The 122,721-nt window shown below is 39.2% G+C and overlaps 1 protein-coding gene, 1 non-coding gene and 2 pseudogenes across 2 annotated transcripts; 2 read left to right on the plus strand and 2 right to left on the minus strand.

Moving 5' to 3' along the window:
- Positions 1 to 20,331: 20,331 nt before the first annotated feature.
- LOC101120448 (placental prolactin-related protein 3-like) lies at positions 20,332 to 40,731 on the minus strand (annotated as a pseudogene).
- Positions 34,322 to 34,417, plus strand: LOC114109755 (U6 spliceosomal RNA; annotated as a pseudogene).
- Positions 40,732 to 79,975: 39,244 nt separating the features above from the next.
- LOC101109921 (placental prolactin-related protein 1-like) lies at positions 79,976 to 121,238 on the minus strand. The gene is made up of 7 exons (XM_027958600.3): positions 120,452 to 121,238; positions 119,769 to 119,997; positions 93,307 to 93,535; positions 85,751 to 85,932; positions 83,457 to 83,564; positions 80,950 to 81,129; positions 79,976 to 80,318 (listed from the first exon to the last, which is right to left on the minus strand). Exons 3-7 carry the CDS (start codon positions 93,359 to 93,361, stop codon positions 80,127 to 80,129), a joined length of 717 nt encoding a protein of 238 aa, XP_027814401.1. The 5' UTR covers positions 93,362 to 93,535; positions 119,769 to 119,997; positions 120,452 to 121,238; the 3' UTR covers positions 79,976 to 80,126.
- LOC114109786 (U6 spliceosomal RNA) lies at positions 89,176 to 89,286 on the plus strand. The gene has a single exon (XR_003586361.1). It is a non-coding gene; the product is annotated as a U6 spliceosomal RNA (small nuclear RNA).
- Positions 121,239 to 122,721: the final 1,483 nt, after the last annotated feature.

A 122,721-nucleotide genomic window follows, 5' to 3' on the forward strand; every position in this document is an offset into this window, starting at 1 on the left:
CTGGTTGCTTTGAGAGTTCAAAGTTTGGACTGACCACACCATTGTTACCACTCCTCCTTGAATAGTTCAGTTTCATTTCCACATTGATACCTAAGAAGCTAGGCTTTTAAACTTATTGGACAACTTGTAAACATCGGTAGGATTTAGAATAATGGACCTGTTACTTTTTAAGGACACTTTTTTACTGTTTAACCCTTTTTGCATTAAGGATTCCAGTTGGTGACCTCTGAGTTTCCACTTAACTTAGCTTCCTTATGGAAGCAATGCATAATTAGGGTTTTGTTCTAGCAGTTGGTGACCTTTGACCCCTCTCAGTAAAGTGTTTAGGCTGAGGAGGGCTTGAAAAGGGTTTTCAGATGGGATATTTCCAACCTCTTCCAAGCTAAAGTATTCTTCCTCTTAGCAGAGCAAAGTCTTATATAGAAATGGTTTCCATTCTTTATAGAGTGTTCTGGTGGAACAACTCAGATCAAAGGCTTGATATTTGCAAAATGTACATTCACATTGCAGAGCAAAAAAAAAAAATGTTATGCAAGTCAATAATATTACTTTAGAGTGACTCAAGTGTGTTCTCAATTTCAAAAGAAAATGGAAAAAATGAGAACAGGGTGTATAATTTTTCTCTGCCTGATTGTATTTTTAACTGAGGTGACATCTCAAATATCCCTTTACTGCTAATGACAGGTCCCCAAGGACTCTGGGTGTAGGGCAATCTGCTTATTAATTGTCATACCTTTGATAATCTTGTACACTTAGATTAAGGGTGACAAACTTTGATCCACCTCACACTTTTGGAACGCAAATTAGTTACATTTTATTAAAGAAATAGCATTTTAGGGAAGAATATAAAATGAGAAACAGAGATAATGTGGATTAGCCCTTTAGGTACCTTTAGCCCCAGAAAATTAGTTGTATTCATAGGATTTTTTGCTCTTGTTGTTATAGTATTTGTTGAGTACCCATTTTATGCATGTCAGTCATTCTCTTAGGTACAGTGTAACTGTATCTTTAGATTACAGAACATTTTGGGATAGGGCTGTTTATTTTTTTCTTTGCATATTCAACATATTTTATGGGGTGATTGCTATTGACTGAAGAATGTACACATTGAATTGTAATTGTCAAACAAGTGAGTGGAGATGAAGAAAGTAATGCCAGAAAGGCACAGGCTTTTGTTGTTCTAAAAGGAAAACCTGCCTGTGCCTCTCACCTACAGTCTAATCTTCAGATTTTTTGAAACTCTTACTTTTATTATGCTCTAATAAATTTTAGGATTATATGTTTTTTCTGCCCTTCAGTTGTATGTCTCATGTAGTTTTGGATATTAAGCCCTTTTCAAATATATGATTTGGAAATATTTTCTGTCAATCTGTAAGCTGCCATTTGATTTTGCTGATGTTCCTATGTTTGGAGTTTGATATGGTTCCACTACTTTGTTTTTGCAGTTATGCCATGCTTTTGGTGTGAAACCAAAAAAAAACAATTGCAAAGACAGATGGCAAGAAGATTATCTCAATGTCTTCTTCTAGTAGTTTAATTGCTTAAAGTCTTATGTTCAATTTTTTAATTCATTTTTAGTTGATTTTAGTGTATAGTAAAAAAACAGGGGCACAGTTTTGGTTTTTTCATAGGACTATCGAGTTTTCCCAGTATCATTTTTGAAAAGCGTGTCGTTTTCCAACTGGATATTCTTGGCTCTTTTTCATAAGCTAACCGACAACATATGGATGTGCATTTCTTTCTGGCTTCGCTGTTCTCCTCTGTTGATCTATGTGTCTGTTTTCGTGCCAGAAGCAAATTATTCTGTTTTGCTTACTATAGCTTTCTAATACAATTTGAAATCAGCAAACCTAGTCTCGAACTTTATTCTTCTTTCCCAAGATCACTTTTATCTTTGGTGTTTTGTGATTTAATACAGCAGAATAGACCAAGAAGAGATGGAAAAAATACACAGAAGAACTATACAAAAAAATATCCTAATGACCCAGATAATCACAATGGTGTAGTTTCTCACTTAGCCAGATATTATGGAATGTGAACTCCAGTGGGTCTTAAAAACACTGCTGCCAACAAAGCTAGTGGAGGTGATAGAATTCCAACAAATCTATTTAAAATCCTAAAAGTTGATGCTATTAAAGTGCTCCACTCAATATGTCAGAAAATTTTGAAAAGCCAGCAGTGACCAGAGGACTGGAAAAGGTCAATCCTCATCCCAATTCCCAAGAAGGACAGTATTAAAGAATGTTCAAGCCACTGAACAGATGCAGTCATCTCCAGTGCTAGTAAGGTTATGATCAAAATCTTCCTGGCTAGTCTTCAGCATTATGTGAACCTAGAACTTCCAGATGTTCATCTTGGCTTTAGAAAAGGCAGAGGAACCAGAGATCAAATTGGCAGCATTTGGTGGAACATAGAGAAATCAAAGGAATTCCAGAAAACCATCTGCTTTATTAACCTTACTGAACTGTGTGGATCACAACAAATTGGAAAATTCTTGAGATGGGAATACCAGACGAATCTTATCTGTCTTCTGAGAAAGCTGTATGCAGATCAAACAGTAACAGTTAGAAGCAGACAAGGAACAATAAACTGGTTCAAAATTGGTGAAGGAGTCTGTCAAGGACTCCTGTCAAGGATGAATATTGTCCATCACGGCACTGATTTAACATATATGCAGAGCATGTCATGTGAAATGTTGGACTGGATGAGTACTAAAGGTTGAAATCAAGATTGCTGGGAGAAATATCAACAACCTGAGATATGTGAATGATACCACTCTAATGGTAGAAAGTGAAGATGAAATAAAGAGCCTCCAATGAGTGTGAAAGAGGAAAGTGAAAAAGCTGGTTAAAACTCAATATCAAAAAAGCTAAGATCATGGCATCTGGTCCCATCACTTACATGCAAATAGAAGGGGAAAAGGTGGAAGCAGTGACAGATTTCCTCTTCTTGGTCTCTAAAATCACTGTGGATGGTGACTGCAGCCATGAAATTAGAAGAAGACTGCTTCTTGGCAGGAAAGCTGTGACAAAACTAGACAGTGTGTTAAAAGCAAAAACATCACTTTGCCGACAGAGCTTTGTATAGTCAAGGCTATGGTCTTTCCTGTAGTCATGTACACAGGTAAGAGCTGTGCAGACAGTAAAGAAGGCAGAGTGCTGAAGAAGTGATGTTTTTGAACTGTGGTGCTGCAGAAGACTCTTGAGAGTCCCTTGGGCACCAAGGAGATCAAAACCAGTCAATCTTAAAGGAAATCAACACCATATACTCTTCAGAAGGATTGATGCTGAAGCTGAATCTCCAATACTTTGGCCACCTAATGTGAACAGCTGACTCACTGGAAAAGACCCTGATGCTGGGAAAGATTGAAGACAGAGGAAAAAAAGGGTGACAGAGGATGAGATGGTTGGATGACATCACCAATTCAATGGGCATGAATTGGGAAAATTTTTGGAGATGGTAAGAAACAGAGAAGTCTGGTGTATTACAGGCTGTGGAGTCACACAGAGTCAGGCAAGTCCTGGCAACTAAACAACAACAACAGTTTTATACAAGGTGTAGAATTTTCTAATTTCAGTTTTGTGAAAAATGCCTTGGAATTTTGAGAGACTGCAGTGAATATGTAGATAGCCGTGGGTAGTATGGATATATTAACAGTATTAATTCTTCCAGTCAATAAATATGAAATATGTTCCTTTTGTGTCTTTTAAATATTTCTTTCATGATTGTCTTGAATGTTTCCATACATAGATCTTTCAATACCTTGCTTAAAATTATTTCTAAGTATTTTATTTTTTTGATGCAATTGTAAATGGGATTATTTGTATTTCTGTAATGTGTTTTGGTGTATGGATAGGTAACTGAGTTTTATATATTCAAATACAGTATACAAAATGCATGCTATTTTTTTACAGAATAGACAATCCCCGCCCCTCCCCCCCCCCCAATAAGATAGTTTTTTATCTGGGCAGTTTTTTATCTGTATATTTCAAAACTCTGCAATCCCCTGAGTATATACCAAGAGAAATCTATAATTCCTTAGTCCTTGGCTTCATATCAGCATCACAGAGCATTCAGTATGGATGAAGCTTTGAGTTACCTTAGACAAGTCAGTCTCCTCGTTGGGTGCCGTGGTCTAATGCCTGTGTTCTCCCAAAATTCATATGTTGAAAACCTAATCCCCAAAGTGACAATTTTAGATGGTGGGACCACTTGAAAATAATTAGGTCATGAGTTCAGAACCCACATGAGGGCAGAGCCCACATGAATGGGATTAGGGCTCTTGTGAAAGAGGCCTGAAATACTTGCTCATCCCTTCCATTTAGGGATATGTCCTGGAAGAGGCCCTCATTCACTCAACCATGCTGTCATCCTGATGTTGGACTTCTAGCCACCAGAACTTAGATACATACTTGGTTTATAAACCACCTAGCCTCTGGTATTTTGTAATAGCAGCCTGAATTCACTAAAACTCTGGACATGATTAAGTGGGGGAAAGAAAAAAAATTGTCAATCTTGTTTTCCCTTCCTAGGTCATGACTGTGGAACAGGTAGCAAAGATATTCAATTCCAGTGGCGCGTGGTAATGTACTTCATAAAACTGTACATTTCTTTCAAATTGTAATTCTTTCACATTCTCACATGGGAACATATTTTCTTAGATGTAATTAACATTTAAACCAATAGATCGTGGATTTTATGGGATCAGTTGAAGGTGTTAAGAGCAAAGATAAAGGTTTCCCAAAGTAAAAACAATTCAACCTGAAGACTGCACCATTACTGGTACCCCAATCTCCAGCCTGTCAGCCCAAAGTTGAAGTAACTGAACTCGAAGGCCTGTCACTGGGCTCTCATCAGAATCCCAACATAACTGCTCTTTGACTTAGTAAACTTATTTCATTTCTCTAGGCCTTGGTTTTTTCAACTAAACAAGGACATTAGAGTAGAAAATCCTTTACATTTCCAAGATTATTCAAATCTCTGTATAAAATATGATCCCAAACTGAGGTTTTATTCTTTTTCCCAAAAAGAAAATTATCGATTGGTTGTGCAGCTTCCATGTTGGATCTCTTCTACTTCTAATTATCTGCTCTATCTCACAGTGTTTTTCTCTAGCTTAGCTTTAAGAAAAATTCCTTGATAGAAAAAATTACTTGATTGTTGTGAAATACTACTTTTACTTTTGGTCTTTCATTGAAAAGCAGGAGTTGTAGTTAAGCAGACTAGTGAGAAAAACTGTTTCTAAATGTCAGTATGTCACTGTGAGGAATTTTGCTATGCTTACTTGCCCAGTTGAGTCCAACGCTTTATGACTCCATGATCTGATGACCCCATGGACTGCAACCCACCAGGCTCTTCTGTTCATGGGGATTTCTAGGCAAGAATACTAGAGTGGTTTGACATGTCCTCTTCCAGGGATCTTCCTGACCAGGGATGGAAACCAGGTCTCCTGTATTTCAGGCAGACTGTTTACTGTCTGAGCCCACAGCTCCCAATAAAATGAGTCTAGATGTATACAGAAGATGCGTGATTGTCTACTTTTGTTTCCTGTGACACTGGTTTTTTTTTTTTTTTCCAGTTAACACATCAGTCCCGTTTCTCTTCACCTGAAAGCTATCTAGAATGCAAGTTCTTTCTAAAAGAAAAAAAAAAAAACCCAAAGTAACTTTTATCTGGAATAGCAGTTAAAATTTTGTCCAGTTGTCAATGTATTTAAAATTCCGGAGGCTGAGTATTTGCTTTTAATTCTAATATTTACCTAAAAGGAACAAATAAGCTGGTCTGTGAAAAATACCAGTTTCTGCCATGGTTAATACTCAGTAAATAGGAAGTTCAGGGTAGTTGGTGCAGCCTTTGTAAACCCAAGGGAACTGAATTAAAGCAGTGGGAATTGGTGTTGTTCAGATAATTAGCTATAAGACAGAATGTGGTCAGTGAGATAAAAATGATGAGAATGAAATTAGGAAGCCATAAAGAGGAAGATGGTGCTTTCATCTGGGAAAAGTAGGTAACAATTCATCAAGGAGGTGAATTTTTTTGTACCTTCAAAGAAAGATTAGGTGTTTGTGTACAATGTAAAAATACTTGAATTGTAGACTCTCCTTAAAGTGTTTTCAACTGTTATGAAAACTTTATGTTATGAAATACATACTTTATGTATTTTCATCTGCCAAGGAAAAGCACAGAATGCCAAATGCCCACATAACAAGGAGACCTGAGCTGTGTCAGAGTCATGAAAGGCTGCTTTGTGGAAATGGTTTTTACTGAGATCTGAAAGATGCTGAGGAAGTAATCAGGTAAGAGAGAGAGGGTCTTCCAGGGAGAAGGAATGGCATTTATAAAGAGTTAGCCATATGTGAGAATATACAGTGAGAAGATCATACATGCCAGGATTGCACCTTCAAAGAATTCAATTTACTTGGTAAAACTTATGCTAACTGGACAAGAATACAAGGTGGAATATGATCAGTTCTCTGAAAGAGATAAGAATCAAGTTTTGCAGAGCATAGGAGATATTTCCATTTGCTTGGTAATTCAGTAAAGATTCACTTAAACCTAGGAAATGTGCTTTCTATTGCTACTTTTGCATCGAGTTTTATAAGTTTAGATAAGTGGCATAATCATTCTTGGATTTACTTATATATCCTTAATATGGGAAGGATATTATGTCTAGATAATTTCCAAGGTTTCTTCCCTTTTTGAATATCCAGTGAATCCCAGTGGTTATTATCTGGAATTAAAACAAACAAACAAACAAAAAAAACCCTTTTACTTACAAAGTGTAATGTTTGATACCTACAAAATTTTATAAAAAGCATTGAAATTCTTGCTGTTTTCTTTTTTCAGTATTTTAAAAATATTTTTCCAGAAAAAATTGCAAGATATATAAAGAATACATGACAATTTAAATAGGTATACATTATTAATGGATCCCCTCAGTGAGTTAATTAACATATCTATTAATATCACCTCACATATTTAACTTTCAAGATATTTTTGGTGAGGACTTTTAAGTTTTCCTCTCTTACATGTGTACTAAATGACTTTACTCATGTCCAACTCTTTGAGACCCCATGGACAATATAGCCTGCCAGGCTCCTCTGTCCATGGGGATTCTCCAGGAAAGAATGTTAAGGTAGGTTGACATGCCCTCTTCCAGGGGATCGTCTGACCCAGGGATTAAACTGCTTTTTTTTATTGTAAAGTCCTTGTATTCCTTTGTCTTTAGAAATGTTCTTTGCTCTAAATTTTACTTTGTCTAGTATTAACATATGCTTTTAAGCCAGGGTCCAGCCCTCGTGGATTTGAGGAATTCGAAGCAGGGACTGCGATGGCGTCTGAGGAATTAATTGCTTAATTAAAGATATGGAGGGAGATTAGAAAGAAATAGTGTAGTAAGAAAATAAGTGGAGAAAAGATGCTGAATAACTTGGTTTACGTGGAAAACCAATAAAACTCCAAGAAAAGGAGTGTGCAACACCTATGTAGGCCACCGGCGCCCACTTAAATAGCGGAGGGTTCCCCGCCTCGGGCTCCCTCTTGCGTGGGTCTTAGAAGCCAGGGCAAGTAAGTAAACATTGTGAGCCTCCACACTCCAGATGGGAATTCAGCCAGAAAAGAAGAGAATGAGAAAAGACCACATGGGAGAAACCAGTCATTCCAGGAACTGGTCCGTTTCTTTATTTTATAGGTTCACTTTTATACTTTTAGTTATCAGTTCAGTTCAGTCGCTCAGTCTGTCCGACTCTTTGCAACGCCATGAATCACAACACGCCAGGCCTCCCTGTCCATCACCATCTCCCGGAGTTCACTCAGACTCACGTCCATCGAGTCCGTGATGCCGTCCAGCCATCTCATCCTCTGTCGTCCCCTTCTACTCCTGCCCTCAATCCTTCCCAGCATCAGAGTCTTTTCCAATGAGTCAACTCTTCACATGAGGTGGCCAAAGTACTGGAGTTTCAGCTTTGGCATCATTCCTTCCAAAGAAATCCCAGGGTTGATCTCCTTCAGAATGGACTGGTTGGATCTCCTTGCAGTCCAAGGCACTCTCAAGAGTCTTCTCCAACACCACAGTTCAAAAGCATCAATTCTTTGGTGCTCAGCCTTCTTCACAGTCCAACTCTCACATCCATACATGACCACAGGAAAAACCATAGCCTTGACTAGATGGACCTTAGTTGGCAAAATAATGTCTCTGCTTTTGAATATACTATCTAGGTTGGTCATAACTTTTCTTCCAAGGAGTAAGCGTCTTTTAATTTCATGGCTGCAATCACAATCTGCCATGATTTTGGAGCCCAAAAATATAAAGTCTGACACTGTTTCCACTGTTTCCCCATGTATTTGCCATGAAGTGATGGGACCGGATGCCATGATCTTCGTTTTCTGAATGTTGAGCTTTAAGCCAACTTTTTCACTCTCCTCTTTCACTTTGATCAAGAGGCTTTTAGTTCCTCTTCACTTTCTGCCATAAGGGTGGTGTCATCTGCATATCTGAGGTTATTGATATTTCTCCCAGCTATCTTGATTCCAGCTTGTGTTTCTTCCAGCCCAGCATTTCTCATGATGTACTCTGCATAGAAGTTAAATAAGCAGGGAGACAATATACAGCCTTGACATCCTCCTTTTCCTATTTGGAACCAGTCTGTTGTTCCATGTCCAGTTCTAACTGTTGCTTCCTGAACTGCATACAGATTTCTCAAGAGGCAGGTTAGGTGGTCTGGTATTCCCATCTCTTTCAGAATTTTCCAGAGTTGATTGTGATCCACACGGTCAAAGGCTTTGGCATAGTCAATAAAGCAGAAATAGATGTTTTTCTGGAACTCTCTGGCTTTTTCCATGATCCAGCAGATGTTGGCAATTTGATCTCTGGTTCCTCTGCCTTTTCTAAAGCCAGCTTGAACATCAGGGAGTTCACGGTTCACGTATTGCTGAAGCCTGGCTTGGAGAATTTTGAGCATTACTTTACTAGCATGTGAGATGAGCGCAATTGTGCGGTAGTTTGAGCATTCTTTGGCATTGCCTTTCTTTGCGATTGGAATGAAAACTGACCTTTTCCAGTCCTGTGGCCACTGGTGAGTTTTCCAAACTTGCTGGCATATTGAGTGCAGCACTTTCACATCATCATCTTTCAGGATTTGAAACAGGTCAACTGGAAATCCATCACCCCCACTAGCTTTGTTTGTAGAGATGCTTTCCAAGGCCCACCTGACTTCACTTTCCAAGATGTCTGGCTCTAGATGAGTGATCACATCATCATGATTATCTGGGTCGTGAAGATCTTTTTTGTACAATTGTTCCATGTATCTTGCCACCTCTTCTTAATATCTTCTGCTTCTGTTAGGTCCATACCATTTCTGTCCTTTATCAAGTCCATCTTTGCATGAAATGTTCCCTTGATATCTCTAATTTTCTTGAAGAGATCTCTAGTCTTTCCATTCTATTGTTTTCCTCTATTTCGTTGCATTGATGGCTGAAGAAGGCTTTCTTATCTCTTCTTGCTATTCTTTGGAACTCTGCATTCAGCTGCTTATATCTTTTTTTTTTCTCCTTTGCTTTTCATGTCTCTTCTTTTCACAGCTATTTGTAAGGCCTCCCCAGACAGCCATTTTGCTGTTTTGCATTTCTTTTCCATGGGGATGGTCTTGATCCCTGTCTCCTGTACAATGTCACGAACCTCATTCCATAGTTAATCAGGCACTCTATCTATCAGATCTAGCCCCTTAAATCTATTTCTCACTTCCACTGTATAATCATAAGGGATTTGGTTTAGGTCATACCTGAATGGTCTAGCTTTTAGTTATACGTAGAGATAAATGTAAGAGACATAGTCACACAGGGTCAGCTGCTCAGACCCTTATCTAAAGACCTTGTTCTCAGCATATCTTTGTTACAAGGGTCTTACATTTCACAATTTCTTTTGGTTGGAGACCGATTAACATTTTATGGCCCCACCTTTCTTTCTATTGATAAAGGTTAATCGATCAGAAGGCTTGTTTCCCCTTAAGATCTATTTAGTCTGAAGATAGTGATAAAGTTACATTTTTACATAGCAAGGACACAATGACTTATAATAAAGAAAGAGGAGTACAGTGATGTATAACAAAAGAGAAAATTCATTAACTCAAAATGTCTAGTATTGCTAACATCAAAACTACTATATTTCTTTTTCTACGTTCCAATTGCATTGGTTAACATACTCCCAGGTGCCTAAGGATATGGAGGCCTGGCGGCAATCATTAACTCAGCAATGAAACCTTTCACCAACATGATTTTTATCTTTAGAAAAACACTATGCTAACTAAGACTTTCAAAATACTCCAAACTCTCTGTGCCATTTATGGTTGAGAGGTTGTAAACAATCATGTAAGTAGTAGCAGGAGTGTGGATAATCCTGTCATACAAGCTAGTCTGCCAGCAGAGAGGTTTTTGGACTGAAACACCTTTGTCATGCCCAGGAGATTTATTAATTGGAGTCCTAAGTTAACTCCATTTCAGAGAGAGGTGGTGGGGGATGGCCCCCCATATATTGTCAGAAGAGTAGGCAAAAGGCACAATGCAGTAAGGCAGGTAGACTCTGGTTTTGAGGCAGATGCATGAGCAGATCCAGTGAGGCTCCCTTAAGGCCCGACTCGCCTTTGTCTGTCGGGCCCCTACACCTCATGACCTTTGCCACTGGCAGGACTCGTCCTGCTGGCTCCCGGCACTTTTATCCTTTTATTTTCCAAATATCCATGCAATTATTTAGTTTCTTGGGCTTTCCTGGTGGCTCAGACAGTAAGGAATTCACTTGCCTTGTGAAGACCTGGATTCAATCCCTGGGTTGGGAAGATCCCCTGGAGGAAGACATGGGAATCCGTATTCTTGCCTGGAGAATTCCATGGACAGTGCAACCTGATGGGCTACAGTCCATAGGGTCACAAAGAGTCAGGCACAGCTTAGCAACTAACCCACCACCTGGTGTTCCTTCACATTTGTTCCTTGGGAGGAACAGCCCTACTCAGGCTGCCTTCTGATCTAGGTTGGAGGTCAGGAATGCTGGGCCTGGCTTGTCTTCTCTTAGGTGCTGCTGTGTTGCTCTTCCATTCTTCAGGCCTTAAACTAGTTCACCTTCTTCTTGCCAAATATACAAGGTCCCCTTTAGTGGTCTCTTCTTTTTTCCAGAACAGAGGAGTGGGCACAAAGAGGTCAAGGTTGTCTTGTCTTGAATCACATCTTGTCTTGAAACATATCTTGACCAGAAGCCCAAGGTGTGTTTTATAACCTAGGGAAGAGATTTCATGGAGGGAAGTTGAGGAGGAAAGTGGAAAGGAGTCCACAGCAGGCTGGAGATGAAAGTTGTGGAGTCCCTTTCTTTAGAAGTCATCAGAAGCTGAGAAGGTATTTTTCCTAAGTGATATGTATATTCAGCTCTGAGTAAGTATACTTTCTGTTTCAGCAAACTGTAAGTCTTCTCTGTTTTCATTAATTTTCTTTACAAATGCATATATATGATGATATCCATATGACATTTTATTCAATCTTCTAGGCCATTGGCCCAGTTTTATTATGACTTGATATTTAAAAATTGAAAAAATATATCTATTGTAGAGTTTGGATTATTTACCAGTTGATGTATTGATGGAATAACAAAGAACTAAAGATGATTACTTAACTGAGCTCACAAAATTTTATATATGCATATGAAGAGAGTTATTCACATATAATTGTATTTCTTACCCCTTGTGGTATTCTGAGAACTTTGATTGAAGCTATATGTAAAAGAAATTACTTTATTATGATAGTTACATAACTGGTGTAATTACATGTGTACATTCAGAATCCATTAGTCCAGTGGCCATAAAAATGAGTGTCCTCATCCCCTGGGGAAGAAAATGTTACCATTTCAATTTCTATTTATTTTTATCTCACTGTCATTTAGTTTATATTTTCTGTATATCTTTTAAATGTGATAATATATAAGAATAGCAGTGCATATATAATATTTTTACATGATATAATTATGTCACTGACTGTTGGAAAATGGAAAATAATTTGGAGATTAGTTCTTCAAGAAACAGAAAATTATAAAAATTTGCTGCATAAAATGTTACTTAATTTGGTGGAGTTTACCAACAATTTTTTATCAAACTAATTCAACTGAAGAGGCAGAATATTCAGAACATCCTTGTTTGCATGAGTTTGCATAGAGCCTCAGAGACGGAAACATTTTTGAAGTTGGATAGAAGACCAAGAGACCTGACTGGAGGGGAAAACTTGAATCTTGAATGCAAGAGAGCATGTTTGCTCCCCTCTGTGTCGTCTAAGTCGTTTTTCTTTAAATCACCTCCCTTTCTTCACCTTTATTCCTTAAACCCCATCCTCTGCTTTACTAGTTCTTTTCCAGTAGTACAAATCACCTGTTAACATACCAAATAATGTACTTGGATTCATGTTTATTGCAGATTATCAGTCTTCCCCTAGCTAGAATATCAGTTCCATGAGGATAAGTGTCTGCCTGCTTTGTTTATTGATGTAAACTAAGCACCTATGAGGGCTTCCCTGGTGGCTCAGAGGTTAAAGTGCCTGCCTGCAATGCAGGAGACCTGGGTTCAATCCCTGGGTTGGGAAGATCCCTTGGAGAAGGAAATGGCAACCCACTCCAGTATTCTTGCCTGCAGAATCTCATGGACGGAGGAGCCTGGTGGGCTACAGTCCACTGGGTTGCAAAGAGCTGGACACGACTGAGCGACTTAACTTTCAGTTTCACTTCAAGCACCTATAAGAGTTTCTGAGTCAAGGAAGAATTAAGTCAATGATCAGTTGGTTAAATAACTAATAGCAGAGTACTGGGCAGGCCTATGGGTTTCAAAATCTTGTGATTTTGGAAAATTCTGAAAGAGATGGGAATACCAGACCACCTAACCTGCCTCTTGAGAAATCTGTATGCAGGCCAGGAAGCAACAGTTAGAACTGTACATGGAACAACAGACTGGTTCCAAATAGGAAAAGGAGGATGTCAAGGCTGTATATTGTCACCCTGCTTATTTAACTTCTATGCAGAGTACATCATGAGAAACACTGGACTGGAAGAAACACAAGCTGGAATCAAGATTGCTGGGAGAAAGAAACATCAATAACCTCAGATATGCAGATGACACCACCCTTATGGCAGAAAGTGAAGAGGAGCTAAAAAGCACCCTGATGAAAGTGAAAGAGGAGAGCGAAAAGTTGGCTTGAAGCTTAACATTCAGAAAACGAATATCATGGCATCTGGTCCCATCACTCCATGGGAAATAGAGGGAGAAACAGTGGAAACATTGTCAGACTTTATTTTCTGGGCTCCAAAATCAATGCAGATGGTGACTGCAGCCATGAAAGTAAAAGACGCTTACTCCTTCGAAGAAAAGTTATGACCAACCTAGACAGCATATTCAAAAGCAGAGACATTACTTTGCCGACTAAGTTCCGTCTAGTCAAGGCTATGGTTTTTCCAGTAGTCATGTATGGATGTGAGAGTTGGACTGTGAAGAAGGCTGAGCACCGAAGAATTGATGCTTTTGAACTGTGGTGTTGGAGAAGACTCTTGAGAGTGCCTTGAACTGCAAGGAGATCCAACCAGTCCATTCTGAAGGAGATCAACCCTGGGATTTCTTTGGAAGGAATGATGCTAAAGCTGAAACTCCAGTACTTTGGCCACCTCATGCTAAGAGTTGACTCATTGGAGAGGACTCTGATGCTGGGAGGGATTGGGGGCAGGAGGAAAAGTGGATGAGATGGCTGGATTGCATCATGGACTCAATGTGCGTGAGTCTGGGTGAACTCTGGGAGTTGGTGATCAACAGGGAGGCCTGGCATGCTGCGATTCATGGGCTTGCAGAGTCGGACATGACTGAGCGACTGAACTGAACCGAACTGAACTGATTCTCTATTTTAAATAACCTGTTCTACAGTTAATGTTACAAGATTAAGACATGTTTCTGTTTCTTTTATCAGCATGAACATAAACTATATTTGAAGAAAATGTTTTAGACCAAACATGATAGCCAAAATGCACATTTGTAAAAAGAAACAATTATACTAGTTTATTTGTTTTCTTTATCGAAAATATATTCCTTTTCAAAACCTTTTTCATACATAGGTATGTGTACATATATGTTTATATATATAAATAAAATTCCATCTAGTCAAAGCTATGGTTTTCCCAGTCGTCAATATGGATGTGAGAGCTGGACCTTAAGGAAACTGAGCACTGAGGAATTGATGCTTTTGAACTGCAGTGTTGGAGAAGACTCTTGAGAGTTCCCTGGACTGCAAGAAGATCAAACTGGTCAATTCTAAAGGAAATAAGCCCTGAATATTCATTGAAAGGACTGATACTGAAGCTGAAGCTCCAATACTTTGGCCAAATGATACAAAGAATTGACTCATTGGAAAAGACCCTGGTGCTGGAAAAGATTGATGGCAGGAGGAGAAGGAGAAGGCAGAGGATGAGATGGCTGGATAGCATCACTGAGTCGATGGGCATGAGTTTGAACAAACTCCAGGAGATGGTGCAGGACATGGGAGCCTATTGTGCTGCAGTCTGTGGGGTCTCAAACAGTTGTATATGACTGAGTGACTGAAGTTAATTGAAGGTATGATATGTGTTATGTATATAACATAATGATTATATGATTATTCTACATAAGTCACATTGACACATATGCTATTTTAATTTCAGGTATCATTATACATAGATAATATTGACTTATAATGTTATTTTGTTTCAGGTGTACAACATAATTATTTGACATATATTGCAAAATGATCACCACAATAAGTCTGGTGAACATCCCTCATTAGAAATATTTACAATTTTCTCCTTGTGATGAAAACTTTTACGATCTCTTGCTGCTGCTGCTGCTGCTGCTGCTGCTGCTGCTCAGTCACATTCAACTCTGTGCGACCCCATAGACAGCAGCCCACCAGGCTCCCCCGTCCCTCGGATTCTCCAGGCAAGAACACTGGAGTGGGTTGTCATTTCCTTCTCCAATGTATGAAAGTGAAAACTCAAAGTGAAGTCGCTCAGTTGTGTCCGACTCTTGGCAGTGTTCAAATAGGCAATAAGTATATTCCCTTTTTGACTTAGTGCAGTTAAATGAGACAAGTGGCTCTGAGTTTTAGAATCAAAGAATCATGTTGAAACAGTTGAGTTGAATCAAACTTCTCAGTGCCAACTCAGAGAGAGCTTTCTTGAAAAATCCATCCCTCATTAGGCCCACCTGGCTCCCATCACACATGGTTTGGTGTGCAGGCATAGATCGGTGTTTAAGGCTTATGGTATCTTTTCCACGTGTCCATGCATTTCTTTCTCGACATCATTCAGTGCTTCATCCGTCTCCTGTCTTCACTATCCAAAGAGGTTATAATTATAGCAGAAGACGTCTAAGTAGCTAGGCTCGCAATTCCTGCCCATTGGGCACTTTGGAAAGAGGCTGGGAAGGAGTCCTTCCAGTATTAGCGTTTTAAATTCAGTTTGAAGAGTCAATCAACAAGCTTCAGTTTGAAGCTTTCCAGTTTGAAGAGTCAATCAAACAAATATGTATCAGGAGTGAACATTGTTTGATTATTTATTTGATTAGTGATTAGCTGACCGTCTGCTGAGAGTAAGGCAATAAAGCGTTAGTAAACAAGGGAGGATTCAGGCAAAAGGATGAGAACCTCTTGGAGGAAGTGGACACATGATTAAGGAGACCATGACCTCTATTTGGTTTAGGTTTTAGGTTTTGTTTAGGCTGTCTCTGTAAAGGCATGGGTTGTTTCCATTTGATTTCCATTCATCCTCTATGCTTTACAATGTATGTGTTATTTAAGTGTTGATAGCGACTAGTGACTTACTGCTTGTTATCACTGGGTAGTTGTGCTTTGGTTCTGGTATTCCAGAGGGTCTAGCAGAGGCTCCATAGAATATTTATTTCTATCATTTGCTGCATAACCTTAATATTTTTTGGTGATTTCTGGTACGAAGATACGAAATACAGGAAAATAGAGCTCAAGTGCTTTTGGATAAAACTTTAATTTATCTCCTCCCTTCTCTCTGACTTTTCAGCCATTTATTGACTCACCTAATCCCATATTGTGGATGCCTTTTTTGACTCTAATGTCTGCCTCATCCCTTGCATGTGGTCAAGGTCTATTTCATTTCCTGTATCTCTCGCATGCTTTGTGTCTTTTAATTTGGCAGAGCCCTCTTTGATTTTTAATGTCATAATCCCAGCTCTTTCTCATCTCTTTCTTTTTCTCTACCAGCCACAACTCCTCAATCCACATTAAAGTTTCTCTTTTCTAATTCTGGACATACTACTCTCTTGGACTAAATGTTCTTGGTTTCCTGTTGCTTTGTAGAATAAAGATAAACTTTCCATTTTGCAATGTATGATTCTCCTTAATGCATAAAAATCCATACAAGTATTTCTCCATTCTAAGCCTACAGTAATGTATACAGTATATCATGGAAGCATAATCATGAGAGATACAACATGAATGGTAAAAAATTAAAATTTCTTGTGTTTTTGTCAGACTTGATTATTCACTGATTCCTCATAATGCTATATGTATTTTATATCTAGGATAAAAAGCTGCCTTGATCTAGGATGTCAGAGATCCTTACTTCGTAAGATGATCCTAAGTTAATTGACAGATATACTGTTTTCCCATTTTTGCACATCAATATCCCATCAACTTTTCAAAACTCCATCACAAAGCCATCCCATCAGCATCAGTCCTATGACACATTCACGTGGCTCCTAGCTCTACTTCAATATACTGTAGCACCGTGTTGACATCGCATCTTATTCTTCTACAACCTATCATGTAATATAGCAAATTGTGTGTTTATATCACCCTCTCCTTCTCCACAACTTGCGGGCCTGCTTCTGGAAAACAGAGATTTTTTTAAACCTCAGTTTAAGTCCTCATTGTATCCATGACATGTGATTTACTAATCTATAAGGTCAGTGAACTTTGAAAGTTTTTCATTCGTTGGTTTCCATTCAGTAACCACTGATACTATTCTTGATATAGTAGGGCCATTTCTTCAAATGTAGTCTTACTTGGAAATCTGTAAAAGAGGGGGAAATTGATGCTTTCTGGATGGCAAGGGAGTTATTCTTAAATCATGTCCAAATATCCCTGCTCTGGCTATTCCTGACTGACTCTATAATGTTTCTGTGGCTCTGTTCAATATTGTCTGAAATCTACAGTATTCACTTTATATGTCACAGTCAAGCAAGGAGAGCACTCTCAATGTCACCACCTCTGTTCTTGATGTAAAGTCCTAAATTTATGCTTGAAATAAATTTTATAAGAGACAAATACATGAAGATGCGTGTGATCTATTGGTGTGTCTATATTTCCTCCAATTACATTGTCCCCCTTATTGCCCAATTTTCCCTCTAATACCATTTTCTCTGCTGGAAATATCTAGACATTGAAGGAAAGAAAGTTAAGCAAGTAACAAATAGAATTAGATGTTTTTGGCAGTAAATGACTTACAAAGTGCTTACAGGGTGTTTGATGGTCTTTTACCTTTTGAAAGAAGAAAGTGAAAATACAAAAAAGCTGACACTTTACATGCATGAAGACACCAAAGGAGGAATTGATAGATTGCTTTGGGAGAGAGTATTCTGTCATATTCTGAAAAGTTTGGGTCATCCCAGGTAGAGGCAGGGGCAGGACTCAGGCAAGAATAATCCTGCCTATGAGGGAAGAGGTTGGTTTTGCTGGACAGTGTTCCTGTATGTGGGTGAAAGGTGTCTTTGCCTAAAAGAAGATGATTTGGCTGGATTGTGCCCTGAGGAGTTGCCAAGCTTTGTTCCTCTCTAGAACTATGACCTTTAGTAACAACAAACGAAAACTCCTAATACAAAGGACAATTTCAGAAAAAAGAGGAGAGAAGAGAAATGGAAATAAAAGGGAATATGAAATATTTGCTGTTGGGATATTTAAAAAAGCATATATATTTGGGTCCTTAAAAATAAAGTGTTCAACAGCATTTCATCCATCACTACCCAAGTCCTAGACTCACTCCCTTTGCTGCCTTTCCTTCCTTCCGTCTTTCTCTTCCTTTTCTTTTTTTCATGCCCCTTTCCCTTCTACCTTTTGATTCCCCATTTTCTTTACCAGGAATTACTGCTAAAGCCCTAAAGATGCTGTAACACCAGCCCAGCAACATCACTGGCTTCCTAGGAGAGCCCGTCAAGAGATTGGCCCTCATTCCAGGTTGTTTGGAGGCTGTTGAACAAGCTGAGCATCCCTAATCCAGTCACATTGCTCCAGTCTCAGTAGAGACTCAGTCTATTTGGAGAATTTTATAATTTTATAGTTTAGTGACCTACTAGGGCATGTTTATAAGGCCAAATAATTAATGACAAGGATAATACTCTAAAAGGAAGAGAGAATGGTATCTCACTTCTCAGATAAATGTGTTTTTAAATCCAGCTTTCTGATCTACTCAGTGTCTATGTGACCAGTTGGTCAATTGTCCAAAATCCACAGTGATGGACAGATGCACACCAGTATTTCTGCCATTCAATTGTTCAGAGTGTTTATGATACATGGGTTTCCTGTGGGCTGCTTAATTTTCTCCAGATGGTGCTTGCAGAGTGAGGGAAACAGAGAGGCTGTGGTGACTACTGCAGGTAGGGAGCTGTGGGTTCCAGAACATTTCCCCTGATTAAAAAGGAAACTATGAATTTGGGGATCCCTAACTTGTGAATTCCTGGAAAAGCAAAAGGATACCCTACAGGAAAACACTTGTCAGTCAGGGGGAATTTCAGATCAGTCCGTCTGGACCAAGAAAAGGCTACAACAGCACCATGTAAGTCAGTGATGTCAGAACTTTCCCATCTCGTTACCATCCACCTTGTTCCAACATGGCCTAAGGAATGAGGATCCAGAGAGGGAGAGAGAAGGAACCTTGCAGAAATGGACACATCTGCATTTCCTGGTAGGTCCCCTGGGCCTCAGCAGGGGAGAGGGAAACATTGAATAGGCTGAATATGAGGTGGAGCTGACACTTGACTGACCTGGACTTGTGAAAGCCAGAGTGATGGAATGTGTGGAATGGCTGCAAGGTGATGCAGGAGGTGACGACAGCCCCTGGAGGAGGATGAGCCAGTTCAATGAGATAAGTGTTTTTATATATAAGAGATACTCGGAGCTCCCGAGCCCTCCCCCGTGTGACAATACAGTAAGAAGTGTGTGACCAGAAAGGATCCTGCATGACCACGCTGTGGAAATCCATTTCCATTGTTTTTAAGCCTGTGATATTTTGTTATAGCAACCCAGAAGGACTAAGACAGCATCCTAACAATCCTTAGACACTTCAGTAAACCTCATGCTATTTATACAAAGTTCGAAGTATTTATATTTTCTCGTGTAACACTATGATAGTTGGCTGACAGTTCGTGGCTGGCTTTCATAAAGAATCCTGAAAATTCAGCCTTTCTGATAGCATGAGCAGAACCATGAACAACTGTCTAATTCGTTGCTTCTAATAACATGACCCAGAATAACTGGCTGTGATTCTTAAGTAATCTCTTAATGATCTTCTTTGTAATGCCAGCTTCTGTTATTGTGACTGATTTTTTTGTGGTTTATTTATTTATTTATTTATTCTTTACAATATTGTATTGGTTTTGCCATACGTCAACATTAATCTGCCACAGGTATACATGTGTTTCCCATCCTGAACCCCCCTCCCTCCTCCCTCTCCGTACCATCCCTCTGAGTCGTCTCAGTGCACCAGCCCCAAGCATCCAATATCATGCATCAAATCTGGACTCATGATTCATTTCTAATTTTATTTTTTATTTTTTTAATATTTGAAACAAGGTTTTATTTTTTCATATTTTATTTATTAATATTATTATTATTTTTTTTTACTTTACAATATTGTATTGGTTTTGCCATACATCAACATAAATCTGCCATGGGTGTACATGTGTTTCTAATCCTGAACCCCCTTCCCTCCTCCCTCCCCATACCATCTCTCTGGGTCATCCCAGTGCACCAGCCCTAAGCATCCTGTATCCTGCATCGAACCTAGACTGGCGATTCATTTCTTATATGATATTATACATGTTTCAGTGCCATTCTCCCAAATCATCCCACCCTCTCCCTCTCCCACAGAGTCCAAAAGACTGTTCTATACATCTGTGTCTCTTTTGCTGTCTCGCATAATGGGTTATCGTTACCATCTTTCTAAATTCCATATATATGCGTTAATAGGAGCTTCATTCTCTCAATTGTAGGGTAAATTTTCTTTTAATTTTCTATTTAATGAAAATAAGAAATGTTGACAAATTGCCCTTTTAGAGTTTGACATCTATACAGAGCCTGTGTTTATTTTTGTAAGAGGAGATCCATTTCACAGAACATGCATTAAAAAGCTGCAAATTTCAAATAAGTTTGCTATGGGATAGATCATTATGACCATTCCAGACCTGGATGGCATGGATGTGGGTTTAGCATATGATGCCGCTCTGTCGGCATGCCATGAGCTTGGTGTAAATGTTAATTTCAAGTGAATCCCTGAGCAGGCAGTCGAACAGGTTATAAAATTCAGAATGACGCACATCTTCATCGCTGGACATCAGGGATGGGAGTCCTGACCAGTAAATATGAGCCTTCAACATCTTCTGCATTGCTGGAATAATCATCTGAATATCCAAAAGATAAGACTTCTTATGTGTTTTATTAGGATTTGCCTATCTTTGTTCCTTCTAATTATCAAATTAAGATTTGGGGATGACATATGAATATAAAACTATCTAGATATGGATTTTGGACCAGCCTATGAGAAAACTATTAGTAATCTAAAAAGTAGAAACATAACTCAAGTTTAGTTTTAACTTCTCTTTTCTTTCTTCCCACTCTCATCCTTCTGATTTGAGGAAAACAGAGAAAGAAGAGAGTTGGAACTTCAATAGCATACGTCCTGGGTTACTTTGAAGAAAATGCTGATCTTGGAAATTCTGTTCTCTAGCTCTCTTACTCTTGAAAATATTTCAACCACCAGTGCCCAGGAAGAGGCAAGCTTTTGGTGGAATTGTGTGCAATGCAGGGAAGGCTGCACATGTCAAAAATTGCAGTGAAATTCTGATTCCTTTACAGTAGAGTATATCACTATGAATGACTAGGCTCCTGCTTTATGTAGTAGCAGTCTAGTATATAGAAGTCATGAATCTTTTTCTTACAAAATGAGGTATTTCCAAACTCCTTACGCATTACAGAGGTCACCCCTTTTATTCACGAACAAAGCAAGAAAGCCCGCTGCAGGATGCTTACCTGGCAGAAATGCCTCTCCATGAATGCTTGAAGTGCTTCTACTTTTTTCACATACTTTCTGGCATTTGATAGGATAGTATCTGAGACTTCTTTCATACTCTGCAGGTCCGTGACAAGATGATTCAGAGGACTATGCCAGGAGTACAGTAACATGAGTATCCACTTACTAAGGTCTTCATTCTAAGCAACCAGAAGAAACAGTCTCATTAAAATAATCATAATTCAGTGGTTTTGGTAACATGTGATCTTTGCTCAGAGTAGCTGACCTAAAAAGCTTTTGGTTATTCCTATGTGTATGCAGAGATTTTAGAGGGTAGTGAAAGTTGGAAAAGTATAAAATGTAAGCTATTTGTTCACACTTTGCTGAATTATTAAGAATCTAGTTTACTTTAGGAAGTAATTCTTCTGATGCATTCTAACTTATAACATGAAGAATTTTCTTTTTTCCCCTGAAATTCTACCACCACTCAGTGAGTCCTTTTATGTTGCGTACTTTCATGAAGAAATCTAAGTATTTACTGCAAGTCAGTATGTGCCGGCAGTGCCTGACCCAGGAAAGAGGGATCCCATGTGTGCCCAAATCATTGTCACCCAAATGAGTCCTTTGTATTGATTTTTGATCTTAATTGTTTTATGATATTACAACAAAGAGACAAGGAAGAAGACATGACATTCCTAAACAGGCTTCTCTCCTCAGCTGATCCCAACACCAGCTCCCTGCTGACATCAGAAGAGTGTTTTGTTGACATGTGTCCAGGCCGAAAATGGCACAGTGTTGTCTTTAGTAACAGCATCAGTGGGATTCACAATGGAGGGTTCTCCCATCTAGTTCACTACTACTAGCAGAATTCAGCACGAAAATCCCAGGGACTGAAGATCTCTAGTTAGTATGCTTGATTTCTTTACAGCCATGAACTGTTTTACTGGTAAAAACAGAGAACTGAATAGATTTAATACAGTAATGCACATAAAGTGCTCAGTAAAATGTATGGCCATGTAGTAACTCTCAATAAACTTTAAATTTAAGCTTATTGAACAATCTCTCCTCTTTTTTTTTTTTTCTCTTTGACTTTTTCCTTTACTTGACCATCCTCTTTATTAATGAACTTAACAGAGGAAAATAATGCTGGTATCATTAAGAAGGTTGTAGAGAGAGAAGATAGTATTTTAAGGGGGGATGCATGTGAAAATATTTTAAATAACGTTAGGATGAAGGATAATACAGGAAATCAGAAAGAAGAGATCATAATGGTGAAAATTTGGAGCTTGCATAAATGATTGAGGCTTGATATGTAAACTTTGTTGTCCACAGAACAGAGGCAATTGTTGAGGCCATGCGAAGCAAGGCAATGTTTTATAAGCCATTATGTGGGAGACTTACAAATTAAGAATAATAGGTGGCGGTCCTAAGATGGTGGAGGAATAGGACGGGAAGACCACTTTCTCCCTCACAAATTCCTCAAAAGAACATTTCAACGCTGAGCAAACTCCACAAAACAACTTCTGTAGGCTGGCAGAGGACATCAGGCAACCAGAAAAGCAGACCATTGTCTTCAAAAACAGTGAACCTCTCTGAGTGTCCCTCAATGTGGAGAAAATTTTCATCTTTAACCTAGATGTTTTATCATTGGTGCTGTATAGATGGAGAAGTCTAGAGGCTACTGTAAAAATAAAACTGAAAACCAGAAGCAGGAGGCTTAAGTCCAAAGCCTGAAAACATCAGAGAACTCCTGAATTCAGGGAACATTAAGCAATAGGAGCTCATCAAATGCCTCCATACCTACACTGAAACCAAGCTCCACCCAAGGGCCAACAAGTTCCAAAACAAGACATACCATGCAAATTCTCCAGCAACACAGGAACACACCCCTGAGCTTCAATATACAGGCAGCTCAAAGTTACTCCAAAACCTTTGACGTCTCATAACCCATTACTGGTCATTCCACTGCACTCCAGAGAGAAGAAACCCAGCTCCATCCACCAGAACTCCAACACAAGCCTCCCTAACCAGGAAACCTAGACAAGCCACTGATACAACCCCACCCACAGTGAGGAAGCTCCATAATAAAGAGAACTCCACAAATTCCCAGAATATAAAAAGGCCACCCCAAACGCAGCAATATAATCAAGATGAAGAGACAGAGGAATACCCAGCAGGTTAAGGAACAGGAGAGTTGCCCACCAAACCAAACAAAAGAGGAAGAGGTAGCAAATCTACCTGAGAAAGAATTCCGAATATTGAGAGTGAAAATGATCCAAAATCTTGAAATCAAAATGGAATCACAGATAAGTAGCCCAGAGACAAGGATTGAGAAGATGCAAGAAAGGTTTAACAAGGACCTAGAAGAAATAAAAAAGAGTCAATATATAATGAACAATGCAATAAATGAGATCAGAAACACTCTGGAGGCAACAAATAGCAGAATAATGGAGGCAGAAGATAGGATTCGTGAAACAGAAGATAGAATGGTAGAAATAAATGAATCAGAGACGACAAAAAAAAATGAATTAAAAGAAATGAGGACAATCTCAGAGACCTCCAGGATGATATGAAATGCTCCAACATTCGAATTATAGGAGTCCCGGAAGAAGAAGACAAAAAGAAAGACCATGAGAAAATTCTTGAGGAGATAATAGTTGAAAACTTCCCTAAAGTGGGGAAGGAAATAATCACCCAAGTCCAAGAAACACAGAGAGTTCCAAATAGGATAAACCCAAGGCAAAACACCCCAAGACACATATTAATCAAATTAACAAAGATCAAACACAAAGAACAAATATTAAAAGCAGCAAGGGAAAAACAACAAATAACACACAAGGGGATTCCCATAAGGATAACAGCTGATCTTTCAATAGAAACACTTCAGGCCAGGAGGGAATGGCAAGACATACTTAAAGTGATAAAAGAAAATAACCTACAGCCCAGACTACTGTACCCAGCAAGGATCTCATTCAAATACGAAGGAGAAATCAAAAGCTTTACAGACAAGCAAAAGCTGAGAGAATTCAGCACCACCAACCCAGCTCTCCAACAAATGCTAAAGGATATTCTCTAGACAGGAAACACAAAATAGGTGTATAAACCCGAACCCCAAACAATAAAGTAAATGGTGACAGGATCATACTTATCAATAATTACCTTAAACATAAATGGGTTGAATGCCCCAACCAAAAGGCAAAGCCTGGCTGAATGGATACAAAAACAAGACCCTCTATATGCTGCTTACAAGAGACCCACCACAAAACAAGGGACACATACAGACTGAAAGTGAAGGGCTGGAAAAGATATACCACGCAAATAGAGACCAAAAGAAAGCAGCAGTGGCAATACTCATATCCAATAAAATAGACTTTAAAACAAAGGCTGTGAAAAGAGACAAAGAAGGCCACTACATAATGATCAAAGGAACAATCCAAGAAGAAGATATAACAATTATAAATATATATGCACTCAATATAGGAGCACCGCAATATGTAAGACAAATGCTAACAAGTAGGAAAGGGGAAATCAACAAAAACAATAAGAGTGGGAGACTTTAATACCCCACTCACAACTATGGACAGATCAACTAAACAGAAAATCAACAAAGAAACACAAACTTTAAATGATGCATTAGACCAGTTAGACCTAATTGATATCTATAGGACATTTCACGCCAAAACAATGAATTTCACCTTTTTCTCAAGTGCTCATGGAACATTCTCCAGGATAGATCACATCCTGGGCCATAAATCTAAACTTGATAAATTCAAAAAATCGAAATCATTCCAAGCATCTTTTCTGACCATAATGCATTAAGATTAAATCTCAATTACAGGAGAAAAACTATTAAAAATTCCAACATATGGAGGTTGAACAACACACTTCTGAATAACCAACAAATCACAGAAGAAATCAAAAAGAAATCAAAATATGCATAGAAACGAATGAAAATGAAAACACAACAACCCAAAACCTGTGGGACACTATAAAAGCAGTGCTAAGAGGAAAGTTCACAGCAATACATGCATACCTCAAGAAATAAGAAAAAAGTCAAATAAGTAACCTAACTCTACAACTAAAGCAACTAGAAAAGGAAGAATTGGAGAACCCCAGAGTTAGTAGAAGGAAAGAAATCTTAAAAATTAGGGCAGAAATAAATGCAAAAGAAACAAAAGAGACCATAGCAAAAATCAACAAAGCCAAAAGCTGGTTCTTTGAAAGGATAAATAAAATTGACAAACCATTAGCCAGACTCATCAAGAAGCAAAGAGAGAAAAATCAAATCAATAAAATTAGAAATGAAAATGGAGAGATCACAACAGACAACACAGACATACAAAGGATCATAAGAGACTACTATCAGCAGTTGTATGCCAATAAAATGGACAACGTGGAAGAAATGGACAAATTCTTAGAAAAGTACAATTTTCCAAAACTGAACCAGGAAGAAATAGAAAATCTTAACAGACCAATCACAAGCACAGAAATTGAAACTATAATCAGAAATCTTCCAGCAAACAAAAGCCCAGGTCCAGACGGCTTCACAGCTGAATTCTACCAATAATTTCGAGAAGAGCTAACACCTATCCTACTCAAACTCTTCCAGAAAATTGCAGAGGAAGGTAGACTTCCAAACTCATTCTATGAGGCCACCATCACCCTAATACAAAAACCTGACAAAGATACTACAAAAAAAGAAAACTACAGGCCAATATCACTGATGAACATAGATGCAAAAATCCTCAACAAAATTCTAGCAATCAGAATCCAACAACACATTAAAAAGATCGTACACCATGACCAAGTGGGCTTTATCCCAAGGATGCAAGGATTCATCAATATCTGCAAATCAATCAATGTAATTCACCACAATAACAAATTGAAAAATAAAAGCCATATGATTATCTCAATAGATGCAGAGAAGGCCTTTGACAAAATTCAGCATCCATTTATGATAAAAAAACTCTCCAGAAAGCAGGAATAGAAGGAACATACCTCAACATAATAAAAGCTATATATGACAAACTCACAGCAAACTTTATCCTCAATGGTGAAAAATTGAAAGCATTTCCCCTAAAGTCAGGAACAAGACAAGGGTGTCCACTTTCACCGCTACTATTCAACAGAGCTCTGGAAGTTTTGGCCACAGCAATCAGAGCAGAAAAAGAAATAAAAGGAATTCAATTTGGAAAAGAAGAAGTAAAACTCTCACTGTTTGCAGATGACATGATCCTCTACATAGAAAACCATAAAGATTCCACCAGAAAATTACTAGAGCTCATCAATGAATATAGTAAAGTTGCAGGATATAAAATCAAGACACAGAAATCCCTTGCATTCCTATACACTAATGATGAGAGAGTAGAAAAAGAAATTAAGGAAACAATTCCATTCACCATTGCAACGAAAAGAATAAAATACTTAGGAATATATCTACCTAAAGAAACTAAAGACCTATACATAGAAAACTATAAAACACTGATGAAAGAAATCAAAGAGGACACTAATAGATGGAGAAATATACCATGTTCATGGATCGGAAGAATCAATAAAGTGAAAATGAGTATACTACCCAAAGCAATTTACAAATTCAATGCAATCCCTATCAAGCTACCAGCCGTATTTTTCACAGAACTAGAACAAATAATTTCAAGATTTGTATGGAAATACAAAAAACCTCGAATAGCCAAAGCAATTTTGAGAAAGAAGAATGGAACTGGAGGAATCAACTTGCCTGACTTCAGGCTCTACTACAAAGCCACAGTCATCAAGACAGTATGGTACTGGCACAAAGACAGAAATATAGATCAATGGAACAAAATAGAAAGCCGAGTGATAAATCCACACACATATGGACACCTTATCTTCAACAAAGGAGGCAAGAATATACAATGGAGTAAAGACAATCTCTTTAACAAGTGGTGCTGGGAAAACTGGTCAACCACTTGTAAAAGAATGAAACTAGATCACTTTCTAACACCGCACACAAAAATAAACTCAAAATGGATTAAAAATCTAAACGTAAGACCAGAAATGATAAAACTCCTAGAGGAGAATATAGGCAAAACACTCTCCGACATAAATCACAGTAGGATCCTCTATGATCCACCTCCCAGAATTCTGGAAATAAAAGCAAAAATGAACAAATGGGATCTAATTAAAATTAAAAGCTTCCTGCACAACAAAGGAAACTATAAGCAAGGTGAAAAGACAGCCTTCTGAATGGGAGAAAATAATAGCAAATGAAGCAACTGACAAACAACTATTCTCAAAAATATACAAGCAACTTATGCAGCTCAATTCCAGAAAAATAAATGACCCAATCAAAAAATGGCCCAAAGAACTAAATAGACATTTCTCCAAAGAAGACATACGGATGGCTAACAAACACATGAAAAGATGCTCAACATCACTCATTATTAGAGAAATGCAAATCAAGACCACAATGAGGTACCACTTCACACCAGTAAGAATGGCTGCGATCCAAAAATCTGCAAGCAATAAATGCTGGAGAGGGTGTGGAGAAAAGGGACCCCTCTTACACTGTTGGTGGGAATGCAAACTAGTACAGCCACTTTGGAGAACAGTGTGGAGATTCCTTAAAAATTGCAAATAGAACTACTTTATGACCCAGCAATCCCACTGCTGGGCATAGACACTGAGGAAACCAGAATTGAAAGAGACACATGTACCCCAATGTTCATCGCAGCACTGTTTATAATAGCCAGGATATGGAAACAACCTAGATGTCCATCAGCAGATGAATGGATAAGAAACCTGTGGTACATATACACAATGGAGTATAACTCAGCCGTTAAAAAGAATACATTGGAATCAGTTCTGATGAGATGGATGAAACTGGAGCCGATTATATAGAGTGAAGTAAGCCAGAAAGAAAAACACCAATACAGTATACTAACACATATATATGGAATTTAGAAAGATGGCAATGACGACCCTGTATGCAAGACAGGAAAAAATACACAGCTGTGTATAACGGACTTTTGGACTCAGAGGGAGAGGGAGAGTGTGGGATGATTTGGGAGAATGGCATTGTAACATGTATACTATCATGTAAGAATTGAATCACCAGTCTATGTCTGACGCAGGATACAGCATGCTTGGGGCTGGTGCATGGTGATGACCCAGAGAGATGTTATGGGGAGGGAGATGGGAGGGGGGTTCATGTTTGGGAACGCATGTACACCCGTGGTGGATTCATGTCAATGTATGGCAAAACCAATACTATATTGTAAAGTAAAATAAAGTAAAAATAAAAATTAATTAAAAAAAGAATAATAAGTGACAGAGGAGTCATTGAGAATGATGAATGAAGGAGGTCTCAGAGAAGTAGAAGCAGAATCAGGAGAGTCTTGAAAGGCAGATGTGGGGGCTCGGGTGGTGCAGTATAGGACTCCCACGTAGAACTCACTAGTAACAGGGAGTACACAAAACGAGTTTTTTTTCTTACATATTTATGAATTTTCAATCTTATATTTTATGCATGGAAGTTCCTATTCATTTCCTGTTTTCATACAGTATAATAACTTCAATCCTGTGTCTAATGCATTGGTTGAACTAAAGTTATCTGCATGGACAATTTATAGATCTGTTATTTATCTTGCTACTACAGATCTTTAGTCATCCCTTGATTTTGCTCATCCTTCATCAACTGCATAATATAATTTCTCTTCAATTGCTTACAGACCTCCAACTTTTTCAGCATGTACATTTACCATAACCTCTAATAATCTGAATCCTGGTAAACTACACACTGTCTCATTTGATCTGGTGAAAACCCAAGTGAAAGACTCACATTCATCTTTTCAGCTTCTTTTATTTCTTCAGGAGTTTTCAGGAAATTGGTATGGCAGCTATTGGTGGCACTGAAATAGTACAGTTTGCCCTTGGCATATTTTTGATCCTGAAAGTGATTAGGCAATTAGTTAAGGTTTTTGGGTATTAAATAGATGAACCCATTACCAGAACATTAACATGTTTGACAGTCATGTAATTTTTTTAACGGGAGGCATCACAAAATTTGAAAGTCATTCTTTTCCTATTTTTTCCATACATTGTCTCTGTAAAAATGATTTTACATCTAACTTTTCTAAGTTGAACCTTTTCCCTTCTCTATTTTATTATTATTATTATTTTATTTTTTAGTACTTGACTCAAATATAGTACTTTTGTACCAATACTTGGTGCTTACCAGGTGACAGTAGTGGTAAAGAACATTCCTGCCAATGCAGGACATATAAGAAGACTCAGGTTTGACCCTAGGTGAGGAGCATCCCTTACAAGAAGTACAGCAGCATACCCTAGTATTCTTGCCTGGCCAATTCTATGGACAGATGAGTCTGCTGGGCTACCATCAGTAGGGTTGCAAAGAGTTGGACACAACTGAAGTGACTTAGAATGTATGCATGCACCTATATTTAACCATTTAGTCTCTTGTTTACTGTGGGTTAGAGCCAATATATTCCCTTATAAGGTGTCCTTATAAGGTGTTTTACAGTTATAACTCTGACTTATCTCTGAATCTGCACACCAAAAAGCTTAGTGTTCATCCCAGGTGCAGAATACAATGTTGTTTATGGTGACAAAATGGTACGGCAGAAATACATGGTATAAAGTTACACGACATACTAAGCAATGAACTGAGAATAATAAGAGTAGAAAAATCTAGCTAACGCATTGATAGAGAAAAACTAATCTTTAGCGAATGTTATGAACATTTCAAGAGATTACTTGGAAGATTTGGGGGAAAAAATGGGCAATCAAAAGTCAGGATGAAACAAAAACCACTGAGTAAAAAGAACTATGTGAATTTAATAGAAACCTTTAGCACCACTTTTTTAGCTGTCTGCTCTACTGTGTGCTCCCTGATTGATCTAAAAGAATGAACATACAACTTTCAAATACCTTCCTCAAAGCGACTAACTGTTTCGAATTGTAAACTCCCCTTCTACTGTAGCTCTAAAGCTATTCACTGCAAATCTTAAAAGAATAATTTGTAGCATTAAAAAAGCTACCAGTATTCTTTTTTCCGACCTGCATTCAGCTTTGTTTAACATGTTCCATCCACCAAGTTCACTGCAGAGCGGTTCTCATTTATTGGCTATTTACTCTGAGCCTGGAGAAGAAAGCCCAGAGAGACACTGAAGCGTCAGAAAATCAACATGCTTCCTTTTCCCCAGTCCCACCTAAAAGTGCTTTGTGTCAGGTAGTACTGTGGACTGAATGTGTGTTCTTCAAATTTGTGTGTTCTTCAAATTCATGTTTTTGAGCCCTCACTACCAAAGTACTGTGTTTTGAAAAGGGTTCCAACCTTTTGTTATCCCATGGACTGTGGCCCACCAGACTCCACTGTCCATGGGAGTTCTCAGGCAAGAATACTGGAGTGGACTGCTATTCCCTTCTCCAGGGGAATCTTCCAGATCCAGGGATAGAACGCAGGTCTCTTTCTCACATTGAGGGCAGATTTTTTACAATCTGAGCCACCAGTGAAGCCCATTAAGGTTAAATGAGCTCTTGGATGGAACACTGATCCAATAGGTTTAGTGTCTTCATGAAGCAAAACACCAGCATGTTCTCTCTGTGTCTCTGTGTCTTTTATTCTCTCTCTCTTCCCCACCCACCACCCTGTGTGAGGACACACCGAGAAGCCAGCATGGGAAGAAAGAGTTCTTACCAGAACCTCACCTTGCTGGCACCCTGATCTGGGACTTCTAGCCCCCAGAACTGTTAGGAAATAAATTTCTGTTGTTTATTCCACTGAGTCTATTGTATTCTTTTAAGGCATTCTTGGCTGACAAATACAAAATAATTTATTTTGGAAATTTGCAAAAGAAAATGAATGAAAGGAAATTGAAAATGTTATTGCACTTCTTAAGAATCTTTGAGATTTCACAAAACAGATCCTTTATTCAGAATCCACATCTTATGAGCTGATGGCTTCTTTGACCTAGAGAGTATGTAATTTGAAGTTTGGCTAATGCAGCCTTCTTGTTGAAAGGACAGTATAGCCCAGTCACTTACTCCAGGTTCCATCTGGGAGCCTGGCAGGCTACAGTCCATGGGGTCACAAGAGTCAGACACGACTTAGCAACTAAATCACTACCACCACAGTACTTACAAACTCATTGAACATTATTCTGGAATGATTGAACATCCTGTAGGACAGCATGGTGGCATTGACAAAAAGATCTGAAAGGGATTCTGAGGTGATGTTAATCGCATCAGGACAGCAGGATGGGCATGGGTTGCCTTGGCACAGCAGCAGATTTGACATGACCAGCAGCAGCAGCAGGCAGGACCCTGTTTAAATAAAAACATGAGCCATTCTGAGATGATCTAGTCATCTGAGGTTATCAAATCCATCCTGTGGAGGGAAGCCTTCTCTTTCCCTGTTGCTTTGAGCCGGAGTTGGTGCATAGTACCTGGGGTGGGGAAGGAGTGCCTTCGGCGTAAATTAAGACGGATTATGATATTTGCGCAGATAGATGGCGAAGTAGGTTCAGTTCAGTTCAGTTCAGTTCAGTAGCTCAGTCATGTAGGACTCCTTTCGACCCCATGAGTCTCAGTACACCAGGCCTCCCTGTCCATCACCATCTCCTGGAGTTCACTCAGACTCACGTCCATTGAGTCCGTGATGCCATCCAGCCATCTCATCCTCGGTCGTCCTCTTCTCCTCCTGCCCCCAATCCCTCCCAGCATCAGAGTCTTTTCCAGTGAGTCAACTATTGCTCTCATAAGGACTTCTGTGCTCTGCAAACATTGGGAACTTGATTCTGAGCCAGAGTGTTTAAGCCATTTTTTAAAGACAGTTTAGTGTTGAGACTCTGCAGAGTCTGACAGGGAGGCCTTCTAGGAGTTTGTAATTTTTTCACTCTACATTGACTAATGCTTGAATTTTAGACACTGAAATAACAAGAAAAGTCCAGTTGATCTGTGTGGTTTACCATCATGCTGGGGTAAGAGTAAACACATGACTGACTGATCGCTACTATTGACTGAAAAGAGAATATTAAGAGAAAAAGGATACTGTACCTTGGATCTGATCACTCACCTTAGTAACCACATGCATGTCCTTGATACTTTCCCCAAAGCTTTAGAACATCTTAAAATTTGTGTTTCACAGTAGCCTTGTGAGATAGTCTTAATCTCACTATGATCATCAAGTTATGTTAATGAAGATGTGATGACTTGAATAGGGCAAGTAATTTTTCCCAGGTCCCATTATTAGCAGATGCAGATGACTGGGCATCAGTACAGTCATCTGTTCACTTCCTGATGTCACATCACACATGCCTGTGGGCTCTCAGTGTGCATGTGTGTAACCAGGACCACAGCAGGAGCTGTGATGACTGTGATTAAAGAGAAAAATATTTTGTCTTTGACTGCAAAACAGCAGTGACCCTAGAACATTGGTTTTATCCACTTGTTCTGCTCTGTATATAAAACACTCACTGTTACAGTCTCTGACAATTATCAGTGTGGGGGCCTGGTTCTCCTGGCTAGCCTTTCTTCTAGGCACCTTGACAGCTCTTCTACTTTTATACATCTTTAATCTTCTCTTTACATTTGTTTCTTCATGAAAATAGTGAATAAATTTCCAAATGGTAATACAAGAATATTACCCTGTCAGCACCCAAGACAATGTCATTGTCTCTCAAACAAGGCCTGCCCTTTCCTGACTATGACTTTTTAGGGACAAAATTTACCTGTCTGGTCAGGAGTACATCCTGACAACCCATGGGGCTTAGTTTCTGAACCATTTCCAAACATCTCCTCTTTGACAGCAGAACTAGACCTTCATGCTTCCGTGATGTATTGTAATATTTCAGAAATTATTCCTGGCCCTACCTTTGGCCAACAGAAGCATAAAATCATAGACTCTTGCAATTGTGATTTTAATATTCCTTTTCCTGTTCATCCATCAGGGTAAACAGAATTAATGACTGAAGTGAGCAAGAACTAAGTTTGGACAAGAGAACTCATAAATAGGGATTTTTGTCATCCTGAATGAGATCTGAACGTGATTCTTTTTTCAATTTATCAGAAAAATGGTGATATAAATAACGATAAGATATCAGCATTTGCTAGGTTTTCTCTGCTCTTAGTTTAAAGGGGCATGGTATCTAAGAATAAAATGGTTGTTTAAAATTAAGTGATAAAAATTAAAGAAGTGGTTCTTTTATTTTAGGAAGACGTATAAAGGAAGACATATAAGTTGGAGAAAATTGAAACTATATCTTTCATCAACTAAAGAGCTTATTGTGACAGGCAAGGAGAATAATAGCTTGTATAACATAGACATATTTCTGTGCATTTATACATGACCAACCTAGAGAGCATATTCAAAAGCAGAGATATTACTTTGCTGACTAAGGCCCGTCTAGTCAAGGCTATGGTTTTTCCAGTAGACATGTATGGATGTGAGAGTTGGACTGTGAAGAAGGCTGAGCACCGAAGAATTGATGCTTTTAAAATGTGGTGTTGGAGAAGACTCTTGAGAGTCCCTTGGACTGCAAGGAGATCCAACCAGTCCATTCTGTAGGAGATCAGCCCTGGGATTTCGTTGGAAAGAATGATGTTAAAGCTGAAACTCCAGTACTTTGGCCACCTCATGCGAAGAGTTGACTCACTGGAAAAGACTCTGATGCTGGGAGGGATTGGGGGCAGGAGGAGAAGGGGACGACTGAGGATGAGATGGCTGGATGGCATCACTGACTCAATGGATGTCAGTCTGAGTGAACTCCAGGAGTTGGTGATGGACAGGGAGGCCTGGCATGCTGCAATTCATGGGGTCGCAGAGTTGGACACAACTGAGCGACTGAACTGAACTGATAGATGTATTATGCCTAAGTATATGCATAATTCCTTCATGGAACTTTGGACCTTATAAAATTTAATTTTAATTTTATAAGAGGCGGTAAATATAGCAGAATACCCTAATTCCTAATGTAATTGATCATCCATTTGTAGGTGACTATGTGATTTTTTTTCTGTTAAATTGTTATTCCTGTGTTTGCTTTGGTAGTACATATATTAATAAATTGGAGATTAGCATGGCCCCTGCCCAAGGATGATGCACACATTTGTGAAGTCTTCCATATTTTTCTGTAACAGCTTTGAGGAGTGGGATGGGAAGGAAGGTGGCAAGGAGGTTCAAGAGCAGGGAACATAGGTTTACCTATGGCTGATTCCTCCTGGTGTTTGGCCGAAAGCAGTACAGTATTGTAAAGCAAGTCCCCTTCAATTAAACATTAATAAATTCAATTACTAAAACTGTTATTTGCGATTATATAACAGGTTCAGATATCCATTGTACGACTAAACAGAATCTGACTAGAAACTGATGGTGTCAATTATCATTGGTTAGTGATTCATTAAAGTTACAGTTGTATGAGAAAAGTAAACTAACAAACACTATGGTCTTGATTCCGTGTCATAGCAAGCTATAATCTTTGTCTGCATTCATTTTTAGGTGGTATCGTGCCCAAACTTTGAAACTGAGCCTGTTCCCAGAAGTGCACAGTTGTGAGTCGTGCCCAGGGTTTTTGTTCCTGATGCTGAAGGCTTCTGTTCACTGGTCACAAACGCCAAAATTTTCTCTGCTGACCTTTCTCTGGGTCTATCATGTGCATAAGTCTTTATATTTTGGTTTTCTAATTTGATTCTCTTATTCTTTTGATCAGACTACCAAGTCCCTTTACGATTTATTTTTCAGACCTTTTTGTGCTTTGATTTTTCTGATTCTCATTAGTGTATTTGCTTCCATGTCTACTTCTCTTGAGTATTTTCAGCATCTACATAATCCCTACCCTATTCTCTTACTGTCTGGATTTTGGCGTTTAGCATCAGCATATTTTTATGAATTCATTTTCTTTCTGGTGCAGTTTCTGATACACAGTTTAAGCTGGTTGGCTCACATCTGGCTTGTTTGTGTTGTCTCCAAAAAATTAGAGAACTCTACTTTCTTTCTAGGCAGTACTTCCCCTTGCTTTGATACCATTGCTAATTTTCTGTGATTTCACTTCCTACCTCATAAGCTTTGTCTTTCTCTATCTACTGTAACGTGAGTCCTATGTGCCTCTATATTGGCATTACTATTTTAAATAAATATCCACTAGTATAGGAGAGAATTAAAGGGAGTAAAATTGCAATAATATTAGTAACAATACTTTCCCCTCAAATATAATCCAGTAATGCTCCCAGTTTTAACTGACTTTCTATCCATGTATTATTGAGGTTCCCTACTCATTTTTCCATACTAAGTATTTCAATTTTGAAATAGAATATAGAAAACAGTGGAGAGGAAAATTCTGAAAATCACCTTGGATTTTAGATGCCTCAAGATTAAGTATGTAATTATTAGTTTGCTATAGTTAATAAGGCTATTCTGAGCACATATAGCTCAGTGTAGGGTGATAGCTATTGAATGAAGGATGTATACTGTGAACTGCAATCACCAAACAGGTGATTGGAGATAAAGAAAGCAATGCCAGGAAAACATAGGCTTCTGTTCTGGAAGGAAAAACTTACAGTGTCTCTCATCTACAGTCTACTCTTCAGATTTTTCAAAACACTTACTCTTCCTCTGCTCATTTAATAATTTGGGTTGTTTGATTTCTTTCAATTAGGAGTTGCATGAGTTTCTTATGTATACTTGGATATGAAGCCCTTACCAAATATGTGATTTGCAAATATATTTTTTTCATTCCATAGGTTGTCATTTCATTTTATTGATGGCCTCTTTTGCTATGCTGAAAGTTTTGAGTTTGATGTGGTCTCACTAGTTTATTTTTGCAGTTCTTGCCTTTGCTTTTGATGACTGAGTTGTTTGAGATGCTTGTATTTTGGTAAGTAATCCTTTGTCAGTTGTTTTATTTGCTATTATCTTCTTCAATTCTTACCAAAAGACACAGACTGACTGAATGGATACATAAACAAGACACACACACACACACACACACACACACACACACACACATATATATATATATATATATACATATGCTATCTATAAGAGATCCACTTCAGTCATACAGACACATACAGACTGAAAGTGAGAGGATGGAAAAAGATATTCCATTCAAATGGAAATCAAAAGATTGCTGGATTGGCAATTCTCATATCAGAAAAAATAGACCTTAAAATCAAAACTATTATAAGAGATTAAGAAGGACACTGCCAAATGATCACGGGATCAGTCCAAGAAAAAGACATAACAATGTTAAATATTTATGGACCCTACATAAGAGCACCTCAATACATAAGGTAAACACTAACTGACAAAAAAGGAGAAATTGACCGTAACACAATAATAGTAGGGCATGATTACTCATCTAGAGCCAGACATCTTGGAAAATGAAGTGAAGTGGGCCTTAGAAAGCATCACTACAAACAAAGCTAGTGGAGGTGATGGAATTCCAGTTGAGCTGTTTCAAATCCTGAAAGATGATTCTGTGAAAGTGCTGCACTCAATATGCCAGCAAGTTTGGAAAACTCACCAGTGGCCACAGGACTGGAAAAGGTCAGTTTTCATTCCAATTCCAAAGAAAGGCAATGCCAAAGAATGCTCAAACTACCGTACAATTGCACTCATCTCACATGCTAGTAAAGTAATGCTCAAAATTCTCCAAGCCAGGCTTCAGCAATACATGAACTGTGAACTCCCTGATGTTCAAGCTGGTTTTAGAAAAGGGAGAGGAACAAGAGATCAAATTGCCAACACCCGCTGGATCATGGGAAAAGCAAGAGAGTTCCAGAAAAACATCTATTTCTGCTTTATTGACTATGCCAAAGCCTTTGACTGTGTGGATCACAATAAACTGTGGGAAATTCTGAAAGAGATGGGAAAACCAGACCACCTAACCTGCCTCTTGAGAAATCTGTATGCAGTTCAGGAAGCAACAGTTAGAACTGCACATGGAACAACAGACTGGTTTCAAATAGGAAAAGGAGTACATCAAGGCTATATATTGTCACCCTGCTTATTTAACTTATATGCAAAGTATATCATGAGAAATGCTGGGTTGGAAGAAACACAAGCTGGAATCAAGATTGCTGGGAGAATTATCAGTCACCTCAGATATGCAGATGACACCACCCTTATGGCAGAAAGTGAAGAGGAGCTAAAAAGCCTCTTGATGAAAGTGAAAGAGGAGAGCGAAAAAGTTGGCTTAAAGCTCAACATTCAGAAAACGAAGATCATGGCAACCGGTCCCATCACTTCATGGGAAATAGATGGGCAAACAGTGGAAACAGTGTCAGACTCTATTTTGGGGGGCTCCAAAATCATGGCAGATGGTGATTGCAGCCATGAAATTAAAAGACACTTACTCCTTGGAAGAAAAGTTATCACTAACCTAGACAGTATATTCAAAAGCAGAGACATTACTTTCCCGAATAAGGTCCGTCTAGTTAAGGCTATGGTTTTTCCTGTGGTCATGTATGGATGTGAGAGTTGGACTATGAAGAAGGCTGAGCACCGAAGAATTGATGCTTTTGAACTGTGGTGTTTGAGAAGACTCTTGAGAGTCCCTTGGACTGCAAGGAGATCCAACCAATCCATTCTGAAGGAGATCAACCCTGGGATTTCTCTGGAAGGAATGATGCTGAAGCTGAATCTCCAGTTCTTTGGCCACCTCATGCGAAGAGTTGACTCATTGGAAAAGACTGATGCTGGGAGGGATTGGGAGCAGGAGGAGAAGGGGACAACCGAGGGTGAGATGGCTGGATGGCATCACGAACTCGATGGACGTGAATCTGAGTGAACTCTGGGAGATAGTGAAGTACAGGGAAGCCTGGCATGCTGCGATTCATGGGGTCACAAAGAGTTGGACACAACTGAGCGACTGGACTGAACTGAACTGATGTTAACACCGCACTTATTCCAATGGACAGATTAAGAAAACAGAAAATTAATAAAGAAACATAAGCCCAAAAGGAAATATTAGAGCAAACAGACCTAATTGATATCTTCAGCACATTCCATCCAAATGCAGAAGAATACTCTTTTCTCAAGTGCACACGGAACATTCTCCTCATCTTGGGTCACAAATCAAACCTCAGTACATTAAGGAAATTGAAATTTTATCAAGAATTTTCTCTGACAACAACACTATGATACTGCTACTGCTACTGCTGCTAAGTCACTTCAGTCGTGTCTGACTATGTGCAGCCCCATAGCCGGCAGCCCACCAGGCTCCTCTGGCCCTGGGATTCTCCAGGCAAGAACGCTGGAGTGGGTTGCCATTTCCTTCCCCAATGCATGAAAGTGAAAAGTGAAAGTGAAGTCATTCAGTCGTGTCTGTCTCTTGGCAACCCCATGGACTGCAGCCTACCAGGGTCCTCCATCCAAGGGATTTTCCAGGCAAGAGTACTATCATACTAGATATCAATGATAGGGGAAAAAAAAAAAAAAACCTATAAAGAATTCAAACACATGTTGATTAAAAAACACATTTCTAAATAATGAACAGATTACTATAGAAATAAGGGAAATCAAAGCAGTCCTAGAAACAAAGAACAGTGAAAACATGATGATCTAAAACCTATAGGATGCAACAAAAGCAGTTCTAAGAGGGAAGTTTTAGTAATACAAATGCTACCTCAGGAAACACGTTGAATAGGCAACCTAACTTTACGTATCTTTAACTCTTTTAAAATTTCTCTGACCAATGTCTTAAAGGTTTTGCATCAAATCTTTCAACACCTTCCTAAGTTTATTTCTAAGTGTTTTAACTTTTTGTGATGCAATATTTAATGGAATTGTTTCCTTTATTCCACTTTGTGATAGTTTGTTGTTGATATGTAGCTAGGCAACTGAGTTTCATATATTGGAATATAGTAAACATAATGTATGCTACATCTTTAAAGAATAGACATTTTCCCACAAATAAGACATAAAAATGATCAAAAGGTATATGACAAGATGCTCAGCATCACTAATATTCAAAGGAAATGCACATCAAAAGCACAAGAGATATCACGTCTTACTTGTTTGAATGTCTAGTACCAAAAATGTAAGAAATGACAAATGTTATTGAGGATGAGGAGAAAAAGGAGTGCTTATGCACTGTTGGTAGGTATGTATACTGGTGCAACTCTCATGGAAACACACTGTAGAGGTTATTCAAGAAATTTAAAAGAGAATGTTTATGTGATCCATTATCCTACTTCTGGATATATAGTCAAAGGAAATGAAATCATTGTCTCAAAGAGAGACCTGTATTCCCATGTTCATTGCAGCATTATTCAAGTAGCCTTGGTATAGGCACAACCTGAGTATCTTTCAACAGGTGAAAGGATTAAAACAATGTGAAGTGACATATATAGGTAAATATTATTTAGCCATTAGAATTAGAAAGAAATCCTTACATTTGTGGCAACATGAATGAAACTGGAGGACATTACATTAAGTAAATTTAGTCAGAGGAAGAAAAATACCATATGATCTCACTATAAGGAGTTTCAAAAAAAGAAAAAGAAAAGAAATCAGAGTAGAAAAATGATTGTCAAAAACTGGAGGGTAGGACAAATAGGGAGAGATTTTTAAAGGTTACATATTTTCATTTATAAAAAATTAATAAGGTGAGGATCTAAGTTTGAGCTTCATGATCTAATCATGAGATTGAAAGCTTTGGGAGTCATGGACATACAGGGAAACCTAGCGTACCGAAGTCACTGGGGTCACAAAGAGTGGAACATGACTGAAAGACTCACTGAACTGAAGAGAGTGGAACTTACCTGTGTTCTGCTCAAAAAGCAAACGTTAAGTGTGTGTGGTGATGGCAATGTTACTTAATAGAAAGGGAAACTCATTTCTAATATGTGCACAAATGGGGGTGGACAAGATGCTGGAGTGGTGGGTGGAAGTGGGGTTCACCTCTCTCCACGGTGCGTCAGGAACATCTAAAGATGCAGCAGTTCCCACAGAGACCAGGTGAGCACGGGAGGGACTCCCTGAGCACTGAGAAGGAATATCCAGATCCATACAGAACTTGGTAGGACAAAGGGATAAAAGAAAAAGGAGAAGAGGAAAGAAGGAGCAGAGCAAGTGGGACCAGCCTGCACCAGGGGGTGAGGGAGCTGAAGCACAGGGGAGAGATCCCCGCGTCCATGGCCGTCCACTGGGATGGGGGAGGCATTTGAAGCAGTTGGGGAGTGAACTCATTAATCTGGGACAGTCTGAACACAGTGAGAACCATATAGACAAGCCATGCTGCAGCCTTTCATACCTTTGACAGAGTTGTAAATCCACTGGTGTCCACGGAAGCTGGGAGCTGGAGCCATGGGTTTGCAGAATGATCCCAGGGTGAGGACTCCTGTTGACTGTGGGGAGTCAGCCTGATGGGATGGGATGGAGGAAATCTGCTGCACGGAATGCTTCTTAAGGAAAGCCAGGAGGCCATAAAAGTAGGGTACTACTGCCTATGGAGTAGTGCTCTTTCTCCATGCTGGTACCTGTAGGTTGAGCAACAGAGAAAGTCTTCAGTGAGGGAGGTCCTTGAGTGCCGGATGCACTCAGCAATGGAGAATTTTGAATGTCTATATACCCTACCCTATTCTCTGTCTACATTTTGGGTTTAGCATCGTAATGTTTTTATGAACTTAACTTTCTTCTGGTAGAGTTTCTTGTTTACAAATTAAGCTAGTTCCTCACATCTGGCTCAATCTTTGTGTTTCAAGAAACTTTGAGAACCTTCCTCCTCTCAAGGCCATACTGCCCTTTACTTTACTACCATTGCTGACTTCCCATACTTTCACTTCTTACCTAATATATTCTATGTCTTTCTCTATTCACTATAACTTTAGTAGGCAATGGCAACCCTCTCTTGCCTGGAAAATCCCATTGGTGGAGAAGATTGGTAGGCTGCAGTCCATGAGGTCCCTGAGGGTCAGACACAACAGAGCGACTTCATTTTCACTTTCATGCATTGGAGAAGGAAATGGTAACCCACTCCAGTGTTCTTGCCTGGAGAATCCCATGGACTGGGGAGTCTAGTGGGCTGCCATCTATGCGGTCACACAGAGTCGGACACGACTGAATCGACTTAGCAGCAGCAGCAGCAGCAGTCCCTGTGTTGATATTAATATTTGTAATAAATTATTAATGGATGCAGTAGAGAACCAAAAGGACTATAGTTACAACAGTAGTAATAAATTACTCCAAAATTATAATCCATTAATTCTCCCATTTAAAGTGATTTTCTATCTATATATTATTGAGGTCTCTTAACTCATTTTCCCTACTAGGTAGCTCAATTTTGAAATGAAATATACAAAACAATGGCATGGTAAACTCTGGAAATTACCTTCCTTTGGATATGCCTCATTAATAAATATGCAAATATTAGTATTTTTTTTCCCCAATGGGGCTGTTCTTAGTACGTATTATAGCTCACTGTGGGGTGTTTGCTATTGACTGAAGAATGTACACATTGAACTGTAATTGTCAAACAAATGATGGAGATGAAGAAAGTAATGCCAGGAAGGCACAGACTTTTATTGTTCTGCAAGGAAAATCTTGCTGTGTCTCTCATCTACAGTCTAATATTCAGATTTATTGAGACTCTTACTTTTCTTACACTCCATTAAAAATTTGAATTATTTGGGGTTTTTGCCCTTGAGTTGTATGTCTCATATATTTTTGGATATTAAGCCCTTATCAAATATATGATTTGGAAATGTCTTCTGTCAATCTGTAAATTGCCATCTGATTTTCTTGATGTTCCTTTCTTTGGAGTTTGATTGGATTTCACTTGTTTGTTTTGGCAGTTGTTGCCTTTGCTTTTGGTGTGAAACCCAAAACCTCATTGCAAAGACTGATGGCAAGAAGATTACCTCCATGTCTTCTTCTAGGGGTTTAATCACTTAAAGTCTTATGTTCAACTTTTTAATCACTTTTTAGTTGATATTTTTGTATGACAGGGGTACAGTTTCATTTTTTCATAGGACTCTCCCATTTTCCCAGGACCATTTTGAAAAGTTTGTCCTTTCCCCCACTGGATATTCTTGGCTTCGACAATATACGGGTGTGCATTTCTTTCTGGCTTCGTTGTTGTACTCTATTGATCTATGTGTCTGTTTTTCAGCCATAAGCAAATCATTTTGTTTTGATTACTATAGCTTTCTAATATATTGGAAATCAGCAACCATAGTCTCAAACTTTGTTCTTCTTTCTCAAGATCACTTTGACTCTTTGGTATTTTGAGATTTAATAAAGCAGAATAGACCAAGTAGAGATGGGAAAAGTACACAGAAGAACTATACAAAAAAATGTCTTAATGACCCTATAATCACAGTGGTATAGTTTTTAACTCTGAGGCAGACATCTAGAATGTGAAGTCATTAGATTTTTAAAAGAATGCAAACATGCTGCCCCATAAGCATGCTGCAGTCAGACATAGAGGATAGATGTTAGAATGAAAGCAAAGATCTTGCAACAATCTTCCTCCACTCAATATAGTGAAATGAGTACCCAAAGCAATTTACAAATTCAATGCAATCCCTATCAAGCTACCAGCCAAAGCAATCTTGAGAAAGAAGAATGGAACTGGAGGAATCAACTTGCCTGACTTCAGGCTCTACTACAAAGCCACAGTCATCAAGACAGTATGGTACTGGCACAAAGACAGACATATAGATCAATGGAACAAAATAGAAAGCCCAGAGATAAATCCACGCACTTATGGACACCTTATCTTTGACAAAGGAGGCAAGAATATACAATGGAGTAAAGACAATCTCTTTAACAAGTGGTGCTGGGAAAACTGGTCAACCACTTGTAAAAGAATGAAACTAGATCACTTTCTAACACCGCACACAAAATAAACTCAAAATGGATTAAAGATCTAAATGTAAGATCAGAAACATAGGCTCAGACATTCACAGCAGGCAAATGGGATCTAATTAAAATTAAAAGCTTCTGCACAGCAAAGGAAACTATAAGCAAGGTGAAAAGACAGCCTTCAGCTCAATTCCAGAAAATAAACGACCCAATCAAAAATGGGCCAAAGAACTAAATAGACATTTCTCCAAAGAAGACATACGGATGGCTAACAAAACACAATGAGGTACCACTTCACACCAGTAAGAATGGCTGCGATCCAAAATCTGCAAGCAATAAATGCTGGAGAGGTGTGGAGAAAGGGAACCCTCCTACACTGTTGGTGGGAATGCAAACTAGTACAGCCACTATGGAGAACGGTGTGAGATTCCTTAAAAATTGCAAATAAACTTCTGGGCATGAAAACCAGAATCATGCAATGGCACTGTTTATAATAGCCAGGACATGGAAACAACCTAGATGTCCATCAGCAGATGAATGGATAAGAAAGCTGTGGTACATATACACAATGGAGTATTACTCAGCCATTAAAAGAATTCATTTGAATCAGTTCTGATGAGATGGATGAAACTGGAGCCGATTATACAGAGAGAAGTAAGCCAGAAAGAAAAACATCAGCAAAGCTATTTAAAATCCTCAAAGATGATGCTATTAAAGTGCTCCACTCAATGTGTCCAAAAATTTATAAAAGGCAGCAGTGGCCAGAGGACAGGAAGAGGTCAATCCTCATCCCAATTCCCAAGAAGGACAGTGCTAAAAAATGTTCAAGCCACTGAACAGTTGAACTCATCTCCCATGCTAGTAAGGTTATGCTCAAAATCTTCCAGGCTAGGCTTCAGCATTATGTAAACCTTGAACTTCCAGATGTTCAACCTGGGTTTAGAAAAAGCAGATGAACCAGATATCAAATTGGCAACACTTGCTGGAACACGGAGAAAGCAAGGCAATTCCATAAAAACATCTGCTTCATTGACCTCGCCAGACTGTGTGGATCACAACAAAGTGGAAAATTCTTAAGGAGATGGGCATACCAGACCAACCTTACCCATCTTATGAGAAACCTGTATGCAGTTCAAAAAGCAGCAGTTAGAAGCAGAGAAGGAACAATACACTGGTTCAAAATTAGTGAAGGAGTCCTTCAAGGCTAAATATGGTCACCCTGCTGATTTAACATATATGCAGAGCATGTCATGTTAATTGCTAGACTGGATGAGTCCTAAAAGCAGGAATCAAGATTGCTGGGAGAAATATCAACAACCTCAGATATGTGAGTGATACAACTCCAATGTCAGAAAGCGAAGAGGAACTAAAGAGCCTCCAATGAGAGTGAAAGAGCGGAATGAAATAGTTGGCTTAAAACTCAATATCAAAAAAGCTAAAATCATGTCATCTGGTCCCATCAGTTCAGTTCAGGTCAGTGGCTCAGTCGCGTCCAACTCTTTGCGACCCCATGAATTGCCACATGCCAGGCCTCCCTGTCCATCACCAACTCCCAGAGTTCACTCAAACTAACGTCCATCGAGTCAGTGATGCCATCCAGCCATCTCATCCTCTGTTGTCCCATTCTCCTCCTGACCCCAATCCCTCCCAGCATCAGTCTTTTCCATTGAGTCGACTCTTCACATAATGTGGCCAAAATATTGCAGTTTCAGCTTTAGCATCAGTCCTTCCAAAGAACACCAAGGACTGATCTCCTTTAGAATGGACTGGTTGGATCTCCTTGCAGCCCAAGGGACTCTCAAGAGTCTTCTCCAACACCACAGTTCAAAGGCATCAATTCTTCAGTGCTCAGCTTTCCTTATAGTCCAACTCTCACAGCCACAAATGACTACTGAAAAAACCCTAGCCTTGACTAGACGCACCTTCGTTCACAAAGTATTGTCTCTGCTTTTTAATATGCTGTCTACGTTGGTAATAACTTTCCTTCCAAGGAGTAAGTCTCTTTTAATTTCATGGCTGCAATCACCAACTGCAGTGATTTTGGAGCACCAAAAGATAAAGTCAGCCACTGTTTCCAGTTTCCCTATCTTTTTGCTATGAAGTGATGGGACCGGATGCCATGATCTTAGTTTTCTGAATGTTGAGCTTTAAGCCAACTTTTTCCCTCTCCTCTTTCACTTTCATCAAGAGGCTCTTTAGCTCCTCTTCACTTTCTGCCATAAGGGTGGTGTCATCTGCATATATGTGGTTATCGATATTTCTCCCAGCAATCTTGATTCCAGCTTGTGCTTCATCCAGCCCAGCATTTCTCATGATGTACTCTGCATATAAGTTAAATAAGCAGAGTGACAATAGAGAAATATGATGTACTCCTTTTCCTATTTGGAACCCTTCTGTGCTCCATGAAAAAGAATCTACATAAGAGTGTTTATACGTATATGTATACCTTATTCACTTTGCAAGAAAAACTGACATTTATAGCACTGCAAATCAATTATACTGCACTAAAAATAAAAAATGAATTAAATCAAATATCTGGAATAAACCATATCCACATGTATAACAGCTTTCAGTGAACTCTTAGAGTCCTAGCTGATTATGGAACCCCAAAATGTCTTGGGAGATCGCTCTGAAGTGAATAAAGTCTTGAGGATTTTCCACACTGAAATATGTATCTGTCAAAGGCCTTCTTCTTCAGATGCATAGTAGTGATGTTTCCATGTTCGTCAACAGGTACTTTGTCTAAGATCTCAGTAATTAACTCATATTTCAAATAGGCCATGTATAAGAGGGGCAGGGGGATTGCTCAATGACTGATAACCAAGGAAGACCCTGGAAACACCCTTATATTGTTGTGAAATCCATCAAGGAGTTTGCCGTCTCAGACCCTCCACCTGGGAAGGCTGGTCGTGATTCAGCTTCCTTAGTCCTTGGCTTCCTATCAGCACCACAGAGCATTCAGTATGGATGAGGCATTGGGTTACCTTAGACAAGTCAGTCTCCTCATTGGGTGCCATGGTCTAAATGCTTGTGGTCTCCCAAAACTCATATGTTGAAAACCTAATCCCCACAGTAACGATTTTAGGAAGTGGGACCATTGGACAATGATTAGGTCATGAGGCAGAGCACACATGAATGGGATTAGGGCTCTTGTGAAAGAGGCCTGAAATACTTGCTCATCCCTTTATTTAGGGATTTTCCTGACAGAGGCCCTCACTCACGCAACCATGCTGGCACCCTGATCTTGGACTTCTAGCCTCCAGAACTGTGACAAATAACATGGTTTATAAACCCCCCAGCCTCTGGCATTCTGTAACAGCAGCCTGCGTGCACTAAAACACGGACTGTGATTAAATGGGGAAAAAAGTGTCAATCTTGTTTTCCCTTCCAAGGTCATAAATGTGGAACAGGTAGCATAGATATTCAATTTCTGACATATGAATATGGTGACATAGGAATATGGTGACATATTCCATAGAATTGTACATTTTCTTTTAAATTTGTAGTTCTTTGACATGCTAACCTGAGAACATATTTTCTTAGAGGTAATTAACATTTAAACCAAGAGACTGTGGATTTTATGCAATCAGTTGAGGGTGTTACGAGCAAAGACTGATGTTTCCCAAAGTAAAAGCAATTCAGCCTGAAGACGGCACCATACTGGTACCCCAATCACCAGCCCTTCAGCTTAAAGATGGAGCAACTGAACTCAAAGGCCTGTCACTGGGCTCTCATCAGAATCCTAAATTAAATGCTCTTTGACTTGGAAAACTTATCTTCACTTCTCTAGGCCTAGTTTCCTCAACTGGAAAGGAAAATTAGGGTAGGAAATCCTTTACATTTTCAAAGAGTATGCAAATCTCTGTATAAAACATGATTCCAAACTGAGGTTTTATTCTTTTTCCGGAAAAGAAAATTACCACTTGGTTGTACAGCTTCCATGTTTGGATCTCTTATACTTCTCATTATCTGCTCTATCCCACAGTGTATTTCTCTAGCTTAGCTCTCAGAAAATACCTTGATAAAAATAATTACTTGACTGTTAAGGAATATTACTTTTATCTTTGATCTTCCACTGAAAAGCAGGAGTTGTATTTAAGGACACTAGTGGGAGAAACTGTTTCTAAATGTCAGGATGTCAACGTAAGAAGTTTGCTGTGCATAGTTGCTCAGTCATCTCAAACACTTTACAACCCCCCTGGACTGACAACCCCTTGGACTGCAGCCCGCCAGGCTCCTCTGTCCATGGGGATTCTCTCAGCAAGAATACTGGAGTGGTTTGACATGCCCTCGTCCAGGGATCTTTCTGACCAGGGATGGAACCCAGGTCTCCTGTATGCAGGGGGACTCTTTACTGTCTGATCTTCCAGCTCCTAAAAAATGGGTCTTGACTATACAGAAGATGCCTGATTTGTCTGCCTTTGTCTCCTGCAACAGTGGGTTTTTTTTCCAGCTAACGTATCAGTCCCATTTCTATTTACCTGATGCTATCTAGAATGCAAGTTCTCTAAAAGAAAAAAAATCAACACAAAAAGAACTTATATCTGGAATAGCAGTTAAGATTTTGTCCAAAATACCAGAGGCTGGGTATTTGCTTTTAATTATAGTATTTACCTCAGAAAGAACAAATGGCTGGCAAGTTTCTGCCATGTTTGATATGCAATAAATAATAACTTCAGGGCAGTTGGCATAAAACTGTAGACCCAGTGGAACTGAATTAAAGGAGGTGGAATTGGTGTTGTTCAGATAATTAACTATAATATAGGTCAGAATGTGGTCAGTGAGATAAAAATTGTGAGAATGAAATTAGGAAGCCATAAGGAGGAAGATGGCACTTTCATCTGGGAAAAGTAGGTAACAATTCATCAAGGAGGTGAATTACTTTTGTACCTTCCAGGAGAGACTAGTTGTTTTTGTACAATGTAAGAATATTTGATTTGTAGGCTCACCTTAAAGTATTTTTATCTGTCATGATCAGAGTGCTCAGCTAAGAAACTGAACTTCTCTAGTGAAGTTGAGAATCCTATGGCAAATAGTAGACTCAAGCGGCAGGTTCAGAGCACTGTCTCTAGTTCTGACCTATTCAGCCTTTTAGTCCGTAACTGGATTATCACATTATCTTAGGATATGAACTGCCAGGGCTAGTGTATATGGAATAACAGACTGCAAATCTAGTGGTTTCTATCTAATAAGGTGATGATTAAAAACAAATGCATCCACAGTTTTGTGAAAATAAAAGTCACTCACATGTCCAAATCTTTGTAGCCCCATGGACTATACAGTCCATGGAATTCTCCAGGCCAGAAAACTGGAGTGGGCAGCCTTTTCCTTCTCTAAGGACTCATCCCGACCCAGGGATCAAACCCAGACCTCCCACATTGCAGGCAGATATTTCATCAGCTGAGCCACAAGGGAAGGCCCCACAGTTCTAGTTCTGTAATTATGTCCAAATAACCAGGATATAAGGGTTTGGGTGGGGAGAGAAGTCCTCCATGGTTTTAGTTCACTGTATGCTGTGAGAGCAGCATCAATAATTCATTGGAATTTTACTCTGCACGAATGAAAGTGTTTCTTTGAATGAACACTTAAGGAAGGCCTGCTGGATGCAAAGAATGGACAGCAGTGAAGAGCACACATGTGGACTTTGTGAACTAGGACTTAAATTTTAATAGAAAAACAGAAAGAGGTAAATTTCAAAGTTAAATGTTGCACCACAATTGGGACACGTGTCGAGAGGGAAAAGCACAGAATGTCCTATGTTCACATCTGAGCTCTGTCAGAGTCACGAAAGGCTGCTTTGGGAGTGGCTTTTACTGAGAGCTGAAAGATGTCGGGGAAGTCATGAGGTAAAAGAACAAGAGTCTTCCAGGGAGAAGGAAGGGCATTTATAAAGAGCTTTATCCATATGTGAGAATATAGAGTGAGAAGATCAGACATGCCAGGATTGAACCTTCAAGGAATTCAATTTACCTGGTAAAACTTAGGCTAACTGGACAGTGAATACAAGGTGGAATATGATCAGTTCTTTGAAAGAGATAAGAATCAAGTTTTGCAGTGCATAGGAGATATTTCCATTTGCCCGACAATTGGGTAAAGATTCACTTAAACCTAGGAAACCTGGTTTCTATTGCTACTTTTGCATCAAGTTTTATAAGTTTAGATAAGTGACTTAATAATTCTGGATTTCCTTATATATCCTTAATATGAGAGGATTTTCTAGATAATTTCTAAGGTTTCTTCCTTTCTGAATATCCAATGAATCCCACTGGTTATTATTTGGAATAAAAAAAAAATCCTTTTACATACCAAGAGTAATGGCTGAAATATCTATAGTAGGATATAAAAAGTATTGAAAATCTGTTTTTTTTCTTTTTTCAGTTTTTCAAAATATGATTTACAGGTAAAATGGCAAGATATTTAAAGTATACACTATAATTTAAATAGGTATACATGATTAATAGATTTCCTCATTGATTTAATTAACATATGTATTAATATCACCTCACATATTTACCTTTCAAGATCTCTTTGGTGAGAACCTTTAAGTTTAACTCTCTTACATGTGTGCTAACTGACTTCAATCATGTCCAGCTCTTTGCGACCCCATGGACTATCTAGCCTGCCAGGCTCCTCTGTCCATGGGGATTCTCCAGGGAAGAATACTAGAGTGGGTGGCCATGCCCTCCTCCAGGGGATCTTCCTGACCCAGGGATTCAACCCATGTCTCATGCATCCTGCACTGGCAGGAGGGGTCTTTACCACTAACACCATCTGGGAAAACCTACAAATGTCAGTAACACATTACAAACCGTAGTCACCAGGTTACACATTAGATCCTGAGACCTTATTCATCATCTTACAGCTTAAAATTTGTGCACTTTGACCAAATCCGTTCTTAAATCATTGATTTCTCAGCACTTATTTTACACAACCTGTGACATGTTCTTGTATTTATGATTTTGGAGTCAGGAAAAAAAGATATGCCCCTCCTGTTGTAAGCAGCTTAGCATTAGATCTTTGAGGGACCATCTTTATCTAGCAGCTCCATAGCCACCCCTATCATTGTCAGAAATCAAGAGGATTTACACAGGTAAGCAAAATAAAGAAAACTGGATTCCCTGGTGGCTCAGATGGTAGATAGTCTGTCTGCAATGTGGGAGACCTGGGTTGCACACCTGGGGCAGGGAAGATCCATGCAGAAGGGAATGGTTACCCACTCTAGCACTTTTGTCTCAAGAAGCCTTTGGACAGAGAAGCCTTATAGGCTACAGTCCATGGGGATCACAAAATGTCAGACATGCCTGAGCGACTAACATACAAGGAACGTTAAGGATTTGGAAGCCGTATCAGAACTAAGGATAGCTTAAAAGGAAAAGCAAAACTCTTTGAGACAGGCAAGAACATGGATGCACGAACACTTATCGGCCAACAGAGCAAAGGAAGAGAATGGATATTGCAGCCTCTAAGAGCCTTGTACATAGCTGCAGCTAAAAGCGAGGGCTTCTGACCAGAGCTTTGGGCTTCAGTGGAGAAACTTGGCCACTTCCCAGCAAGAAAGGAGCCAGAGGAAAGAATCAATCCACTGATCTCTTTCTCCACTGACTCACCAACCTCTTTTGTCCACCCCTGGCCAGATTCAATTAGAAGTCAGATGCAAGAAGTGCTAGAGGGATAAAGTTTGGTCTTCTCAGCATCCAAAGATTCATAATATAATAGAAAATGATCAACAGAGTTCCCGAGGGGCATATCAAACACACCCACCATTTCTATATAGTAGCTATGTTTTCTTTATCTTATGATTCTAGTTGTGGTTAATTTTGCTAGACATTTCGCATGCCTGGGTAGGATTAACTTTAATGGGAGAAGTCAGTTTCTGATTTGACCTAAACTAGAGTATTTGTCACTGTATTCTTGGTATCAGAATATTATTACTGGGACCCTGACTGATTGTATCCTTGATTCACTTAAACCCTTTGAAGAGATAGGTAGTGTGACCAGACTTCAGAAGGGACCAGAAACTATCAAGAGATGTTTTTATGCATTGTTGAATTCATTTGGTTGATTTGTATGTGTGAGAGTGAAAACTTTTAATTCCAAACTTGTGAGAGACATTAGTCTGAAATTTCCTTTTTGAACTGCCTTTGTCTGATTTTGATATAGATCAATATTGGCCCCATCTCATTAGTTGGGAATGGTTTCCTACTCTTTCATTTTCTGGAAGAGATTATATCAAATTGATCTTAATTTTCAGGATTGGGAAATCATGTACACCCGTGGTGGATTCATGTCAATGTATGGCAAAACCAATAGAGTGTTGTAAAGTATAAATAAATAAATAAGATATATATATATATATATGAATTCTCTGGTCAAACTAGCTTGGATTGATGATTTCTTTTTCTAAAGTTTTATGTCACAGTTTCAATCTCATTAAAGTTTATAGGAGTATTCAGATGATGTATCTATTTTTGCTTCAAGTATTTTGAGGTTATATTGTTTGGTGTATAAATATTTAGATTATTATGAATTCCTGCTGGATTGACTCTTTTTCACTTATGTAAAGTCCTTGTATTCCTTTGTTTGCATATATTTTCTTTGGTCTAAAGTCTACTTTATCTAATATTAACATCAGTTTTTATCCTTTTATTTTCCAAATATCCATGTGATTATTAAGTTTCTTGGGCTTTCCTGATGCCTCAGACAGCAAGGAATCCACTTGCATTTGAAGACCCGGATCAATCCCTGATTGGGAAGGTCCCCTGGAGGAGGACATGGGAATCTGTTTCTTGCCTGAAGAATTCCATGGACAGAGGAACCTGGTGGGTTACAGTCCATTGGGTCCTTAAGAGTCAGGCACAGCCTAGCAACTAAACCACCACCTGGTGTTCCTTCACATTTGTTCCTTGGGAGGAACAGCCCTACTCAGGCTGCCTTCTGATGTAGGTTGGAGGTCAGGAATGCTGGGCCTGGCTTGTCATCTCTTAGGTGCTGCTGTGTTGCTCTCCCATTCTTCAGGCCCTAAACTAGTTCATCTTCTTCTTGCCAACTATACAAGGTCTCCTTTAGTGGTCTCTTCTTATTTCCAGAACAAACAAAGGAGTGGGCACAGAGATAAATGTCATCTTGTCTGAACCAGAAGCCCAAGGTGTGTTTTAGAACCTAGGGAAGAGATTTCATGGAGGGAAGTTGAGGAGGAAAGTGGAAGGGAGTCCACAGCAGGCTGGAGATGAAAGTTGTGGAGTCCCCCTCTTAGAAGTCATCGGAAGCTGAGAAAGTATATTTTTTAGGTTATATATATATTCAGCTCTGAGGGAGTACACTTTCTGTTTCAGCTAACTGTAAGCCTTCTGTATGTTTTCATTAATTTTCTTTACAAATGCATATATATAATGATATCCATACGACATTTTATTTATTCTTCTAGGCCATTTAATTTCAGTTCAGTTCAGTCTCTCAGTCATGTCCTACTCTCTGTGACCCTATGAACTGCAGCACACCAAGCCTCCCTGTCCATCACCAACACCCAAACCCATGTCCATGGATTCAGTGATGTCTGTAACTATCTCATTCTCTGTCATCCCCTTCTCCTCCTGCCCTCAATCTTTTGAAGCTGAAGTTTCAGCTTCAACATCAGTCCTTCCAATGAACACCTAGGACTGATTTCCTTTAGGATAGACTGGTTGGACCTCCTTGCAGTCCAAAGGACTCTCAAGGGTCTTCTGCAAAGCCACAGTTCAAAAGCATCAATTCTTCGGTGCTCAGATTTCTTTATAGTCCAACTCTCACACCCATACATGACTACTGAAAAAACCATAGCCTTGGCTAGATGCACCTTCATTGACAAAGTAATGTCTCTGCTTTTTAATATACTGCCTACATTGGTCATAACTTTCCTTCCAAGGAGTAAGCATCTTTAATTTCATGTCTGCAGTCACCATCTGCAGTGATTTTGGAGCCCCCCAAAATAAAGTCAGCCACTGTTTCCACTGTTTCCCAATCTATTTGCCATGAAGTGATGGGACCAGATGCCATGATCTTAGTTTTCTGAGCTCTTTAAGCCAATTTTTTCACTAGGCCATTTTTTCAAGGGCAATGCTCTGCTTTTATTATGATTTGAGATTTAAACCCTGTAAAAAACATATCTATTGTACAATTTGGATTATTTCCCAGTAGATGAACTGATGGAATATCAAAAGAACTAAAAATGATTACTGAATTGAGCTCACAAAATCTTATAAATGAAGAGAGTTATTCACATATAATTGTATTCTTGGCCCCTTGTGGTATTCTGAGAACTTTGTTTAAAGCTATATATAAAAGAAATTACTTTATTATGATAGTAAACAATTGATATAATTATGTGTGTACATTCAGAATCCATTAGTCCAGTGGCCATAAAGATGAGTGTCCTCATCCCTTGGGGAAGAAAATGATAGCATTTCCACTTATTTTTATCTCACTGTCATTTAATTTATATTTTGTTTATATATTTTAAATGCCATAATATATTAGAATAGCAATGCATATATAAGATTTTTACATAATATAATTAGGTCACTGACAGTGTGCTGAAAAATGGAAAATAATGTGGAGGTTAGTTCTTCAGGAAACAAAATAATAAAAATTTGCTGCATAAAATATTACTTATTTTGGGGAGTTTACCAACAATTTTTTATGAAACCAGTTCAACTGAAGAGGCAGAATCTTCAGAACATCCATGTTTGCATGAGTTTGCATAGAGCCTCAGAGACAGAAACATTTTTGAAGTTGGGTAGAAGACCAAGAGACCTGCCTGTGACTGGACAGGGGAAAACTTGAATCTTGAATGCAAGAGAGCATGTTTGCTCCCCTCAGTGAGGTCTAAGTTGTTTTTCTTTAAATCACACCCCTTTCTTCACCTTTATTCCCTAATCCCCGTCCTCTGCTAGTTCTTTTCCTGTAGTAGAGATCACCTGTTAACATACCACATAATGTACTTGGATTCATGTTTATTGCAAAGTATCTGTCTTCCCTCAGCTAGGATATCAATTCCATGAGGACAAGTGTTTGCCTGCTTTGTTTAGTGCTGTAAATTAAGCACCTATAAGAGTTTCTGAGTCAAGGAGGAATTAAGTCAATGATCAGTTGGTTAAATGACCAATAGCAGAGGACTGAACAACACTATAGGTTTCAAAATGTTGTGATTTCATTAGCTATTGTAAATAAGCAGTTCTAGAGTTAATGTTACAAGGTTAAGACATATTTCTGTTTCTTTTACCAGCATAAAGATAAACTATATTTGAAGAAAAGGTTTTAGACCCAACATGATAGCCAAAATGCACATTTGAAAAATCAAATTATACTAGTTTATTTGTTTTCTTTATCTAAAATATAATTATATTCCTTTTCAAAAACTTTTCCTTACATAGGTGTGCGTACATATATGTTGATATATATAAATAAAATTCCATATACTCAAAGCTATGGTTTTTCCAGTATGGATGTGAGAGCTGGGCCATAAGGAAACTGAAGCCCAAGGAACTGATGCTTTTGAACTGTGCTGTTGGAGAAGACTCTTGAGAGTCCCTTGGACTGCAAGGAGAACAAACTGGTCAATACTAATGGAAATCAACTCAGAATATTCATTAAAAAGACTGATAGTGAAGCTGAAGCTCCAATGCTTTGGCCACCTGATGCAAAGAACTGACTCACTGGAAAAGACCCTGATGCTGGGAAAGATTGAAGGCAGGAAGAGAAGGAGATGGCAAAGGATGAGATGGTTGGATGGCATCATTGACTCGATGGGCATGAGTTTGAGCAAGCTCAGGAGATGGTGGAGGACACAGGAGCCTGATGTGTTGTAGTCCATGAGATCTCAAAGAGTGGATATGACTGAGTGACTGAACTTAACTGGAGGTATGCATATGTGCCATGTATATAACATAATGATTATATGATCATCATACATAGGTGACATTGGCAAATATGCTTTTTCAGTATCAGGTATCATTATACATAGATAATTTTGACATATAGTGTTATTTTGGTTTCAGGTGTACAATGTAGTTATTTGAAACTTACTGCAAAATGATCACTGCAATAAGTCTGGTGAACATCTCTCACTAGAAATAGTTACAATTCATTCTTGCAATGAGAACTTTTATGATCTCTTCAGTTCAGTTCATCACTCAGTTGTCTGACTCTTTGTGATCCCATGAATCACAGCACACCAGGCCTCCCTATTTTTCACCGACTCCCGGAGTTTACTCAAACCCATGTCCATAGAGTCAGTGATGCCATCCAGCCATATCATGCTCTGTCGTCCCCTTCCCCTTCTGCCCCCAATTCTTCCCAGCATCAGAGTCTTTTCCAATGAGTCAACTCTTCCCATGAGGTGGACAAAATATTGCAGTTTCAGCTTTAGCATCAGTCCTTCCAATGAACACCCAGGACTGATCTCCTTTAGAATGGATGGGTTGGATCTCCTTGCAGTCCTAGGGACTCTCAACAGTCTTCTCCAACACCACAGTTCAAAAGCATCAATTTTTTGGCACTCAGCTTTCTTCACAGGCCAACTCTCACATCCATACATGACCACTGGAAAAACCATAGCGTTGACTAGATGGACCTTTGTTGGCAAAGTAATGTCTCTGGTTTTTAATATGCTATTTAGCTTGGTCATAACTTTCCTTCCAAAGAGAAAGCATCTTTTAATTTCATGGCTGCAGTCACCATCTGCAGTGATTTTTGAGCCCCCCAAAATAAAGTCTGACACTGCACTGTTTTCCCATCTGTTTCCCATGAAGTGATGGGATCAGATGCCATGGTCTTAGTTTTCTGAATGTTGAGCTTTAAGCCAACGTTTTCACCCTCCTCTTTCATGTTCATCAAGAGGCTCTTAGTTCCTCTAGAAGCAAAATCAGGAGAGGCTTGAAAGGTAGACGAAATGGCTCGAGTGGTGCATTAGAGGACTTCCATGCAGGAGTCACTAGTAACAGCAAGTACTCAAAACTGGGTGTGTTTCTTACATATTCATGAATTTTGCATCTTTTATTTTACACATGGGTGTTCCCATTCATTTCCTGTTTTTGTACAGTATAATAGCTACAGTGCTGCCTAATGCATTGGTTGAACTAAACTTGTCTCCATGGACAATTTATAGATCTGTTATTTATGTTGTTTCAAAGATCTTTAGTCATCCCTTGATTTTGCTCATGCTTCATCAATTGCGAAGTATAATTTCTCTGCAATTGCTTACAGGCCTCCACCTTTTCCTGCATGTACAGTTAACATTACTCTAATAATCTGTAGCCTGGTAACATACATACTGTCTCATTTCATCCGGTAAAAAATCCAGATAAAAGACTCACATGCGTGCATTGGACGTGTTCTCTATCTTCAGGGGTATGGAAGGAATTGATGTGGCAGTTGTTAGAGGCATTGATATGGTACAGTTTGCCCTGGGCATACTGTTCATCCTGAAAGTGATCCGACAATTAGTTACAGTTGTTCGGCATTCAGTAGATGAACCGATTACCAGAATATTAACAGGTTGATAGTTGTATAATTTTTTTACTGGGGGGGCATCACAATATTTGAAAGTCATTCCTTACCTATCTTTTCTATACACTGTCCCTATAAAACTTATTTAACATCTACTTTTCTAAGTTGGTGCTTCCCAGGTTATGGTAGTGGTAAACAACATTCCTGCCAATGCGGGACAAATAAGAAGACTCAGGTTTAATCCCTAGGTGAGGAGCATCCCTTGCCAGAAGGTACAACAGCATACTCCAATATTCTTGCCTGGCCAATCCTATGGACAGAGGAGCATGTTGAGCTACAGTCAGTAGGGTTGCAAGAGTTGGACACAACTGAAGTGACTTAGAATGCATGCATGCACCTCTATTTAACTATTTAATCTCTTGTTTACTCTGGTTTAGAGTATATTCCCTGATAAGGTGTTATACAGTTATGACTTTCACTTATCGCTGAATCTTCAACCAAAAAGTTTAGTGTTCATCCCAGGTACAGAAGGCAATGTTGTTTATGGTGGGAAAATGGTATGGCAGAAAAACTTGGCATAGAGTTATAGGAAATACTAAGCAATGGACTGAGAATAATAGGAGTAGAAAAATCTAGCTAACACATTGATAGAGAAAAACTAGTCTTTAGCAAAAGTTATGAACATTTCAAGAGATTACTTGGAAGATATGGGAAAAATGGGTAGTCAAAAATGGAGGATGAAGCAAAAACTAGTGAGTAAAGAGAACAAAGTGAATGGAATAGAAACCTTTAGGACCACTTTTTATTAGCTGTCTGCTCTACTGTGTGCTCCTTGATTGACCTAAAAGAATTAACATACAATTTCCAAATACCTTCATCAGAAAGAGAATAATTGTTTCCAATTGTAAACTCCCATTCTATTGTTGCTCTAAAGCTATTGCTGCAAATCTTAAAACAATAACTTGTAGAATGAAAAAAACTATCACTATTCACTGTTGTGACCAGGATTCAGCTTTTGTTTAACATATTTAATCCACCCAGTTCAGTACAGAGCAGTTCTCATTTATTGCCGATTTATACTGAGCCTGGAGAAAAAAGCCCAGAGTGACACTGAAGGACCAGAAAATCAACGTGCATCCCTTTCCCAGTTCAGTTCAGTTCAGTTCAGTTCAGTTCAGTTCAGTCACTCAGTCGTGTTGACACTTTGCGACCTTATGAATCACAGCACACCAGGCCTCCCTGTCCATCAACAACTCCCGGAGTTTACTCAAACTCACATCCATTGAGTCCGTGATGCAATCCAGCCATCTCATCCTCCGTTGTCCCCATGTCCTCCTGCCCCTAATCCCTCGCAGCATCAGAGTCTTTTCCAATGAGTCAACTCTTCACATGAGGTGTCCAAAGTATTGGGATTTCAGCTTTAGCATCATTCCTTCCAAAGAACACCCAGGACTGATCTCTTTTAGAATGGACTGGTTGGATCTCCTTGCAGTCCAAGGGACTCTCAAGAGTATTCTCCAACACCACAGTTCAAAAGCATCAATTCTTTGGCCCTCAGCTTTCTTTATAGTCCAACTCTCACATCCACACATGACTACTGGAAACAACATAGCCTTGACTAGACGGAACTTGTTGGCAAAGTAATGTCTTTGCTTTTCCATATGCTATCTAGGTTGGTCAAAGCTTTCCTTCCAAGGAGTAAGTGTCTTTAATTTCATGGCTGCAGTCACCATCTGCAGCGATTGTGGAGCCCAAAAAACTAAAGTCTGACACTATTTGCACTGTTTCCCCATTTATTTCCCATGAAGTTATGGGACCAGATGCAATAATCTTAGCTTTTGGAATGTTGAGCTTTAAGCAACTTTTACCTCTCCTCTTTTACTTCAGTGATTTATGTCAGGTAGTATTATGGACTGACTGTGTTTTCTTCAAATTCGTATGTTAATCCTTAACTGCCAAAGTACTGTGTTTTGAAAAGGGTTCAACTTTTTGGGACCCCATGTTCTTTAGCCCACCAGACTCCTCTGTCCATGGGATTTCTCAGGCAAGAATACTGGAACGGCTTGCCATTCACTTCTCCAGGGAACCTTCCAGATCCAGGGATTGAACCCCGGTCTCTCACATTGTGGGCAGATTGTTTATCATCTGAGCCACCAGAGAAGTCCATTAAGGTTAAATGAGCTCTTAGGGTGGAACACTCATCCAATAGGTTTAGTGTCTTCATGAAGCGAAGCACCAGAGAATTCTCTCTGTGTCTCTGTGTCTTTTCCTCTATCTCTCTTCCCCATCCCCCATCCTGTGTGCGGAAACACGGAGAAGCCAGCCCGGGAAGAAAGAGTCCTTACCAGAACCTCACCCTGCTGGCACCCTGATCTGAGACTTCTAGACCCCAGAATTGTGAGGAAATATATTTCTATTGATTATTCCACTGAGTCTATTGTATTCTTCGCTGGCATTCTTGGCTGACAAATACAAACTCATTTATTTTGGAAATTTACCAAAAAAATGAGGAGGAAATTGAAACAGTTATTGCACTTCTTAGGAATCTTTGCGATTTCGCAAAACGGATCCTTTCTTTGATTTCCACATCTTATGAGCTCACGGCTTCTTTGACCTAGAGACTGTGTTATTTGAAGTTTGGCTGATGCAGCCTTCTTGTTGAAAGCACAGTATAGCTCAGTAACAAAGGCAAAGGTTCCATCTGGGAGCCTAGTGGGATACACAGTCCATGGGGTTACAGTAGTCAGACATGACTTAGCAACTAAAGCACCACCACCAAAGTACTTACAAACTCAGGGAACATTATCCAGGAAAGGCCAAAAATGTCACAGGACAGCCTGTTGGCATTGAGAAACAGGTCACTAAGGGATGTAAGGGGGATGTCAAACATGTTAGGAAAGCAGGACGGACATGAGTTGCCCTGGTACAGGAGCAGATTTGACATGACCAGCAGCAGCAGCAGCAGGCAGGACCCTGTTTAAATAAAAACATGAGCTATTCTGAGATGATCTAGTCACCTGAGGTTATCAAATCCGTCCTGCGGAGGGAAGCATTTCTTTCCCTGTTGCTCTGAGGAGGAGTTGGTGCTGTAGTAGCTCAGGTGGGGAAGAAGGAGCGCCTTCTGTGTAAACTTAGATGGATGATGATATTTGCACAGATAGTGGAGAAGTAAGTTACGCCCTGCATTTTTGTATTTCTCTCAGAAGTACTTCTGTGCTCTGCAAACATTTGGAACTTAATTCTGAGCCAGAGTGTTTAGGCTTTTTTTTTTTTTTTTAAGACAGTTTAGTTTTGGGACTCTGCAGACTCTGGCAGCGAGGCCCTCAAGGAGTTTGTAATTTTTTCACTCTACATTGACTAATGCTTGAATTTTAGACACTGAAATAACATGAAAAGTCCAGTTGATCTGTGTGGTTTACCATCACGCTGGGGTAGAGTAAACGCACGACTGGCTGATCACTACTACTGAGTATAAAGAGAATACTAAGAGAAAAAGGATACTGTACCTTGGATCTGCTCACTTACCTTAATAACCCCATGCATGTCTTTGATAGTTTCCCATATGCTTTAAAACATCTTAAAATTTGTGTTTCACAGGAACCCTGTGAGATAGCCTTAATCTTCACTGTGATCATCAAGTTATGTTAATGAAGATGCAATGACTTGGAGAGGGCAAGTAATTTTCCCTAGGTCACATTATTAGCAGATGCAGGTGACTGGGCACCAATACATTCATCTGTTTACTTCCTGATGTCACATCACACATGCCAGTGGGCCCTCGGTCTGCATGTGTGTAACCAGGACCACAGCGGACGCTGTGATGACTCTGCTTAAAGAGAAAAATATTTTGTCTTTGCAAAACAAAGTGACCCTAGAACATTGGTTTTATCCACTTGTTCTGCTCTTTCTATAAAACACTCACTGTTACAGTCTCTGACAATTATCAGTGTGGGGGCCTGGTTCTGCTGGCTAGCCTTTCTTCTAGGCACCTTGACAGTTCTTCTACTTTTATGCATCTTTAGTCTTCTCGTTACATTTGTTTCTTCAAGAAAATAGCAAATAAATCTCCAACAGGTTATATAACAATATTACCTGGTCAAAACCAACACAACATAATTGGATCTGTGAACAAGGCCTGTCTTTTCCTGACTTTGACTTTTTAGGAACCAAGTTTACCTGTCTTGTCCAGAGTACATCTTGACAATCCATGGAGCTGTTTTTGAACCATCTCCAAACATCTCCTGTTTGATATTAGAACTAGACCTTCATGCTTCCATGATATATTGTAATATTTCATAAATTATTCCTGGCCCTACCTTTGGCCAACAGAAGCATAAAATCACAGACTTTTGCAAGCATGATTTCAATATTACTTTTCGCGTCCATTCTTTGTAAGATAGCAGAATTTAAGCCTGAAGTGAGCAAGAATTGAGTTTGGACAAGAGAACTTACAAAATAGAGATTTCATCCTCCTGAATGCGATCTGAACATGAGTCTTCTTCCAACTTACCAGAAGAGCGGCAATTTAATTAAGGATAAGATATCAGCATTTACTACTGATTTACTACAGCATTTACATTTTCTCTGCTCCTAGTTTAAAGGGGCATGGTATCTAAGAATAAATTGGTTATTTAAAATTAGATTATGGAAATACACTTTCTAACACCATACACAAAAATAAACTCACAATGGATTAAAGATCTAAACATAAGACCAGAAACAATAAAACTCCTAGAGGAGAACATAGGCAAAATACTCTCCGACATAAATCACAGCAGGATCCTCTATAACCCACCTCCCAGAATATTGGTAATTAAAGCAAAAATAAAGAAATGGGACCTAATCAAAATTAAAAGCTTCTGCACAACAAAGGCAACTATAAGCATGGTGAAAAGACGGCCTTCAGAATGGGAGAAAATAATAGCAAAGGAAGCAACTGACAAAGAATTAATCTCAAAAATATACAAGCATCTCCTGGAGCTAATTCTAAAAAAAAAAAAATGACCCAATCAAAAAATGGGCCAAAGAACTAAACTGACATTTCTCCAAAGAAGACATACAGATGGCTAACAAACACATGAAAAGATGATCAACATTACTCATTATCAGAGAAATGCAAATCAAAACCACAGTGAAGTACCATGTCACGCCAGTTGGAATGGCTGCTATCCAAAAGTCTACAAGCTGTAAATGCTGGAGAGCCTGTGGAGAAAAGGGAACCCTCTTACACTGCTGGTGGGAATGAAAACTAGTACAGCCACTATGGAGCACAGTGTGGAGATTCCTTAAAAAACTGGAAATAGGACTGCCATACAATCCAGCAATCCCACTGCTGGGCATACACACCAAGGAAACCAGATTTGAAAGAGACACTTTTACCCCAATGAAAAAGTGTCGCAGCACTGTTTATAATAGCCAGGACATGGAAGCAACCTAGATTTCCATCAGTAGACGAATGGTTAAGAAAGCTGTGGTACATATACACAATGGAGTATTACTCAGCCATTAAAAAGAATACATTTGAATCAGTTCTAATGAGGTGGATGAAACTGGAGCCTATTATACAGAGTGAAGTATGCCAAAAAGAAAAACACCAATACAGTATACTAACCCATATATATGGAATTTAGAAAGATGGTAACTATAACCCTGTATGTGAGACTGCAAAAGAGACACAGATGTATAGAACAGCCTTTTGGACTCTGTGGGAGAGGGTGAGGGTGTGATGATTTGGAAGAATGGCATTGAAACATATATAATATCATATGTGAAACAGATCGCCAGTCCAGGATCGATGCATGATACAGGATGCTCGGAGCTGGTGCACTGGGATGACCCAGAAGGATGGGATGGGGAGGGCCGTGGGAGGGGGGTTGAGGATGGGGAGCACATGTACACCCGTGATGGATTTATGTTGGTGTATGGCAAAACCAATACAGTATTGTAAAGGAATTAGCCTCTAATTAAAATAAATAAATATATATTACAAAAATAAAAAATAAATAAATTGATACAGCCAAAAAAAAAAGATACAGGAAGGAAAGTGTGACTCTATTAAGTGGTAAATATTAATAAATAGATACATACTAACAACAGAAAAAGAAGATGTGGTACATATATACAGCAAAATATTACTCAGACATTGAAAAGAATGAAATAATGCCATTTGCAGCAACATAGATTGTTCCATATGCTAGGTCCATAGATGGACCTAGAGAGTCATGCTGAGTAGATTAAGTCAGACAGAGAAGGAGAAATATCATACAATATTCCTTACAGGTGGTATCTAGAAAGAAATGATACAAATGAAGTTACTTACAAAGCAGAAGGAGACTCACAGAGTGAAAAAACGAACTTATGGTTGCTGGGGGGAAGGGATAGTTAGGGAGTTTCGGATGGTCATGTGCAGAGTTCAGTTCAGTTCAGTTCAGTCGTTCAGTTCAGTTCAGTCACTCAGTTGTGTCCGACTCTTTGCGACCGCGTGAATTGCAGCATGGCAGGCCTCCTTGTCCATCACCAACTCCTGGATTCACTCAAACTCACGTCCATCAAGTTGATGATGCCATCCAGCCATTAGAAGAGAACTGTTACGTGATCCCTTATCCCACTTCTAGATATATAGTCAAAGGAAATGAAATCATTGTGTCAAAGAGAGATCTGTATTCCCATGTTCATTGCAGCATTATTCACAGTAGACTTGGTATAGGCACAACCTGAGTATTTTTCAACAGGTGAATGGATTAAAACAATGTCATGTGACATATATAGATAAATATTATTTAGCTGTTAGAAAAAGAAAGCTATCTTCACATTTGTGGCAACATGGATGAAACTGGAAGACATTATGCTAAGTGGACTAAGTCAAAGACAAATACCATATGATCTCAATTATAAAGAATCTCAAAAAAGACAAAAAGATGGAACTCATAGTAGAAAATGATTGCCAAAGACTGGAGGGTAAGGGAAATAGGAAGAGAATTCTAAAGGTTACACACCACTTTCATATATAAAAAATTAATAAGATCTGAAGATCTAAATTTGAGCTTCATGATCTAATCATGAGATCTAATCATGAGTTTGAGCAAGCTCTGGGAGTTGGTTATGGATAGGGATGCCTGTGTTGCTGCAGTCCAAGGGGTCACAAAGAGTCGGAAATGAATGAGCAACTGAACTGAACTGAGGATCTGATGTAGAGAATGGTTACCTTAACTAATAAGATTGTGTTGTATTGCTGAAATATTCTGAGAGAGTGGACATCATCAAGCGGCATCACCGACTCGATGGACATGAGTTTGACTAAGCTCTGGGAGTCTGGGATGTACAGGGAAGCTTGGCATGCTGCAGTCCATGGGTTCTCATATAGTTGGCAATGAATGATGACTGACTCAACTGAAGAGAGTGGAACTTACCTGTGTTCTCTTCAAAAAGCAAAAGTTAAACATGTGTGGTGATGGCAATGTTATTTAATAGAAAGGGAAACTCGTTCCTAATACGTGCATAAATGGGGGTGGACAAGATGACAGAGCGGTGGGTGGAAGTGGGGTTCACCTCTCTCCATGGATGCGTCAGGAACGTGTAGAGACGCAGCAGTTCTCACAGAAGACCAGGCGAGCACTGGAGGGACTCCCTGAGCACTGAGAAGGAATATCCGGATCCATACAGAGCTCTGTAGGACAAAGGAAAGAAGGGACAAGGAAGAAGGGGAAAGAAGGAGGAGAGCAAGTGGGACCAGCGTCCACCAGGGGGTGAAGGAGCTGAAGCGCAGGGGAGATCCCCACATCCATGGCCATCCACTGGGGACAGGGGAGGCATATGAAGCCATTGGGGAGTGAACTCACTAATCTGTGACAGTCTGAATGGAGTGAGAACCACGTAGACAAGCCATGCTGCAGCCTTTCATATCTCGGACAGGTTTGTAAGTCCACTGGTGTCCACGGAAGCTGGGAGCTGGAGCCATGGGGATTGCGGAATGATCCCACGGTGAGGACTCCTATTGACCGTGGGGAGTCAGCGTGATTGGACGGGATGGAGGAAATTTGCTCCATGAAATGCTTCTTAAGGAAAGCCATGAGGCCATAAAAGAGGGTTCAACTGCCTGTGGAGTAGAGCTATATCTTTCTCCATGCTGGTACCTGTAGGGTGAGCAATAGAGAAAGCCTTCAGTGAGGGTGGTGCTTGAGTGCCTGAAGCACTAAGCAATGGAGAATTCTGAATGTCTATATACCCGACGCTACCCTATTCTCTGCCTAAATTTTGGGTTTTAGCATTGTAATATTTTTATGAACTTAAATTTCTTCTAGTAGAGTTTCTGGTTTACAAATTAAGCTAATTCCTCCTATCTGACTCTTTCTTGGTGTTTCAAGAAACTTTCAGAACCTTCCTTCTCTCAAGGCCTTACTGACCTTTACTTTACTGCCAATGTTGACTTCCCATACTTAGACTTCTTGCCTAATATATTCTTTCTTTCTCTACTCACTGTAAATTTACCAGTAGATGTCCCTATTTGTATTAATACTTACGATAAATTATTAACCTGATGCAGTAGAGAATCAAAAGGAATAGAGTTATAGCGATAATAATAAATTACCTCCAATATATAATCCATCAATGCTCCCATTTAAAACTAATTTTCTATCTGTATATTATTGAGGTCTCCTAACTCATTTTCCTTCCTAGATGGCTCAATTTTGAAGTGAAATATAGAAAACAATGGAATGGTAAACTCTGGAAATTACTTTCCTTTTGATATGCATCATTAGGGTACAAATATTAGGTTTTTTTCCCCAGTGGGGCTATCCTTAGTACACATTATAGCTCACTGTGGGGTGATTGCTATTGATTGAAGAATGTACACATTGAACTGTAAATGTCAAACAAGTGAGTGGAGATGGAGAAAGTAATGCCAGGAAGGCACAGGCTTTTGTCGTTCTAGAAGGAAAACCTTGCTGTGTCTCTCATCTACAGTCTAATCTTCAGATTTATTGAAACTCTTACTTTAATTATGCTCCATTAAATTTTTTGATTATTTGGGTTTTTTGCCCTTGAGTTGTATGTCTCATGTATTTTTGGATGTTAAGCCCATATCAAATATATGATTTGGAAATATCTTCTGCCAAATGTAAGTTGCCATTTGATTTTGCTGATGTTTCTTTGTTTGGAATTTGATGTGGTCCCACTGGTTTGTTTTCGCAGTTGTTGCATTTGTTTTTGGTGTGAAAACAAATTGCAAAAATCCAAAAAAAAAAATTGCAAAGACTGATGGCAAGAAGACTACCTCAATGTCTTCTTCTAAGAGTTTAATCGCTTGAAGTCTTACGTTCAAATATTTAATCCATTTTTATTTGATTTTTCGGCTTGGAAAAGACATTGGTACAGTTCCACTTTTTCATAGGACTCTCCAGTTTTCCCAGTGCCATTTTTGACAAGCATGTCCTTTCCCCGCTAGATAGTCTTAGTTCCTTTTTCATAAGCTAACCAACATTATATGGGTGTTAATTTCTTTCTGGCTTTGCTGTTCTGCTCTGTTGATCTATATGTTTATTTTTGTGCCAGAAGCAAATCATTTTTCCTTACTATAGCTTTCTAATACAATTTGAAATCAGCAACCCTAGTCTTGAACTTTGTTCTTTTTTCTCAAGATCACTTTTATCTTTGGTGTTTTGTGATTTAATACAGCAGAATAGACCAAGAAGAGATGGAAAAAATATGCAGAAGAACTATACAAAAAATTATCTTAATGACCCAGATAATCACAGTGGTGTAGTTTCTCACTCAGAGCCAGAAATTCTGTAATGTGAACTCCAGTGGGTCTTAAAAAGCATGCTGCCAACAAAGCAAGTGGACGTGATAGAATTCCAGCAAAGCTATTAAAATTCTGAAAGACGATGCTATTAAAGTGCTCCACTCAATATGTCAGAAAATTTCGAAAAGCCAGCAGTAACCAGAGGACTGGAAAAGGTCAATGCTCATCCCAGTTCCCAAGAAGGACAGTATTAAACAATGTTCAAGCCACTGAACAGATGCAGTCATCTCCAGTGCTAGTAACGTTATGATCAAAATCTTCCTGGCTAGGCTACAGCATTATGTGAACTTAGAACTTCCAGATGTTCATCCTGGCTTTAGAAAAGGCAGAGGAACCAGAGATCAAATTGGCAGCATTTGGTGGAACATAAAAGATAGCAAGGGAATTCCAGAAAAACATCTGCTTCATTGATCTCGCCGAACTGTGTAGATGAAACTGGAGCCTATTATACAGAGTGAAATAAGCCAGAAAGAAAAACACCAATACAGTATACTAACAACAAAGTGGAAAATTCTTAAGGAGATGGGCATACCAGACCAACGTTACCTGTCTTCTGAGAAACCTGTATGCAGTTCAAAAAGCAACAGTTAGAACCAGACAAAGAACAATAAACTGGTTCAAAATTGGAGAAGGAGTCTGTCAAGGCTGAATATTGTCACCCTGCTGATTTAACTTATATGGAGAGCATGTCATGCAAAATGTTGGACTGGATGAGTCCTAAAGGCTGGAAGCAAGATTGCTGGGAGAAATATCAACAACCTCAGATATGTGAATGATACCGCTCTAATGGCCGACAGCAAAGGGGACCTAAACAGCCTCCTATGAAGGTGAAAGAAGAGAGTGAAACAGCTGGCTTAAAACTCAATATCAAAAAAGCTAAGATCATGGCATGTGATCCCGTCATTGACATGGCAAATAGAAGGGGAAAAGGTGGAATCAGTGACAGATTTCCTCTTCTTGGGCTCTAAAATCACTGTGCATGGTGACTGCAGACATGAAATTACAAGACAGTTGCTTCTTGGCAGGAAAGTCATGACAAACCTAGACAGTGTGTTAAAAGCAAAAACATCACTTTGCCAACAGAGGTCTGTATAGTCAAGGCTATGCTCTTTCCAGTAGTCATGTACGCATGTAAGAGCTGGACAGACAGTAAAGAAGGCAGAGTGCTATAGAACTGATGTTTTCAAACTGTGGTGCTGTAGAAGACTCTTGAGAGTCCCTTAGGCACCAAGGAGATCAAACCAGTCAACCTTAAAGGAAATCAACCCCATATACACTTTGGAAGGACTGATGCTGAAGCTGAAGCTCCAATACTTTGGCCACCTAATGTGAATAGCTGACTCATTGGAAAAGACCCTGATGCTGGGAAAGATTGAAGGCAGAAGAAAAAGAGGGTGACAGAGGATGAGATGGTTGGATGGCATCACCGATTCAAAGGGCATGAACTTGGGCAAATTCTAGGAGATGGTAAGGAACAGGGAAGGCGGGCATGGTGCAGTCTATGCAGTCAGTAAGAGTCGGACGTGACCTGACAACTGAATAACAACAAGAGTTTTATACGAGTTGTAGAATTTTTTTTTCTGTTTTGTGAAACACGCCTTGGAATTTTGAAAGAGACTGCATGTTTGGAGAAGGAAGTGGCACCCCAATCCAGTACTCTTGCCCGGAAAACCCCATGGACGGAGGAGCCTGGTAGGCTGCAATCCATGAGGTCGTGAAGAGTCGGATACGACTCAGGGACTTCACTTTCACTTTTCACTTTCCTGCATTGGAGAAGGAAATGGCAACCCACTCCAGTGTTCTTGCCTGGAGAGTCCCAGGGACGGCAGAGCCTGGTGGGTTGCGGTCTATGGGGTCGTACAGAGTCGGACATGACTGAAGCGACTTAGCAGCAGTAGCATCAGCAGCACTGAATATGTAGATAGCTGTGGCTAGTATGGATGTATTAACAATATTAATTCTTCCAGTCAATAAATATGAAATATGTTCCATTTGTGTGTTTGAAACATTACCTTCATGAGTGTCTTGAATGGTTTCATACATAGATCTTTCATCACCTTGCTTAAATTTGTTTCTAAGTATATTATTTTTTTGATGCAATGGTAAATGGGATAATTTGTATTTCTGTAACGTGTTTTGGTGTATGGATAGGTAACTGAGTTGTTTTTTTTTTTTTTTTAGTATTTTATTTTTTAAATTTTAAAATCTTTAATTCTTACATGCATATTCAAATACTGTAGACAAAATGCATGCTATTTTTTTTTTTTTACAGAATAGATAATTTTTCCCCAAAAAAACACAATTTTTTATCTTGGAGCTTTTTAACTTTATGTTTCAAAACTGTGCAATCCCCAAGGTATATACCAGGAGAAATCCATAATTCCTTAGTCCTTGGCTTCGTATCAGCACCACAGAGCATTCAGTATGGATGAGGCTTTGGGTTACCTTAGCCACGAGAGTCTCCTCATTGGGTGCCATGGTCTAATGCTTGTGTTCTCCCGAAGTCATATGTTGAAAACCTAATCCCCAAAGTGACGATTTTAGATGGTGGGACCATTTGAAAATAATTAGGTCATGAGTTCAGAACCCACATGAGGGCAGAGCCCACATGAATGGGATTAGGGCCCTTGTGAAAGAGGCCTGAAATACTTGCTCATCCCTTCTATTTAGGGATATATCCAGGAAGAGGTCCTCACTCACTCAACCATGCTGGGATCCTGATCTTGAACTTCGAGCCTTCAGAACTGTGATAAATAACGTGGTTTATAAACCACCCAACCTCTGGCATTTTGTAATAGCAGCCCACATGCACTAAAACACTGGACATAATTAAGTGGGAAAAAATGTCAATCTTGTTTTCCCTTCCTAGATCATGAATGTGGAACAAGTAACACAGATAATCAATTCCAGTGGCACGTGATAACATACTGCATAGAACTGTAAATTTCTTTCAAATTATAGTTCTTTGACATGCTCACATAGGAAGATATTTTCTTAGACGTAATTAAATTTTAAACCAATAAATTTTGGATTTTATAGAATCAGTTGAGGGTGTTAAGAGCAAAGATAGAGGTTTCCCAACGTAAAAGCAATTCAGCGTGAAGACGGCACCATTACAGGTACCCCAATCTCCAGCCCGTCAGCCTAAACATGAAGCAACTGGCCCCTAAGGCCTGTCACAGAGCTCTCAACAGAATCCTCACATAACTGCTCTTTGACTTAGAAAACTTATCTTCACTTCTCTAGGCCTTAGTTTTCTCAACTAAACAAGGAAATTATTTTTATATTTCCAAAGAGTATGCAAATCTCTCTAGAAAACATGATCCCAAACTGAGGTTTTATTCTTTTTCCTGAAAAGAAAATTATTGATCATGAAGCTTCCCTGTTTGGATCCCTTCTACTTCGCATTATCTGCTCTATCTCACAGTGTATTTCTCTGGTTTAGCTTTAAGAAAAATTCCTTGATAGAAATAATTACTTGATTGTTATGGAATACTACTTTTATCTTTGGTCTTTCAGTGAAAAGCAGAAGTTGTAGTTAAGCACACTAGTGAGAGAAATTGTTTCTAAATGTCAGTATGTCACCTTGAGGAATTTTTTTATACGTAGTTGCTGAGTCAGGTCCAGCAATTTACGACTCCATGGTCTGACGACCCACCAGGCTCCTCAGTCCATGGGAATTCTCTAGGCAAGAATACTAGAGTGGTTTGACATGCCCTCTTCCAGGGATCTTCCTGACTAGGGATGGAATGCAGGTCTCCTGTACTGCAGGAGGACTCTTTACTGTCTGAGCCAACAGCTCCCGATAAAATGATTCTTGATGTATACAGAAGATGCGTGATTGTCTACTTTTGTTTACTGCCACAGTGGTTTTATTCCCATTAATGTATCAGTCCTGTTTCTATTCACCTGAAAGCACTCTAGAATGCAAGTTCTTTCTAAAAGAAAAAAAAAAAAAAAACACACAGAAGGAACCTTTACCTGGAATAGCAGTTAAGATTCTGTCCTATTCAGCCTTTTTGTCAGTGACTTGATTATCACATTATCTTAGGACATGAAACTGTGAGGGCTAGTGTAGGTGGAATAAAAAACCGAACAGGTTTTAGTTCACTGTAGGCTGTAGGAACAGCATCAAAAATTCATTGAAATTTTATTCTGCATGAATAAAACTTTTTTGTTGAACAAACACCTAATGAAGTCCTCTTGGATGCAAAGAATGGACAGTAGTAAGAGCACACGTGGACTTTGTGAATTAGGACTTAAATTTTAATAGAAAAACAGAAATGACGTGAATTTCAGAGTTAAATGTTGCGCGACAATTGGGATACCTGTCGAGAGGGAGAAGCACAGATGCCATATTTCCACATAACAAGGAGACCTGAGCTGTGCCAGAGTCAGGAAACGCTGTTTGCAGGAAGTGGTTTTTACCGAGTTCTGAAAGATGTCGAGGAGGTAATCTTGTAAGAGAGAGAGAGGGTGTTCCAGGGAGAAGAAGGCATTTGTAAAGAGTTAGCCACATGTGAGAATATACAGTGAGAAGATCAGACATGCCAGGATTGAACCTTCAGGGAATTCAATTTATGTGGTAAAACTTATGCTAACTGGACAGTGAATACAATGTGGAATATGATCAGCTGTGAAAGAGATAAGAATCAAGTTTTCAATAGCATAGGAGATATTTCAATTTGCCGGGTAATTCGGTAAAGATTCACCTAAACCTAGGAAATCTGGTTTCTATTGCTACTTTTGCATCAAGTTTTATAAGTTTAGATAAGTGACATAATCATTCTTGGATTTACTTATATATCCTTAATATGAGAGGATTGCCTAGATAATTTCCAAATTCTGACTTTTCTGAATATCCAATGAATCCCTATTATTTGGAATTAAAAAAAAAAAAACCCTTTACATACCAAGTGTAATGTCTGAAATACCTACATAATTATATAAAAAACATTTAAATTCTTGCTATTTTTCTTTTTTAAGTTTTTTAAAAATTTATTTTCCAAATAAAATGGCAAGTTATTTAAAGAATACCTTACAATTTAATAGGTATAGATTATTAATGGATTCCTCATTGATTTAATTAACATATCTATTAATATCATCTCACATATTTACCTTTCAAGATCTTTTTGGTGAGGACTTTAAGTTTTACTGCTTTACATGTGTGCTAAGTGATTTTAGTCATGTCCAACTCTTTGTGACCCCATGGACTATATAGTCTGCCAGGCTCCTCTGTCCATGGGGATTCTCCAGGGAAGAAAGTTAATGTGGGTTCCCATGCCCTCTTCCAGGGGATCTTCCTGACCTAGGGATTCAACTCTTTATTCTTTATGTAATGTTCTTGTATTCCTTTGTCCTTAGATATTTTCTTTGCTCTAAAGTCTACTTTATCTAATATTAACAAATGTTTTATCCTTTTATATTCCAAATATCCATGTGATTATTGAGTTTCTTGGGCTTTCCTGGTGGCTCAGACAGTAAGGAATCCACTTGTCTTGTGAAAACCTGGATTCAACCCCTGGGTTGGGAAGATCCCCTGGAGGAGGACATGAGAATCCATATTCTTGCCTGGAGAATTCCATGGGCAGAGGAACCTGGTGGGCTACAGTCCAAAGGGTCACAAAGAGTCAGGCACAACTTAACTTAACCACCGCCTGGGGATCCTTCACATTTGTTCCTTGGGAGGAACAGCCCTACTCAGGCTGCCTTCTGATCTAGGTTGGAGGTCAGGAATGCTGGGCCTGGCTTGTCTTCTCTTAGGTGCTGCTGTGTTACTCTTCCGTTTTTCAGGCCTTAAACTAGTTCACCTTCCTCTTGCCAAATATACAAAGTCCCCTTTAGTGGTCTCTTCTTTTTTCCAGAACAGAGGCGTAGGCATAAAGAGAACAAGCCCATCTTGTTTGAACCAGAAGCCCAAGGTGTGTTTTATAACCTAGGGAAGAGATTTCATGGAGGGAAGTTGAGGAGGAAAGTGGAAAAGAGTCCACAGTAGGCTGGAGATGAAAGTTGTGGAGTCCCTTTCATTAGAAGTCATCAGAAGCTGAGAAAGTATTTTTCCTAGGTGATATGTATATTCAGCTCTTAGTGAGTACACCTTCTGTTTCTGCAAACTGTAACTCTGTATTTCTTCATTAATTTTCTTTACAAATGCATATATATGATGATATCCATATGACATTTTATTCATTCTTCTTGGCCATTGCTCCACTTTTATTATGACTTGAGATTTAAACCCTGAAAAAAGATATCTGTGGTAGAGTTTGGATTATTTTCCAGTAGATGAATTGATGGAATGACAAAAGAACTAAAGATGATTACTTATTTGAGCTCGCAAAATTATACATATGCATATGAAGAGAGTTACTTTACTAGCATGTGAGATGAGTGCAATTGTACGGTAGTTTGAGCATTCTTTGGCATTGCCTTTCTTTGGGATTTGAATGAAAACTGACTTTTCCAGTTCTGTGGCCACTGCTGAGTTTTCCAAATTTGCTGGCATATTGAGTGCAACACTTTCACAGTGTCATCATTCAGGATTTGAAATAGCTCAACTGGAATTCCATCACCTCCACTAGCTTTGTTAAGGTCATGGCATCTGGTCCCATCACTTCATGGGAAATAGTTGGGGAAACTGTGGAAACAGTGTCAGACTCTATTTTTGGGGGCTCCAAAATCACTGCAGATGATGACAGCAGCCATGAAATTAAAAGACACTTACTCCTTGGAAGAAAAGTTATGACTAACCTAGATAGCATATTGAAAACCAGAGACATTACTTTGCCACCAAAGTTCATCTAGTAAAGGTTATGGTTTTTCCTGTGGTCATGTATGGATGTGAGAGTTGGACTATGAAGAAGGCTGAGCGCCGAAGAATTGATGCTTTTGAAATGTGGTGTTGGAGAAGACTCCTGAGATTCCCTTGGACTGCAAGGAGATCCAACCCGTCCATTCTGAAGGAGATCAGCCCTGGTTGTTCTTTGGAAGGAATGATGCTAAAGCTGAAACTCCGGTACTTTGGCCACCTCATGTGAAGAGTTGACTCATTGGAAAAGACTCTGATGCTGGGAGGGATTGGGGGCAGGAGGAGAAGGAGATGACAGAGGAAGAGGTTGCTGGATGGCATCACCAACTCGATGGACGTGAGTTTGAGTGAACTCCGGGAGTTGGTGATGGACAAGGAGGCCTGGTGTGCATGATTCATGGGGTCACAAAGAGCCGGACATGACTGAGCCAATGATCTGAACTGAAGTGGTGAAGAGAGTTATTCATATATAATTGTATTCTTGTCCCCTTATGGTATTCTGGAACTTTGACTGAAACTATATGTAAAATAAATTACTTTATTATGATAGTTAAATAACTTGTCTAATTATATTTGCACATTCAGAATCCATTAGTCCAGTGGCCATAAAAATGAGTGTCCTCATCCTCTGGGGAAGAAAATGTTACTATTTCCATTTCTATTTATTTTTCTCTCAATGTCATTTAGTTTATATTTTATGTATAGTTTTAAATGTCATAATACAGTAAAATAGCAATGCATATATGATACTTTTACATAATGTAATTAGGTTACTGATAGTGTGTTGAAAAATGGAAAATACTTTGGAGATTAGTTCTTCAGAAATCAGGAAACTATCAAAATTTGCTGCAGAAAATGTTACTTAAGTTGGTGGAGTTTGCCAAAAATTTTTCATGAAACCAGCTCAACTGAAGAGGCAGAATGTTCAGAACATCCATGTTTGCATAAGTTTCCATAGAGCCTCAGAGACGGAAACATTTTTGAAGTTGGATAGAAGACCAAGAGTCCTGCCTGGACAGGGGAAAATGTGAATCTTGAATGCAAGAGAGCATGTTTGCTCCCCTCAGTGTGGTCTAAGTTGTTTTTCTTTGAATCACCTCCCTTTCTTCACCTTTATTCCCTAAACCCCATCCTCTGCTTTACTAGTTCTTTTTCCCTAGTACAGATCACCTGTTAACATACCACATAATGTTCTTGGATTCATGTTTATTGCAGATTATCTGTCTTCCTCCAGCTAGAACATCAGTTCCAAGAGGATAAGTGTCTGCCTGCTTTGTTTCTTGATGTAAACAAAGCACCTATAAGACTTTCTGACTCAGGGAGCAATTAAGTTAATGATCAATTGGTTAAATGACCAATAGCAAAGTACTGGGCCGACCTATAGGTTTCAAAATTTTGGGATTTTCATTAGCTATTGTAAATAAGCTGTTCTGCAGTTAATGTTACAAGGTTAAGACACATTTTTGTATCTATTATCAGCGTAAACATAAACTACATTTGAAGAAATTGTTTTAAACCCAACATGATAGCCAAAATGCACATTTGAAAACAGTTATGCTAGTTTACGTGTTTTTTTAATCCAAAATATAATTATATTCCTTTTCAAAATCTTTCCCTTACAAAGGTGTGTGTTCACATATGTTTAAATATATAAATAAAATTCCATCTAGTCAAAGCTATGGTTTTCCCAATAGTCAGTATGGATATGAGAGCTGGACCATAAGGAAACTGAAACCCCAGGAACTGATACTTTTGAACTGCGGTATTGGAGAAGACTCTTGAGGGTCCCTTGGACTGCAATGAGATCAAACTGGTCCATACTAAAGGAAATCAGCCTTGAATATTCATTGAAAAGACTGATAGTGAAGCTGAAGCTCCAATACTTTGGCCACCTGATGCAAAGAATTGACTCATTGGAAAAGACCCTGATGCTGGGAAAGATTAATGGCAGGAGGAGAAGGAGAAGGCAGAGGATGAGATGGTTGGATGGCATCACTGACTCAATGGACATGAGTTTGAGCAAGCTCCAGGAGATGGTGGAGGACAGAGGAGCCTGATGTGCTACAGTCGGTGGGGTCTCAAACAATTGGATATGACTGAGTGACTGAAGTTAATTGAAGGTATGATGTGTTATGTACATAACATAATGATTATATGATTATTATACATAAGTCACATTGACAAATATCCTATTTTAGTTTCAGGTATCATTATACATAAATAATATTGAGGTATAATGTTATTTTGGTTTCAGGTATACAACATAATTATTTGATATATATTGCAAAATGATCACCACATTAAGTCTGGTGAACATCCCTCATTAGAAAGAGTTACAATTTTCTCCTTGTGATGAAAACTTTTACAATCTCTTGGCAGTGTGCAAATAGGCCATAAGTATATTCCCTTTTTGACTTAGTGCAGTTAAATGAGACAAGTGGCTTTGAGTCTTAGAATCAAAGAATCGAGTTGAATCAAACTTCTCAGTGCCAACTCAGAGAGAGCTTTCTTGAAAAAATCCATCCCTCGTTAGGCCCACCTGGCTGCCATCACACATGGTATGGTGTGCAGGCATAGATCAGTGTCTAAGGCTATGGTATCTTTTCCACGTGTCCATGCATGTCTTTCTCGACATGATTCAGTGCTTCAACCATCTCCTGTCTTCACTATCCAAACAGGTTATAATTATGGCAGAAGACGTCTAAGTAGCTAGACTCGCAGTTGCTGCCCACTGGGCATTTTGGAAAGAGGCTGGGAAGGAGTCCTTCCAATATTAGCGTTTTACTTTCAGGGGATTAGAAAGCTTTTCAGTTTGAAGAGTCAATCAATGCAAATATGTCTCAGGAGTGAACATTGTTTAATTATTTATTTGATTGGTGATTAGATGACCGTCTGCTGACAGTAAGGCAAAGAAGGGTGAGTAAACAAGGGAGAATTCAGGAAAAAGGATGAGAACTTCTTGGAGAAAGTGGACACATGATTAAGGAGACCATGACCTCTTGGTTTAGGTTTTAGGTTTTGTCTAGGCTGGCTCTGTAAAGGTATTGGTTGTTTCCATTTGATTTCCATTCATCCTCTATGCTTTACAATGTATGTCTTACTTAAGTGTTGAAAGTGACTAGTCACTTACTGCTTGTTATCACTGGGTAGCCCCGCTTTGGTTCTGGTATTCCATAGCGTCTAGCAGAGATACCTTAGAGTACCTATTTTTATCATTTGCTGCAGAACCTTAGCATTTTTTGGTGACTTCTGCTACTAAGATGATGAAATACAAGAACCTAGAGCTCAGGTGCTTTTGGATAAAACCTTAATTTATCTCCCCCCTTCTCTCTGACTTTTCAGTACTTTATTGACTCAGCTAGTCCCATATTGTTCAATGTTTTTTTTTTCTTTGATTTTCTTTTTTTTTAATTATCATTTATTTTACTTTACAATACTGTATTTGTTATGTCTGCCTCATTCCTTGCATGTGGTCAAGGTCTATTTCATTTCCTGTATCCCTCACATGCTTTGCTTCTCTTCATTTGGCAGAGCCTTCTTTGATTTTCAGTGTCATAATGTTCCCAGCTCTTTCTGGTCTCTTTCTTTTCCTCTACCAGCCCCAACAGCCACGACTCCTCAATCTACATTAGAGTTTCTCTTTTCTAATTCTGAACATTCTGCTCTCTTGGACTGAATATTCTTGGCTTTCTGTTGCATTGAAGAATAAAGAAAAACACTATTTTGCCAAAATGATTCTCCCTAATGCATAAAAATCCATACAAGTATTTCTCCATTCTAACCCTACAATAATATATACAGTATATCATGGGGGCATAATCATGAGAGGTACAACATGAATGGTAAAAAATGAACATATCTCGTGTTTTTGTCAGACTTGATTTTCCACTGATACCTTATAATGCTATCTGTATTAATATCTCAGTTTCCTTGATCTGGGATGTCAGAGATCCTTACTTCATAGGATGATCCTAAATGAATTGATAGATATACTGTTTTCCTATTTTTGCACATCAAGGTCTGATCAACGTTTCAAAACTCCATCATAAAGTATCCCATTTGCATCACTCTTATGACACACTCAGATGGCTCCTAGCTGTACTTCAATCCACCGTAGCCCCGTGGTGGCATCACATCTTATTCTTCTTCACGCTACCATGCAATATAGCAGTTGGTGTGTTTATATCACCCTCTCCTTCTCTACAACTTGTGGGCCTGCCTCTGGAAAATAGAGATTTTTAAAATCTCAGTTTAAATCTTCATTGTAGCCACGACATTTGATTTACTAATCTATAATGTCAGTGAACTTCAAAGGTTCTTCATTTGTTTGTTTCCTTTCGGGAACCGTTGTTACTAGTCTTGATATAATAGGGCCATTTCTTTAAATGTAATCTTACATGGAAATCTGTAAAAGAGGGCAAAATCAACACTCTCTGGATGGCAATGGAGTGATTGTTAAATGCTGTCCAAGTATCCCCGCTTTGGCTATTTCTGACTGACTCTATAGTATATCCATGGCTCTGTTCAATATTGTCTGAAATCTACAGTATTCACTTTTTATGTCATAGTCAAGCAAGGAGAGAGCTCTCAATGTCACCACCTCTGTTGTTGATCTAAAGTCCTAAATTTGTGCTTGAAGAGACAATACATGAAGATGTGTGTGGTCTATTGGTGTGTGTATGTTTCCTCCAATTGCATTGTCCCCCTTATAGCCAGACATTCCCTCTAATAAATGCCATCCTCTCTTCTGGAAATATCTGAATGAAAAAAAGTTAGGCAAGTAACAAATTAGAATTAGATGTTTTGGGCAGAAAATTACTTAGAAGTGCTTATAGGTTTTTTTCATGGAAAGGGAATATGAGATGTTTGCTCTTAGGATATTAAAAAAAGCATAGATATTTGAGTCCTTAAAAATAAAGCATTCTAACAGCATTTTGTCCTTCACTACCCACGTCCTAGACTCACTTTCCCTTTGCTGTTTTTCCTTCCTTCTGTCTTTCTCTTCCTTCTCTTATATCCATCTGCCTTTCGCTTCTACCTTTTGATTTCCCATTTTCTTTATCAGGAATTACTACTAAAGCCCTAAAGATGCTGTAAAACCATCCCAGCCACATCACTGACTTCTTAGGAGAGCCAGTCAAGAGATTGGCCCTCATCCCAGGTTGTTTGGAAGCTGTTAAACAAGCTGAGCATACCTAATAGAGTCACATTGCTCGAGTCTCAGTAGAGACTCAGTCTATTTGGAGGATTTTATAATTCTGGGACCTACTAGGGCATGTTTGTAAGGCCAAATAATTAATGACAAGGATAGTTAATCTAAAAGGAAGAGAGAATGGTATCTCACTTCTCAGATAATGTGGTTTTCAATCCAGCTTTCTGATCTACTCAGTTCTTATGTGACCACTTGGACAATTGTCCCAAATCGTCAGTGATGGACAGATGCACACCAGCATTTCTGCCATTCAATCATTCAGAGTTTGTATGATACATGGGTTTCCTGTGGGTGAGCTAGTAGGCAGCTCGGTGTGGGCTGCTTAATATTCTCCAGATGGTGCTTGCAGAGTGAGGGAAACAGAGAGGCTCTGGTGCCTACTGCAGGTGGGGAGCTTTGGGTTCCAGAACATTTCCCCTGATTAAAAAGGAAACTATGAATTTGGGGATCCCCAACTTGTGAATGTCCTGGAAAATCACCAGGATAATCACTCAAGAGAAACACTTGTCAGTCAGGACGAATTTCAGATCAGTCCATCTGGACCAAGAGAAGGCTACTACAGCACCATGTGAGTCAGTGATGTCAGAACTTTCCCATCTCGTTACCATCTACCCTGTTCCATCGTGGCCTGAGGAATGAAGATCCAGAGAGGGAGACAGAAGGAACTTTGCAGAAATAGACACATCTGCATTTCCTCATAGGTCCCCTGGGCCTCAGCAGGGGAGAGGGAAACACTGAATAGGCTGAATATGAGATGGAGCTGACACTTGACTGACCTGGACTTGGGAAACCCAGAGTGATAGAATGTGTGGAATGGCTGCAAGGTGATGCAGGTGATGAGGATGCAGTGGAGTGTGGGTGACGACAGCCCCTGGAGGGGGATGAGCCAGATCACCTTTGTATCTGCTATGGTCTCAGCCTTTGTGTCCCCCAGAAATTTCATATGATGAAATACTGATTCCCATGGAAATGGCATCCATAGGTGGGGCCTTTGTGAGGTGATGGAGCTATGAGGATGGAGCCTCCTCAATGAGTTGATTGTTTTTATATATAAGAGACACACAGAGCTCCCGAGCCCTCCCCCCGTGTGAGGATACAGGAAGAAGTGTGTGACCAGAAAGACCCTGCATGACCACGCTGTGGAAATCCATTTCCATTCATTTTAAGCCTGTGTTATAGCAACCCAGAAGGACTAAGACAGCATCCTAAAAATGTTTAGACAGTTCAGTAAACCTCATGCTATTTACACAAAAGTGCAAAGCACTTATCTTGTCTGGTGTAACACTGTGATAGTTGGCTGACAGTTTGCGGCTGGCTTTCATAAAGAATCCTGAGAATTCAGTCTTCTTGGTAGCATGACCAGAACCATGAAGAATTGTCTAATTCGTTGCTCTAATAACTTGACCCAGAATAATTGGCTGTGATTCTTACATAATCTCTTAATGGTTTTCTTAGTAATGCCAGGTTCCGCTATTTGTGACTAATTGTAATAGGCGCTTCATTCTCTCAATTGTAGGGGTGGATTTTCTTTTGATTTACTTTTAAAGGAAGATAAGAAATGTTAAGAAATTGCCCTCTTAGATTTTGACATCTCTAAAGAGTTTGTGTTTATTTTTTTAAGAGGAGACCCATGACAGAGCATGCATTAAAAAGCTATAAATTTCAAAATAGCTTGCTATGGGATAGATCATCAGGACCACCTCAGAGCTGGATGGGATGGATGAGGATTTAGCACATTTTGCGGGCTCGGCACCCCAGGAACTTGATGTACATGTCAACTTTATGTAAATCCCTGTGCAGGCAGTAGAACAGGTTATACAATTCAGAATGACGCCTATCTTCATCGCTGGACGTCAGGGATGGGAGTCCTGACCAGGTACTGGAAGCATTGTGCATCATATTCAGGACTGGAAGAACAATCTAAATACCCAAATGATAATGACTTCTTATGCATTTTATTAGTATCTGCTTATATTTTTCTCTTCTAATTATCAAATAAAGATTTGGGGAAGACATCTGAATATAAAACTCTCTATATATGGATTTTGGAGCCAGCTTATGAGAAAACTATTAGAAATCTGAAAAGTAGATACTTAATTCCAGTTTAGTTTTAAATTTCTCTATTTTTCCTTTCCACTCACATCCATTGATTTGAGGAGAACAGAGAAAGAAGACAAGTGGAACTTCAATAGCATATGTCCTGGGTTACTTTAAAGAAAAATGCTGATCTTGGAAATTCAGTTCTCTAGTGCTATTACTCTTGAAAATATTTCAACCACCTGTGCCCAGAAAGAGGCAAGATTTTGGTGGAATTGTGTGCAATGCAGGGAAGGCTGCACATGTCAAAAATTGCAGTGAAATTCTGATTCCTTTACAGTAGAATCTATCACTATGAGTAACTAGGCTCCTGTTTTATGTAGTACCAGTCTAGCATATAGAAGTCATGAATCTTTTTCTTACAAAATGAGATATTTCCAAACTCCTTACGCATTACAGAGGTCACCTCTTTCATTCATGAACAAAGCAAGAAAGCCCTCTGCAGGATGCTCACCTTGCTGAAGTGACTCTCTATTAAGGCTTGAAGTTTCTCTGACATGCTCTCAATCTTCATGGTGGTTGATAGGAAATCCTCTAACAATTCTTTCATACTCTTCAGCTCTGTGACTAGATGATACAGAGGATTATTCCAGGAGTACAGTAGCACGAGTGTCCACTTAGTAATGTTTTCATTCTAAGCAACCATAAGAAAAGTTTCGTTAAAATAATCATAATTCAGTGGTTTTGGTAACATGTGATCTTTGCTCAGAGCAGCTGACCTAAAAAACTTTTGGTTATTCCTATGTGCATGCAAAGATTTTTGAAGGTAGTAAAAGTTGCAAAAGTATAAAAGGTAAGCTGTTAGTTCACACTTTGCTGAAATATAAGAATCTAGGTTATTTTAGGAAATGATTCTTCTGATAAGTCCTAATTTATAACATGAAGAATTTTGTTTTTTCCTCTGAAATTCTACCACCACTCAGTGAGTTCTTCTGTGTTTGTATATTTGCGTGAGAGAATCTAAGTATTTATGGCAAGTCAGTATGTGCCTGCAGTGCCTGACCCAGGAAAGAGGGATTCCACCTGTGCCCATGTCATTGTCACCCAGTGATTCATTTGTATTAATTAATCAGATGAGTCCTTCGTATTGATGTTTGATAGGTAATTGTTTTATGATATTACAACAAAGAGACAAGGAAGAAGACATGGCATTCCTAAACAGACTTCTCTCCTCAGCTGATCTCGACACCAGCCCCCTGCTGACATCAGAAGAGTCTGTTTTGTTGACATGTTTCCGGGCAGAAAATGGCACAGCATTGTCTTTAGTAATAGCATCAGTGGGATTCACAATGGAGGGTTTTCCCCCTAGTTCACTACTACTAGCAGAATTCAGCATGAAAATCCTGGGGCTGAAGATCGCTAGTTAATATGCTTGATTTCTTTACAGCCATGAACTGTCTTACTGGTAAAGAACAGAAAACTGAATATGATTAAATATAGTAATGCACATAAAGTGCTTAGTAAAATGTGAGGCCAGGTAGTAACTCTCAATAAACTTTAAATTTAAGCTTATTGTACAATCCCTCCTCTTCTTCCTCTTTGTCCTTTTTCCTTTACTTTTTCACCCTCATTATTAATGAGCTTAACAGAGGAAAAGAATGCTGGTATCGTTAAGAGGGTTGTAGAGAGAGAAGATTGAATTATAAGGGGGGATGCATGTGAAAATATTTTAAATAATGTTAGGAGGAACGATAATTCAGGAAATCAGAAAGGAGAGATTATAACTGTGAAAATTTGGAGCTGCAATAAATGATTGAGTCTTGATATGTAAACTGTGTTGTCCTCAGAACAGAGGCAATTTTTGCTGCCATGAGAAGCAAGTTCAGTTCAGTTGCTCAGTCGTGTCCAACTCTTTGTGAGCCGATGAATTGCAGCACGCAAGGCCTCCCTGTCCATCACCGTCTCCCGGAGTTCACTCAGACTCACGTCCATCGAGTCCGTGATGCCATCCAGCCATCTCATCCTCTGTCGTCCCCTTCTCTTCCTGCTTCCAATCCCTCCCAGCATCAGAGTCTTTTCCAATGAGTCAACTCTTCGTATGATGAGGTGGCCAAAGTACTGGAGTTTCAGCTTTAGCATCATTCCTTCCAAAGAAATCCCAGGGTTGATCTCCTTCAGAATGGACTGGTTGGATCTCCTTGTAGTCCAAGGGAGTCTCAAGAGTCTTCTCCAACACCACAGTTCAAAAACATCAATTCTTTGCTGCTCAGCCTTTTTCACAGTCCAACTCTCACATCCATACCTGACTACTAGAAAAACCATAGCCTTGACTAGACGGACCTTAGTTGGCAAAGTAATGTCTCTGCTTTTGAATATACTATCTAGGTTGGTCATAACTTTTCTTCCAAGGAGTAAGCGTCTTTTAATTTCATGGCTGCAATCACCATCTGCAGTGATGTTTTATAGACCATTGTGGGGGAGACGTACAAATTAAGGATAAAAGGTGACAGAGGAGTCATTGAGAATGACAAATGAAGGAGGTGTCAGAGAAGTACAAGCAGAATCAGGAGAGCCTTGAAAGGCAGATGCGAGGGCTTGGGTGGTGCAGTATAGGATTCCGAAGTAGGAGTCATTAGTAACAGGGAGTACTCAAAACTGGCGTGTGTTTCTTTCATAGTCATGAATTTTGCAATCTTATATTTTACACATGGAAGTTCCCATTCATTTCCTGTTTCCATCCAGAATAATAGCTGCAGTCCTGTGTCTAACGCATTGGTTGAACTAAAGTTGTCTGCATGGACAATTTATAGATCTGTTATCTATCTTGCTACTACAAATCTTTAGTCATTCCTTGATTTTGCTCATGCTTAATGAACTGCTTAATATAATTTCTCTTCAATTGCTTATGGTTCCTCCACCGTTTTCTGCATGTACAGTTACCATAACCTCTAGTGATCTGACGTCTGGTAATCTACATACTGTCTCATCTGAAACGGTGAAAAACCCAGGTGAAAGACTCACGTTTTCCTGGTTGACTTTATCTCTTTCTTCGGGAAAATGGAAGGAATTGGTGTGGCAGGTGTTGGTGACATTGATATAGTACAGTTTGCCCTGGGCATATTTTTCATCCTGAAAATGATCAGGCAATTAGTTAGTGTTGTTGGGCATTCAGTAGATGAACCCATTAACAGAACATTAACATCTTTGATAGATGTGAATTTTTTTAACGGGGGGGGGGGTCATCACAAAATTTGAAAGTCATGCTTGTCTACTTTTCTATACATTGTCTCTATAAAAATGATTTTACATATAACTTTTCTAAGTTTAACCTTTTCCATTCTCTGTTTTATAATTGTCTTCTTCTTCTTTTTTTTTTTTTTTTTTTACTATTTGAACCAAATATTGTACATATGTACCAATATTTGGTGCTTCCTAGGGGACAGCAGTGGTAAAGAATATTCCTGCCAATGCAAGAGATATAACAAGACTCAGGTTTGATCCCTAGGTGAGGAGCATCACTGACAAGAGGGTACAGCAGCATACTCCAGGATTCTTGCCTGGCCAGTCCTATGGACAGAGGAGCCTGTTGGGCTACAGTTAGTAGGATTGCAAGGATTGGACACAACTGAAGTGACTTAGAATGCATGCATGCACCTATATTTAACCATTTAAATTCTTGTTTACCTGGAAGAGTTGGGAAAAAAATGGGCAGTGAAATGGAGGATGAAAAAAAATCTAGTGAGTAAAAAGAACTACGTGAATTGAATAGAAACCTTTAGCACCGCCTTTTATTAGCTGTCTGCTCTACTGTGTGCTCCATGACTGACCTAAAAGAATTAACATACAACTTTCAAATAAATTCCTCAGGAAACAAATAATTGTTTCCAATTGTAAACACCCCCTCTATAGTAGCTGGGAACCTATTCACTGCAAATCTTAAAACAATAATTTGTAGCTTTAAAAAACTACAAGTATTCATTTTTGTGACTGGGATTCAGCTTTGTTTAACTTGTTCCATCCACCTAGTTCACTGCAGAGCTGCTGCTGCTGCTATTAAGTCACTTCAATCGTGTCCAACTCTGTACAACCCCATAGACGGCAGCCAACAAGCTCCCCCGTCCCTGGCATTCTCCAGGCAAGAGCACTGGAGTGGGTTTCCATTTCTTTCTCCAATGCCTGAAAGAGAAAAGTGAAAATGAAGTTCCTCAGTCATGTCCGACTCTTAGCGACTCCATATACTGCACCTACCAGGCTCCTCAATCCATGGGATTTTCCAGGCAAGAGTATTGGAGTTGGTTGCCATTGCCTTCTCACTGCAGAGCAGTTCTCATTTATTGACTATTACTCTGAGCCTGGAGAAGAAAGCCCACGGAGACCTTGAAGGACCAGAAAATCGATATGCTTCCTTTCCCCAGTCCCACCTAAAAGTGCTTTGTGTCAGGTAGTATTGTGGACTGAATGTATGTTCTTCAGATTCCTGTGTTAGAGACCTAACTGCCAAAATACTGTGTTTCGAAAAGGATTCTGACTTTTTGGGATCCCATGGTCTATAGCCCACCAGATTCGTCTGTCCATGGGATTTATCAGGCAAGAATACTGGAGTGGCTTGCCATTCCTGTCTCCAGGGAATCTTCCAGACCCAGGGATAGAACCCAAGTCTCTCACATTGCAGGCAGATTCTTTACCATCTGAGCCACCAGTGAAGCCCATTAAGGTTACATGAGCTCTTAGGGTGGAACACTCATCCAATAGGTTTAGTGTCTTCATGAAGCGAAACACCAGAGAATTCTCTCTGTGTATCTGTGTCTTTTTCTCTATCTCTCTTCCCCACCTCCCACCCTGTGTGGGGACTCATGGAGAAGTCAGCCTGGGAAGAAAGAGTCCTTACCAGAACCTCACCTTGCTGGCACCCTGATCTTGGACTTCTAGCCCCCAGACTGTGAGGAAATAAATTTCTGTTGTTTATTTCTCAGAGTCTATTGTATTCTTTTATGGCATTCCTAGCTGACAAATGCAAAATCATTTATTTTGCTTATTTAAAAAAGAAAATGAACGAAGGGAAACTGAAAAATTTATTGCACTTCTTAGGAAACTGAGATTTCACAAAACTGATCCTTTCTTCAATTTCCACATCTTATGAACTGACAGCATCTTTGGCTGAGAGTGTGTGCTTTTGCAGCCCTCTTGTTTAAAGGATAGTATAGCCCCATCACTTAGGTGAAGTTTCCTTCTGGGAACCTGGAGGGCTACAGCCCAAGGGGTAGCAAGAGTTGGACACGATTTAGCCACTAAAGCACCACTATCATAGTACTTACAAACTTGTTGATCATTACTAAGGAAAAGTTATGGAAGTCGTGGGACAGCTGGACAGCATCGATAAACAAGTCTGTAAGGGATCTCAGGGAGGTGGCAAACACGTCAGGGCCGCAGGACGGGCATGGGTTGCCTTGGCACAGGAGCAGATTTGCCATGACCAGGAGCAGCAGAAGGCAGGACCCTGTTTAAATAAAACCATGAGCCATTCTGAGATGATCTAGATACTCAGGTGACTAGATTATCAAATCCATGACTAGGTTATCCAATCCATCCTGTGGAAGGAAGCCATGTCTTTCCCTGTTGCTGTGAGCAGGACTTGTTGCTGTAGAAGCTGGGGTGGGATAGAAGGAGTGCCTTCTGTGTAAATTTACATGGATGATGATATTTGCACAGATAGATAGTTGGAGAAGTAGGTTACTCCCTGTATTTTTGAATTGCTCCCAGAGGTACTTCTGTGCTCTGCAAACATTTGGAACTAAATCTGAGCCAGAGTGTTTGGGCTATTCTTTTAAGACAGTTTAATGTTGGGACTCTCCAGACTCTGAGCAGTGAGGCCCTCTAGGAGTTTGAAATTTTTTTACTCTACATTGACTAATACTTGAATTTTAGACACTGAAATGACAAGAAAAGTACAGTTTATCTGTGTGGTATACCATCACATTGGGGTAAGAGTAAACATGTGACTGATTGATGACTATTATTGAGTACAGAGAGAATACTAAGAGAAAAAGGATACTGTACCTTGGATCTGCTCACTCACCTTTGTAACCCCATGCATGTCTTTGATACTTTCCCAAAAGCTTTAAAACATCTTAAAATTTGTGTTTCACAGGAACCCTGTGAGATAGCCTTAATCTTCACTATGATCATCAAGTTATGCTAATGAAGATGTGATGAATTAGAGAGGGCAAGTAGTTTTCCCCAGGTCCCATTATTAGCAGATGCAGGTGACTGGGCACCAATACACTCATCTGTTTACTTCCTGATGTCACATCACACATGCTTGTGGGCTCTCAGTCAGCATGTGTGTAACCAGGACCACATCAGGAGCTGTGATGACTCTCCTTAAAGAGGAAAATATTTTGTCTTTGACTGTGAAACAGCAGTGACCCTAGAACATTGTTTTTATCCACTTGTTCTGTTCTGTCTATAAAACACTCACTGTTACAGTCTCTGACGATTATCAGTGTGGGGGCCTGGTTCTGCTCGCTAGCCTTTCTTCTAGGCACCTTGACAGCTCTTCTACTTTTATGCATCTTTAATCCTCTCATTACTTTTGTTTCTTTGAGTAAACAGCAAATAAATCTCCAAATGGTAATACAAGAATATTACCCGGTCAGCACCCAAGACAATGTCATTGGCTCTGCAAACAAGGCCTGCAACTTCCTGACTTTGACTTTTTAGGGACAAAATTTACCTGACTGGTCGGGAGTATATCCTGACAACCCACGGAGCTTAGGTTTTGAACCATCTCCAAGCATCTCCTCTTTGACATTAGAACTAGACCTTCATGCTTCCGTGATGTATTGTAATATTTCAGAAATTATTCATGGCCCTACCTTTGGCCAACAGAAGCATAAAATCATAGACTCTTGCATGCATGATTTTAATATTACTTTTCATGTCTGTCCTTTGTAAGTAAGCAGAATTTAAGACTGAAGTGAGCAACAATTTAGTTTCTACATGAGAACTGATAATATAGAGATTTTATCCTCCTGAGTAAGATCTGAACATCATTCTTTTTCTAATTTACAGGAAGAGTGGTAATTTAATTAAGGATAAGATATCAGCATTTATAAGGTTTTCTCTGCCTTTAGTTATTTTAAAGGGGAATGGTATCTAAGAATAAAATGGTTATTTAAAATTAGGTGATGAATTCTGGTTTCCTCGGTGTGTATGCCCAGCAGTGGGATTGAAAGAGACACATGTACCCCAATGTTCATCACAGCACTGTTCTTTAATAGCCAGGACATGGAAACAACCTAGATGTCCATCAGCAGATGAATGGATAAGGAACCTGTGGTACATATACACAATGGAGTATAACTCAGCCATTAAAAAGAATACATTTGAATCAGTTCTGATGAGATGGATGAAACTGGAGCTGATTATACAGAGTGAAGTAAGCCATAAAGAAAAACACCAATATAGTATACTAACACATATATATGGAATTTCGAAAGACGGCAGTGATGACCCTGTATCTGTGTCAAAAAAGACACAGATGTGTATAGTGGACTTTTGGACTCAGAGGGAGAGGGAGAGGGTGGGATGATTTGGGAGAATGGCATTGAAACATGTATACTATCATGTAAGAATCGAATCACCAGTCTATGTCCGATGCAGGATACAGCATGCTTGGGGCTGGTGCATGGGGATGACCCAGAGGGATGTTGTGGGGAGGGAAGTGGGAGGGGCATTCATGTTTGGGATCGCATGTACACCCATGGTGGATTCATGTCAATGCATGGCAAAACAAATATAGTATTATAAAGTAAAAATAAAAAGTTAAAAAAAAGAATAAATGTAAAAAAAAATAGGTTTTAAAATTTAAAAATTAAAATTAAAAAAAAAGGCAAAGAAAAAAAAAAGGAAAACTCCACAGAATTGCAAAAGTCCAATGTAGAGGCAGATGTCTATAACAACAATAAAAAATGTGACTGAGGGGGAAAAAAAGCTCAAAAATTTAATTAGATTTCATAATAGCAATAAAATAGACAACTAACAGGAGGGGTGGGGAATCCAAACGAATCTCCAGAACAAGTCAAAACATAAGAATAATAAATGCTTTGAATCAAAAAAAAACTAGGTGATGAAAATAAAAGAAGTGGTTATCAAAAAGAAGACATATAAATTGGGAAAATCTGGGACTATCTCTCTCATCAACTAAAGAGCTTATTATGACAGGCAAGGACGATAATTGCTTATATAACATAAACATATTTGTGTGCATGTTTTTCTGTGCATGTATACATGTGCTATGCATAAATATATGCTAAATTCCTTCATGAAGCTTTGGACCTTATAAATTCAATTTTATAAGAGGCAGTAAATATAGCAGAATACCCTAATTTCTAATGTAATTGATAATTTATTGGTAAATGACTAACTATATGACTTTTTTGGTTAAATTTTTTTTTAATATTTTATCTCAAATATTTATTTTCTAATTTAAATTTATTTATTTTAATTGGAGGCTAATTACTTTACAATATTGTATTGGTTCTGCCACACATCACTATGAATCTGCCATGGGTGCACACAGATACCCCATCCTGAACTCCCCTCCCACCTCCCTCCCCATAACATCCCTCCGGGTCATCCCAGTGCACCAGCTTAAGGATCCTGTATCGAACCTGGAGTGGTGATTTGTTTCTTATATGATATTATACATGTTTCCATGACATTCCCCGAATTCTTATTCATGTGTTTGCCTTGGTAGCACATATATTTAAAAATTGGAATAATACTGAGAAGATTAGCATGGCCCCTGCCCAAGGATGACACACAAATTTGTGAAGCCTTCCATATTTTTCTGTAACAGCTTCGAGGGTTGAGATGGAGAGGAAAGTGGCAAAGAAGTTCAAGACCAAGGGACATAGGTATACCTATGGCTGATTCATGCTGAAGTTTGGCACAAGTCTTTATATTTTGGTTTTCTAATTTGATTCTCTTATTCTTTTGATCAGACTACCAAGTCCCTTTACGATTTATTTTTCAGACCTTTTTGTGCTTTGATTTTTCTGATGCTCATTAGTGTATTTGCTTCCATGTCTAACTCTCTGAGTATTTTCAGCATCTACATAAACCCTACCCTGTTCTCTTACTGTCTGGATTTTGGTGTATAGCATCAGCATATTTCTATGAACTTCATTTTCCTTCTGGTGCAGTTTCTGATACACAGTTTAAGCTGGTTGGCTCACATCTTGCTTGCTCGTGTTGTCTCCAAAAAATTAGAGAACTCTGCTTTTTCTAGGCAGTACTTGCCCTTATTTTGTTACTGTTCATAATTTTCTGTGATTTCACTTCCTGCCTCATAGCTTTGTCTTTCTCAATCTACTGTAACGTGAGTACTATGTACCTCTATATTGGTATTACTATTTTAAATAAATATCCACTAGTATAGCAGAGAATTAAAGGGAATAAAATTGTAATAGTATTAGCAATAATACATTCCCCCCAAATATAAACTGATAATGCTCCCAGTTTTAACTGACTTTCTATCCATGTATTACTGAAGTCCCCTACTCATTTTCCCGTACAAGATTAAGTATGTAATTATTAGTTTGTTATAGTTAATAAGGCTATTCTGAGCACATATAGCTCACTGTGGAGTGATAGCTATTGAATGAAGGATGTATACTATGAACTCCAATCACCAAACAGGTGATTGGAGATGAAGAAAGCAATGCCAGGAAGACATAGGCTTCTGTTCTGGAAGGAAAAACTTACAGTGTCTCTCATCTATAGTGTGCTCTTCAGATTTTTCAAAACACTTGCTCTTTCTCTGTTCCTTTAATAATTTGGGTTGTTTGATTTCTTTCAATTAGGATTTGCATGAGTTTCTTATATATACTTGGATATGAAGCCCTTACCAAATATGTGATTTGCAAATATATTTTTTTTCATTCCATAGGTTGTCATTTCATTTTATGGATGGCTTCTTTTACTATGCAGAAGGTTTTGAGTTTGATGTGGTCTCACTAGTTTATTTTTGCAGTTCTTGCCTTTGCTTTTGATGACTGAGTTGTTTGAGATGCTTGTATTTTGGTAAGTAATCCTTTATCAGTTGTTTTATTTGCTATTATCTTCCTCAATTCTTACCAAAGGCACAGACTGGCTGAATGAATACAAAAACAAGACCCATATATATGCTGTCTACAATACATCCACTTCAGTCCTAGAGACACATACAGACCGAAAGTGAGAGGATGGAAAAAGATATTCCATGCAAATGGAAATTGAAAGTTTGCCAGATTGGCAGTTCTAGTATCAGCAAAAATAGACCTCAAAATTAAAACTATTATAAGAGATTAAGAAGGACACTGCCAAATGATCAAGGGAGCAGTCCAAGAAAAAGGCATAACAATATTAACTATTTATGGACCCTACATAAGAGCACCTCAATACATAAGGTAAACACTAACTGACAAAAAAGGAGAAATTGACAGTAACACAATAATATTAGGGCATGTTAACACCACATCTATACCAATGGACAGATCAACAAAACAGAAAATTAATAAAGACGTATAAGCCCAGAAGGAAATATTAGAGCAAACAGACCTAATTGATATCTTTACACATTCCATCCAAATGTAGAAGAATACATTATTTTCTCAAGTACACACAGAACATTCTACTCATCTTGGGTCACAAATCAAACCTCAGTACATTTAAGGAAATTGAAATTATATCAAGAATTTTCTCTGACCACAACACTATGATACTGCTACTGCTGCTAAGTTGCTTCAGTTGTGTTCGACTCTCTGTGGCCCCACAGGTGGCAGCCCACCAGGCTCCTCTGTCCCTGGGATTCTCCAGGCAAGGACACTGGAGTGGGTTGCGACTGCCTTCTCCAATGCATGAAAGTGAAAGTGAAAGTGAAGTTGCTCAGTTGTGTCCGACTCTTGGCAACCCCATGGACTGCAGCCTACCAGGCTCCTACATCCAAGGGATTTTCCAGGCAAGAGTACTATCATACTAGATATCGATTATAGGGAAAAAAAAAAACAAACTATAAAGAACACAAACACATGTAGATTAAAAAACACATTTCTAAATAATGAACAGATTACTATAGAAATAAGGGAAATCAAAACAGTCCTAGAAACAAAGAACAATGAAAACATGATGATCTAAAACCTAGAGGATGCAACAAAAGCAATTCTAAGAGGGAAGTTTATAGAAATGCAAATCCTACCTCAAGAAACACATTGAATAGGCAACCTAACTTTACATATCTTTAACTCTTTTAAAATTTGTCTTATCAATGTCTTAAAGGTTTTGCATCAAATCTTTCAACACCTTCCTAAGTTTATTTCTAAGTGTTTTATCTTTTTGTGATGCAATAGTAAATGGAATTGTTTTTTTTACTCCACTTTCTGATTGTTGTTGATATACAGCTAGGCAACTGAGTTTCATATATTGGAATATAGTAAACATAATGTATGCTACATTTTTAAAGAATAGACATTTTCCCACAAATAAGCCATATAGACGATCAATAGGTATATGAAAAGATGCTCAGTATCACTAATAATCAAAGGAAATGCAGATCAAAAGCACAAGAGATATCATGTCTTACTTGTTTGAATGTCTAGTACTAAAAATGTAAGAAATGACAAATGTTATTGAGGATGAGGAGAAAAAGGAGTGCTTATGCACTGTTGGTAGGTATGTATACTGGTGCAACTCCCATGGAAACACACTGCGGAGGTTATTCAAGAAATTTAAAAGAGAACGTTTATGTGATCCATTATCCCACTTCTGGATATATAGTCAAAGGAAATGAAATCATTGTCTCAAAGAGAGACCTATATTCCCATGTTCATTGCAGCATTATTCACAGTAGCCTTGGTACAGAAACAACCTGAGTATCTATCAACATCAAGGGGAATGGATTAAAACAATGTGACGTGACATATATAGGTAAATATTATTTAGCCATTAGAAAAAGAAAGAAATCCTTCCATTTGTGGCAACATGAATGAAAACGGAGGGTATTATGCTAAGTAAACTAACTCAAAGAAAGACAAATGCCATATGATCTGAACTATAAAGAGTTCAAAAAAAAAAAAAAAAAAAAGGAAGTCAGAGTAGAAAAATGATTGCCAAAGCCTGGAAGGTAGGACAAATAGGGAGAGATTTTTAGAGATTACATATTTTCCTGTATAAAAAATTAATAAGGTGAGGATCTAAGTTTGAGCTTCATGATCTAATCATGAGGTTGAACAAGCTCTGGAAGTCGGGGGTGTACAGGGAAGCCTGGCGTGCTGAAATCCTAGGGTCACACAGAGTGGGACACGACTGAATGACTGACTGAACTGAAGAGAGTGGAACTTAACCTGTGTTCTCCTCAAAAAGCAAAAGTTAAACTTGTGGTGATGGCATTGTTACCTAATAGAAGGGAAACTCATTTCTAATATGTGCACAAATGAGGGTGGACAAGATGCCGGAGTGGTGGGTGGAACTGGGGTTCACCTCTCTCCATGGTGCGTCAGGAACGTCTAGAGATGCAGCAGTTCCCACAGAGACCAGGTGAGCACGGGAGGGACTCCCTGAGCACTGAGAAGGAATATCCGGATCCATACAGAGCTCGGTAGGACAAAGGAAAGAAGGGACAAGGAGGAAGGGGAAAGAAGGAGGAGACCAAGGCGATCAGCCTGCACCAGGGGGTGAGGGAGCTGAAGCTCAGGGGAGAGATCCCCACGTCCATGGCCATCCACTGGGACGGGGGAGACATTTGAAGCAGTTGGGGAGTGAAGTCACTAATCTGGGACAGTCTGAACGGAGTGAGAACCGCATAGACAAGCCATGCTGCAGCCTTTCATACCTCTGACAGGGTTGTAAGTCCACTGGTATCTCCGGAAGCTGGGAGCTGGAGCCATGGGGATTGCAGAATAATCCCAGGGTCAGGACTCCTGTTGACCGTGGGGAGTCAGCCTGATGGGATGGGATGGGGGAAATCTGCTGCATGGGATGCTTCTTAAGGAAAGCCAGGGGGCCATAAAAGTAGGGTTCAACTGCCTGTGGAGTAGCTGTCTCTTTTTCCATGCTGGTACCTGCAGGTTGAGCAATCGAGAAAGTCTTCAGTGAGGGTGGTCCTTGAGTGCCTGATGCACTCAGCAATGGAGAATTTTGAACATCTATAAACCCAACCCTACCCTATTCTCTGTCTACATTTTGGGTTTTAGCATCATGTTTTGTTTTTTTTTTTAATTTTTTTTAGTTTTTTATTTTTTAAATTTTAAAATCTTTAATTCTTACATGCATTCCCAAACATGAACCCCCCCTCCCACCTCCCTCCCCATAACATCTTTCTGGGTCATCCCCATGCACCAGCCCCAAGCATGCTGCATCCTGCGTCAGACATAGACTGGCGATTCAATTCACATGATAGTATACATGTTAGAATGTCATTCTCCCAAATCATCCCACCCTCTCCCTTTCCCTCTGAGTCCAAAAGTCCATTATACACATCTGTGTCTCTTTCCCTGTCTTGCATACAGGGTCGTCATTGCCATCTTCCTAAATTCCATATATATGTGTTAGTATACTGTATTGGTGTTTTTCTTTCTGGCTTACTTCACTCTGTATAATCGGCTCCAGTTTCATCCATCTCATCAGAACTGATTCAAATGAATTCTTTTTAACGGCTGAGTAATACTCCATTGTGTATATGTACCACAGCTTTCTTATCCATTCATCTGCTGATGGACATCTAGGTTGTTTCCATGTCCTGGCTATTATAAACAGTGCTGCGATGAACATTGGGGTACATGTGTCTCTTTCAATTCTGGTTTCCTCGGTGTGTATGCCCAGAAGTGGGATTGCTGGGTCATAAGGTAGTTCTATTTGCAATTTTTAAGGAATCTCCACACTGTTCTCCATAAATTTCTTCTGGTAGAGTTTCTGGTTTACAAAGTAAGCTAATTCCTCACATCTGGCTCGATTTTTGTGTTTCAAGAAACTTTGAGAACTTTCCTTCCTCTCAAGGCAATACTGCCCTTTACCTTACTACCATTGCTGACTTCCCATACTTTCACTTCTTGCCTAACATATTCTATGTCTTTCGCTATTCACTATAACCTAGTAGGCAATGGCAACCCAGTGTTCCTGAAAAATCCCATGGGTTCAGGAGCCTGATAGGCTGTAGTCCATGCGGTCCCTGAGGGTCAGACACAACTGAGCGACTTGACTTTCACTTTCCACTGTCATGCATTGGAGAAGGAAATGGCAACCCACTCCAGTGTTCTTGCCTGGAGAATCCCAGGGACAGAGGAGCCTGGTGGGCTGCCATCCATGCAGTTGCACAGAGATGGACACGACTGAAGTGATGCAGCAGTAGCAGCAGCAGTAGCAGTCCCTGTGTTGATATTAATATTTATAATAAATTATTAATGGATGCAGTAGAGAACCAAAAGGACTATAGTTGCAACAGTAGTAATAAATTACTCCCAAGTTATAATCCATTAATTCTCCCATTTAAAATCATTTTCTATCTATATGTTATTGAGGTCTCTTAACTCATTTTCCTTACTAGGTAGCTCAATTTTGAAATGAAATATACAAAACAATGGCATGGTAAACTCTGGAAATGATCTTCCTTTGATTATGCCTCATTAGTAAATATGCAAATATTAGGATATTTTTTCCCTCAATGGGGATATTCTTAGTACGTATTATAGCTCACTGTGGGGTGATTGCTATTGACTGAAGAACGTACACATTGAACTGTAATTGTCAAACAAGTGAGTGGAGATGAAGAAAGTAATTCCAGGAAGGCACAGGCTTTTATTGTTCTAGGAGGAAAACCTTGCTGTGTCTCTCATCTACAGTCTAATATTGAGATTTATTGAGACTCTTACTTTTCTTACACTCCATTAAAATTTGAATTATTTGGGTTTTTTTACCCTTGAGTTGTATGTCTCATGTATTTTTGGATATTAAGCCCTTATCAAATATATGATTTGGAAATGTCTTCTGTCAATCTGTAAATTGCCGTGTGATTTTCTTGATGTTCCTTTCTTTGGAGTTTGATTGGATTTGACTTGTTTGTTTTGGCAATTGTTGCCTTTGCTTTTGGTGTGAAATCCAAAGCCTCCTTGCAAAGACTGATGGCAAGAAGAATACCTCAATGTCTTCTTCTAGTCTTATGTTCAACTTTTTAATCCCTTTTTAGTTGATTTTTGTGTAGGCTAAAGACAGGGGTACAGTTTCATTTTTTCATAGGACTCTCCAGTTTTCCCAGGGCCATTTTGAAAAGTTTGTCCTTTCCCCACTGGATATTCTTGGCTCCTTTTTCATAAGCTAACCAACAATATATCGATGTACATTTCTTTCTGGCTACGTTACTGCACTATATTGATCTATGTGTCTGTTTTAGAGCCAGAAGCAAATCATTCTGTTTTGATTACTATAGCTTTCTAATATATTTGAAATCAGCAACCATGGTCTCAAACTTTGTTCTTCTTTCTCAAGACCACTTTGACTCTTTGGTATTTGGAGACTTAATAAAGCAGAATAGACCAAGAAGAGATGGGAAAAGTACACAGAAGAACTATACAAAGAAATCTTAATGACCCAGATAATCACAATGGTGTAGTTTCTAACTCTGAGGCAGATATCTAGAATGTGAAGTCAAGTGGGTCTTAAGAAGGACTGCTGCCCATAAAGCTAGTAGAGGTGATAGAATGCCAGCTAAGCTATTTAAAAACCTCAAAGATGATGCTATTGAAGTGTTCCACTCAATGTGTCAGAAAATTTGGAAAAGGCAGCAGTGGCCAGAGGACAGGAAGAGGTCAATCCTCATCCCAATTATGAAGAAGGGCAGTACTAAAGAATGTTCAAGAAACAGAACAGTTGCAGTCATTTCCCATGCTAGTAAGGTTATGCTCAAAATCCTCCAGGCTAGGCTTCAGCATTATGTAAACCTCGAACTTCCAGGTGTTCAACCTGGGTTTAGAAAAAGCAGATGAACCAGAGATCAAATTGGCAACATTTGCTGGAACACAGAGAAGGTAAGGCAATTCCAGAAAAGCATCTGCTTCATTGACCTCAGCAAAATGTGTGGATCACAACAAAGTGGAAAATTCTTAAGGAGATGGGAATACCAGACAAACATTACCCATCTTATGAGAAACATGTATGCAGTTCAAAAATCTCAGCACGCCAGGCCTCTCTGTCCATCACCAACTCCTGGAGTCACTCAGACTAATATCCATCAAGTCGGTGATGCCATCCAGCCATCTCATCCTCTGTCGTCCCCTTCTCCTCCTGAACCCAATCCCTCCCAGCATCAGGGTCTTTTCCAATGAGTCAACTCTTCTTATGTGGTGGCCAAAGTATTGGAGTTTCAGCATTAGCATCAGTTCTTCCAAAGAACACTCAGGACTGATCTCCTTTAGAATAGACTCACTGGATCTCCTTGCAGTCCCAGGGACTCTCAAGAGTCTTCCCCAGCACCACAGTTCAAAAGCATCAATTCTTCTGCACTCAGCTTTCTTCACAGGTCAACTCTCACATCCATACATGACCACTGCAAAAATGATAGCCTTGACTAGACAGACTTTTGTTGGCAAAGTAATGTCTCTGCTTTTTAATATGATATCTAGCTTGGTCATAACTTTCCTTCTAAGGAGTAACAGCCAAAAAAGATGTGCTTTTCATTATAGGGGACTGGAATGCAAAAGTAGGAAATCAAGAAACACCTGGAGTAACAGGCAAATTTGACCTTGAAATGCAGAATGAAGCAGGACAAAGACTAATAGACTTTTACCAAGAAAATGCACTGGTCATAACAAACATCCTCTTCCAACAGCACAAGAAAGACTCTACACATGGACATCACCGGATGGTCAACACTGAAATCAGATTGATTATATTCTTTGCAGCCAAAGATGGAGAAGCTCTATACAGTCAACAAAAACAAGACCAGGAGCTGACTGTGGCTCAGATCATGAACTCCATATTGCCAGATTCAGACTCAAATTGAAGAAAGTAGGGAATACTGCTAGACCATTCAGGTATGACCTAAATCAAATCCCTTATGATTATTCCATGGAAGTAAGAAGTAGATTGAAGGCCTAGACCTGATAGATAGAGTGCCTGATGAACTATGGAATGAGGTTCATGACATTGTACAGGAGACAGGGATCAAGACCATCCCCATGGAAAAGAAATGCAAAACAGCAAAATGGCTGTCTGGGGAGGCTGTGAAAAGAAGAGAGCCGAAAAGCAAAGGAGAAAAGGAAAGATAAAAGCATCTGAATGCAGAGTTCCAAAGAACAGCAAGAAGAGATAAGAAAGCCTTCTTCAGCAATCAAGGCAAAGAAATAGAGGAAAAGAACAGAATGGGAAAAACTAGAGATCTCTTCAAGAAAATTAGAGATACCAAGGGAACATTTCATGCAAAGATGGACTTGATAAAGGACAGAAATGGTATGGACCTAACAGAAGCAGAAGATATTAAGAAGTGGCAAGAATACATGGAAGAACTGTACAAAAAATATCTTCACGACCCAGATAATCATGATGGTGTGATCACTCATCTAGAGCCAGATATCTTGGAAAGTGAAGTCAGGTGGGCCTTGGAAAGCATCACTACAAACAAAGCTAGTGGAGGTGATGGAATTCCAGTTGAGCTGTTTCAAAACCTGAAAGATGATGCTGTGAAAGTGCTGCACTGACTATGCCAGCAAATATGGAAAACTCAGCAGTGGCCACAGGACTGGAAAAGGTCAGTTTTCATTCCAACCCCAAAGAAAGGCAATGCCAAAGAATGCTCAAACTATTGCACAATTGCATTCATCTCACATGCTAGTAAAGTAATGCTGAAAATTCTCCAAGCAGGGCTTCACCAATATGTGAACCATGAACTTCCTGATTTTCCAGCTGGTTTTAGAAAAGGCACAGGAATCAGAGATCAAATTGCCAACATCCTCTGGATCATGGAAAAAGCCAGAGAGTTCCAGAAAAACATCTATTTCTGCTTTATTGACTATGCCAAAGCCTTTGACTGTGTGGATCACAATAAACTGTGGAAAATTCAGAAAGAGACGGGAATACCAGACCACCTGACCTGCCTCTTGAGAAATCTGTATGCAGGTCAGGAAGCAACAGTTAGAACTGCACATGGAACAGCACACTGGTTCCAAATAGGAAAAGGAGTACGTCAAGGCTGTATATTGTCACCCTGCTTATATAACTTATATGCAGAGTACATCATGAGAAATGCTGGACTGGAAAAAACACAAGCTGGAATCAAGATTGCTGGGAGAAATATCAATAACCTCAGATATGCAGATAATACCACCCTTATGGCAGAAGTGAAGAGGAGCTAAAAAGCCTCTTGAAAGTGAAAGAGGAGAGCAAAAAAGTTGGATTAAAGCTCAACATTCAAAACACTCTCCAACATAAGTCACAGCAGGATCCTCTATGATCCATCTCCCAGAATTCTGGAAATAAAAGCAAAAATAAACAAATGGGATCTAGTTAAAATTAAAAGCTTCTGCACAACAAAGGAAAATATAAGCATGGTGAAAAGACAGCCTTCTGAATGGGAGAAAATAATAGCAAACGAAGCAACTGACAAACAACTAATCTCAAAAATATACAAACAACTTATGCAACTCAATTCCAGAAAAATAAACGACCCAATCAAAAAATGGGCCAAAGAACTAAATAGACATTTCTCCAAAGAAGACATATGGATGGCTAACAGACACATGAAAAGATGCTCAACATCACTCATTATTAGAGAAATGCAAATCAAAACCACAATGAGATACCATGTCACACCAGTTACAATGGCTGCGATCCAAAAATCTGCAAGCAATAAATGCTGGAGAGGGTGTGGAGAAAAGGGAACCCTCCTACACTGTTGGGGGGAATGCAAACTAGTACAACCACTATGGAAAACAGTCTGGAGATTCCTTAAAAAATTGCAAATAGAACTGCCATAAGACCCAGCAATCCCACTGCTGGGCATACACACCGAGGAAACCAGAATTGAAAGAGACACATGTACCCCAATGTTCATCGCAGCACTGTTTATAATAGCCAGGACATGGAAACAACCTAGATGTCCATCAGCAGATGAATGGATAAGGAACCTGTGGTACATATACACAATGGAGTATAACTCAGCTGTTAAAAAGAATACATTTGAATCAGTTCTGATGAGATGGATGAAACTGGAGCCGATTATACAGAGTGAAGTAAGCCTGAAAGAAAAACACCAATACAGTATACTAACACATATATATGGAATTTAGAAAGATGGCAATGACGACCCTGTATGCAAGACAGCAAAAAAGACACAGATGTGTATAGTGGACTTTTGGACTCAGAGGGAGAGGGAGAGGGTGGGATGATTTGGGAGAATGGCATTGAAACATGTATACTATCATAAGAATCGAATCACCAGTCTATGTCCAATGCAGGATACAGCATGCTTGGGGCTGGTGCATGGGGATGACCCAGAGGGATGTTGTGGGGAGGGAGTTAGGAGGGGGGTTCATGTTTGGGATCGCATGTACACCCATGGTGGATTCATGCCAATGTATGGCAAAACCAATAAAGTACTGTAAAGTAAAATAAAGTAAAAATAAAAATTAAAAATATAAAAAAATTAAAAAAATAAAACAACATTCAGAAAACAAAAATCATGGCATCTGGTCCCATCACTTCATGGGAAATAGATGGGGAAACAGTAGAAACTATGTCAGACTTTAATTTTTTGGGCTCCAAAATCACTGCAGATGGTGACTGCAGCCATGAAATTAAAAGATGCTTACTCCTTGGAAGAAAAGTTATGACCAACCTAGATAGTACATTCAAAAGCAGAGACATTACTTTGCTGACTAAGGTCCATCTAGTCAAGGCTATGGTTTTTCCTGTGGTCATGTATGGATGTGAGAGTTGGACTGTGAAGAAGGCTGAGCGCCAAGGAATTGATGCTTTTGAACTGTGTTGTTGGAGAAGACTCGAGAGTCCCTTGGACTGCAAGGAGATCCAACCAGTCCATTCTGAAGGAGATCAACCCTGGGATTTCTTTGGAAGGAATGATGCTAAAGCTGAAACTCCAGTACTTTGGCCACCTCATGCGAAGAGTTGACTCATTGGAAAAGACTCTGATGCTGGGAAGGATTGAGGGCAGGAGGAGAAGGGGACAACCGAGGATGAGATGGCTAGATGGCATCATGGACTCGATTGACATGAGTCTGAGTGAACTCCGGGAGTTGGTGATGGACAGGGAGGCCTGGCGAGCTGCGATTCATGGGGTTGCAAAGAGTCGGACATGACTGAGCAGCTGAACTGAACTGAACTGAAGGAGTAAGCATCTTTTAATTTCCTGGCTGCAATCACCATCTGCAGTGATTTTGGAGGCACTCCAAAATAAAGTCTGCCACTCTTTCTGCTATTTTTCCTTCTATTTGCCATGAAGTGATGGGACCGGATGCCATGATCTTAGTTTTCTAAATGTTGAGCTTTAAACCAACTTTTTCACTCTCCTCTTTCACTTTCATCGGGAGGCTCTTTAGTTCTTCTTCACTTTCTGCCATACGGGTGGTGTCATCTGCATACATGTGGTTATCGATATTACTCCCGGCAATCTTGATTCCAGCTTGTGCTTCATCCAGCCCAGCATTTCTCATGATGTACTCTACATATAAATTAATAAGCAGGGTGACAATATACAACTGTGATGTACTCCTTTTCCTATTTGGAACCCATATGTGCTCCATGAGAAAAGAATCTAAATAAGAGTGTTTATACGTATATGTATAACCTTTTCACTGTTCAACAATAACTGACATTTATAGCATTGTAATTCAATTATACTGCACTAAAAATAGAAAAAATGAATTAAAATAAATCAAAGATCAGGAATAAACCATATCCATATGTATAACAGCTTTCAGTGAACTCTTGGAATCCTAGCTGATTATGTAACTCCAAAATGGTCTTGGGAGATCCCCAAACTTGTAAATGCTCTCTGAAGTGAATAAAATCTTGAGGTCTTTCCACATTGAAATTTCTATCTGTCAAAGGCCCTTTTCTTCGGATGCATAGGCGTGATGTTTCCATGTTGGTCAACAGGTACTTTGTCTAAGAACTTACTAATTAACTCATATTTCAAATAGGAACATGTATTAGAGGGGCGGGGGGATTGCTCAATGACTGATAACCAAGGAAGACCCTGGAAACACCCTTATATTGTTGTGAAATCCATCAAGGAGTTTGCCATCTCAGACCCTCCACCTGGGTCGACTGGTCGTGATTCAGCTTCCTTAGTCCTTGGCTTCCTATCAGCACCACAGAGCATTCAGTACGGATGAGGCATTGGGTTACCTTACACAAGTCAGTCTCCTCATTGGGTGCCATGGTCTAAATGCTTGTGGTCTCCCAAAACTCATATGTTGAAAACCTAATCCCCACAGTAACGATTTTAGGAAGTGGGACCATTGGAAAATGATTAGGTCATGAGGCAGAGCCCACATGAATGGGATTAGGGCTCTTGTGAAAGAGGCCTGAAATACTTGCTCATCCCTTTATTTAGGGATTTGTCCTGACAGAGGCCCTCACTCACGCAACCATGCTGACACCCTGATCTTGGACTTCTAGCCTCCAGAACTGTGACAAATAACATGGTTTATAAACCCCCCAGCCTCTGGCATTCTGTAACAGCAGCCTGCGTGCACTAAAACACGGACTGTGATTAAATGGGGAAAAAAAGTGTCAATCTTGTTTCCCTTCCAAGGTCATAAATGAGGAACAGGTAGCATAGATATTCAATTTCTGAGGCACATGGTGACATATTCCATAGAATTATACATTTTCTTTCAAATTGTACTTCTTTGACATGCTGACCTGAGAACATATTTTCTTAGAGGTAATTAACATTTAAACCAATAGATTGTGGATTTTATGCAATCAGTTGAGGGTGTTAAGAGCAAAGACTGATGTTTCCCAAAGTAAAAGCAATTCAGTCTGAAGACAGCACTATTACTGGTATCCCAATCACCGGCCCGTCAGCCTAAAGATGAATTAACTGGACCCCAAGACCCGTCACTGGGCTCTCATCAGAGTCCTAACTTAAATGCTCTTTACTTGGAAACATCTTTAATTCTCGAGGACTTGGTTTTCTCAACTAGAAAAGGAAAATTAGGGTAGGAAATCCTTTACATTTCCAAAGAGTATGCAAATCTCTGTATAGAACATGATTCCAAACTGAGGTTTTATTCTTTTTCCCAAAAAGAAAATTACCACTTGGTTTTGGAGCTTCCCTGTTTGGATCTCTTATACTTCTCATTATCTGCTCTATTCCACAGTGTATTTCTCTAGCTTAGCTCTCAGAAAATACCTTGATAGAAATAATTACTTGACTGTTAAGGAATATTACTTTTATCTTTGATCTTCCACTGAAAAGCAGGAGTTGTAGTTAAGCACACTAGTGAGAGAAACTGTTTCTAAATGTCAGGATGTCAACGAAGGAAGTTTGCTGTGCATAGCTGCTCAGTTGTGTTCCACACTTTACAACCCCCTGGAATGACGACCCCTTGGACTGCAGCGCGCCAGGCTCCTCTGTCCATGGGGATTCTCTCAGCAAGAATACTGGAGTGGTTTGACATGCCCTCGTCCAGGGACCCTCCTGACCAGGAATGGAACCCAGGTCTCCTGTATGCAGGGGGATTCTTTGCTGTCTGATCTTCCAGCTCCTAAAAAATGGGTCCTGACTATACAGAAGATGCCTGATTTGTCTGCCTTTGTCTCCTGCAACAGTGGTGTTTTTTTTTTTCCAGCTAACGTATCAGTCCCTTTTCTATTTACCTGAATGCTATCTAGAATGCAAGTTCTCTAAAAGAAAAAAATCTACACAAAAGGAACTTATATCTGGAATAGCAGTTAAGGTTTTGTTCAGTTGTCATTTTGTCCAAAATACCAGTGGCTGGGTATTTGCTTTTAGTTATAATATTTACCTCAGAAAGAACAAATGGCTGGCAATTTCTGCCATGATTGATACGCAATAAATAGTAACTTTTGGGCTGTTGGCGTAACTCTGTAGACCCAAGGGAACTGAATTAAAGGAGTGGGAATTGGTGTTTTCATATAATTAACTATAATATAGATCAGAATGTGGTCAGTGAGATAAAAATTGTGAGAATAAAATTAGGAAGCCATAAGGAGGAAGATGGTACTTTCATCCGGGAAAAGTAGGTAACAAATCATCAACGAGGTGAATTACTTTGACCTTCCGAGGGAGACTAGGTGTTTTTGTATAATGTAAGAATATTTGATTTGTAGGCTCGCCTTAAAGTATTTTTATCTGTCATGATCAGAGAGCACAGCTAAGAAACTGAACTCCTCTAGTGAAGTTGAGAATCCTATGGCAAATCGTAGATTCAAGCAACAGATTCAGAGCACTATCTCTAGTTCTGTCCAATTCAGCCTTTTAGTTCGTGACTGAATTATCACATTATCTTAGCACAGACTGCAAATCTAGTGGTTTCTATCTAATAAGGTGAAACTTAAAAACAATGCATCCACAGTTTTGTGAAAGTAAAAGTCACAAGTCATGTCCAAATCTTTGTGGCCCCATGGACTGTATAGTCCATGAAATTCTCCAGGCCAGAAAACTGGAGTGGGTAGCCTTTTCCTTCTCTAAGGACTCGTCCCAACCCAGGGATCAAACCCAGACCTCCCACATTGCAGGCAGATATTTCATCAGCTGAGCCACAAGGGAAGGCCCCACAGTTCTAGTTCTGTAATTATGTCCAAATAACCAGGATATAAGGGTTTGGGTGGGGAGAGAAGTCCTCCATGGTTTTAGTTCACTGTATGCTGTGAGAGCAGCATCAATAATTCATTGGAATTTTACTCTGCATGAATGAAAGTGTTTCATTGAATGAACACATAAGGAAGGCCTGCTGGATGCAAGAATGGACAGCAGTGAAGAGCACACATGTGGACTTTGTGAACTAGGACTTAAATTTTAATAGAAAAACAGAAAGAGGTAAATTTCAAAGTTAAATGTTGCACCACAATTGGGATACATGTCAAGAGGGAAAAGCACAGAATGCCCTATGTCTACATAACAAGGAGACCTGAGCTGTTTCAGAGTCAGGAACGGCTGCTTTGGGGAAGTGGTTTTTACTGAGATCTGAAAGATGTTGGGGAAGTCATGAGGTAAAACAGAGAGGGTCTTCCAGGGAGAAGGAATGGCATTTATGAACAGTTAGCCATATATGAGAATATAGAGTGAGAAGATCAGACATGCCACGATAGAACCTTCAAGGAATTCAATTTACCTGGTAAAACTTATGCTAACTGGACAGTGAATACAAGGTGGAATATGATCAGATCTGTGAAAGAGATAAGAATCAAGTTTTGCAGCGCATAGGAGATATTTCCATTTGCCTGATAATTCGGTAAAGATTCACTTAAACCCAGGAATCCTGGTTTCTATTGCTACTTTTGCATCGAGTTTTATAAGTTTTGATAAGTGACTTAATCATTCTTGGATTTCCTTATATATCCTTAATATGAGAGGATTTTCTAGATAATTTCCAAGGTTTCTTCCTTTTCTGAATATCCAGTGAATCCCATTGGTTATTATCGGGAATTAAAAAAACCTTTTACAGTCTAAGAGCAATGACTTAAATATCTATAATATGATGTAAAAAGTATTGAAATTCTTGTTTTTTTTTTCTTTTTTCAGTTTTTTAAAATATGATTTCCAGATAAAATGGCAAGATATTTAAAGTATACATTATAATTTAAATAGGTATAAATTATTAATGGATTTCCTCATTGATTTAATTAACATATCTATTAATATCACCACACATATTTACCGTTCAAGATCTTTTTGGTGAGAACCTTGAAGTTTAACTCTCTTACATGTGTGCTAACTGACTTCAGTCATGTCCAACTCTTTGTGACCCCATGGACTATATAGCCTGCCAGGCTCCTCTGTCCATGGGGATTCTCCAGGAAAGAATACTAGAGTGGGTAGCCATGCCCTCCTCCAGGGGATCTTCCTGACCCAGAGATTCAACCCATGTCTCTTATGCATCCTGCACTGGCAGGAGGGGTCTTTACCACTAACACCACCTGGGAAGCCCCACAAATGTCAATAACACATTACAAACCATAGTCATCACACATTAGATGCTGAGACTTTATTCTTCAGCTTACAGCTTAAAGTTTGTACACTTTGACCAAAGTCATTCTTAAATCACTGATTTCTCAGCACTTATTTTTACATGACCTGTGATATGTTCTTGTATTTATGGTTTTGGAGTCAGGAGAAAAGATGTCCCCTTCCTTTTGTAAGCAGTTTAGCATTAGATCTTTGAGGGACCATCTTTATCTAGCAGCTCCATAGCCACCCCTATCATTGTCAGAAATCAAGAGGATTTACACAGGTAAGCAAAATAAAGAAAAGTGGCTCCCCTGGTGGTTCAGATGGTAGAGAATCTGCCTGCAATGTGGGAGACCTGGGTTGCACCCCTGGGGCAGGGAAGATCCATGCAGAAGGGAATGGTTACCCACTCTAGCACTTTTGTCTCAAGAAGCCTTTGGACAGAGAAGCCTTATAGGCTACAGTCCATGGGGATCACAAAATGTCAGACATGCCTGAGCGACTAACATACAAGGAACGTTAAGGATTTGGAAGCCGTATCAGAACTAAGGATAGCTTAAAAGGAAAAGCAAAACTCTTTGAGACAGGCAAGAACATGGATGCATGAACACTTATAGGCCAACAGAGCAAAGGAAGAGAATGGATATTGCAGTCTCTAAGAGTCTTGTACATAGCTGCAGCTAAAAGCGAGGGCATCTGACCAGAGCTCTGGGCTTCAGTGGAGAAACTTGGCCACTTCCCAGCAAGAAAGGAGCCAGAGGAAAGAATCAATCCACTGATCTCTTTCTCCACTGACTCTCCAATCTCTTTTGTCCACCCCTGGCCAAACTCAATTAGAAGTCAGATGCAAGGAGTGCTAGAGGGATAAAGCCTTATTTTTTCAGCCTCCAAACTTTCATAACATAATAGAAAATGATCAACAGGGTTCCTGAGGGGCATATAAAGAATATCAAACACACCCACCATTTCTATATAGTAGCTATGTTTTCTTTATCTTATGATTCTAGTTGTGGTTAATTTTGCTAGACATTTAGGTTGCCTGGGTAGGATTAACTTTAATGGGAGAAGTCAGTTCCTGATTTGACCTAGACTTGAGTATTTGTCACTGTATTTCTGGTATCAAAATATTATTACTGGGACCCTGACTGATTGTATCCTTGATTCACTTAAACCCTTTGAAGAGATAGGTAGTGTGACCAGACTTCAGAAGGGACCAGAAACTATCAAGAGATGTTTTTATGCATTGTTGAATCCATTTGGTTGATTTGTATGTGTGAGAGTGAAAACTTTTAATTCCAAATTTGTGAGAGAAGTTAGTCTGAAATTTCCTTTTTGAACTGCCTTTGTCTGATTTTGATATAGATCAATATTGGCCCCATCTCATTAGTTGGGAATGGTTTCCTTCTCTTGCATTTTCTTGAAGAGATTATATCAAATTGATCTTAACTTTTAAAATATTTATTAGATATCTCTGGTCAAACTATCTTGGATTGATGATTTCTTTTTCAAAAGTTTTATGTCACAGTTTCAATCTCATTAAAGTTTATAGGAGTATTCAGATGATGTATCTATTTTTGCTTCATGTATTTTGAGGTTATGTTGTTTGGTGTATACATATTTAGGATTACTATGAATTCCTGCTGAATTGAATCTTTTTCACATATGTAAAGTCCTTGTATTACTTTGTAGATATTTTCTTTGCTCTAAAGTCTACTTTATCTATTATTAACATCTGTTTTTATCCTTTTATTTTCCAAATATCCATGTGATTATTGAGTTTCTTGGGCTTTCCTGATGCCTCAGACAGTAAGGAATCCACTTGCCTTTGAAGACCTGGATCAATCCCTGAGTTGGGAAGATCCTCTGGAGGAGGACCTGGGAATCTGTATTCTTGCCTGGAGAATTCCATGGACAGAGGAACCTGGTGGGTACAGTCCATAGGGTCCTTAAGAGTCAGGCACAGCCTAGCAGCAAACCCACCACTTCGTGTTCCTTCACATTTGTTCCTTGGGAGGAACAGCCCTACTCAGGCTGTCTTCTGATCTATGTTGGAGTCCAGGAATGCTGGGTCTGGCTTGTCTTTTCTCAGGTGCTACTGTGTTGCCCTTCCATTCTTCAGGCCCTAAAGTAGCTCACCTTCTTCTTGCCAAATATACAAAGTCTCCTTTAGTGTTCTCTTCTTATTTCCAGAACAAACAAAGGAGTGGGCACAGAGATAAATGTCATCTTGTCTGAACCAGAAGCCCAAGGTGTGTTTGTAACATAGGGAAGAGATTTTATGGAGGGAAATTGAGGAGGAAAATGGAAGGGAGTCCACAGCAGGCTGGAGATGAAAGTCGTGGAGTCTCCTTCTTTAGAAGTCATCAGAATCTGAGAAAGTATATTTTCTAGGTTATATATATATTCAGCTCTGAGTGAGTACACTTTCTGTTTCAGCTAACTGTAAGCCTTCTGTATGTTTTCATTAATTTTCTTTACAAATGCATATATATAATGATATCCATATGACATTTTATTTATTCTTCTAGGCCATTTCATTTCAGTTCAGTTCAGTCTCTCAGTCATGTCCTACTCTTTGTGAGCCCATGAACTGCAGCACACCAGGCCTCCCTGTGAATCACCGCCTCTCACAGTCCACCCAAACCCATGTCCATTGATTTGGTGATGTCTTTAACCATCTCATCCTCTGTCATCCCCTTCTCTTGCCCTCAATCTTTCCCAGCATCAGGGTCTTTTCAAATGAGTCAGCTCTTCACATCAGGTGGCCAAAGTATTGAAGTTTCAGCTTCAACATCAGTCCTCCCAATGAACACCTAGGACTGATCTTTAGGATGAACTTGTTGGATCTCCTTGCAGTCCAAGGGATTCTCAAGGGTCTTGTCCAACACCACAGTTCAAAAGCATGAATTCTTCGGCACTCAGGTTTCCTCACAGGCTAACTCTCACATCCACACATGACTCCTGAAAAAAACAGCCTTGGCTAGATGCACCTTCATTGGCCAAGTAATGTCTCTGCTTTTTAATATACTGTCTACATTGGTCATAACTTTCCTTCCAAGAGTAAGTGTCTTTTAATTCCATGGCTGCAATCACCATCTGCACGTTTTGGAGCCCTCCAAAATAAAGTCAGCTACTGTTTCCATTGTTTCCCCATCTATTTGCCATGAAGTGATGGGACTGGATGCCATGATCTTAGTTTTCTGAATGTTGAGCTTTAAGCCAATTTTTTCACTAGGCCATTATTTTCAACGGCATTGCTCTGCTTTCATTATGATCTGAGATTTAAACCCTGTAAGAAATAAATCTATTGTACAGTTTGGATTATTTCCCAGTAGATAAATTAATGGAATATCAAAAGGACTAAAATGAGTACTGAATTGAGCTCACAAAATCTTATATATGCATATGAAGAGAGTTATTCACATATAATTGTATTCTTGGCCCCTTGTTGTATTGTGAGAACTTTGATTGAAGCTATATATAAAAGAAATTACTTTATTATGATAGATAAGCAACTGATATAATTATGTGTGTACATTCAGAATCCATTAGTCCAGTGGCCATAAAGATGAGTGTCCTCATCCGTTGAAGAAGAAAATGTTACCATTTCCATTTATTTTTATCTCACTGTCATTTAATTTATATTTTGTTTATATATTTTAAATGTCATAATATATTAGAATAGCAATGCATATATGAGATTTTTACATAATATAATTAGGTCACTGACAGTGTGTTGAAAAATGGAAAATAATGTGGAGATTAGTTCTCCAGGAAACAAAATATAAAAATTTCCTACATAAAACGTTACTTAATTTTGTGGAGTTTACCAACAATTTTTTATGAAATCAATTCAACTGAAGAGAGTCAGAATGTTCAGAACATCCATGTTTGCATCAGTTTGCATAGGGCCTCAGAGAAAGAAACATTTTTGAAATTGGCTAGACCAAGAGACCTGCCTGGAGGGGGGAAAAACTGGAATCTTGAATGCAAGAGAGCATGTTTGCTCCCCTCAGTGTGGTCTAAGTTGTTTTTCTTTAAATCACATCCCTTCTTCACCTTTATTCCCCAATCCCTGTCCTCTCCTTTACTAGTTCTTTTCCCGTATTAGAGGTCACCTCTTAACATACAATGCAATAAACATTCATGTTTATTGCAAAGTATCTGTCTTCCCCCAGCTAGAAGATCAGTTTCATGAGGACAAGTGTCTGCCTGCTTTGTTTAGTGATGTAAAGTAAGCACCTATAAGAGTTTCTGAGTCAAGGAGGAATTAAGTCAATGATCAGTTGGTTAAATGACCAATAGCAGAGTACTGGGCGACTCTATAGGTTTCAAAATTTTGTGATTTTCATTAGCTATTGTAAATAAGCTGTTCTACAGTTAATGTTACAAGGTTAAAACACATTTTGGTTTCTTTTACCAGCATAAAGATAAACTACATTTGAAGAAAAGGTTTTAGACCCAACATGATAGCCAAAATGCACATTTGAAAAATCAAATTATACTAGATTATTTGTTTTCTTTATCGAAAATACAATTATATTCCTTTTCAAAAACTTTTCCTTACATAGGTGTGTGTATATATATGTTTATATATGTAAATAAAATTCGATCTAGTCAAAGCTATTGTTTTTCCAGCAGTTATGTATGGATGTGAGAGCTGGGCCATAAGGAAACTGAAGCCCAAGGAACTGTTGCTTTTGAACTGCGCTGTTGGAGAAGACTCTGGAGAGTCCCTTGGACTGCAAGGAGAACAAACAGGTCAATAATAAAGGAAATCAGCCGGGAATATTCATTGAAAAGACTGATACTGCAGCTGAAGCTCCAATACTTTGGCCACCTGATGCAAAGAACTGACTCACTGGAAAAGACCCTGACGCTGGGAAAGATTGAAGGCAGGAGAAGGAGATGGCAAAAGATGAGATGGTTGGATGGCATCATCGATTTGATGGGCATGAGTTTGAGCAAGCTCAGGAGATGGTGGAGGACACAGGAGCCTGATGTGTTGTAGTCCATGAGGTCTCAAACAGTGGATATGACTGAGTGACTGAACTTAACTGGAGGTATGCATATGTGCCATGTATATAACATAATGATTATATGATCATCATACATAGATCACATTGACAAATATGCTATTTCAGTTTCAGGTGTCATTATACATAGATAATAGGATGCATGATCTTAGTTTTCTGAATGTTGAGCTTTAAGCCAACGTTTTTACCCTCCTCTTTCATGTTCATCAAGAGGCTCTTAGTTCCTCTAGAAGCAGAATCGGGGAGGCTTGAAAGGCAGACGAAATGGCTCGAGTGGTGCAGTAGAGGACTTCCACGCAGGAGTCACTAGTAACAGGGAGTACTCAAAACTGGGTGTGTTTCTTACATATTCATGAATTTTGCATCTTTTATTTTACACATGGATGTTCCCATTCATTTCCTGTTTTTGTACAGTATAATAGCTGCAATCCTGTGTCTAATGCATTGATTGAACTAAACTTGTCTCCATGGACAATTTATAGATCTGTTATTTATGTTGCTTCAAAGATCTTTAGTCATCCCTTAATTTTGCTCATGCTTCATCAACTGCATAGTATAATTTCTCTGCAATTGCTTACAGGCCTCCACCTTTGCCTGCATGTTCAGTTACCATTACCTCTATAATCTGAAGTCTGGTAACCTACATACTGTCTCGTTTGAGCTGGTAAAAAACCCAGGTAAAAGTCTCACATGCATGCGTTGGAGGTGTTCTTTATCTTCAGGGGTATGGATGGAATTGATATATCAGTTGTTAGAGGCATTGATACAGTATAGTTTTCCTGGCATCCTGCTCATCCTAAAAGTGATCAGACAATTAGCTACAGTTGTTCAGCATTCAGTAGATGAACCCATTAATAGAACATTAACAAGTTGATAGATGTATAATTTTTTTATTGGGAGGGAATCACAATATTTGAAAGTCATTCCTTTCCTATCTTTTCTATACATGGTCCTATAAAATTGATTTAACATCTAACTTTTCTAAGTTTAATGTTTTCCCTTCTCTGTTATATTATTATAGGGGTGTTTAAAATTATTCTTTAGTGTTTGAACCAAATATAGGACATATGTACCAATATTTGGTGCTTCTCAGGTGATGGTAGTGGTAAAGAACATTCCTGCCAATGCAGGACATATACGAAGACTCAGGTTTGATCCCTGGGTGAGGAGCATCACTGGTAAGAGGGTACAGCAGCATACCCCAGTATTCTTGCCTGGCCAATCCACTGGACACAGGAGCCTGTTGGGCTACAGTCAGTAGGGTTGCAAAGAGTTGGACACAAATGCAGTGACTTAGAATGCATGCATGCACCTATATTTAACCATTTGATCTCTTGTTTACTGTGGGTTAGAGCCAATATATTCCCTTATAAGGTGTTATACAGTTATGACTTTCGCTTATCACTGAATCCGGACACCATAAAGCTTAGCGTTCGTCCCAGGTAGGCAATGTTGTTTATGGTGGGAAAATGGTATGACAGAAAAATTTGACATAGAGTTATAGGAAATACTAAGCAATGAACTGAGAATAATAGGAGTAGAAAAATCTAGCTAACACACTGATAGAGAAAAACTCGTCTTTAGCAAAAGTTATGAACATTTCAAGAGATTACTTGGAAGATATGGGAAAAAAATGGGTAGTCAAAAATGGAGGATGAAACAAATACTAGTGAGTAAAAAGAACAAAGTGAGTGGAATAGAAACCTTTAGCACCACTTTTTATTAGCTGTCTGCTCTACTGCGTGCTCCTTGATTGACCTAAAAGAATTAACATACAACTTCCAAATACCTTCATCAGAAAGAGAATAATTGTTTCCAATTGTAAACTCCCATTCTACTGTAGCTCTAAAGCTATTCACTGCAAATCTTAAAACAATAACTTTTAGCATAAAAAAAAAAACCTGCCAGTATTTGTATCTGTGACCAGGATTCAGCTTTGTTTAACATAGTTCATCCACCCAGTTCACTGCAGAGCAGTTCTCACTTACTGCCTATTTATACTGAGCCTGGAGAAGAAAGCCCAGAGCAACACTGAACGACCAGAAAATCAACATGCTTCGCTTTCCCCAGTTCAGTTCAGTTCAGTTCAGTCACTCAGTCATATCCTACACTTTGCGACCCCATGAATCACAGCACGCCAGGCCTCCCTGTCCATCACCAACACCCAGAGTTTACTCACACTCACATCCATCGAGTTGGTGATGCCATCCAGCCATCTCATCCTCTGTCATCCCCATGTCCTCCTGCCCCCAGTGCCTCCCAGCTTCAGAGTCTTTTCCAATGAGTCAAGTCTTCATATGAGGTGGCCTAAGTTTTGGAGTTTCAGCTTTAGTATCATTCCTTCCAAAGAACCCCCAGGACTGATCTCCTTTAGAATGGACTGGTTGGATCTCCTTGCAGTTCAAGGGACTCTCAAGAGTCTTCTCCAACACCACAGTTCAAAACCGTCAATTCTTCAGTGCTCAGCTTTCTTCACAGTCCAACTCTCACATCCATACATAACTACTGGAAATACCATAGCCTTGACTAGAAGGAACTTGTCGGTAAACTAATGTCTTTGCTTTTCCATATGCTATGTAGGTTAGTCAAAGCTTTCCTTTCAAGGAATAAGCATCTTTTAATTTCATGGCTGCAGTCACCATCTGCAGTGATTGTGGAGCCCCCCAAAATAAAGTCTGACACTGTTTGCACTGTTTCTGCATCTATTTCCCATGAAGTGATGAGACCAGATGCCATGATCTTAGTTTTTGGAATGTTAAGCTTTAAGCAACTTTTTCCCTCTCCTCTTTTACTTTAGTGCTTTATGTCAGGTAGTATTATGGACTGAATGTGTTTTCTTCAAATTCGTATGTTAAGCCTTAACTGCCAAAGTACTGTGTTTTTTTTTTTTTTAATTCAAAATTTTTTTATTTATGTATATATTTTTGTTGTTGTTGTTTTTTATTTTTAAAATTTTAAAATCTTTAATTCTTACATGCGTTCTCAAACATGAACCCCCCTCCCACCTCCCTCCCCATAACATCTCTCTGGGTCATCCCCATGCACCAGCCCCAAGCATGCTGCATCCTGCGTCAGACATAGACTGGCGATTCAATTCTTACATGATAGTATACATGTTACAATGTCATTCTCTGAAATTATCCCACCCTCTCCCTCTCCCTCTGAGTCCAAAAGTCCGTTACACACAAAAGTACTGTGTTTTGAAAAGGGTTCAATTTTTTGGGACCTCATGTTCCTTAGCCCACCAGACTCCTCTGTCCATGGGATTTCCTAGGCAAGAATACTGGAGTGGCTTGCCGTTCCCTTCTCCAGGGAACCTTCCAGACCCAGGGATTGAAACCCGGTCTCTCAACTGTGGGCAGATTCTTTACCATCTGAGCCACCAGTGAAGCCCATTAAGGTTACATGAGCTCTTAGGGTGGAACACTCATCCAATAGGTTTAGTGTCTTCAGGAAGGAAAACACCAGAGAATTCTCTCTGTGTCTCTGTGTCTTTTCCTCTATCTCTTTTCCCAACCCCCCACCCTGTGTGAGGACACAGGGAGAAGCCAGCCTGGGAAGAAAGAATTCTTACCAGAACCTCACCTTGCTGGCACCCTGATCTGAGACTTTTAGCCCCCAGAATTGTGAGGAAATAAATTTCTATTGATTATTCCACTGAGTCTATTGTATTCTTCACTGGCATTCTTGGCTGACAAATACAAACTCATTTATTTCGGAAATTTACCAAAAAAAATGAGGAGGAAATTGAAACAGTTATTGCACTTCTTAGGAATCTTTGTGATTTCTCAAAACGGATCCTTTCTTCGATTTCCACATCTTATGAGCTCACGGCTTCTTTGACCTAGAGACTGTGTTATTTGAAGTTTGGCTGATGCCGCCTTCTTGTTGAAAGCACAGTATAGCTCAGTAACAAAGGCAAAGGTTCCATCTGGGAGCCTAGTGGAATACACAGGCCATGGGGTTACAGTAGTCAGACATGACTTAGGAACTAAAACACCACCACCAAAGTACTTAGAAACTCAGGGAACATTATGCAGGAAAGGCTAAAAATATCATGGATGAGCCTGGTGGCATTGAGAAAGATCTCTAAGGGATGTAAGGGGGATGGCAAACATGTTAGGAAAGCAGGATGGGTATGTGTTGCCCTGGTACAGGAGCAGATTTGACATGACCAGCAGCAGCAGCAGGCAGGACCCTGTTTAAATAAAAACATGAGCCATTCTGAGATGATCTAGTTACTTGAGGTTATCAAATCCATCCTGTGGAGGCAAGCCTTTTCTTTCCCTGTTGCGCTGAGGAGTTGGTGCTGTAGTAGCTCGGGTGGGGAAGAAGGAGCGGCTTCTGTGTAAATTTAGATGGATGATGATATTTGCACAGAATGTGGAGAAGTAGATTACACTCTGCATTTTCTCTATTTCTCCCAGAACTACTTCTGTGCTCTGTAAAGATTTGGAACTAAATTCTGAGCCAGAGTGTTTAGGCCTTTTGTTTTGTTTTGTTTTGTTTTTAAGACAATTTAGTGCTGGGACTCTGCAGACTCTGTCAGGGAGGCCCTCAAGGAGTTTGTAATTTTTTCACTCTACATTGACTAATGCTTGAATTTTAGACACTGAAATGACAAGAAAAGTCCAGTTGATCTGTGTGGTATACCATCACGCTGGGGTAAGAGTAAACATATGACTGACTGATCACTCCTGTTGAGTACAAAGAGAATACTAAGAGAAAAAGGATACTGTACCTTGGATCTGCTCACTCACATTAACAACCCCATGCATGTCTTTTATACTTTCCCCAAAGCTTCAGAACCTCTTAAAATTTGTGTTTCACAGGAACCCTGTGAGATAGCCTTAATCATCACTATGATCATCAAGTTATGTCAATGAAGATGCAATGACTTGGAGAGGGCAAGTAATTTTCCCTAGGTCCCATTATTAGCCAATGCAGATGACTGGGCACCATAACACTCATCTGTTCACTTCCTGATGTCATATCACACATGTCAGTGGGCCTTCGGTCTGCATGTGTGTAACCAGGACCACAGCGGAAGCTGTGATGACTGTGCTGAAAGAGAAAAATATTTTGTCTTTGACTGCAAAATTGCAGTGACCCTAGAGCATTGGTTTTATCCACTTGTTCTGTTCTGTCTATAATACTCACTGTTAAAGTCTTTGACAACTATCAGTATGGGGGCTTGGTTTTGCTGACTATCCTTTTTCTAGGCACTTTGAGAGCTCTTCTACTTTAATGAATCTTTAATCTTCTTGTTACATTTGTTTCTTCAAGAAAATAGCAAATAAATCTCCAAATGATAATATAAGAATATTACCTGGTCAGCACCAATACAACATCATTGGATCAGCTCCAATACTACATCATTGGATCTGTGAACAAGGCCTCTCTTTTCCTGACTTTGACTTTTTAGGGACCAAATTTACCTGTCTGCTCCAGAGTACATCCTGAAAACCCATGGAGCTTAGTTTTTGAATCATCTCCAAACATCTCCTCTTTGATATTAGAACTATACCTTCATGCTTCCATGATGTATTATAATATTTCAGAAATTATTCCTGGCCCTACTTTGGCCAACAGAAGCATAAAATCATTGACTTTTGCAAGCATGATTTTAATATTACTTTTCATGTCCATTCTTTGTAGGTAACAGAATTTAAGACTGAAGTGAGCAAGAATTGAGTTTGGACAAGAGAACTTACAAAATAGAGATTTCATCCTCCTGAATGAGACCTGAACATGAGTCTTCTTCCAATTTACCAGAAGAGCAGTAATGTAATTAAGGATAATGTATCAGCATTTACTACTGATTTACTATAGCATTTGCATTTTCTCTGCTCTTATTTAGTTTAAAGGGGCATGGTATCTAAGAATAAAATGGTTATTTAAAATTAGATGATGGAAATAGTCTTTCTAACACCATACACAAAAATAAACTCACAATGGATTAAAGATCTAAACATAAGACCAGAAACGATAAAACTCCTAGAGGAGAACATAGGCAAAACACTCTCCGACATACATCACAGCAGGATCCTCTATGACCCACCTCCCAGAATATTGGAAACAAAAGCAAAAATAAACAAATGGGAGCTAATCAAAATTAAAAGCTTCTGCACAACAAAGGAAACTATAAGCAAGGTGAAAAGACAGCCTTCAGAATGGGAGAGAATAATAACAAATGAAGTAACTGACAAAGAATTAATCTCAAAAATATACAAGCATCTCCTGGAGCTCAATTCCAGAAAAATAAACCACCCAATCAAAAAATGGGCCAAAGATCTAAACTGACATTTCTCCAAAGAAGACATACAGATGGCTAACAAACACATGAAAAGATGATCAACGTTACTCATTATGAGAGAAATGCAAATCAAAACCACAATTAAGTACCATTTCACGCCAGTCAGAATGGCTGCTATCCAAATGTCTACAGGCAGTAAATGTTGGAGAGCCTGTGGAGAAAAGGGAACCCTCTTACACCACTGGTGGGAATGAAAACTAGTATAGCCACTATGGAGAACAGTGTGGAGACTCCTTAAAAAACTGGAAATAGAACTGTCATATGACCCTACAATCCCACAGCTAGGCATACACACCAAGGAAACCAGACTTGAAAGAGACACTTTTACCCCAATGTAAAAGTGTTGCAGCACTGTTTATCACAGCCAGGACATGGAAGCAACCTAGATGTCCATCAGCAGACGAACAGATAAGAAAGCTGTGGTACATATACTCAATGGAGTATTACTCAGCCATTAAAAAGAATACATTTGAATCAGCTAATGAGGTGGATGAAACTGGAGCCTATTATACAGAGCGAAGTATGCCAAAAAGAAAAACACCAATACAGTATATTAATGCATATATATGGAATTTAGAAAGATGTTAACTATAACCCTGTATGTGAGACAGCAAAAGAGACACAGATGTATAGAACAGCCTTTTGGACTCTGTGGGAGAGGGTGAGGGCGTGATGATTTGGGAGAATGGCATTGAAACATATGTAATATCATATGAGAAATGGATTGACAGTCCAGGTTCGATTTATGATACAGGACGCTTGGGGCTGGTGCACTGGGATGACCTAGAGGGATGGGATGGGGAGGGAGGTGGGAGAGGGGTTCAGGATGGGGAGCACGTGTACACCCGTGATGGATTCATGTTGATGTATGGCAAAACCAATAAAATATTGTAAAGGAATTAGCCTCTAATTAAAATAAATAAATATATATTACAAAAATAAAAATAGATAAATTGATACAGCCAAAAAAAAAAAAAAGGATGCAGGAAGGAAATGGTGACTCTATTAAGTGGTAAATATTAATAAATAGATACATATAAACAACAAAAACGAAGATGTGGTACATATATACAGCAAAATATTACTCAGTCATTGAAAAGAATGAAATAATGCCATTTGCAGCAACATAGATTGTTCCATATGCTAGGTCCATAGATGGACCTAGAGAGTCATGCTGAGTAGATTAAGTCAAACAGAGAAGGAGAAATATCATACAATATTCCTTACAGGTGGTATCTAAAAAGAAATGATACAAATGAAATTACTTACAAAGCAGAAGGAGGCTCACAGACTGAAAAAATGAACTTATGATTGCTGGGGGGAAGGGAGTTCAGTTCAGTTCAGTTCAGTTGCTCAGTTGTGTCCAACTCTTTGTGACCCCATGAATTGCAGCATGCCAGGCCTCCCTGTCCATCACCAACTCCTGGAGTTCACTCAAACTCATGTTCATCAAGTCGATGATGCCATCCAGCCATTAGAAGAGAACTGTTATGTGATCCCTTATCCCACTTCTAGATATATAGTCAAAGGAAATGAAATCATTGTGTCAAAGAGAGATCTGTATTCCCATGTTCATTGCAGCATTATTCACAGTAGACTTGGTATAGGCACAACCTGAGTATCTTTCAACAGGTGAATGGATTAAAACAATGTCATTGACATATATAGGTAAATATTATTTAGCCATTAGAAAAAGAAAGAATCTTCATATTTGTGGCAACATGGATGAAACTGGAGGACATCATGCTAAGTGGACTAAGTCAAAGACAAATACCATATGATCTCAATTATAAGGAATCTCCAAAAAAGAAAAAAAGATGGAACTCATAGTAGAAAATGATTGCCAAAGACTGAAGGGTAAGGGAAATAGGGAGAGAATTCTAAAGGTTACACACTTTCATATATAAAAAATTAATAAGATCTGAAGATCTAAATTTGAGCTTCATGATCTAATCATGAGATCTAATCATGAGTTTGAGCAAGCTCTGGGAGTTGGTTATGGATAGGGAAACGTGTTGCTGCAGTCCACAGGGTCGCAAAGAGTCGGAAATGAATGAGCAACAGAACTGAACTGAGAATCTGACGTAGAGAATGGTTTCCTTAACTAATAAGATTGTGTTGTATTTTTGAAATTGTCTGAGAGACTGGACATCATCACGCGGCATCACTAAGTTTGGACATGAGTTTGACTAAGCTCTGGGAGTCTGGGATGTACAGGGAAGCTTGGCATACTGCAGTCCATGCAGTCTTTAATAGTCGGCCATGAATGGATGACTGACTCAACTGAAGAGAGTGGAACTTACCTGTGTTCTCTTCAAAAAGCAAAAGTTCAACATGTGTGGTAATGACAGTGTTACTTAATAGAAAGGGAAACTCGTTCCTAATACATGCACAAATGTGGGTGGACAAGATGACAGAGCAGTGGGTGGAAGTGGGGTTTACCTCTCTCCACGGATATTCAGGAATGTCTAGAGATGCAGCAGTTCCCACAGAAGACCAGGTGAGCACTGGAGGGACTCCCTGAGAACTGAGAAGGAATATCTGGATCCATACAGAACTCGGTAGGATAAAGGAAAGAACAGATAAGGAGGAAGGGGAAAGGAGGAGGAGAGCAAGGGGACCAGCCTGCACCTGGGGATGAGGAAGCTGAAGCGCAGGGGAGAGATCCCCGCATCCATGGCCGTCCACAGTGACCGGGAATGCATTTGAAGTAGTTGGGGAGTGAACTCACTAATCTGTGACAGTCTGAATGGAGTGAGAACCACGTAGACAAGCCATGCTGCAGCCTTTCATACCTCGGTAGGGTTGTAAGTCCACTGGTGTCCATGGAAGCTGGGAGCTGGAGCCATGGGGATTGTGGAATGATCCCATGGTGAGGACCTCTGTTGACCGTGGGGAGTCAGCCTGATGGGATGGGATGGAGGAAATCTGCTCCATGAAATGCTTCTTAAGGAAAGCCAGGAGGCCATTAAAGGGGGTTCAACTGCCTGTGGAGTAGAGCTATCTCTTTCTCTATGCTGGTACCTGTAGGGTGAGCAATAGAGAAAGCCTTCAGTGAGGGTGGTCCTTGAGTGCCTGATGCACTAAGCAATGGAGAATTCTGAATGTCTATATACCCGACCCTATCCTATTCTCTGTCTAAATTTTGGATTTTAGCATTGTAATATTTTTATGAACTTAAATTTCTTCTGGTAGTTTCTGGTTTACAAATTAAGCTAATTCCTCACATCTGAGTCCTTCTTGGTGTTTCAGGAAACTTTCAGAACCTTCCTTCCTCTCAAGGCCATACTGACCTTTACTTTACTGCCAATGTTGACTTCCCATACTTAGACTTCTTGCCTAATATATCCTTTCTTTCTCTACTCACTGTAAATTTACCAGTAGATGTCCCTATTGGTATTAGTACTTACGATAAATTATTAGGCTGATGCTATAGAGAATCTAAAGGAATAGAGTTACAGCAATAATAAGAACTTACCTCAAGTTATAATCCATTCAGTTCAGTTCAGTCACTCAGTTGTGTCCGACTATTTGCGACCTCATGAATCGCAGCAGGCCAGGCCTCCCTATCCATCACCATCTCCCGGAGTTCATTCAGACTCATGTTCATTGACTCCGTGATGCCATCCAGCCATCTCATCCTCGGTCGTCCGCTTCTCCTCCTGCCCCCAATCCTTCCCAGCATCAGAGTCTTTTCCAATGAGTCAACTCTTCACATGAGGTGGCCAAAGTACTGGAGCTTCAGCTTTAGCATCATTCCTTCCTAAGAAATCCCAGGGCTGATCTCCTTCAGAATGGACTGGTTGGATCTCCTTGCAGTCCAAGGGACTCTCAAGAGTCTTCTCCAACACCACAGTTCAAAAGCATCAATTCTTCGGTGCTCAGCCTTCTTCACAGTCCACTCTCACATCCATCTATGACCACAGGAAAAACCATAACCTTGACTAGACAGACCTTAGTCGGCAAAGTAATGTCTCTGCTTTTGATGCTCCCATTTAAAACTAATTTTCTATCTATATATTATTGAGGTCTCCTAACTCATTTTCCTTACTAGGTGGCTCAATTTTGAAATGAAATATAGAAAACAATGGAATGGTAAACTCTGGAAATTACTTTCCTTTTGATATGCATCATTAGTAAGGATGCAAATATTAGTTTTTTTCCCCCAGTGGGGCTAATCTTAGTACACATTATAGCTCACTGTGGGGTGATTGCTATTGATTGAAGAATGTACACATTGCCCTGTAATTGTCAAACAAGTGAGTGGAGATGAAGAAAGTAATGCCAGGAAGGCACAGGCTTTTGTTGTTCTAGAAGGAAAACCTTGCTGAGTCTCTCATCTACAGTCTAAACTTCAGATTTATTGAAACTCTTACTTTAATTATGCTCCATTAAATTTTTTGATTGTTTGGGTTTTTTGCCCTTGAGTTGTATGTCTCATGTATTTTTGGATGTTAAGCCCATATCAAATGTATGATTTGGAAATATCTTCTGTCAATCTGTAAGTTGCCATTTGATTTTGCTGATGTTTCTTTGTTTGGAGTTTGATGTGGTCCCACTGGTTTGTTTTTGCAGTTGTTGCCTTTGCTTTTGGTGTGAAACCAAAAACAATTGAAAAGCCTGATGGCAAGAAGACTATCTCAATGTCTTCTTCTAAGAGTTTAATCGCTTAAAGTCTTATGCTCAAAACTTTATTCCTTTTTTATTTTATTTTTGTGCATGGCAAAGACAGGGGCACAGTTCCATTTTTTCACAGGACTCTCCAGTTTCCCCAGTGCCATTTTTGACAAACTTGTCCTTTCCCCACTGGACAGTCTTAGCTTCTTTTTCATAAGCTAACCGACATTATATGGGTGTTCATTTTTTTCTGGCTTTGCCGTTCAGCTCTGTGTATCTATGTGTTTATTTTTGTGCCAGAAGCAAATCATTCTGTCTTGATTACTATAGCTTTCTAATACAATCTGAAATCAGCAACCCTAGTCTCGAAATTTGTTCTTTTTTCCAAAGATCACTTTTATCTTTGGTGTTTTGTGATTTAATACAGCAGAATAGACGAAGAAGAGATGGGAAAAGTACACAGAAGAACTATACCAAAAAATATCTTAATGACCCAGATAATCACAATGGTGTAGTTTCTCACTTAGAGCCAGAAACTCTGGAATGTGAACTCCAGTGGGCTTAAAAAGCATGCTGCCAACCAAGCAAGTGGACGTGATAGAATTCCAGCAAAGCTATGAAAATCTTGAAAGACGATGCTATATAAGTGCTCCACTCAATATGTCAGAAAATTTCGAAAAGCCAGCAGTGACAAGACGACCGGAAAAGGTCAATGCTCATCCCAGTTCCCAAGAAGGACAGTATTAAAGAATGTTCAAGCCACTGAACCGATGCAGTCATCTCCAGTTCTAGTAAGGTTATGATCAAAATCTTCCTGGCTAGGCTCCAGCATTATGCGAACCTAGAACTTCCAGATGTTCATCCTGGCTTTAGAAAAGGCAGAAGAACCAGAGATCAAATTGGCAGCATCTGTTGGAACATAAGGGAAAGCAAGGGAATGCCAGAAAAACACCTGCTTCATTGATCTCGCCAAACTGTGTGGATGAAACTGGAGCCTATTATACAGAGTGAAGTAAGCCAGAAAGAAAAACACCAATACAGTACACTAACAACAAAGTGGAAAATTCTTAAGGAGATGGGCATACCAGACCAACGTTACTTGTCTTCTGAGAAACTGTATGCAGTTCAAAA

The sequence above is a fragment of the Ovis aries genome, chromosome 20, assembly GCF_016772045.2.
Source record: "Ovis aries strain OAR_USU_Benz2616 breed Rambouillet chromosome 20, ARS-UI_Ramb_v3.0, whole genome shotgun sequence".
In the NCBI taxonomy this organism is placed as follows: domain Eukaryota; kingdom Metazoa; phylum Chordata; class Mammalia; order Artiodactyla; family Bovidae; genus Ovis; species Ovis aries.

What these genes read in the sequence shown, in the direction of transcription:
- LOC101109921 (XM_027958600.3), bottom strand. Translation starts at nt 93,361, where the DNA reads ATGGCTCCAGCTCCCAGCTTCCGGAGATACCAGTGGACTTACAACCCT. An exon ending in GACTTACAACCCTGTCAGAG is followed by an intron (nt 85,933 to 93,306) that starts GTATGAAAGGCT and finishes TTATTTAAACAG; the next exon opens with GGTCCTGCCTTCTGCTGCTC. An exon ending in ATAAAGTCAACCAGGAAAAC is followed by an intron (nt 81,130 to 83,456) that starts GTGAGTCTTTCA and finishes ATGGTTGCTTAG; the next exon opens with AATGAAAACATTACTAAGTG.